The sequence below is a fragment of the Armigeres subalbatus genome, chromosome 2 (genome assembly GCF_024139115.2).
Source record: "Armigeres subalbatus isolate Guangzhou_Male chromosome 2, GZ_Asu_2, whole genome shotgun sequence".
Taxonomy (NCBI): domain Eukaryota; kingdom Metazoa; phylum Arthropoda; class Insecta; order Diptera; family Culicidae; genus Armigeres; species Armigeres subalbatus.
The window spans coordinates 103,107,673-103,251,851 of NC_085140.1; the positions used below are offsets into that span (position 1 = coordinate 103,107,673).

At 42.1% G+C, this 144,179-nt stretch overlaps 1 long non-coding RNA gene across 1 annotated transcript; it reads left to right on the forward strand.

Moving 5' to 3' along the window:
- Positions 1–34,521: 34,521 nt before the first annotated feature.
- Positions 34,522–92,864, forward strand: LOC134214814 (uncharacterized). Its single transcript, XR_009979923.1, has 4 exons — positions 34,522–35,066; positions 51,169–52,028; positions 75,195–75,640; positions 92,354–92,864. It is a non-coding gene; the product is annotated as an uncharacterized LOC134214814 (long non-coding RNA).
- The last annotated feature ends 51,315 nt before the right edge of the window (positions 92,865–144,179 follow it).

Below are 144,179 nucleotides of genomic sequence, written 5' to 3' on the forward strand. Positions count from 1 at the left end.
CACGCAAACCAACACCATAAACAGGTAGCGGAAACCTTCACCTACCTATTGGTGGTGTTGGTTTGCGTGGGTGAGCTATCAGATTCGTTAAATCGTCGTTTGAATCTTTGTTTACAAAAGCAGATAAGTCGTTTAAAAATTTTGTCTTAAAGTATGATATCACAGAATAAAAATTGAAATATTGTGTTTATTGTGCAGTAGAATACAAATTTTAAAGTGTTTCAAAAATTTCTTCGTATGTTTACCCGTGCGAGTATTTTTGATTATCATCTTTCTGCTTCTTTTTCTTCATGCAACATCAAACGCCAATCGCCAATCGCCTCATGATATTTTAATGCAAAATCTATATTTAATTTAATAATAAAAATTAATAATAAAAATTTAATTTAATAATAAAAAAATAATCAAAATCAATGTTATCTCTTATATCAATCATGTCCATATCTCATTTTGCTTTCTTATCAATATTTGATATTGTTGAGCTATTCTCGTCTACTCGGGTTGGGTTAGGTGTATCTGAAATAAACGAGTCAGTTCTATAGAGATAATTGCAATAAAGTTTTGAAACATGTTTTAGATAGTGCGCTTTTTCTTTCAACAACAGCCTAAAATTAAAAAAAAACCGTTTATTTTTTTATTCCCTCGAGCGTTATTACCCCATGCGTCACTGTGTTCCGTGCTTAAAGCCACAACTTGACAGCTAGCACCAAGGCTGCGAACCATTCCACCGATTCGTTTAACTTTTAGGTAAAATTTGACATTCCGATGGTTATTTCGCCGTGGTTAAAAATAACCCTGCTCCGGAGCATGGTTAGATTTGACAGTTCGATAGTTAAACTTTGTTCGCGAGAAAATTGGCGCCAAATCCATTTCGCTTCAAATAACCATCAATCCGTCAAAACACAAATGGGTCGGCTTAGGCTGTGAACCATTCCACCGATTCGTTTAACTTTTAGTTAAAATTTGACATTTCGATGGTTATTTTCTCATCGTGGTTAAAATTTTACTCTGAAGCCGACCCATTTGTGTTTTGACAGATTGATGGTTATTTGAAGCGAAATGGATTTGGCGCCAATTTTCTCGCGAACAAAGTTTAACTATCGAACTGTCAAATCTAACCATGCTCCGGAGCAGGGTTATTTTTAACCACGGCGAAATAACCATCGAACTGTCAAATTTTAACTAAAAGTTAAAAGAATCGGTGGAATGGTTCACAGCCTTAAGAGTAAAACTTTAACCACGATGAGAAAATAACCATCGAAATGTCAAATTTTAACTAAAAGTTAAACGAATCGGTGGAATGGTTCACAGCCCAAGTTTAGCACCAAGTTTTCGGCTTCAGTCGCATTGTATGCAGATGACAGCCGTTTCAGGGGGCTGATTTTGCTGCCATAGCATAATTTTTTTTTCTTTCTATCCACTTAATTTAACAATATTGTTATGTTTATGAAGTTAGTTATAGTTCTGTCTGGAACCATTCTTCATGTATTAATTCACCAATAGATCAGTGAATAAACCGAGAAATAAATTAATTCCATCATGGGAATAGTGTATCTTAACTGAATTTGCGGCAAGATGTTCAATTGTATAATTCAGTTTACAGTAAGTTTAGTTCCAATCTATCTACTTGTTGCTGAAAATTTTTTAATTGAGAAACAAATTAGCAGCGTTACTAAAACGAAGATAAATCTAGACCAACATTTGAAAAGGGCGTAACAGCCAAAATTTTTGCCTTCTGATTCTTTATCTACATGCTATGTATGTGGACGAAGAATCAGACAGAAGAAATTTTGGATGTTACACCCTTTCCAAATGTTGGTCTAGTAATTGATTTGGCTGAATAGTTAGTTTTATTTTTTTCAGTTACTTATTTATTTGATATGACCATAACTATGGTCTATTCCCAGGAGTTCTATCAAACATTCATCTCTGGATTCCGCTAAGGATTCAATTAGGGGTTCCTTCTAAGATTCCTCTAAGACATCTCACTAGAATTCCCGAGTAAGTTTATTCTGGGAACAGCAGTTTCTCCCCAAGGTTTTTTTGGGATACCTTAGAAGTTTGTTCGAAAACTTCATACAAGATTTCATTTGATATTCAATCTAGACAGATCATTTTCAGCCAGCGGCGATGACGACGTGAGTCGGCGTGAATCAATTTCGTGCATTACAAATTTTCCGGATGTTCCTCCAGGAGTTCCTCCGTAAGTTCCTTCAGTAATGCCTCCGGAATTTGCTCCAGGAATTCCTCGGGCGGTTCAAACGGAAGTTCTTCCAGGAATTCCTCCGGAAGCCCCTCCAGAAATTCATATGGAAGCTACTCCAGAAATTCGTCCGAAAGTCCCTCTGGGAATTCTTCCGGATATTCTTCCAGGAGTATCACTAGAAGTTCCTTTAGGAATTTCTCCGGAAGTTCTTCCTTACATTTGATTAGGACGCATAGGAGTGCACTAGTCAAATTTCTCCAGGGATTTTGTCCGTGATTTTTTTCAAAAATTCCTCCGAACATCAATCTTAAATTATTGCCAAGTATTTCTACGTTAATTCTTTCAAATATACCCAAACATCCCCTATTTCCTTGGTGATTTCTTCACTAATACACTTAGGCATTCCCATATTCACGCCTTATTTCCCAGAACTTTCACCACAAAATCATTCAGAAATTCCCACGTAAACTCCTCCTGGGCTGCGAAACGGTGAGTTGACATCTGGGAAGGAGCGACCTACACAGCTCTGGTCCTCACAAGTTCCAATCTCACGCTTCCACGGGTCTTCCGATGACAATCGACCGCAAGCTAAGGGTTTTGTACTTAGCTGAGAGTGCAGCCTGGGCACTGTTGTCCTTCTGACATAGAGTGAGTGGGTGCAACTAAAGGGACCATCGTCCCTAACCCTTAATCCCAAGGCATTAAGCGACCCGTGCCGAGGGGCTGCATGGCCAGGTAGAGGTTATAGACGGCCCATGGCTTGTGGAGGCGATGAACCGCAACCGCGATGGACTTTCGGCCTTCGAGGTGGCGACGGAACAGCTGGATGCCATCATCGACTTTGCGTCATCGAAGCATAATATCAGTAAGGACCTCAAGAGGAGCTTGCTGAAACTTCGAAAGTCGATGTTGGACGCCAAGCTGGAGAGGGCGGTCGGGACGGCCAAGTGTAAACCCGTGAAATCCGTGGAGTCGAGGTCTACCCAAACTGAGGCCCAAGGATTCGCGGATTCGGGCAAGGTCGAATCGACCGAGGGCGTGCCAGCGAAGACGGTGGTGCCAAAGTCTACCCAGACTGAGGCTCAAGTATTCGCGGGCACGTCGGAGGTGACTGCTCCAACGGGGGCCGCTCCAAAACGCGGAGGATTACTTACCCGAACAAGGGTAGTGGGCCTGGGAAGCTGAACCCCGGCCAGGTACCTCCAAAACCGGGGGAGGAAGGACCTTGAAAGGTCCGTCCACCCAGGAAAGACGGTGGTAAGGGGATACGGCAGGCTGAGAGCTCTCAGCCGCTCCAGACCAGGGAAATAGAGGGGGATGACGCCTCCTGGACCCTGGTCAAGAACAAGAGGAAACCGAAGACGTCAAGGGCCGAAAAGAAGGCCCAGGCGAATGACGGTAGCAAGAAGTCTAGGGTAGCCAATCGCTCCAGGGCGATGCCCTAGTCATCAAGACGGACGAGGCTAAGTACTCGGACGTCTTGAAAGCGATGAGGAGTGACGTCAAGCTCGGTGAACTCGGCGCCGACGTACTTCGAATAAGACGTACCCGGACGGGCGAAATGATCCTCGAGCTGAAACGGGGCGTCTCGCAAAACGGCGCCGCCTACAAGAAGTTGACAGAGGGAGTCCTAGGCGAGACGATCAAGGTGAGGGCACTCACGACGGAGGTGAATCTAAGGGTTAAAGACCTGGACGAGATCACCGAAGTCGAAGAGCTCGTCACGGCATTGCGGTGACAGTGTGAAGTGGAGACGCCCACTGCAGCCGTTCGGCTACGGAAAGGTCCGGCATGAACGCAGGTAGCATTGGTTCGGCTATCTGCAGCGGACGCCTCCAAGGTAGTCAAGTTAGGGAGCGTCAAGGTGGGATGGTCGGTGTGCCCTGTGAGCATATTCAAGTGCCTGGAACCGGGACACAAGCAATGGGACTGAGGCCCTGACAGAAGCAATCTCGGCCGACGCTGCGGATTGGAGGGATATAAGGCACAATGCTGCACGAACCCTCCCAATTGTTTGATTTGTTCCAGCAAAGCTGTGAACAGCAAGCACCCCATGGGGGGTTCGAAGTGCCCGACCTTTAAGCGTGCTGAAAAATCACAGTGCAGGTAACGCAGCTGGCTTGCTCGGCCTCGCCCGAGTGTTTGGTGTGCGCAGGTTTAGAGAAAACGGCGGAACACGTGTTGTTCGTGTGCCACGTTTTCGCGTAATGCGTGACCACATGCTTGCCACATATGGTCTGGACACTACCCCAGACAACCTAGTCCGGACGATGTGTAAAGATGAAGTTGCCCTTTTATGCCGTTTTATCGGCTATCGTCCAAATCGTCTCGGAGCTACACAGAAGGTGGCGCGTGGACTCAAGGATGGCTAGTTCAGGCGCAAATAAGAGATGGTCCAAGGGATCGGAGTCGGCTTGATGGGTCATACCTGTGGTCATGCGCTGTGGTCGAACTCGATCCTTTTATCAAACAGTTGCCCGCGCGAAGAACAACATGGTATCGTCGCTTTCGCGGCGTCGGTCAACCAGGCGGGTTCCGAGCCCGAGGACGGAAAGGGGTCCTCGTCAAAGCTGGGGCAGGCGTATGCACCGCGTCGGCAAGTCCCTCTGTGTGCTGGCGAATAGGCCCTATCGCAGAAAAGGTCAATTTGGGGTGCACGCGGCATCATCATTCTTGATACCAGTCGTGCAGAGGAAGCAGGCGCGATGTCGACCCTTCCCACCTTCCGAGGACATAGGGCGTGGTAAGGCCACCTGGAAAGCCGGCAATACGCTGGCACGATACCATGGTGTTCTTCTAAAAAAGCGAGTCACGATGTTCGATGCTGCAAGGACACGCAGCTAACCTCTAGGGTGCGTTGTGCACTGGCCCCCCTTTGAAGCATTACTTTCTGGTTGTACCGAAGGGACTATGGGCTTGGCGGCAATGGAAACGGTTTAGCGGGTCGGGGATGTAGTCCTGCCTCCCTCGTTTGCTGTTGGAGGTGGTCCCTAACCCCGCACTTCCTGGACAACCCAGGATGTCTATTGAGCAGATTCCCCCTCCATTGCTTAGAAAGAAAAAAATATAAACTCCTTCTGACATTCTATCTGGAGTAACTCTAGAAAATCAACCAAAATTTCTTCTATAATTACATCGAAGTCTTTCCAGAAATTCCCTTTGAATGTTTTCAGAAGCCGACGTGGAATCCCTCGAAAGCCATGGCCGAAAGAAGGTGCACCTTCTACACAGGCCCCGGAGACTCTCCCGATACACACTAATATCCAACGCTTGTCAGTTGAAGAAGTTGCTGACCAGTACCACCAGAAGCTGGACGAGTGGATAGGAGATGCCACCGGATCTGGCGACGTCAACAGATTGTGGGAACATATCCACGAAGATGTGACTACAAAAGCGCAGGAAGTGTTAGGCACTGCACAGTGACGCCAACGAAATGGTTGGTATGATGAGGAGTGCCAGCGAGTGACGGTCGAGAAAAATGTTGCTAGGAGTCGAATGCTAGTGGCTCGTACCCGTTCCAACAGAGAGCGGTAGAGGGTAGCAAGGGCAGAAGAGAATCGAATCCACCGCAGATAAAAGGCAACACGAAGAAAGTGTGATAGCTGAAGCGCAGGAGAACATGGATAGAAACGATATGCGGAGGTTTTACGCAACTGTAAATGGCGCGCGGCATAAGACTGCGCCAGTGCTTGCCATGTGCAATGACCGAGAGGGGAATTTGCTGACAGAAAAGTCTATGGTGGCAGCCAGGTGGAAGGAGCACTTCAAAGATTTGTTGAACGGTGAAAATGAAGGTGTAGTAAAAAGCAGGATGGTCATAGTCGGCGACGGTCAAGCTGTGGAACCACCAACGCTGAATGAGGTTAAGAAGGCTCTAAACGAGCTGAAAAACAGTAAAGCTGCTGGGAAGGACGAGATCCCGTTCGAGCTTCTCAAATACGGAAGTGAGCAGCTACATCAATCAATCCACCACATTATCCAGAAAATATGGGAGGATGAAGAACTGCCTGCCGGCTGGTTGGATGGCCTCATATGCCCAATCTATAAGAAAGGGCACAGACTAGAGTGTGAAGACTTCTGAACTCGGCGTACAAAATCCTGTCGCGTATCCTGTTTAACAGACTGAGACCGCTTAAGGAGTCCTTCGTCGGCGAATACCAGGCAGGTTTTCGTGAGGGCCGATCAACGACGGATCAGATGTTTAGCCTGCGAATGATCCTTGATAAATTCCTGGAGTATAACTTGCAGACTCACCATCTGTTCATTGATTTCAAAGCATCGTACGATACAGTGAAGAGAAATGAACTGTAGCAGATAATGTCCGAACATGGTTTTCCGGCGAGACTGGTTAGACTGATACGTGCAACACTGGATGGCTCGAAATCAAGTATTTGGATTGCAGACGAAGTGTCAACCTCGTTTGTGACCTTAGACGGATTGAAGCAGGGTGATGCACTTTCGAATTTATTCCATTTGCGCCTTTGTCCGCTCCAAAGCTTGCTGTATCTCTGTCTCCTATTTTTGCAGCTGCATTTCTAGTTTCAGATCCTCCATCTGCCACTCTATCGCTTCTTCAGCGAACGCATTTTTGCCTGGATACCAGAAATGCCCAAACTAGACTTTATGCTGGATTCATCGAATTTTTATTTTTTTTACTATAACTGATGTGCGTAAGCTCTCATGTACGTTACCAAGGCTGTTTCATAATTTTATTTCAATATACCATAGCTTAAATATAAATGATAAATGTATTCACGTCCCATCCAAACATTTTTAGGTACGTTTTAATTCTTGCGCTATCGAAAAATCGGTTTTGAAATTCAACCTTCCATTAAAATTAACTGCACGAATAGGGCAAAACGTTTTGACAAAGAGTTGAATGACATACACAACGGAGAGTGTCGATTCATCGATTCATCCGTCTCCAAAAGATAAATCCGCTAAGCACCACCTCTAGCTCTGCATTTTTTCATTCAACCCAAACGAGGAAACAATTTCCCAACAAATTTCCTGCCACCGGCTGACTAATTTCAAGCTGTCAGTAATTTCCAGGCAGCCAAACACCGCGCCATAAAATCACCCTCCCAGCCAGGATGCGGCGAGGCAGCCAGTGCCAGCGCGGAGTCCTTATCTGATAGCATAGCTCCACCGGGCGGCCGTCCAACCGACCGCACAGCCAGGCGTCTTCCTGATGCTCCAACAACAACGGCCATAGCCTCATCAACCGACGCGGAAACTAAAAATAAATTTTATTGCACACCTCACTCAACGAGTGACGACGACCAGGCAGCCACCGAAGGAAAACCGACCGAGGATCAAGCAAGGACAACAATAGCGGGTGACGCCGATAGAGCGAACAAAAAAGCGAAATACAGCGTAGCTCCGCTTTACATTCTAAAGGCCATCCTGTGTGTAGAACGATTCAACAACTCTCGGATTCCGCGAAGCAAAGGGAACGACTGTAGACGGCTATCGTCATGTGGCGGTTCGTTGCTTTCCCAAAGGACATAAACTGCAAAAGCGGTAATCCTGGCTTGTGGCTCTGGTGTGGCTGATGGGTGTGGGAGGTGTTCCACACCCATTCTTCCACAACCGTTGCGTATGACGGTGGTGCTGAACATGACGTCATAGCGGTTACGTAACAAATTATTGTGTGATTTGGGAGCTCGGCCACCCGCTAGCTACTATTCCAATATTCACACAACATACCTACATACACCTGCCTGCCATCCTGCAAAAGCGCTGAACTGTGCACAATGACTTTGGCTTGGCCGAGGGATCGGGTGACAAAGTTTTTAATTAAAATAGTCCGTTAGGTGATATTCGCATCGATGGATTAACTCGAAAGGCGAAGGGCTGTGGCACGTGAAGCGTGACACTGCCATCAGAGACCATTAAATCGAGGTGAGTCCTTACCTGCATCGAAGGATTGTGAAGAACGGCATCGAGCATGGTGGAAGACGGGAGTCTGGTCTGGAACGGAAAAATGAAACAGAAATTCCTCGCTGCTGACTGAAGTGTGTATCTTGACAGTGATGACACTTCACTCATCATCGTCCTCAGCCGACCGGCATCGTCACCGTCAGCCAGTCACTGTGGGAAGACATTATTGTCCGTTATCTGCACTTTCGCTCTTCACTCTCGCCGGCTGTTTCCTCTTTTCAGTTTTTCAGGTCCTTCTTGTCGATGGAAATGAAGTAGCTTTAATGACTTAACTGTTTAGAGCAATAACGGATGGAATGGGGTCACCAGGTGGAGTTACAGTCACTTGACTATAGCCGGGCATATAGAATAACGGGATCCAATTGAATTCCCATTAGTAAAATTCATATCGACAGTACGATGGTGAACTTCACACAGGGGATAAGTATGTTGGAAAGCTTTAGAGACGAATCAAGCAGCTATTACAGGGGGAATCTGCTTTGGCAGATATTGCTGGCAGTGGGTTATTTGGGAACAACATTTTTGTGACAACACAACAATAACAAATGCTTAAACGCCCAGTTTGGCCTAATATGAAACAAAATAACATTACAATTACAATACAAGTGTTGTCTTTTCATGTTATCAATATCGAATCTCGTTGATATCATGTCCTTGACACATTAGAGACTGTTTCTAAGATGTAATTTTTAATTCATTAGCATGAAGAAGCTGTAACGAGTGAAGTTTTTAGAAATAGAATGATGCAACGTGATGTGTAGCAACATACGGTATGAAACATAACAGAAATAAACCGATACAATCAGCTATAATGTTTCTCTTTTTTTTTTAACATAAAGCACAATCACATTAGTTTTTTTCATAATAAAATATGAAAGAAGAGATTTTTAAGTCATAATCTTTTTATTTCACGACAGCGAACTTAAACTCACCAAGTCCAATCCGTTCCGGCAGAAAAGATGGAACGGATGATACAACCGACATATTCCTACCGCCCATCCAAGTGCACCAAGCTTCTACATCCACCGAAAACAATCATAATGTCAGGGGCGTGTTTAATACTGTTTTACCGATGCCCACCATTCCGGTACGCACTGGAACTCTGAACCGCCCTGCTGTTGAAGCCTATCCGTCTGTTCCGGGAACATCTTTGGCCGTACCAACAAGTTTAATTGCACCAACCAATTTCGGTATTGTCCACGTACCTGGTCCGGGATTGCAAAACACGGCAGAACGGCATCTCACCAAAAAAACAGCTGGCCAATCAAAAGCAATCACTATCGTCGAATCAGCCGCGCACGAAGAGCAAACCCATACGATAGAGATACCCTACCAGGATACCTGGTTGGCTACAGCGTCTATACACCTATGCCTGGCGTATTGTAGAGCTCCATAATCGTCGGTCTTGGGCGATGTTCCTCAAACGTTCAGCGTCCCCAGGTCCGATTCCACCACGTGCAGCCAGCGTGTTCATGGCCTTCAAAGAAGTCGCTGGCCTTTATCTGGTTCTCTGTTGAATATTATTTTCGCTATTCTTTCTTCCGACATTCTCACTAAGTGACCAGCCCACTGAAGTCTGCCGTATTTCATACGATTCACAATATTTTCTTCTTTTTATACTTGATACAGCTCATGATTCATGCGTCTGCACCACTCACCATTTTCTAGTTTCCCTCCGAGTATTGTACGTAGCACTTTTCGCTCGAAAACCTCGAAAGCTCTCATGTCCGCCTCTTTTGATGTCCATGCTTCATGTCCATAAAGGGCCACTGGTAGAATCAGAGTTTCGTATAGAGCGAATTTCGTTTCCAACTGCATGTTGCAGGACCTAAGCTGGTTACGTAAAAGGCCTTATTCGCAGCAGCAATACGTCTTTTCACTTCACGGGAAACGTCATTGTCACATGTCACAAGCGTTCCAAGGTAAACAAATTCTTCAATAACTTCAAACACATCCCCATCGAGCACTACCTCTGCACCAACACCACTAGATCTTACTCTACCTCTACCTGCCACCATGTACTTTGTCTTGGTAGAGTTAATGGTTAAGCCTATCCTTGCCGTCTCCCTCTTCAGTGGGACGAAAGCCTCCACTACTGCTCTACGATCGATTCCAATAAGGTTGATGTCTTCCGAAAAACCCTGGAGCATATGCGACCGTGTGATGATAGTGCCGTTCCTCTGCACGCCAGATCTCCTAATACAGTATCCCCCCGCTTATCCGGACCTCGCTAGTCCGACGACTCGTTAGTCCGGATCTCGCTAATTCGGAATTTTCCGGACTAAAAAGTATCAACACCCATTTAAACACATTATTCTGTCAGTTTTCAAATTTTTGCTGTTATTTTGTTTTGGTTCATTTGTATGGATTTGACAGTCGGATTAGCGAGAGAAACCCCGATAGTCCGGCCAGACATTTGTCGGATAAGCGGGGGTATACTGTAGTTGAACAATAAATTCGAAAGTGCATCACCCTGCTTCAATCCGTCTAAGGTCACAAACGAGGTTGACATTTCGTCTGCAATCCGAATACTTGATTTCGAGCCATCCAGCGTTGCACGTATCAGTCTAATCAGTTTCGCCGAAAAACCATGTTCGGACATTATCTGCAACAGCTCATTTCTTTTCACTGAATCGTACGCTGATTTGAAATCAACGGACAGATGGTGAGTCTGAAAGTTGTACTCCCGGAATTTATCCGGGATCATCCGCAGGCTAAATATCTGATCCTTCGTTGATCGGCCCTCACGGAAACCTGCCTGGTATTCGCCGACGAAGGACTCCTCAAGCGGTCTCAGTCTGTTAAACAGGATACGCGACAGGATGTTGTACACCGAGTTCAGAAAGGTGATTCCTTCTGTAATTGGCACACTTTAGTCTGGGCATATGAGGCCATCCAACCAGCCGACAGGTAGTTCTTCATCCTCCCATATTTTCTGGATAATGTGGTGGATTGATTGATGCAGTTGCTTTGAGAAGCTCGACCGGGATCTCATCCTTCCCAGCAACTATACTGTTTTCAGCTCGTTTAGAGCCTTCTTAACCTTGTCCAGCGTTAGTGATTCTACAGCTTGACCGTCGCCGACTATGTCCATCCTGCTCCTTAATACACCTTCATTTTCACCGTTCAACAAATCTTCGAAGTGCTGCTTCTACCTGGCTGCCACCATAGTCTTGTCTTGTCAGCAAGTTCCCCTCTCGGTCATAGCACATGGCGGGCACTGGCGCAGTATTATGCCGTGCGCCATTGACAGTTGCATAAAACCTGCGCATATCGTTTCTATCTATATTGCCTTTTTTTCTGCTGTGGATTCGTTTCTCTTCTGCCCTCTGTTGGAACGGGTACGAGCCACTAGCATTCAATTCCTAGCAACATTTTTCTCGTCCGTCACTCGCTGGCACTCCTCATCAAACCAACCATTTCGTTAGCGTTGCTGTGCATTGCCCAACACTTTCTGCACTGTTGTAAGAAAAAAAATGTCCTGTTCGGACAGATGACCTATTCGGCTAGATCAGCGGTTCTCAACCTTTTTCTTGAGAGGTACCCCTTCAAACTTTTTCATTGAGGTACCCCCTATTTCATTTTCGCTGTATATGAAAATAAGCGTATTTCATAACATATATTAAAACTAACAAAGCTAACAGGATATATGGCTTTCCAAAAAATTATCTGAAGTGTTCGATATTCCGCGAAACTTTCTGATTCAAATGGATTTTATACGACAAGCAGCCCGGTGGCATCCTTATCTCACACAATAGGTTTGTTTTGCAGCCAACATTGCGCGACCGTATCCCACTGACAGTTCTGTATCCTAATGAGAATCAAATGTGATGTTTGTAAACAAAACACATATTATCATGAATTTTACACTAAAATGTGGGCTGCAAAAACATGGCGTCGTGCCACCCACCTGGGATTACGACTAACGAGCCTCTTGGGAAGCGCCCATTAATTACGTAACGCTCAGAGGTGTGCCCGAGATGTGACAATTCATACAAAAAAATTAAATGAATCATAAAAAAAGTGTGACATATGGGGGATGGGGGTTGAAAATGGCCTATTTTTGGGCTACGTAATTAAAGGATCTTTACTTGAAAGAAGGCTTCCGAGCCTCTTGAAAGGAGGCTTCGGAGCCTCTTAAAAGGGGGCTTCCGAGCTTCTTGAAAGGAGGCTTCCATGCCTCTTGAAAAGGGGCTTCCGAGTCTCTTGAAAGGGGGCTTCCGAGCCTCTTGAAAGGAGGCTTCCGAGGCTCTTGAAAGGAGGCTTCCGAGGCTCTTGAAAGGAGGCTTCAGAGCCTCTTTAAAGGAGGCTTCCGAGCCTCTTGAAAGGAGGCTTGAGCCTCTTGAAAGGAGGCTTCCAGGCCTCTTGAAGGAGGCTTCCAGGCCTCTTGAAAGGAGGCTTCCGAGCCTCTTGAAGGAGGCTTCCAGGCCTCTTGAAAGGAGGCTTCCAGGCCTCTTGAAAGGAGGCTTCCAGGCCTCTTGAAGGAGGCTTCCAGGCCTCTTGAAGGAGGCTTCGGGCCTCTTGAAGGAGGCTTCCAGCCTCTTGAAGGAGGCTTCCGAGACTCTTGAAGGAGGCTTCCAGGCCTCTTGAAGGAGGCTTCGAGCCTCTTGAAGGAGGCTTCCAGGCCTCTTGAGCAGGGCTTCCAGGCCTCTTGAGCAGGGCTTCCAGGCCTCTTGAAGGAGGCTTCCAGGCCTCTTGAAAGGCTTCCAGGCCTCTTGAGCAGGGCTTCCAGGCCTCTTGAGCAGGGCTTCCAGGCCTCTTGAAGGAGGCTTCCAGGGCCTCTTGAGCAGGGCTTCCAGGCCTCTTGAGCAGGGCTTCCAGGCCTCTTGAAGGAGGCTTCCGGGCCTCTTGAAGGAGGCTTCCAGGCCTCTTGAAGGGAGGCTTCCGGGCCTCTTGAAGGAGGCTTCCGGGCCTCTTGAGCAGGGCTTCCAGGCCTCTTGAAGGAGGCTTCCGGGCCTCTTGAAGGAGGCTGAGCCTCTTGAAAGGAGGCTTGGGCCTCTTGAAGGAGGCTTCCAGGCCTCTTGAAGGAGGCTTCCAGGCCTCTTGAAAGGAGGCTTCCAGGCCTCTTGAAGGAGGCTTCCAGGCCTCTTGAAGGAGGCTTCCGAGCCTCTTTAAAGGAAGCTTCCAGGCCTCTTGAAGGTGGCTTCCAGGCCTCTTGAAAGAGGCTTCCAGGCCTCTTGAAGGAGACTTCAGGCCTCTTGAAGGAGACTTCCGAGGTCTCTTGAGCAGGGCTTCCAGGCCTCTTGAAGGAGGCTTCCAGGCCTCTTGAAAGAGACTTCCTAGCCTCTTGAAGGAGGCTTCCAGACCTCTTGAATGGGGGCTTCCAGGCCTTTTGAAGGAGGCTTCCAGGCCTTTTGAAGGAGGCTTCCAGGCCTCTTAAAGGAGGCTTCAGGCCTCTTGAAAGAGGATTCCGAGCCTCTTGAAGGAGGCTTCCAGGCCTCTTGAAGGGGCTTCCGAGGCCTATTGAAGGAGGCTTCCAGAGTCTTTGAAGGAGGCTTCGAGTCTCTTGAAGGAGGCTTCCAGGCCTCTTGAAGGAGGCTGCCAGGCCTCTTGAAGGAGGCTTCAGGCCTCTTGAAGGAGGCTTCCAGGCCTCTTGAAGGAGGCTTCCAGGCCTCTTGAAGGAGACTTCCAGGCCTCTTGAAGGAGGCTTCCCAGCCTCTTGAAGGAGGCTTCCAGGCCTCTTGAAGGAGGCTGAGGCCTCTTGAAGGATGGTTCCAGAGCCTCTTGAAGGAGGCTTCCGAGCCTCTTTAAAGGAGGCTTCCGAGCCTCTTGAAAGGAGGCTTCCGAGCCTCTTGAAATGAGGCTTCCGAATCTCTTGAAAGAAAGCTTCCGAGTCTCTTGAAAGGAGGCTTCCGAGCCTCTTGAAAGGAGGCTTCCGAGCCTCTTGAAAGGAGATTTCCGAGTCTCTTGAAACGAGACTTCCGAGTCTCTTGAAACGAGACTTCCGAGTCTCTTGAAAGAAAGCTTCCGAGTCTCTTGAAAGGAGGCTTCCGAGCCTCTTGAAAGGAGGCTTCCGAGCCTCTTGAAAGGAGATTTCCGAGTCTCTTGAAACGAGACTTCCGAGTCTCTTGAAACGAGACTTCCGAGTCTCTTGAAACGAGGCTTCCGAGCCTCTTGAAAGGAGGCTTCCGAGCCTCTTGAAAAGAGACTTCCTAGCCTCTTGAAAGGAGGCTTCCGAGCCTCTTGAATGGGGGCTTCCGAGCCTTTTGAAAGGAGGCTTCCGAGCCTTTTGAAAGGAGGCTTCGAGGCCTCTTAAAGGAGGCTTCCAGGCCTCTTGAAAGGAGGCTTCCAGGCCTCTTGAAAGGAGGCTTCAGGCCTCTTGAAAGGAGATTTCGAGTCTCTTGAGCAGGACTTCCGAGTCTCTTGAGCAGGACTTCGAGTCTCTTGAAGGAGGCTGAGGCCTCTTGAAAGAGACTTCCTAGCCTCTTGAATGGGGGCTTCCAGGCCTTTTGAAGGAGGCTTCCAGGCCTTTGAAGGAGGCTTCCAGGCCTCTTAAAGGAGGCTTCCAGGCCTCTTGAAAGAGGATTCGAGCCTCTTGAAAGGGGCTTCCAGGCCTCTTGAAGGGGCTTCCAGGCCTCTTGAAAGGAGGCTTCCGAGTCTCTTGAAGGAGGCTTCCGAGTCTCTTGAAGGAGGCTTCCAGGCCTCTTGAAAGGAGGCTTCGAGCCTTTGAAAGGAGGCTTGCGTGCCTCTTGAAAGGAGGCTTCCGAGCCTCTTAAAAGGAGGCTTCCGAGGCTCTTGAAAGGAGGCTTCCGAGCCTCTTGAACCTCTCGAAAAGAAAGACTTCAGAGTCTCTTGAAAGGAGGTTTCCGAGCTTTTTAAAACTAGGCTTCCGAGTCTAAAAAGAGATTTCCAAGCTCCTTGAAAGTTGTATTCCGAAGAATTCTTGAAACGAGTTATCCGAGAATTTTGAAAGGAGGCTTTTGACCCTCTTGAACGGAGGCTTCAGATCAGGGGTTTCCTAACTTATTGTCAGAAGCCTTTCGAGCTTCTTTTAAGGAAGCTTACGAGTTGTTTCGAAAGGAGTCTTTTGAAGTCTAAGCTACTGAACTTTTCGAAAAAAAGCCTTCATGTATCTTAACAGGAAGCTTCCGAACCTATAGATTCTTTATTTTAGTTCGAAAGCATGTTATTCAATATTATTATTTTTTAATTAACTTTATTTCAGTGGTTTTTTTTCTTATAATAAGTTCATCAAGTATCATTAAATATTTTGTCTCGATCAGGTAGACATTTTGTCCTTATGATCTTTTGTCCCACAGCCCTCCACTACTCTGCTTGGGATAGACAGGAGTCTTAGATCTACTGATCGCCATGCATATTATGTACAGGGGTTATACACAAATTACGTAAGCACTTATGAGAGGATGGGGGCCCAAGTAAAATTTTAAGTTTTATAACGCTCTTGAAGACCATAATTTACTCTAGTAGAAGAGTGTGATAAAAACAGTATAAAACCAAAATGTTACTAGGGGGTCTGCCATTTTCTTACGCTCCATATAAAAAATTATTTGTAAGGGAAAAAATCTTACATGGGGAGAGGAGGGTTGAAAAACACAGAAAAATTGCTTACGTAATTAGTGTACGGCCCCACAATACAAAGTTTTGGAATAAGAGATTTTAGAATATTTTCAGTAAGTTTTTATTGGAATTGTAATACATCCGCCATTACGCAATTTTGTTCGAGGCATCCCCTTGAGCCAGCAAAGGTACCCCCAGGGGTACATATACCCCAGGTTGAGAACCGCTGAGCTAGATGATCCTTTCAGCCAAATGACTTTCTCTGAAAAAGCCGCAGATCAATAGAACTGTTCTCATACGCCGAACAGCATATTAGCAGGTTGAAATCGCTGTTATTTTGCCAGTCTTTGTAAGAGTAGTCACCATGCTATTACCCAAGCCGTTCCTGGGTGGACGTTAGGCAGAATAACAGCGATTTCAACAATGCTGTTCTTACGATTAGCCCTCCGCTAATAAAAAAAGATTCAAATTCTTTTCGCTTCTCATTTATCGCTTGTTTGCGATATCTATCCATTCTATTCTTCATTGCTTTGCTCCCTCCTACTTTAAGCAGTTAATATTCTACTCACCGGTAAATGCCAATAAATCAATAAAGATAAAGTCATGCATACGGTGATCAAAACTTTTCCATTTTTTTAAAATAACTTTAATTATGTGTCCGGTCCGTTGTCTCATTCTAGGTGTTAAGTGTTCAGTCTGTATGACCTCTGGTCGAAGACGGTGTTCCTTTCTTTTTTTCTTTATTCTTGCATCTTTCTTCCTTCATCCTTCTGACATCTTCCTTCTTCCTTCCTTCTTCTTTACTCTTCCTTCTCTCTTCTTCCTTCTCTTTTCTTTCTTCCTTCTTCCTTCTTCTTTCTTCCTTCTTTCATTTTCGTTCTTCCTTCTTCTTTCTCTCTTCCTTTTTCCTTCTTTATTCTTTCTTTTCTTCTTCCATGCTCCTTTTTTCCTATTCCTTCTTCCTTCTTCCCTCTTCCTGCCTTTTTTCAGCTTCTACTGTCTGCGACTTAGCTAGTTAAAAAGTAAACTATAGTAAAAAATGACCAAAATTGATGAATGGAAATATTGTTTTCTTGACATGGGCAACTTTATGAGACCGAAAGCTATGTTCCTCCGTGATTTCTATCATCATACATCTCTGAGAAGTTATTTCAATTTTCAGCTGTCACTCAGAAGTTATCTGTGTCCAGAATATGAAATAGTATACAGCGTATTTTGATTTTTTTTATTGGAATATTTCCAGTAATTCAATGTGGTACATTAAACCATTTTCATTTTATGACCTTTACAATAAAAAGCAGCTTTCCATCCACTATTTCCCTTCAAAACTAATTTTAGCTCTCAGCCAAGCATATCTGTAAACGTCCTTATGAACGTAAATTGAACGATGTTTGTTGGAGTTTTTTAGTTACATAATACTGAATTCGGCTCCGTAAGGTAAGGTAATTACAGAGCCTATTGAATAAATAAAAAAAAAAACCTTTTCAATCCAGAATACACTAATGGCACACCATTTGATTATATATTTCTCGTAAATTATATTTATGATCGCCCTCCTATGGGAATGGAAATATAGCCAATTAAATATATTCGATTAGCAATAATATAAATAACCATTTCCGATGAGAGATCAACACACATAATTGCTGATTTCCTCATCTGCGTTTCATCGAACGAAATCTTGAACATTACACGTTCAAATGTTGTAAAACTTTCCTAACATGTGTACAACCAAGTACATGACATCTCCATCTACCAATTCTGGAGCGACCTTCTCTTGTGTTGCAATGTTTTGGTCAATTCTCAAACCGACAAACCACTCTGCACTGACGAGTGTGCAAATGTACGACGTTGTTTTTGTTCCGAGGTTGTGGTAATTTCCCTTTTTCCACAAAATGACAGCTTCCAGCGGACGACGGCCCGAAGAGCCGGAATGGAAAAGTTAAATTTGAGTAATGATGGGTACAACCGATGATGGGTGTAACGGTGCGGGTGGCGGGAACGCGGGAATGAATGTAGGCACGAGTCGCATCGCATTCATATCCAAGTTCTGAGAAGGAACAGCATGAATTAGTTATTCGCCATCAGTGCAGGAATAAACATATGTAACGAAGTGGGTGGCCCGGGAAGGCTGTGCGGAGACTGAAAAGGGGATGTTTTTGTTCATTCTGGAGGTCGTGGGAAAATGTGTCCCTAATCTAATTTTCGCCAGTACATGCACTGATATTTCAAATGAGCATCCAGATGATAAAGTGATTATGTTGAGTTCCGAAGAGCGGCATAAAATGGGAAATGATAAACAGGTTGCAAAGTGAAAACGTATGTCTTCCCCGTTGAAAGTGCTGTGCGAGGAAGAAAAACAGAATTAAATTACATATTTATTCGTACTTCTTTGCGAAAAATTATGTTGGTTCATTGATGATTAAATATTCATTATTTTTTTAAAGTAAACCATTTCCATCCTACAATCGTTGAAAAATATTCACTTGCCCCATTCGGTATTTTTCAAATTTTCTTCATATGGAAACGATAGAAATACAACATCCAATGAGCTCGATCGGAAAACACCACGGTAACAGTTGGCAGGGTCGCTGGGGTGTATGAAGATAGCATAATTCGCAACATGTGTTGCAAGCCATGCTATGAATATTGAGTAAATGAAAATGAGGGAAGAATTATGTCCACGCTGCTGAACAGGCTGCAACGTATCGATTTTCATATAAATTTAATACGTTGATTTATGCTGATTCAGATTGCTTTTGGATCTACTGATTTTTACAATGTGGGATAACAATGCGGAACAGTTTTCTTTGTTTTGGGAAATCTCATAAATCCTCTGTGAAGAAATTCTTATTAACTCGAATGAAGTTATTATTTTACGATTTTGTGAATATTAATCATTTAGCGAAAATGAACATAAATAATATGAAACAAAATGTTAAAATGGAAAATAAATTGGGATGAAGCATTTTAATGCTACGTGAATACTATATTTGATTGATGTTTGCACCCAATGTTCTCAAAAGTGCAACTCAACTATCTGATGTGCAAAGAATAAAAACCATAATCAACAAATCATTGGTTATGCAGACATTGTTCTAGTAGATCTGAAAACTATTCGGCCGAATGCCTCTTGGCTCAAGGGCCACTAGGCCGAAGTCATTTGGCCGAATCGGTCATTTGGCTGAACAGGTCATATGACGGTGATTTCTCATGTTCAAGTGATCAACACAATTTTGTGTTCCGTTCACACAAAACAGGGCTAAGTGATGAACTTCTCCACACGAAAAAATCACGTTAATAAAGATTAAAAAAAAAAAAACAAAGAACAAAACAAGGCTCTCCTGGAACACCACACACTATGAGTAACTGCCATGTTACTCATTTTAGTGTAACCGACGCACAGTGGCAAATTTTTTTTCGTGATTTTTTTTATATCATATGTATTGAATGTACTAGTTCCAAATTTTTTTGAATGCAGCTTGTAAATTAAATTTTTGATGTCTTGTTGAAGTTAATTTTGTAAAGTTTCTCAAATATGGGAAAATGAAACTTTTTTGGGAAAGATTCGAAAAGATCTGGTATTATGTATTAAAATCTATTTTTATGTCACTTTCCGGTGGTTAGTGTGGTGAATTGCGCATAGCTGCGCCAAAGCGGGAAATTGACTGGTGCAATGTTGGAATGAGGACACTGTCTTTGTTCTATATCCTAAGGCCTGGGCTTGCGGAAGCCCTTGGATAACATAAAGTATGTCGGATAACCATTTCAACCTTAAAATGAATTCAACGTTTCAAAATTACTCTGTGGTGAAGTATTGAACGCAATCTCAGGTTTTGTCCGGGACATGTATGAGGGCCCGCCACTGTGCGACGGCCGAAGATTTTCGATGAGTTCATTCCACACAGTGAGAGAGCAGTCGAAAAGTCGGACATAACATAACATAAAAAACTTCCAAAAAAATATGATCTGTTGCGATACATTCTGCAAACGACCACCATCATGGCGATCCGAAGATACTTTGACGGTTTGAGTGAAGTCACTGACACATATCATGCGTATGTGAGACAATACACAGCGACTGTCCATCTCTCATACAAAATTTTCACTCAGTGAGAGTTTCGTCCAGAGCGTCGCCGTGATGTGTGAAAATTATCCATGCGATGTGTGCTTAACTTTAAGCATGCTCACTTCTCTTTTCATAGAGATATAACTTTCTCTTTCTTTGCTTTTCACACTTTCCACAGTGAGAACTGAAAAGTGAGAAATGAGGAGTGAGAAGTGATACACTTTATTTCTCACTCTTCATTTCTCACTTCTCACTGTGAAAAGTGAGTAGTGTAAATGCGAAATAAGAAGTGAGACGTCCCACTACTTCCTTCGCACTTCTCACTTTTCACAGTGAGAAGTAAGAAATGAGTAGAGAGAAGGGCGTAGCCTTCGTGTCATTTGTAGTAGATTGCAAAAAAGTTTGGATATTTTCTCCACTTACTTGCAAAAATGGAAAATTTCCCCGAATGCTTCCAAAACTCAGCTTATAATTTTCCCACATAAGCCGAGAGCTTCTTATTTGAAACCTTCTAGCAGACATATTGTCACTATGAATGGGGTTCCAATTAATTGGTCTAGCGAAGCTAAATATTTAGGACTTCTGCTAGATCAAAAATAACTTTTAAAAATCACATTGAAGGCCTTCAAGCCAAATGTAACAAATATATTAAGTGCCTATATCCACTTATAAACAGAAAATCAAAACTTTGTCTTAAGAACAAACTTTTGATTTACAAACAAATCTTTAGACCTGCCATGTTGTATGCTGTGCCAATATGGACTAGTTGCTGCAATACCAGAAAGAAGGCACTTCAGAGGATTCAAAATAAAATTCTGAAAATGATTCTGAAGTTGCCTCCGTGGTATAGTACCAATGAACTTCATAGAATTTCTAATATTGAGACATTGAAACAAATGTCCAACAAAATAATTTCAATTTTAGACAAAAATCGTTGCAATCTTCTATTGCAACGATTAACTCCTTAATACCTACCCTTAGTATAAAATAAGTTAAGTTTAGTTTAAGTTGAAAACATTGTAATTCCTACATGGTTCAATTCAACCAGAGGAAAAATTCTAACTGCCAGAGGCAATTGAAATGTATTAATAATAACTAAAAGCGTAACATAGCAAATAAGGATGATAGTGTTAAGAAAACACGGAACACCTAGTCTAAGAGATGAATGCATGTATTAGATATAATTAGCAAATAAAATTAGTTAAAAAAAAAAAAAAAAGTAGAGAGAAGTGAGACGTCGTTTTTCTCATTTCGTACCAATCATTTCTCACTGCTGACTATGTAAAGCAAAAAGTGCGAAGTGAGAAATGGGACCCTTAACTTCTTACTTCGCACCTCTCACTTTCCACAGTAAGAGGTGTATCGGATAATAGACAATGCTACACCCGCTATAAGCCTACGTACCTGACAATGCACCGCCGATCCGTTGGACATCATTCGCGATAAAGATTGTATTGCCAATGAAGCCCTTTGGCATACATAATCGACGTGGCTTGTAAAATTAAGCTTATCATCGATCATCACGCCCAGATGCGGAGTTAACTGTGCAGGTCCCTACGTTTATCCTCGCTTGCTGCAACCCATAGTGGTTATACACCACAACAACCTCAGTCTTGTGATGTGCTAACGCCAACCTACTTGAGTTGAGCCATTCTTCGACTCTGCTAATCGCGTGCGAAGCTTTTAAATCAACTTCGTCGAGAGTGCCGCCTCTAGTAACCTCTAGCATTACATCATCCGCAAAGCCTTCTATTTTCACACCAGCCGGGAGATTTAACATAATATTCCACAGAACCGGTCCAAGGATCGATCCCTGTCACCTGCTGACACTTCAATCGACTGCTGACCAGCGTCGGTGTCGACTAACAATATCCTGTTCTGAAAATAGCTTTTCAGAATCCTGCACAGATAATCCGGGGCTCTCAAGCGATGCAGGGAATCAGCTATAGCTGCCCAACTAGCGTTATTAAATGCATTCTTTACATAGTGTAATCAATGCACAGTACCTAATACCTCTCCTATTCAAACCACGCGCTATCTTAGCCGTTTCCGTTACCGAACGAATTGCTTCGATGGTACAACGGCCTTTACGGAACCCATACTGGTTGCTTGATAAGCCACCAGCACACTCCGTATAGTCCGTCAATATATTCAGGACCACCTTCTCCAACAACTTACCAGCAAATTGGTCTGAATGCTGAAGGCTCTCCCGGGGACTTCCCAGGCTTAGGCAATAGCACCAACTTCTGCCGTTTCCAACGATCTGGGAAGTTTCCTTCGTCCAGGCAACATTGGAGGCTGCTCCCGAACATATCTGAAGTGGCAAAAATCGCGTGCTTAGGGACCTGGTTAGGAATACAATCAGGACCTGGTGCCTTATTTAGCTTGAGTTTTCTCGCAAAGGCGATTAGCTTATTGTTAGTCACTAGCGGTACTACGTTCACTGGCTCGTACGGTGTGGCGGGCCAGTCCGATGAGTCATGTTTCGGGAACAAACCTTCAACGATCCTGGCTACCATCTCCGGGGATTTCTCAGGAGGTGTGCTGTTGGTCCTAGCCATCACTATCCTGTATGCAATATGCATTCTTCATGGAGTATTATTTGCCATCCTACACAGCTCTTCAAAGCAGGATCTCTCACTACATTTGATTTTATAGTTCAGAGCTCTGCTCGCTGTTTGGAACACCCGGCGTCTTTCTAGCCTGTCCACTTCTGTTCAAGCACGCCGCAACCTTCTTTTAGCTCTAAGACAGGTTTTGATAAGATCAGCTATCGTGCTCGTCCACCAGTGCACCGGTTTGCGATTGCCGGTTGGCATAGTCCTCCTGGGCATTGTCACGTTACATGTTCGTGTTAGGACATCGGATAACTCATCACCACTAAGACCTAGAGTGAGAGTCTGATTTTCCAACCATAGTGATTCTTCCAGCAGTTCTGGGTTGAACTGCGAGGACCGCCATCCTAGATCAGCTTTATTGACCCGCCTTGTGGTTATGTTCGGGGTGTAGCTGACAATAAAACGTATTTCCTGATGGTCACTAGCAGTAAACCCTTCGTGAACCCTCCATTCAGGCTCCACCGTCCATCCTGCGCTGCAGAAGGCCACATCGGTGCATGGTTCGCCATTCGATCTTCTGAACGTTGACGCTTGACCCTTGTTCAGCAGGACTACGTTTAGTACCGCTAGAGACTCTAGCAGGATATGACGTCTAGCGTTAGTGAACCGAGGAACTCTTCCGCGCAGCATCCCGCTTCAGGACGAGGATCATCTCACCATGCTGCGTTCTGCGGATGTAGTTGACATCATCTCCTAGGCCAGTGAGCTTTATATTGCCCTACAAAGCCTTCAGAACGTCAGCATAGTTCTTACCATCAGCCTTGACGATAATTGCTTCGCCTCTGTCCAACCTGCCATGACCATTGGAAGGTGTGCCCTTTCCTCTACAGGCTCTCCCCTTGTTGGATAATGGCGCCTTCGCCTCCTCTACCGCTTATCACTCCTTCTTTGCCTTTTTGGGATTCACAACTTCCCTCCAGGGCATGCCTTCTTCCCGGCGAACTTCGGTAGTCCTCGTAGAAAGAGGAACTTGTTTCCGTCGTTCCTTAGGGCCGGCAACCTGTTCAACCTCCTCCCGACAGATCTTAGTAGCCTCTACTCGTGCAATTTTGGTTTGGCGCTAGCGACCCTTCAGGTCGGTTGCCATACTGACCTGTGTAAAGCAAGCAGTGCGAAGTAAGAAATGGAACGTCTCACTTCTCACTTCGCACCTCTCACTTTTCACAGTAAGAACTGAGAAACAAATAGTGCGAAGTAATAATTTCTTACTTTTCACAGTGAGAAATGTGAAGTGAGTAGTAAGATGTCTTACTTCTCACTTCTTATTATTCATTTTTCAGGAAAAATGAGGAGTGCGAAGTGAGAAAAGAGACGCCTCTTTTCTTACTCTCCCTGTGAAAAAAGAAGAGAGACGTCTCACTTCTTACTAATCATTTTTCACTTCTTACTGTGAAAAAAGAAGAGAGAAGAGAAGAGACGCCTTACTACTCACTTCGCTCTTCCCACTTTTCACACTGAGAAGTGAAAAATGAAAAGTGGGAAGAGATAAGTAAGTTATTTCTCACTCCTCACTGTGAAAAGTGATAAGTGCGAATTGAGAAGTGTAACGTCTACTCACTTTTCACAGTGAGAAGTGAGAAATGAGAAATTATTAGTGAGAAGTTAGAAGTGAGATGTCATTGCCCTCTAATTATATCTTACTTCTCAATGTGAAAAGTGGGAAGAGTGAAGTAAGAAGGAAGACGCTTCTCTTCTAACTCTTCGTTTCTAACTCCTTATTTTTCACTGATTGAGTAGTGAGAAGTGAGTCAAATGAATGAGCTATTTGACCAAATAACATATTCGGCCGAATGAGCTTTTCGGCTAAATGACCTACTCGGCCGGTCGTTTCCCGTTTTCGTGATAGTTTTTGTGACTTGTGAGTTGGTTTAGTCTAATTGTATCAACAATCCGCGCTATTCTGCGGAGTTGCTCGATGTAGAGTTCCGGAGCCTAAAGAATTTATACTAGGATCTCGAAAAATTGTTCGAACCATTTGTTATCAGCGGCACAGTCAGTTTAGGGGCAAGAAAACTTCGCGATCCTACCAAGAAAACAAGTACTGTAAAGGACTCTATGCATTACGTTTCAGTGAAGAACACTATTTCTTTAACCTTCCTACAGTGGTAAAAAAACTCACACTTAATGTGTGCGTATCATATTGACCCGGATTTGGCTTAGCAATATCTTAGGCAAATCTCAGCCAAATTCACATGTTAAATACCGAAATAATCGTCAACTCATAAATTTTCCGAAACTGACTTCATTGTTGATCGGCTACAACTACAGGGGTTAGACAAAAAGGTTGAGATAGGCAAAAATTTGTCGAAGTTGAAATCAGCATAACTTTGCGTAGAATGATCCGATTTTGGTCAAACTGGGACCATCGGACGCGGAAACTTTTCTAGTATACGAAACCTCTGATTAGCCCTGGTGGTGTTCCGGGTTTTCCGAGGGTATGTTAAAAATGCATTTTTTCTGCTTCTTGTCATTTAATATGACGTTTACTGCCATCATGTTTTATGTTTTCCCCAGAAACTAGAACTAATATGCTAACCAATGCTGGCTGCAGATCGAAAATTCGATAGGTATACGCAGAGATATGGCCATTTTCGTGAAAACGATACGGGATTGGCCATACACCTTGAACAAATGTCACTTTCGCAGAACTTCCGGAACCTGTTACAAATTGGCCAAAGAGTCTTACAGTCCTCAAAATATATCTCTAATAAAGATCCTATATTCATCGTCTTGGGAAAACATGAATTTTGACGACCATATATGCATGGTTCCAGATGGTGCCAAAACCGGCCCCTCCTGGAACGCCCATGGAACCTGCTATAAGAGTGGCAGTGGACACTATAAATCTGGAAATGTTTCTGTAATCATCGTCTCGCAAATCCATGAAGTCAGTTGAATTTCGACTTATTTTTACCTATCTCAACCTTTTTGCCTAACCCCTGTATATCCTGTAATCGTCGGAGGAAGGATCGTCAGTTGGCCACTTTTATATGGACGAAATTGATCACGAATATCGCGCATGAACAATTTTAGTACTTTTTAACGTAGGACTTACGTCTTTCTTTACTATACTGGGTGTCATTTAGATTTTTGGAAATCGAGAGCGTTACGCTGTAAGGGAAGATTTCCAACGTTACTAGCGCCTTTGTCTTTCGATGGATGTTTAAGCTTTATATATAAATCGACTCGGACACACTCCAGCAGGGGCCTTCCTTAGCCGTGCGGTAAGACGCGCGGCTGCAAAGCAAGACCATGATGAGGGTGGCTGGGTTCGATTCCCGTTGCCGGTCTAGGCAATTTTCGGATTGGAAATTGTCTCGACTTCCCTGGGAATAAAAGTATCATCGTGTTAGCCTCATGATACATATACGAATGCAAAAATGATAACTTGGCTTAGAAACCTCGCAGTTGATAACTGTGGAAGCCCGAATAATTACAAACTGTACATGGATATTTTCCCGTGCGGTCGACAACAATATCCTTCACTGTTGACAACTGTAAATTAACAATCTCATATAAAGTTTTAACAGTTTGTGGTACGGTTATTTGACAAATAACAATATGTTGAATGGGTTGTTAAGTTATGTCACCATACAAAATCGTCTGTTTTCGCGTGAAAAATTTTCGCTCAACCGTATGATAAAATGTTGACATATAATGCAGGAAATAAAGAACATTTTAGAGACAGCATGTTATATGTTGACATTTAGTGATGATGTCGAGCAGTTATGGTTGAATCGATCGAAAAGTATTCGATAACCGCAACGTAAACTGTGAAGCTATATCTTACATCGTAATAATGATTCTGACCATATAACATGTTGTTTTTTTATTATGCGGGAGTGCTTAATGAACACTAAGCTGCGAGGCGGCTCTGTACCAGTGTGGGGATGTAATGCCAATAATAAAAAGAGGAAGACACTCCAGCAATTTGCCTATTTTATTGAAACTTAAGCTTATTAACCGTAAGCTATTGAAAATTTCATTTCTTGTCAAAGACAGCAAAAATTTCATATGTAACCAATCCCGTGCATTCCTAACACGGACATCAATATGCGGTATGACACAGGACTTAGGGTCCACCGCAATATAAAATAAATAAATACGAGTGCATGTATTTGTGACAGCAGCGCGTACTGACGTGCTTTTTCGGAGATCAAGGCTAGAGGCCGATTATGGCTGAGGTAGCGAGGGCAGCGGATGGCTTTTTTTAATTATTTTTTTTAACTAATTTTATTTGCTAATTATCTATTCATGCATTCATCTCTTAGACTAGGTGTTCCGTGTTTTCTTAACACTATCATCCTTATTTGCTATGTTACTTTTTAGTTATTATTAATACATTTCAATTGCCTCTGGAAGTTTGGCTTTTTCCTCTGGTTGAATTGAACCATGTAGGAATTACAATGTTTTAAACTTAAACTAAACTTAACCTATTTTATACTAAGGGTACAAGGAGTTAATCGTTGCTATAGAAGATTGCAACGATTTTTGTCTAAAATTGGAAACTATGTTGTTTCGTTTATGCTTTTCCATTCGGCCTAATGGCCATTCGGTCTAATGACCATTTGGCCTAATGGCCATTCGGCCTAATGACCTTCGGCCAAATGGCCTGACACCGGCTGAAAGGCCCGTGTCATTTGCAAACAAAGATTTTTGACACCCTGGTGGTAAATCAAGTAAGTCAGAAGTAAAAATGTTATACAATATGGGCCCCAGTATGCTGCCTTGGGGAACACCAACTCTTACAGGTAATCTATCAGATTTAGAATTCTGATAGTTTACCTGCAGTGAGCGATCTGATAAATAATTTTGGATCAGTTTAATAATGTACAGAGGAAAATTAAAATTCATCAATTTTACAATCAAACCTTCATGCCAAACACTGCACAGATAGAAAAATCCACTGAAATTTACGCTAAACATCATGTACATAAATGGAACGCCATTATTAGCGTAATTCTGCGCGTGAAAATGAAATGTATACAATATTTGATGTGAACCGTCAATGTTGCTTGCAAGTTGTAAGCAAACTTGTTAGGAAGAGGACCATTTCCGCGTAGAATAGTGCAAATTTCTGCATCTCAAGTTTTACGCGCTGTTTACTTTTCATTATTTTTTTCTGTGTGTCAAATGCTTTCTCTATATCAAGAAGAGCAACTCCAGTCGAATATCCTTCAGATTTGTTGAGCCGAATTAAGTTCGTAACTCTTAATAACTGAAGAGTGGTTGAATGCCCATGGCGAAAACCAAATTGCTCATCAGCAAAAATAGAATTGACATTAATATGAACCATCATTCTATTTAAAATAATCTTTTCAAATCGTTTGCTTATTGAAGAAAGCAAACTGATTGGGCGATAACTAGAAGCCTCAGCTTTTCTAGTAATTGATCAATTTTATAGTAATTGATCTCACTTCATCCAAATTAGTTCCTAACGAAGGGTCAAAAACATTCTTTTGATTGAGAATGTCTTCGAAGCTCCGTGTAATCTGATCCTCAATTGGACTAGTGAGACCTAGATTAAAATTATGGGCACTCTCGAACTGCTGAGCCAGTTTTTGAGCCTTTTCGACATTTGTTAATACAATTTTATTTCCCTTTTTAAGCGCTGGAATTGGCTTTGAGTTTTCGTTAAGAATTTTCGTTAATTTCCAAAAGGGTTTCGAACTGGGATCCAACTTCGAGACATTATTCTCAAAGTTGGTATTTCTCAGAATAGCGAAACGTTTTTTAATTTCATTTTGCAAATCTCGCCAATTAACTTTCAACGCGGGATCGCGAGTTCTTAGGTATTGCCTTCGCCTCACATTTTTAAGACGGATCAGTAGCTGAAGATCGTCGTCAATAATAATGGAGTTGAATTTAATTTCACATTTAGGAATTGCAATGCCTCTGGCTTCGATAATTAAATTTGTCATAGATACGAGAGCATTATCAATATCACTTTTGGTATCGAGAGGAATATCAACATCAAAATTCCTATCGATATACGTTTTATATAAATCCCAATCAGCTCTATGATAATTAAAAGTATAGCTCAGCATTCCACGTCGAGCACCCGTGCGAGACGGTTGTAAGTCCGCGTACGGTCTGCTTCTCATTCGGTTTTTTCCTGAAGTACAGGTAGCGGTTTTTTTTCCCGAAAGTGTTTTGAAGCATAGTGCTTGAGTGGAAGTGGTGCTTGGCTAAAGCAGTTAAGTAGCCATTTCGTTGGTTTTGCAAGACTACGCAAAACTTTGCAGTTTCTTCGGCGTCCATCGCAGGCGCAGGCATCATCGTCCCACGCCGACAGTCATCATCCATCGTGCGTCTCCACCAACACAGACGTTGCCGTCCTGCCACCATCCATCCACCCAGTTGCAGTGTTGTGTGCGGCGAGAACACCAACAATAGCGTGATTCGCTTCGACCGCACCACCACCGGCGAGTGTCCATCCACCCAGTGCGTGCTGCCAGATCTGTTAGCCGGTGACACAGCAGTGTGAACGCAAGTATTTACTTGAGAATCCACCAGAAGCGGTCCATTCAGCAGCGTTCTCGGCGAAGTTACGCCGAAATGTTGAGGAAGGCCGCTTCTCCACTCGTTTCTGACACCATCTACTCGTCTCTTCCTTTGGACGATCAAGGTAGCTCCGACTCCGAGGTTGGAAATGGGGTTCCCTTTGTTTTCAATGGCTCAACGAGGAAGCGAATAAAACAGAGCCAGCGACCCTCGAAAAAGCCTAGAAAACAACCGCAAAGTGAGCCCCAATCCAACATGGTCAAATTCAAGTGGGTGGAAATACTCAAAAACGTTCAACTTTTGTGGTTTCACATCGGGATGATTCAGAGTTTCCACCGCTTCCGGGAACATCTAAAATCCCAGATGCCCCAATTTTTGCGATTTCTCAGCCAGAAAGAGAGCATAGAGAGCGAGCAGAAGAGCCCACGAGCGCTCCAATGTTCACTCTTTCTGGCATCGTGGAGCTCATCCTCAACTTCTTTGATGCTTCCGACCCCGTGAAGAACATGGTCAAAACTTTTCTTCCTATTCTGACTCCTCTCTTGAAGCAGCTGGCTTCAAAAATGCCCCTCCTCGAGTCATTTGTATCCTTCGATGGCTAACTTAGTCAATAAGGGTAACATGATTTCGATTCTACAGTGGAACTGTCGAAGTATTCTTCCAAAATTAGATATTTTTAAATTTTTAGTTAACCAATTTCAATGCGATGCTTTTGCTTTATGTGAAACATGGCTAACACCAGATGTGAACACTCGTTTTCCTGATTTCAACATAATCCGCCGCGATCGGGCAAATCGATATGGAGGGGTGCTTTTAGGGATAAAAAAACAGCACTCCTTCTATAGAGTCGATCTTGCTCCGATGTCAGGCGCCGAAGCTGTCGCATGTCAGGTGACTATTCGAGGAAAAGACCTCAGTATCACCTCGATATATCTTCCTCCAAACACCGCGATATTATCGGTTATGACCGAGCCTCGGTTGCTCCTGGGAGATTTTAACTTCCACGGAACAGGCTGGGTGGAACTGTACGACGACAACCGTTCATCAATGATATACGACCTCTGCGATGACTTCAATATGTCAATTTTGAATACAGGAGAAGTTACACGAGTGGCTCCTCCAGCTAGAGATAGCCGTCTAGATCTTTCCATTCGTTCGAGCTCATTATCGTTGGACTGTACTTGGAAGGTGGTCCAAGATCCCCATGGTAGTGATTATTTGCCGATCGAAGTCTCGATTTCCAATGGACGTAATCCATCTGTTTCTATCGACCTCTCATATGACCTCACAAAGCACATCGATTGGGGAAAATATGCGGAGACCATCATTAATGACATACAGTCGGTAGAAACACTTCCACCGCGGGAAGAGTACGAGTTTCTATCACAGTTGATCCTTGACAGCGCTCTTCAGGCACAACGCCGACCGGTGCCAGGAGCTTCGGTTCGTAGGAAACCACACAGTCCGTGGTGGGATGTCAAGTGTACACAACTTTATCGCGAGAAATCCGCCGCGTTCAAAGAATTTCGGAAACACGGTTCGATCGTTCTTCACAAACGGTGATCGCGCTCGAGATCCAGTTCAAGAAGCTAGTCAAAGTGAAGAAACGCGGATATTGGCGCACTTTTGTTGAAGGTTTATCGCGCGAGACCTCAATGAAAATTCTGTGGACCGTCGGGAGAAGAATGCGCAACGCGTCGTCCGTAAACGAAGATCGTGAAAGCTCGTCACGGTGGATACTCGACTTCGCAAAGAAAGTTCGTCCGGATTCGGTACCGGTGAGGCAAAAGCTACGTGATGCATTTGCTGACAGGGATGATATGGATCGTCCCTTTTCGATGATTGAATTCTCACTTGCTTTCCTTTCATGTAACAATTCCGCTCCAGGGATGGATAGAATAAGATTCAATTTGCTTAAAAACCTCCCAGACGTCGCGAAGAGGCGCTTATTGAGCCTGTTCAACCAGTTACTGGAGTGCAACATTGTTCCGGATGATTGAAGGCATGTGAGGGTGATAGCCATTCAGAAGCCCGGAAAACCCGCGTCGGATTATAATTCGTATTGCCCCATCGCGATGCTGTCCTGTCTTCGGAAGTTGTTGGAGAAGATGATTCTCTTCCGGCTAGACAAATGGGTTGAATCGAATAGTTTTTTGTCAGATACACAATTTGGTTTCCGCAGGGGCAAGGGAACGAACGACTGTCTTGCGTTGCTGTTTTCAGAAATTCAGCTTACTTTCGCTAAAAAAGAGCAAATGGGCTCAGTGTTTTTGGACATTAAAGGGGCTTTTGATTCAGTTTGCGTCGATGTCTTATCCGACAAGCTCCACGCGTGTGGACTTTCTCCAATTTTAAACAATTATTTGTACAATTTGTACAAAAGTGGTCGAAACGTAGGGATAAAATCAAAATTATCGTTTGATTACTGAGATTGCATAGCCGAAACGTATCATAATTTGCTTTGAACATTGCATCAATCATGTGATGCAATTGTTCAGTTAAAAAATCAAAGTCGGAAGCAGACATGCTACCTGAATCGGCAACATGACCATTATTTTCCGTTGGGATATGGGTATATACCTCATTTTGAGAAGAGAAATTTTGTCTACCAGCAGCGTTGTTTGCATACGTAGGTACATTTCCAGGAAACATTTTAAGTTTTATAACGCTCTTGAAGGGGGGTCCCGTAGCGTAGTTGGCCACTCGTTCGCCTTATAAGCGAATGGTCATGGGTTCGATTCCCAGCCCCTCCACCAAACCCTCGTCAGTCGCCGGATCCGCAGCCCATACGGTGGCGTTTTGAGGTGCGCGCCTTGCCGTCGCGGCTGCCTGATGACGACTGACAACTTGTTCTTCTCGGAGGCATTCCTCCAACGTTACCCGGGATAAATGGCAACCGAACAATGCAACGATGATTGGATACACGACATGGACAAACCGACACAATGGACCCACGACAAGATGAACTAGCAACGACAACAATAACGAATGATGGATATCTAAAAATAGATTCTGTACAGCAGAATACCATAGTAGATCACGGCACAGTAGCGGTCAAGAACACAGAGTGCCTACCGAATAAATAAATGAATAAAAAACGCTCTTGAAGACCATAATTTACTCTTCAAGAGTGTTATAACACCAGCATAAAACCAAAATGTTACTGAGGTTGGAAAAATTGGAATTTACTGAAGTGCTTGCTACTCGTTGAGAAGCTGCAAAATTTGCTCGTGAATTGTGGTGGGTATGAATTGCTCGACCGGTAACTGGTTTCGAATTTTGAGCGTTTGAAAAATTTCTACCCGTCGAATCTGGGATCCGATTGGATTTTCCCGTCATCAATTTTGCACGAGAATTCAAAACTTTTTTGCGTGAAGGGCATTCCCAGAAATTGGATTTATGATTGCCCCCACAATTTGCACATTTAAATTTATTGGAATCTTCTCTCACAGGACATGCGTCCTTGGCGTGAGAGGTTCCACCACAAATCATGCATTTAGCATCCATGTGAAAATGTTTGGTTCCATGACCCCACTTTTGGCACTTACGGCACTGGGTGGGGTTTTGGAAATTTCCCCCTGGCCTGCGGAAATGTTCCCATGTAACACGGACATGGGACATAATACAGGCCTTCTCCAAACTTTTCATATCATCTAGTTCACTTTTGTTAAAATGAACTAAATAAAATTCTTGAGAAATGCCCCTCTGGGAAGTACCAGAGTACCTTTTTCATCTTAAAAAACGCGGCAGTCACCCTTCCTAGCAATCTGAAATGAAACTTTGATCCCCTGAAGGTTACTCAAGATTTCATTCCAAAAGCCAGAAAACTCGGCAACAGATACCACAATTGGCGGAATCCTTTGCTTTTTCGCATGTATCGAATCACCTGGGCTAGAGGAAGATTCGATTTTCTCAAATTCGTCATTAATCAAATCGAACTGATTGCTCAGTTCGATAGGAGAAGAAATAATGTCAACGTTAGAGTTAGAAGGAATATCTGAAGTCTCCAGCTTCCTTCTATTTTTTCCGCGCTTGGGCAGGACGGTCTTGAAACCTTGTTTCTTTGAAGGAAGTGAAGAATTCAGAGACTCCCCCTTCCTCTTGTGTTTGTTAATACTCATTGCTGAGCGTGAAGACGTGACCTTCTAAGAGGTTTTTTTTTCCCAAAACGGTGTCCCTTCAGGATTACAACCGCTTGTCGGAATTTTACTTCCGTAAACGGGTCCAACGTAAAACGAAGGCACGGGTCCTTGCAAAGATCGTAACGGGATCAGTGGGTACAAATAGCGCTAAGAAGCACCGTTGAAATTAAAATACTTTGGGTAGTATTAAAAACTTCCTTCCGCAAAGAGAGAAAAGAACCGCACAGCACGAAAGCACGATGCGGTCTGAGTGCGAAGTAATAATTTCTCACTTTTCACAGTGGGAAGTGTGAAGTGAGTAGTAAGATGTCTTACTTCTCACTTCTTACTATTCATTTTTTAGGAAAAATGAGGAGTGCGAAGTGAGAAAAGAGACGCCTGTTTTCTCACTTCTTACTAATCATTTTTCACTTCTTACTGTGAAAAGAGAACAGAGAAGAGAAGAGACGCCTCACTACTCACTTCGCTTTTCCCACTTTTCACAGTGAGAAGTGAGAAGTGCAAAATGATTAGTGGGAAGATCATTTCATTTCTCATTTCTCACTTTCACTGTGAAAAGTGATAAGTGCAAATTGAGAAGTGAAACGTCTACTCACTTTTTACAGTGATGAGAAATTATTAGTGAGAAGTTAGAAATGAGATGTCTCATCTTACTTCTCACGTGAAAAGTGGGAAGACTGAAGTAAGAAGGAAGACGCTTCTCTTCTAACTCTTCATTTCTAACTCCTTATGCGAGGCGGCAATGTCCCAGTGTGGGATGTAATGCCAATAATAATAAGAAGGAGACATAGGGGTTTGTAACCTTTTTATTATGGGATAGATAAAATAGTAATGAAGGGCTGTGACACGTCTTTTGTTAAGGTGGGGCGTTTTGCCCAGGCAATTGTTTAAATATATTTTATCATGACTTAAAAAAGCTTTATTACGTGTTCTCTGTAATATGTTCAATGAGTACTCACAAGCAATACATTTGCGATTTTTTGGAGTACCAAATAACACAGAGTTTGCATAAATTGCGTTGAAAAGTAAAAAGTTATCATAGGTGTTGCCTTAGGGTTGGCATAATATGTCGACTTACCCTAAACATGTGAATTTGGCTGAAAATGCCTAGAAACCGGGTTAATATGACCCGAACACCGTAGGGAAAGTTTTTATGAGCACTGTACGAAGGTTAAATTGTAATATTTTATGTATCCAAATGTTTGCAATGTTATGAATCTTTACGTCCTAGGTAGGCATTTTGTCATACTTGATCCGATTTTCCTCCCCTACTGATTAAGTCAATATGGTACAAAAACCCGTATAACAATAAAACTGGGGCGCACACAGCGTGCTCCATTATCAGTGTTGGTACCAGCTCCGCAGTTTGATATCGTCGTTGTGATAAGCGAGCCGGCACGACCGCGTTGTTTACAATTCGTGTAAACAACGACTATTCTCCGCTCACGTGCCTTTTCCGATCAGTCTCACTCTCATCGCTGTCGAGGCGAGTGCGGCGTATGGCTCTCGTGAGCTCCGAGATGGAAATTCTCCAATTTTCCGCACCGTGTGCGGGAAAAGGTTCTTTCCGGTTTTCCCAACACTCGACGGTTCAGTTCGGTTCGGATACTCATCGCGATCGGAGTTGAAAGTCTTCTATGGGAAAGCTCTGCAACCAGTTGGGCCACAGAAATTGTGAGGGGTGTGAGTGAAAGTGAAAAAGTGAAAATCAAGGTTGAAATTGGAAGGGGGTTGAGGATGGTGGAGTAGGGCGAGGGGCTTTGTGGGGTGCAAAGAATTGGTACTTCCGGTTGTGATGGCGGCAGCCGCGTACGCCAGATAGGTACCTAACGGACCGTACTGGTTTTGATAACGAAGTAAAGGGCTTCGCTCAGTGAAACTGCAGTGTGTCTGTGTGGTTGTGCAGGGACAGCCAAGGATAATAGTTGAATTGTTGATGTTCATCGCTGCCGCACGAGCCGCTTCCGTGAACACCTTCCTTCACGTGATTGAGCAGCGTTCGTTTCGGATGGTGCAGGTGGTTCGGCAGGCTTTTACGAAGCACCAGCAGCCTGTCCATCACATTGGTGAGTTTGGTTTCGAACTGGTTTATTCATATCCTTTCTAAGGATGGGGAGGAACTTTGTCGCCTGACTGTTTTTGCATGGAATTATGTGGGTACGAAAAAGCTCTTCATTGGAGCGAGCAAGTTGAGAAGCTATGTGTACAAGAGTATTTAGATGAAGGAATGTCGTCTTTGTGACCATTTGGCATGGAAAGTGGTAGGATTGTGCTTATTCAAACATGCAGACAGTTTGATTCCAGTTGGCACAGAAGTTTCACTAAGATACAATTCAAATTGTGCTGGAAGGAATGAAGAGGTAGCACATTGGATGTCTGTTATTGGATTTTCTTTTTTATACTATTCCGAATCAACGATTTCGACATGCGACGATTCCGAGGAGGGTGATTAAATAAGCAGATAAGTATGGCTGACAATGTTGATGGTCTCATAACGATGGTTGAGAGCGAAGAATAAGTTTTATGGCACTTTCGTATTTTGGTCTCGTATGATGATGCCATGAACATTACGGCTTCGGGAGGTTTTGTTTTAATATTAATAGTGGGACTCACTCTACTCAAAATTGTCATGAGCTTCTTCTTCTTATTGGCATTACATCCCCACACTGGGATACAGCCGCCTCGCAAGCTTAGTGTCCATTAAGCACTTCCACAGTAATTAACTGCGAGGTTTCTAAGCCAGGTTACCATTTTTGCATTCGTATATCATGAGGCTAACACGATGATACTTTTATGCCCAGGGAAATCGACACAATTTCCAATCCGAAAATTGCCTAGACATGAGCATTTTTGCCTTTCTCGTACACCAAAGTTGTACCGAAAGGTTATTACTTCACTCCAAGAACGAACTTTTTAAAGGAGGCCCAGAGACCCATAGTGTTATATACCAATCGACTCAGCTCGACGAGCTGAGCACATTTCTGTCCGTCCGTGTGTATGAATGTGTATATGTGTGTGAATGTGTGTACACAAAAGCTAAGAAAAACATTAGACAACTTTTCATAAAGTAATCCTTGACCGATTTTCTCACAACAAGTTTTATTCGACAGAGGGCAAAGCCTAGTTGATCACTTTTCAATTTGATAAAGATCGATCGTTGCGTTTGAAAGTTATAAAGAAAATGGTACATCGAACCGAACTACATAAGCGCCATATGAGGTTTATGTCTTAACTAAATACGAGAAAGGCAGTATCACTACTCGATGAATTAAGTTGGGTTTTTGTATATTAATGGACATTGTGGTCATTTAAACGGGCTTGTTGGTCATATGGCTACCGCTTCTGCCTCATACGCAGGAGGTCGTGGGTTCAATCCCAGGCCCGTTCCATTCTCCTACTTTGTATCTTTTCATATATTTCTCATGTTCTAGCAATCGCTAGAACTGGAAATGGGCTTTCATACCATTTCTATCTTCTATCCCCCTATAACTACAACTGGATTAGTTAGTTCTAGCAGGTAACTGTTAGAATTCGAAATGAGCGAAAAAGTTCGTTTCGGCATCGAATTAGAATACTACCACCACCCTTTCATTACTATCACATTGGCTGGCAACCCGTTAACCAAGACGAACCTCTGCCATAAAACCCCTAACCCCCAGATTCCAATAAAATTCCGCAGGAACTCGTGGCGAGTGCAGAGGTGTTCTCGGCTTGCAGTGGGCGAGTGACTGCATCATCAATTCCTTCGCATTCCCAATGACCGTGAGAACGTGGCCAGCGCCGTTATCGACCATCCAAAATACTAGTGCTCTCGGACTGTGCACATTGAGGTTGGAGTGCATATCCCATGCTTCCATCCATTGGTTCCCTGTGCAATTGCGATTGTTCTGGTCGATCACGGAGTAGCAACTACGAAATGCACGGTCATCATGCTCATGCTCATGCTCATGCTCATTAATGGACATTGTGGTCATTTTTTAATCTTTCGTTTATTTGGAAGGCTCATTTGCCGTGAAGCGTTACGGAGCCGAAATCATGTTTAACAATACATTTCTAGATTCTTATACATAGTGTTAGGTTTGGATTCTAGGGTACTTAAGTAATTACGATGCTGATATTCACAAATTTGACATTGCTCGCGATGTTTCACATCTGTAACGGGACAAACATTTTTTTTGAGAAACAACAACGAGAGGAAGACATACGGAAGGGATTAACGACAGACATTCAAATGTACAACGAGAGAAAGACATTCGTTATAGGGTACGATAGACAAGGGGAAGGGCAGACTATGATTACAGTCTTATATCAGCAACTTTCAAAAATTGGTGGACCAGGGACATGTACTCGAGATCAAGGCCCGACAACACTTCTCTTATAGGCTTTGGTTGTTTTCCTCGGACCCGGACATGTTCAGCTAGCTCAGATCTGGGGCAACGATGCTCCTCGCACGCCCACACGACATGATCGATGTCCTGATGGTCCTCGCCGCAAACACAGAGATTTCCTTCCGAGAGCCCCACTCTGAAAAGATGTGCATTTGAAGTGACATTAGACGACACATAGTTCGAATCTCGTTTATTTATTTATCATCAGACTAAGGCCGGAGTGGCCTGTGCTGCACATAAAAGACTTCTCCATTCAGCTCGGTCCATGGCTGCACTTCGCCAACCACGCAGTCTGCGGAGGGTCCGCAAGTCGTCCTCCACCTGATCGATCCACCTTGCCCGCTGTGCACCTCGCCTTCTTGTTCCCGTCGGATCGTTGTCGAGAACCATTTTCACCGGGTTACTGTCCGACATTCTGGCTACGTGCCCGGCCCACCGCAGTCTTCCGATTTTCGCGGTGTGAACGATGGATGGTTCTCCCAACAGCTGATGCAACTCGTGGTTCATTCGCCTCCTCCACGTACCGTCCGCCATCTGCACCCCACCATAGATGGTACGCATAGGGACGTTCCGATATTTCCGATATATCGGAATATCGATACATTTGTTTCGATATCCGATATTTTTGTATCGATATTTTGCTTTCAATATATCGATGATATCGATATTTTCGCTTTCGATATCAATATATCGAATCAGAAAAAACACAGAAAAATCAGCATAAGAGAGAAAATACTTCACATGATAAAATAAATAGGCAAATCCAGTAGCAATAACAATATAATAGATTTTATATGCCTTATATTTAAAAGGGAAAATGATTTTTATCGGTAGCGTGGATGATATGGATTGGCATGTCCGCTACCGCCTCGGACGGTGATGGCAACAAGCCACCATAGAAAATTTTGCATTAGTACAATGCTGTGCAAAACTTGACACACCGCTGCTGGTCCTTAATTTTTCACTCAATGAAATGTTCCTATAGAAGAATATGGAAGAATTTCATGAGGAAATATAAAAAAATGGATTTTTTGACATTAAAAAAAATCCTTTTGTAATTTCTTCTGGAAAATCAAAAGAATGTTCTGTGTAAATTATAAATAATTTTCTGTGACGATTGAAGACAATTTCCTTTGGAAGTTCAAAATATCTCTTCGTAATTTTTGATTTTTTTTTAAATGAAAAAAAAACTTCAGTTGAAATTTTCTGCTTAAGAGAATCAGAATAGTTTCTACTAAACATTTCCCCGTAAATTCAGTAAGTTTTTTATCAAAGAAAAAATTCTCGTGGATATTTTAAAGAATGCCACATAGAAATCCAAGAGAAAATCATTTAAATAGAATTTCCTGTGAAAACTATAGAGAATTCTTTTTGTAAATTCTGAATATTTAAGAGCATTTGTCGTGGACATTCTGAATGTTCTATGAAAATAAAAAAAAACTTCCCTTGAAATTCTGGAGACAGTTTTTCATTGATAGTAAATGTTAAAAGCAGAATTTTTCCCAAGCGGTTTTCAAAGGCAATTGAAAATTTTTTTTAGCATTTTTTTCTTCGAAAATTCAATTGATTTTTCAAATTCAGGCGGACGAATAAATTGAACCGCCACACCACTAGACCATAGTTTCCCAAAGTGGTGGGTCGCGACCCCCCAGCCTGTGTAAATCTTATGGAAGGGGGTCGCGACCCCCAACTTTGGGAAGCTATGCACTAGACGCATAGTGGACTACCCAAGCAACCAAAATTACGAATAAGATGGGATGTTTTGGCTTAATCAGCTTGCATTTTAAGTAATTTTCTGTATGGCTGGAGCGCAAAAGTGGACTTTGAAGTTCTGTTAAGGTGCTTGGAACTTGATGTGAATCAAAAGTGAACCAAAAGTGAACCAATTGGTTCGGTTAGGAACAAATTTAAGTACAATGTGAACTTTTGGTTGCTTGGGTAGTTAGGAAAAATCATTTTCAATTATTTTTATAAAGGATTAATATGATAGAAAATAAACAATAACAAAAACAGATATATTTTAGGGATTTTGAAATATCATATGATTTTCCGATATATCGATATTTTCATTCCAATATATCGGTGATATCGATACTTTGATTCGATTATCGTATCGAATCAGATATCGATATTTTGAAGTATCGGAACGTCCCTAGGTACGCAACACTTTCCTTTCGAAAACTCCCAGTGCGCGTTGGTCCTCCACGAGCATCGTCCAGGTCTCGTGTCCGTAGAGAACTACCGGTCTTATAAGCGTTTTGTAGATAGTCAGTTTGGTACGGCGGCGAACTCTATTCGATCGTAGCGTCTTGCGGAGTCCAAAGTACGTACGATTTCCAGCCACTATGCGTCTCCGAATTTCTCTGCTGGTATCGTTATCGGCGGTCACCAGTGAGCCCAAGTACACGAATTCTTCAACCACCTCGATTTCGTCACCACCGATAGAAACTCGTGGTGGGTGGCTTACATTGACCTCTCTTGAGCCTCTTCCTATCATGTACTTCGTCTTCGACGTGTTGATGACTAGTCCAATCCGTTTAGCTTCGCTTTTCAGTCTGATGTAGGCTTCCTCCATCCCCTCAAAGTTACGTGTCAAATCAAATAACTGGACGGACTTCGTAAAAATCGTACCACTCGTGTCAATCCCTGCCTTTCGTATTACTCCCTCCAAAGCGATGTTGAATAGCAGACACGAAAGACCATCACCTTGTCCAATCCAATCTCGTCCCATATTCAATTTTTTGAACCGTGGACGCTTCGACACCTGCGGGCGTCTTGAATACAGCCATATACCCAACTCCCCATTTGTCCATTTATGTTGCCAGCTGTTCAAGGTTTCCTGACGAACTAATGTGAAAATTCATCGAAGGTGATTTTCCGATAGTAAATCTCACCTTCCATAGCGCCCACCTTAGCCAAAAACTTCGCTTTCTCATTTCCCGGGATCGAGCACTGAAAAGGGACCCAAGCCACGGTGATTGTGAATGGCCGTTTTGATGAAACACTCAATGCTTTCCTTATCCCGTTTAAAAGATACGCTGAGTGCTTCACCGATTTCATTGACAGAACAGCCTTCAATGACCTTAGACTGTCGGTGAAAATGAAAAAGTGGTCAGGAAGTAGGGATGCAATTTGCTCGAGTGAATAGTGTATAGCTGCTATCTCAGCAGTATACACAGAACTAGGCTCTTTGAGCTCAAAGTTGGTGCTATGACGTTGAAAACATTGAAACCAGTGAAGTCATCCATTTTGGACCCGTCTGTGAAAAATCTTCTCTCCTCGAGGCGATACTAAAGTCTTTTCCTCGAATATTCACCTGACATGCGACAGCTTCGGTGCCAGACATTGGCGCAAGATCGACTCTATAGAATGAGTGCTGTTTTTTGATCCCTAGAAGCACTCCTCCATATCGATTTGCCCGATCGCGGCGGATTATGTTGAAATCAGGAAAATGAAGGTTGACATCTGGTGTTAGCCAAGTTTCGTGTAAAGCAATAGCATCGCATTGTAATTTGTTAACTAAAAATTTGAAAATATCTAATTTTGGAAGAATACTTCGACAGTTCCACTGTAGAATCGAAATCATTTTACCCTTATTGACTAAGTTAGCCTTCGAAGGATTCAAATGACTAGAGGAGGGGTATTTTTGAAGCCAGCTGCTTCATGAGAGGAGTCAGAATAGGAAGAACACTTTGACCATGTTCTTCACTGGTTCGGAAGCATCAAAGAAGTTGAGGATGAGCTCCATGTTGGCAGAAAGAGTGAACATTGGAGCGCTCGGGAGCTCTTCTGCTCGCTCTCTATGCTCTCTTTCTGGCTGAGAAATCGCAAAAATGAGGGCATCTGAGATTTTAGATGTTCCCGGAAGCGGTGGAAACTCTCGATCATCCCGATGTTTTTGTTTTTTTTTTATCAATTGCATTTATTTGACAGGCTCAGGCGTGTATAACACTTAACGGAGCCGAGATTCTTTTTGATATTTACAATTGGTATCATTATTATTTGCAGTTAGTACGAGGAAGGGACATAGACCAAGATACTCGTGGCGACTCAAGGTGAGATTACGTAGTTTAGGGACGGACGGGGTAGGGATTTTGGTTTGAGGTATTTCAGCTGCTCATCCGGGTATTTGACATGACTGGTGTAGCGTAGCGTCGTGCTCGAGGTTTGGTTCTTCAGGGAGCATCTTCCGGATGGCCAGAGCTTCATGGTACACGGAACAATAAGACAGAGACAAGAAAAAAAAACTGAGTTAGAAAAAAAATGAGGTAGTTTTGATGTCAGACGAGCAAAGGAAGGCATAGATGGCCTGCATATAAACCACATCGCGATCTCCCAAAACACCTCGAACTTCCCTGAAGGGTTGTTTACCTCTGGCCACAAGGGTTTCCAATAGTTTCACTCTTGACGCGTCATTTTCCGTGCAAAACCAAACTACGTGATCGATGTCATCGTAACCGGCTCCGCACCTACATAGATTGCTATCAACCAGTTTAATCCTGTGGAGATGTGCGTTTAGTGAATAGTGATTGGACATAAGCCTCGACATCGCGCGAATGAAGCCTCGACTTAAGTCCTCACCTCTGAACCACGCTCGCGCAGAAACTTTAGGAACTATGGAAAAAATCCTGTGCGCCCTTCATGTGCGCCCACCTTTGCTAGCGCAAAGCGTGCTCCGCCTTCTCATTGCCATAGATTAGGCAATGGGATGGGACCCATACAAAGGTAATTTTGAAAGATCTTTCGACCAAATCCCGCATCTGCTCTCTTATGTTTGCAAGAAAGTAAGATGCGTGCTTAACTGGTTTCATCGATCGGAGTGCCTTGATAGAACTAATCATCCCGATGTGAAACCACAAAAGTTGAACGTTTTTGAGTATTTCCACCCGCTTTGAATTTGACCATGTTGGATTGGGGCTCACTTTGAGGCTGTTTTCTAGGCTTTTTCGAGGGTTGCTGGCTCTGTTTTGTTCTCTTCCTCGTTGAGCCATTGAAAACAAAGGGAGCCCCATTTCCAACCTCGGAGTCATAGCTACCTTGATCGTCCATAGGAAGAGACGAGTAGATGGTGTCAGAAACGACTGGAGAAGCGGCCTTCCTCAACATTTCGGCGTAACTTCCCCGAGAACGCTGCTGAAAAGACCGCTTCTGGTGGATTTGCTGTTGTATGTACGTTGGGCAAACTTCAAGAGCATGTGGAGGGCTTTCGTTACAATAGACACATTTCGGTGCCGACTGGCACGCCCCCTCCACATGCTTCTCTCCGCATGATGCACAGCGAGGTTTATTGCAGCAGTACTGAGCGGTGTGGCCCAGCTGCTTACAATTAACACAGTTCATCACATTCGGTACATACAGCCGAAGAGGTAGATGAAGTTTGCCAATCACTACGTAGTCAGGCAGTGCGGACCCGGAAAAGGTGACGCAGAAAGAGTCAGACGGGTAATAAATCCGCTTCTCTCCCTCCTGCGATACCGAATACATTTGTTTGCAATCCAGTATCGCAACAGGAGGCAAAGAAACGTTCTTGAAACGACCGAAACCTTGTTTCAAATCGTCACATGTCATACTTCCCTCCGTCACCACCCCCGCGATCTCACACACTGCTGACGGTAAATACACCTTATATTCGAGAGTGAAAAGCTCACAGGTGGCAATCTCACGACGTGAAGCTTACTGGACCCAACCATGTCAATGATCGTGACAGACGAAAATCGCTTTTCCAGACTTTTGCAGATCTGGCTGATATTCAAACGTTTGCCTTTGGGTCGAAATAAAACAACATACGGCCCACTAGAGTCGTGAGGGTAGACCTTGGGACGAGGGCTCGTAGAGGAAATTTTAGCGTTACTGGTGTCCATTTCGTTTTGGTTTGGAACACAATCTATTTTAAAACTAAACAAGGAGGAAACCGAAGACGTCAAGGGCCGAAAAGAAGGCCCAGGCGAATGAGGGTAGCAGAAAGTCTAGGGTAGGCGCCAATCGCTAGGGCGATGCCCTAGTCATCAAAACGGACGAGGCTAAGTACTCGGACGTCTTGAAGGCGATGAGGAGTGACGTCAAGCTCGGTGAACTCGGCGCCGACGTACGTCGAATAAGACGTACCCGGACGGGCGAGATGATCCTCGAGCTAAAGCGGGGCGTCTCGCAAAAGGGCGCCGCCTACAAGAAGTTGGCGGAGGAAGTCCTAGGCGAGACGGTCAAGGTGAGGGCACTCACGACGGAGGTGAATCTAAGGGTTAAAGACCTGGACGAGATCACCGAAGTCGAAGAGCTCGTCACGGCACTGCGGCGACAGTGTGAAGTGGAGGCGTCCACCGCAGCCGTTCGGCTACGGAAAGGTCCAGCAGGGACACAGGTAGCATTGGTTCGGCTACCTGCAGCTGACGCCTCAAGGTAGTCAAGTTAGGGAGCGTCAAGGTGGGGTGGTCGGTATGCCCTGTGGGCATATACGAGCAACCCGAAGTTTGCTTCAAGTGCCTGGAACCGGGGCACAAGCAATGGGACTGCAAAGGCCCTGACAGAAGCAAGCTCTGTCGACGCTGCGGATTGGAGGACATAAGGCACAATGCTGCACGAACCCTCCCAACTGTTTGATCTGTTCCAGCAAAGCTGCGAACAGCAAGCACCCCATGGGGGTTCGAAGTGCCCGGCGTTTAAGCGTGTTGCAAAATCACAGTGCAGGTAACGCAGCTAAACCTGAACCATCAGTGATGCAGCCCAGCAACTGCTGTGTCAGACAGTTGCGGAATGGGGACGGATATCGCCATCATAGCAGATCCTTACCGGGTACTCGCCAGGAACGGTAATTGGGTCACCGATGGGTCTCAAATGGCGGCGATATGGACAACGGGGAAATACCCAGTTCAAGAGTTGGTGTCTTCGACACACGAGGGCTTCGTCATTGCTAAAATCAACGGGTCTTCTTCTGCAGCTGCTATGCGCCTCCTCGATGGTCGATCGAGCAGTTCGGTCGAATGCTAGATTGTTTGACGGCTAACTTGATGGGGCGTAGGCCGGTGGTGATAGCGGGGGACTTCAACGCTTGGGCCGTGGAATGGGGAAGCCGATCCACGAATCAACGGGGGCAGATCCTGCTGGAATCACTGGCCATGTTGGATGTGGACTTGGCTAATGTCGGTACCAAAAATACCTACAGCTGGAACGGTGCCGAGTCGATTATCGACGTTACGTTCTGGAGCCCTGGCCAAACGAGTAGTTCGAACTGGAGGGTAGATGATGACTACACTCACAGCGACCACCTGGCGCTACAGTATCGACTATACGACCAGCATTCCGCGGACGGAAGAAGGGGCGAGGCCTAGTCCTCGTATGTGGAAGACATCATACTTCGACGACGAGGTGTTTAAGGAAGCGCTCCGCCGCGAGCACAATACTCTCGGTCTGAGTGGCGAGCAGCTGGTAACAGTACTCTCGCGTGCATGCGATGCCACCATGCCTAGGAAAGTCCACCCACCGGCTTACTGGTGGACTCAAGCAATTGCGAACCTGCGCCGCGCCTGCCTACGGGCAAGGAGGCGGATGCAGCGAGCACGCACAGAAGAGGAGCGTGTTGAACGACGGGTGGCGTTCGTGGCTGCTAGAGCCGCTCTGAAGACTGAGATTAGATCAAGCAAAAAAGCCTGCTTCGAGGGCCTGTGTCAAAGTGCCAACGCGAATCCATGGGGTAACGCCTATAGGGTCGTAATGGCCAAGACACGTGGGGCGATGACCCCTACAGAGCGGTCTCCAGAGATGCTGGAGAGGATCATCGCGGGGCTCTTCCCACGTCACGACCCAAGCCCCTGGCCACCCTTCGTGGAGCTGCCAGGAGCCAGGGTGGCCGACGAGGGAAGAGTAACTGTGGCGGAACTTGCGGGGATTGCACAGTCCCTTAGTGTAGGTAAGGCGCCAGGACCGGATGGTATTCCGAACCTGGCCATTAAAGCGGCTATTGCCGAGGCTCCCGAGATGTTCAGATCTGTCATGCAGAGATGCCTGGACGAGGGAGTCTTCCCTGAAGCATGGAAAAGGCAGAGCTTGGTCCTATTGCCAAAGGCGGAAAACCACTGGGGATCCGTCGGCATATAGACCAATATGCCTGCTTGATACGGCGGGGAAGGTGCTCGAGAAGATCATCCTCAACAGGTTGTTGATACGCACGGAGGGTGCGGATGGTCTATCGAGTAACCAGTTTGGCTTCCGAAAGGGTAAGTCGACCGTAGACGCTATCTTGTCGGTTACCAAATCCGCGGAGATAGCTATCCAGCGTAAGAGGAGGGGAGTTCGCTATTGTGCAGTAGTGACTCTCGACGTGAGGAATGCTTTCAATAGTGCCAGTTGGGCAGCTATTGCAGATGCGCTCCTGCGTCTTGGAATTCCCGAGTACCTGTACAAGATTCTCGGAAGTTACTTCCAGAATCGAGTACTGGTATACGACACGGAGGCGGGTCGGAAGTGCGTTGACATAACCTCAGGGGTTCCACAAGGTTCCATACTGGGTCCGGTATTATGGAACGTCATGTACGACGGTGTCTTGAGGTTGAAGTTCCCGGTGGGCGTGGTAATCGTCGGCTTCGCTGACGATATTACGCTGGAGGTCTACGGCGAATCGATCGAAGAGGTGGAGTTGACTGCAGCCCACTCGATCGCAATTGTGGAGGAGTGGATGAGTTCCAGGAAGTTAGAACTGGCTCACCACAAGACTGAGGTGGTTGTTGTTAACAACCGAAAGTCGGAGCAGCAAGCGGTGATAAGGGCAGGCAACTGCACGATCACCTCTGAACGCTCAATCAAACTCTTGGGGTAATAATCGACGATAAGCTCACTTTTGATAGCCACGTCAATTACGCCTGCAAGCGTGCCTCCACAGCTATAGTGGCATTGTCCCGGATGATGTCCAATAGCTCTGCGGTTTATGCCAGCAAGCGCAAGCTTCTGGCTAGCGTTGCTCTGTCCATACTGAGGTATGGGGGCCAACAGGGCACGGCCCTGCGTATTAACTGCTACAGAACGAAGTTAGAAAGTACGTATAGGCTCATGTGCCTAACAGTTGCGAGCGCGTACCGTACCGTGTCGCACGATGCACTCTGCGTCATCACCGGTATGATGCCTATTGACATCGTTATCGGTGAAGACATAGAGTGCTTTGAAATGCGCGGCACGAGAGGCATCCGCAGGACTGTCAGGTTGGCCTCAATGGTCAAATGGCAGCGTGCGTGGGACAGTTCCACTAAAGGTAGATGGACACATAGGTTGATACCGGAGATAGGTACGTGGGTCAAGAGGCGCCATGGGGAAATCACTTTCCACCTGACCCAGGTCCTTACAGGCCATGGTTGCTTCAGACAGTACCTACACCGGTTCGGACACTCGGCCTCGCCCGAGTGTCCGGTGTGCGTTGGTTTAGAGGAAACGGCGGAACACATGTTGTTCGTGTGCCCGCGTTTTCGCACAATGCGTGACCACATGCTTGCCACATGTGGTCTGGACACTACCCCGGACAACCTAGTTCGGAGGATGTGTAAAGATGAAGTTGGCTGGAACGCCGTTTTATCGGCTATCGTCCAAATCGTCTCGGAGCTACACAGAAGGTGGCGCGTGGACTCGAGGGATGGCTAGTTCAGGCGCAAATAAGAGGTGGTCCAAGGGTTCGGAGTCGGCTTCATGGGTCATACCGGTGCCCTGTGGTCGAACTCAATCCTTTTATCGAACAAGTGACCGCGTGAAAAACAACATGGTATCGTCGCTTTCGCGGCGTCGGTCAACCGGGCGGGTTCCGAGCCCGAGGACGGAAAGGGGTCCTCGTCAAGGCTGGGGCAGGCGTAGGCACCGCGTCGGCAAGTCCCTCTGTGTGCTGGCGAATAGGCCCTATCGCAGAAAGGTCAATTTGGGGTGCACGCGGCATCATCATTCTTGATACCAGTCGTGCAGAGGGAAGCAGGCGCGAAGTCGACCCTGCCCACCTTCCGAGGACATAGGGCGTGGTAAGGCCACCTGGAAAGCCGGCAATGCGCTGGCACGATACCATGGTGTTCTTCTAAAAAGCGAGTCACGATGTTCGATGCTGCAAGGACACGCAGCTAACCTCGAGGGTGCGTTATGCACTGGCCCCCCTTTGAAGCATTACTTTCTGGTTGTACCGAAGGGACGATGGGCTTGGCGGCAATGGAAACGGTTTAGCTGGTCGGGGATGCAGTCCTGCCTCCCTCATTGGAGGTGGCCCCTAACCCAGCACTTCCTGGTCAACCCAGGATGTCTGTTGAGCAGATTCCCCCTCCATTGTTTAGGAAAAAAAACACACACACACACACACACACACACACAAATTTGGAACAGAGGGGAAGACGAGTTAAAAAAAACTATTCCAATAAGATGGTGAAGAGAGGGGAACAATGAGAGGGAGCTCAAGTAAATACTTGCGTTCACACTGCTGTGTCGCCGGCTAAGGGTACTGGCAGCACACACTGACTGGATGGAAACTCGCCGGTGGTGCGGTCGGAGCGAACCACGCTGTTGTTGATGTTGTTGGCGTGCTGCAGACAACACTGCAACTTGGTGGATGGATGGTGGCAGGACGGCAGCGTCTATGTTGTTGGTGACGTACGATGGATGCTGTCGGCGTGGGGCGATGATCCCTGCGCCTGCGATGGACGCCGAAGAAACTGCAAAATTTTGCGTTGTCTTGCAAAAGCAACGAAATGGCTACTTAACTGCTTCAGCTAAGCACCACTTACACTCAAGCACTATGCTTCAAAACACTTGTGAAAAAAAAACCTCTACCTGTACTTCAGAAAAAAAAATTAAAAGAGAAGCAGATCGTACGCGGATTTACAACCGTCTTGCTCGGATGCTCGACGTGGAATGATTGATATTATATGCTCAAGGGAAAATTGCAGGAATTTTATTGTTTTTCTTGATCATGTCTTACGGAATATATTTTCCTATTAACCCTCTACCGCCCAAGACCGGTTTCAGAGGGCTGTAGGACAAAAGGTTGAAGGTCAAAAGGTCGAAGGACAAAAGGTCGAAGGACAAAAGGTCGAAACAAAAAAACTGCGTCAAAAGGTCGAAGGACAAAAGGTCGAAAGGACGAAAGGTTTTTCTTTTTTCTTCCTTCTTTCTTATTTCTTCTTCTTTTTTCCTTGTATTCTTTTCCTTCTTCCTTTTTCCTTCTTACATCATATATTTCCTTTCTTTAATTCTTTTTCCTCCTTTGTTTTTTCTTACTTCTTTCTTCCTTCTTCCTGACACATTTCATCTTATTTATTTCTAACTTCTTTCTTTTTTTTTCTTCTTCCTTTTTTGCTTCATCTTTCTTCTTTCTTTCCTCTTTTTTCTTTCTTATTTCTTCTTTCTTTTTTTCTTCTTTATTCCTACTTGCTTACTTCTTTTTTCATCTTTTTTTTCTTCTTTTTTACTCCTTTCTTCCTTCTTTTTTCCTTATTTCTTCTCTCTTCCCCCTTTTTCTTGCTTTTTGTTTCCTGTTTTTCTTCCTTCCTTCTTTTTCCCTTCTTTAATCCTTCTGTTTTGCTTCTCTCTTCCTTTTTTTTCTTTTTTATTCCTTCTTTCATCCTTTTTTCTTCCTTTCTTCTCCCTTTCTTCTCCCTTTCTTCCGTTTTTCTCCATTCTTTTTTCCTACTTTCTTTTTTTCCTTTTTTCCTTTTTCCTTCTTTTTTTTTTCTTCCTTCCTTCTTTATTTCTTTTTTCTTCTTTTTTTCTTCCTCCTTTTTCCTTCTTTTTTTTCCTTCTTTCTTCCTGCTTTCTTCTTTTTTTTCTCCATTCTTCCTTTTTTTGCTTTTTCTTCCTTCACTCCTTTTTCTTTCATTCTCCCTTTTTTCTTTCTTCTTTCTTCTTGTTTCCTGTTTTACTTTCTACTTTCTTTTCTTTCTTCTTTCTTTGCTTCTTTTTTCCTTCTTTCATCCTTCTTTCTTTCTTCTTCTTTTCTTCCTTCTTTCATCCCTCTTTCTTTCTTCTTTCTTCCTTATTTCTCTCTTCTTTGTTCCTTATTTCTTCCATCTTTCTTCTTTATTTCTTCTTTTTTCCTTCTTTCTTCCTTATTTCTCTCTTCTTTGTTCCTCATTTTTTCCATCTTTCTTCTCTTTTCCTGTTACTTGCTTCCTCTTTCTTTTTTTTGTTTCGGTACATTGTGGGTTCTCTCTTTATTCTTCCTTCCTTCTTTCTTCCTTCTTCTATTTTCCTTTTTTCTTCCTTCTTCCTTTTTTTCCTTCTTCCATCTTCCTTCTTCTTTCTTTATTCTTCATTCCTCATCCGTCCTCATCCTTTTTCTTACTATATTCCTCCTTTCTTCTTTTTTCCTTTTACCTTCTTATTTACATCTCTCTTCTTACTTCTCCGTTTATCAGTTCTCACATCACATTTCTCACTTGTCACTTTTTACTTTTTATTTCTTCCTTTACACTTCTCACTTCTCATTTATCTATGCTAACTACTTCTATCTGGCATCTCACTTGTCACTAGTCACAACTCCCATCTCATTTCTTGTCTTTTTGTTCTTTCGACCTTTAGACCTTCGACGTTATGACACATATCCAACTTTTTGACCCTTCGAACTTTTGTCCTTTCGACCTTTTGACCCTTCGACCTTTTGTCCTTTCAACCTTTTGTCCTTCGACATTTTGACCTTCGAGATTTCGACCTTTTGACCTTCGACCTTTTGTTGACACAGCTTCGTTTTAGGGGGGGGGGGACTAAGATTTTGTGACACTACATATATTAAATATACAAAAAAAGCGTGGCGGAGGGGGAGGGGGGTCTCAAAAAGTAGTCGACGTCATATTTAAATCGCCCCTTTGATTTTTTTGTAATTTCAAATTGTTCAGATTTTGAAAAGTTTTTGAGGGAAGATCCATAAAGTACGTCACGCAAAAATTGACGATTTTCGACCCCCCCTCCCCCCTTCGTCACGTTTTTTGTAACAAACCCCTAAAATTTTTGTATGGATCGTCACGCTGCTCAGAACCCCCCTCCCCCCTAGAGGCGTGACGTACTTTGTGGACGGCCCCTGATGTCGATGAATAAAATAAACTTTAATGCATGTTTAAATGTGGTTTAAAGTTAGTTTTCTACATTTCTACATTTGCTTAAATTCTACACATTTAATAAAAATTAATGAAAATTGAGTGATTTTGCATATTAGATGCTATAAAATTGAGGATACGTCGAACATTTCTTCTTGTATACATGATCAATGCTATTGATAAAAGGAACATTGACGTTGTAAGAAATCATTAATAATTCAATGATGCTGGGCAAAATTGTAGCAATAGGGGAAGAGGCCCCAAGACGCCCGTAACATCCTGTAACATCCGTAAACATCCTGGACCGGACCGAGAATCGAACTCTCCATCTCCGGATTGGCAATTGGCTTTTGTCCGCAAGAAGGCTAACTGGAGTCCCTTCGTCCATCGTCGTAGGGGCTAAAACCAACGAAAGCAACGTCCCTTTGCTAGAACTTCACTATAGCAGAACGTTTCTCTTGAGCTTACGATTTGGTACAGATGAGTTTGGCAAAAAACTGTCTTTGGTATTTGTTTTCGATACTATGACGGAAAGACGAAAATACCTGCCTTATCCCTGTTATTAGCTAGAAGCAAACTGCATATACTTAATGGCACGATTCTCTTGATTTGGAAGACTTGAATTGGATACCATGCGTCCCCATCTCCAAATCCAGACAGATGAGAAAAGTGAACTTATTTCGCAATTGGTTTTTCCGGATTAACAACCTTATGTATTTGTTTTTCTTTTTTTTTTTCAGGCAATCTCTCATCAACATCATATTGCGCCAAGACGTTTCCGTAACACAATAATTCAACGCCACATATGACTTAATCGCGTGTCACACCGTCAACGTGCGTGCTTTTCACACAATCGCACCGACCGGAACGATATCATCTCGGCACCGATAAGAACGTATAAAACTTTGATGTGAGAAATCCCGCTTAGATAGCCGCGTTTGATTGGTGAGTGACAGTTTTGGATCCGACCGCACTCACGGAGATTCTGCGTGAGACTTACACGTGGTAGGAGAGAACTCGTTAATGCTCTGATGCTGAAGAAGAGAGTGCAGCCACACGGCCAGTTCACGTTCACGACGCCGATAGTCCACCGAAACGGTCGACCAAATTCACCTTCACGCCGAATTCCGTTCCGTAGTATTCGTCGTGATTTCGGGGTGTGAAGTCGTGTTCGCAGTTGAGTGGTTCTGGCGGTGGTTGCCTTTGAATGCACCAGCAGGGGTTTTATTTCAAGTGTCAGCACTTAGTTAGCCAGAAGAAACAGGAATTTATTTCAAGTGACAAATGTGCACGCGTGGGTAGGCGGTGTAGGTGCTGCAACAGCAGGACGACTTAGGGTGCTGCCAAGTGTGTAATCTACGGTCATAATTGAAATATTTGTCTTTATTAAATTGAAGATAGAAGACGGCTCGCGACCAGATTGACCATCTCGAGTTAGTGTGTGTTGTTCGTGTAACGAGAAGCATTCGCTGTGGGTGGGTTTGGGTGGCAGTCGAAAGCAGCAGCAGCATCATCATCAGCAGCAGCAGTGTCAGTGATCTTCACTCGAGGTGTCAGTTGAAAGGCAAATCAAGGGAACACAAGACCAAAGAAGAAACTGGTGAGGAAACTAACGGCTGCTGGCCACTCGTGGCAACAAAATAAATAATCCGTAATAAAGTAGAGGGTGTTTATAAAAATCCGGAATTTCCACTAAAGATAGAAAGGTGTTAGCAATGAAACATAAAATGAACTTCAGATTTCAGAATTTCTTTAGATGTTGATTGATGGATCACACGAAACCGTCGCGATAGTCGTGTGAACAATCTCTTTTGTTTGTGTTGTAAAATAATATTAATTTTCAACGCCATTAAAATTCGTAACCTGGACTCCGAATTCCTTGTGTATTAACTTTTTTTGCCTTTCTCGTGCATCATTTCCATTATGTCACTGTAAAAACAAACTAAAAAAACCCAGAATAATCCACCTAGCGGTGATGATGCCTTTCCCTTGTATTATAAAATGTAACAAGAAAAGCACATACGAAAGTTCAAAATTGCACTTTAGGGCGATAGATTCAGATATTTCCATCAATTCACATTTATTTGCATTCATTTGAATGCATTGTTCAATGGTTCAATTTGTTGACACAAAGACCATTCAGCCAAACGAGTGGTCATTTTTTGACCATATTACCCGTTCAGTCATTGACATAAGGCCAGATGACCTATTCTGTAAAAAATCCATTTCGGCCAACGATCGTTTCAGCTAGACTACCGGTTAGGGTGAACGGGTTTTTCGGCCAAATTAACAGTTCGGCCGTCTGTCGCTTTCGGTCAATGGAATTTCTCAAGATATATAGAAAATAGAAAGAATTTACTGAAAAAAAAACCAGATTAATCCACCTAGCAGTGATAGTGCCTTTCTCGTTTTTTGTGAGTGAGTAATTTCTTCGCACTTTTAGTATGAAAAAAAGTATTTTGGCCATAACTTCTGAGCCCATAGTCCGATCCGGCCAATTTTTAATAGAAAAAATGGGACATGATTCTGCGTCGAATGTTGCGAGTTAATCGGCCGAGAGTAAGTGCCTAAATAGAGAAAAAGAATTTTTCTTGTAAAAACTGGCCATAACTCCGAAGCCCATAGTCCGACTGGGCCGGTTTTCGATACGAAACAATGGGACAAGATTCCGCGTCGAATGCAACTTGTTGCGAGCAAATCGGTTGAGGATAAATGCCTAAGAATTGAAATGGTATAAGATAAGTGCCTGAAAAATCAGTGAGATTATTTTGCGCACACATACACACACAGACATCACTTTAATTCGTCGAGCTGAGTCGATCGGTATATAACACTAAGGCTCTACGGGCTTCCTATAAAAAGTTCTAGTGAGCTATTTTTGGGTTGACAACCTTATTTATTCTGCAGGGCGGTTTGTATGTTTCGACCTTCCTAAAGATTTTTTATTTGCCTCGTAAAATTTGAACAACTTTTCATAACAATGACCAAATGCTTTCGTTTTTCACAGCACAAAGCTATAAATGTGCTTAATGATTTGTACTGGCGGAAATGTCATCACTCCATCCAAGTTTGAGGATATTTGGATTTCAAGTTATTGCCTCAATATGGGGACATTTGATCCCCCATTAGGCACCCATACAAAAATTTGGCGAAAAAATTCAAAAAATATAAATCTGTTCTCTGGCTGCTGATTTTTTGAGGATTTGACAGATTTGATGAAGGGTTGGCAGGAAACATTATTTATTGGGTAGATATCATAGAAAGAGGATCAAGTTTCCCCAACTTTAAAAATAACATGTGATGTCGAATTCAATAACAAAAATCGTTCATGTATACGCACAGCAATTCGAAAATTGCGCGTGTTTTGAAGGAAAATATTTAAAAAATCTGAGGGCACCTTTCTAATTTTAACAAAGCAAGCTCTTGAAGAGGGATCAATTTCCCCCGAATATTTTAAAAGTAGACTTTTGACAGCACTCTAAAAAATCGATTATGTATCAATAACAACAATATTTTAAGGACTGTCATACATCAGTAAGGTTAAATACTATATTTCATAGAGAGTCAGTGTGGAAATCGCGAATGTTTATTTATTTTTGGCTGTGATACATCGGAAATCAGAAAAGGGGATCAAGTCTACCCAGTCTCCCCTATACTTTGTATACAAGAAAGGCTAAAAGAATTTTGGTCATAGCTTCTAAGCCCATAGTACGATCGGGTCAATTTTCAATAGGAAACAATGGGACAGGATTCTGTGTCGAATGCAACTTGTTGCGAGCAAATCGATTGAGAATAAGTGCCCACAAAGTGAGCTAGACTTTTTAATGTGCTTTTTTATGAAAAAAAAGTATTTTGGCCATAACTTCTAAGCCCATTGTCCGATCAGGTCAGTTTTCAATAGGAAACAATGGGACAGGATTCTGCGTCGAATGCAACTTGTTGCGAGCAAATCGGTTGAGAATAAGTTCCCAAAAAGTGAGCTAAACTTTTTAATGTGCTTTTTTATGAAAAAAAGTATTTTGGCCATAACTTCTAAGCCCATAGTCCGATCGGGTCAATTTTCAATAGGTAACAATGGGACAGGGTTCTGCGTCGAATGCAACGTCGAATGCGAGCAAATCGGTTGACGATAAGTGCCCAAAAAGTGAGCTAGACTTTTTGCGCACACACACACATACACACACACATACACACACATACACACACACACATACACACACACATACACACACAGACATCACTCCAATTCGTCGAGCTGAGTCGATCGGTATATAACACTATGGGTCTCCGGGCCTCCTATAAAAAGTTCGTTTTTGGAGCGAACATATAGCCTTTACGTATACTTTGTATACGAGAAAGGCAAAAAAAAATCCCTGAAATCTCCGAGCATTTTTCCGGAGCAACTTCCCGAAGAGATTCTCATGTAAATTCCAAACAATTTTCCTTGGTAAATCCAAAGAGCTTCTCTTGTTAATTCCAAAGAGTTCTTAAAACTTGAAAGTAGTTCCCGTGGAAAATCTGGAAATAATTTCTAAATGAATATATAGTGAAAACTTTTGTGGGAAGTTCATTAAATTTTCGAGGTGAAATTCGGAAAACTCTCCCGTCAATGACTTGAAAATATCCAAAATGACCAATTCAGCCGAACGACAATTTCAATGATTTTACAACATTAAAACAAGTTATCGATTTGCTTTCAAGCTTTGCGCGAGTAGGCTTCTACCAAATAGTTTTTTTTCAGTTAAACGACATGTTCGACCAAACAACTTACAGCCTTGTGGTCTTCGGCCAAATGGCTTTCTGCCAAACGACTTTTTTTCGTTAAAAAAAATAAATTTCAATGAGATTCAACATAAAATTCTTTGCAATTTTCACACGAAGTTTTGCTTAGTTTTAACGGAGTGCTTTTCGAAATTTCAACTAGAAATTGTATGAAATTTTTATGAAAATTATTGGTATTAAATTTATTATTATTAAAGTTATTATAAAATTCTCTGGAGTTTCAACGTGATGTTGTAGACATCTATCAGTAAATTATACGTAAGTTCCATCTTCGGAATTTCCACTGAAAATTTTGCGGATTTCGTCAAAATTGAATCGGCGTGGAAAATAATAAATCAGCGGCGTGCAAAATTTTAAACGCCGGCGCGCCGATGCAAAAATGTCGGCGGCGGCGGCGTGGCAAGGCGGAGCACACCAGTATTTTACGGATATTTAGGATGACCTCCGGTAGCCACTCAGGTTCATGAAAGTGAGTTACGACAATCATTTGTTACTCAGAGTACGACAGTGAAAGACTTTAAAAAACGCCGTCAGATGATGAATTCCATGAATTGACCATTTTAATAGTTTTCCAATCTCCAAATTCATAAAGAAATTCATAATAGGAAAGGTGAGTATTCTTAAATGAATTTCTTTAGGAATTCCACACAAATTTCCAATGGAATTAGCAAAGGAATTCCAAAAGAATTTCTGAAGGAATTTATAAAAGAATTTCTGAAGAAATTCTCAAAGAATTTCCGAAGAAATGGAATCCCTGAAGTAATTTTTGTGGAAATTTCCAAAGGTGTTTCCGAAAATAAATTGGAAAAATTAACTGAAATTCCAAAAATAAATTCTTATGGAAATTCCTCATCTTTTTCCTTTGAAAATTCAAAGAATAAAAAATATAAGAAATTTTGAGAACTCATTCGGAAACCTCTTTGAGAACTATTTTAGGAATTTCTTAATACAACCTTCAGAAAACCCTATAGAAGCTCCTACTTATGGAAGATAGAAGAAGTACTTACGGTCATACCTCCGGATCTTTTTGAGCAACTCTTCCAGAAATTCCTTCAGACTGTGGTGGTAGCATTTAGAGTAGGCAGGTAGGTAGGTAGATTTAATTGATCGCAAATCGTATCGGATATCCCTCAACCTCATAACTGAAGATATTCTACTGCAAATGTACGCTTAAATTGATATGGAACTATTTCCGTTGTCCTTGTACGAGCAAAATATCACAAGTCAGTCGAAAAGTCGCATGGCGCGGTTTGGCTGAACCCCGGAAAATAAAAGTTGAAGTTGACGAATAAAAGTATGACTTCTGAGTGCATAGGTGCCACTCTTTATTTTAATTTGAGCTCGATATACAGAACGAAACTGACAAAAAAATACGATAAGGATACGAATCTTTGGTACCGTCATCTGGGGGGAAGATGATCATTTTTAAGATAAAACAGGCAATAACAATGTTTGTTTACATTTTAAATCGAAACAAATATTTTCAAAACATGTACTGCTATACGTTGCAATAATCAACAACTTTAGTTCTCTGAAATGCGTTCGCATCTATTAAAATAAATTAAATTATCACACATTTTTTGAGTAATCTGGTTTGGACAGACAGCTCTACTAAAATCATTATGACCTAGCCGTCAAAATACACTAGGTTATTTGTATGAATGTTGAATTTACTACGTAAAAAAGTTTACGAAGTCAATATTTCAAACGAAAATAGCGTCATTTATGACTATCTCTCTCTTTCTTCCACAAAATACATTTTCACGATTATAGCTTGAGCTTGAGCTTGATTGACTGCTCGTAGTTGCTACTCCATTATGACCAGATCAGCTGTTCTTGCACAGGGAACCAACAGATGTTTGCTTGGGACTAGCTCACATCTTCAATGTACAAGTACTGGTGATCTCATTTGTTAGGTCATACTGGCGCCTGCCACGTCAGAATGCAAGTCAATGTAGGGAAGGGGGAGGAAAGGATGATGCAATCACTCGCCCACTGCAAGCCGAATATACCTCTGCACTTGCCACGAGTTCATGCGGAATTTGTTGGAATTTCTGGGTTAGGTTGGAGAGGCAGAGGTCCGTCTTGGTTAACGAGCTGCCAATGTGATAGATAGGAGAAGGTAACTGATGGAATTTATAATTGGATGTAGGAAACGAGCTCTATAAGTTCATTTCCAATTCTAGCAGATTACTGTAAAAATACTCAAATTGAAGGTATAGGAATAGTAATGGAAACGGTATGGAAGTCTATTTCCAGTTCTAGCGATTGCTAGAACATGAGAAATAAAGAGAAAGATACAAAGTAGGAGAATGGAACGGACCTGGGGTTGAATTCACGACCTCCTGCGTATGAGGCAGAAGCAGTAGCCATATGACTACCAAGCCCGCTTCGAAACAAGAGAGACCACGCACTGAACTGATTAATTTTATTACCGGCCGCGCAATGCAGAACACAATAATTCGGCCGACCGCGCGATCGTTCTGCTGTCCGAAACATGAGAGATCACGCACTGAACTCCAAAATACATTTTCACGATTATAATCGAAAAACTCGGATTTTCTATCTAGCGGTAACATTACTTGAACGGATAATATTGTTGACTACCGGTTCATAAAAAATAGGCAGTATTGACTGACATTTCAAATGATCATCTTCGCCTCAATGATCATCTTCCCCCCATTTGACGGTACTTTGATTATGTATCACTATAGACACTGTAGATTCCAAGCTGAGGCAAAGGCGAGTGTAGCCAAACGAACTGTCAGTTAGAGTAGCCAAACGAGCATGATGTCACAATTGCAATCCAAGCAACAGAGCGTGTGACGTCAAATTCGCGCGGTACACTGTGAAAAAACGGAAAAACACACTAAATCGAAATGACTCAACCGTGTCTCCGCTCGTCTGTGGAACCTATAGTGTCTATATGTATCACTAGAGCCACATGTTCCTGCTGGACATACTTATGAGTACGCAGTCCACGACAATTCAGATATTCGACGGATGTCAAAGGCATTCGCTCGGCCGATACATGGCACAGTCAGAAGCCATCCAGTGGTATTTTTTGTGTAAAAGAGAAGAGGGAGGAGAACAAACAAAACCGTAAGAAATAAATAGAAATAAAATAAATGCGATGCAAAAAAAGAACTGCTATCCGGTGGAAATAAACGGAGGAGCAAGAGTACAAGATGATTTGAAAAAGGAAATAAAAAATGGAAGAAAGGAAGAAAACATAACAGTTTGGCCGTCGGTAGTGATAAACGGAGAGCCTTAAAAAAAGTAAATCTACAAGAGTAAAAAATAAATAAAATCAATAGGAAAGATTTTTTTTGATTTTGTTAATTGATCCATGGTTATGCAATTGGAAAACTAAACTTCTGATGAAAGAAAAAAAAAACATAATCAATTGTTTCTTTTATTCAGAAGTAAAATATGTAAAAGAAAAAATATTTAAGAAAATTCTCTACTATTGATGCATAAAGAGTATTAGGAATACAATAAAGCAGAAAGATTTCTTTAGAAAAACTTTCCAAGAAATTTCCTTCCCTTTTTTATTTCCGTTAAAAACTTCTTCGAGTTTTTTTTTAATGATTTTCTTTTTCATTCTTCAATGATTTTCCAACAGATTTCATTCAATAAAATTTCCGGAACAATTCCTGCAGGAATTTTCAAAAGAATTTTACATTGTTTTACTAAAAAAAATTCTGTAGCAATTCACAAAGGCCTTTCATGAAGTTTTAATCAAGACTCATTGGGGGAGTATTCAAATGAACCACTTGGGAAATTTTGTAATTTTTTTTAAATTTTCATACAAATACATATTGGAATTTTCATAAAAATTTCTAAATTTCTGCAAGAATTCCTTAATGGAATTATTCTGGGAATTTCTCAGGGATTTCCTTCTAAAATCCGGACATTAGTAAATTAAAACCCGGTTCAGAATCTGGGATTAAGACTTCATCCTAAATATAAAAGCCCAAAAATACCGGAAATTCAGTCGATCCGTCATCATATTTCTTCGGATATTCATAAGAATTCCTTGAGAATTAACTTCTTTGGAAATTTCTCCAGTATTCATTTAGGTGACATTTATATTTTTTCGATTCTTTATTGAAGAGGCTTGCAACCCTAGGCTGGTACGCTGGTACATGAATATATTCAAAAATTCGTTCGGAAAATCCTTCAGACATTTTTTGTAAAAAACACCCTTAGAAATTAATTTGGTTAGTCTTTCAGGCATTCTTTAAAAAAATCCGAAATTCCGCATTGCAAAATTCCTCAAGGACCGTCTTAAAAAAAAATGCTCCGCGAATAAATCAAGTAATACCTTCAAAAATCACTTAAGGAAATTCCTCTGAAATTTGGAGGGAACGTTGAAAGAAAAATTGGAATGTATAATATTTACGGCGCAAGGGGGAAGTCGATTTCGCAAATCTTTTGGGTACCGTAATCTTAGTACAATGGAACCATAAAATGAGTACTAATTTGCTCCGACCCCAACATCTTGGTAATTATATCTATGATATCACTCTATCCTTTATCAAACAGAAGTTTTAAGTTTTTGGAAAAATATTTAAAAAAATTCTAATGGTCTTCTCAATTATAGACTGTAAAATGCAATAGAAATTCCGTAATATTTGAAACCGCCTGATTTTTTTTTTCAAATATTATTTATCACTTGACAGATTAACATCTCCAATTATAATTCTTACTACTGACGTCAAATTACTTACCATTAACCAACATTACCAGAATTCTGGCGCCGCCAGTGCCGTCCAGTAGTTCCTCGAGGGCAAGAGGACGAACTAGAAACGATATCAGTACTTATGAGGGTGTCGCTGAATCGAGAGCCTCTCATTATGTAAGTACTACATCTACACCTCCTTCCCCTCCCAAGTTACGATAAGGTTGGGCGTTGCCGGGAGTAGTAATCCTCATGATTTTGTGATTTTTATCCTGGATTGAAATCAAAGACCACACCCACCTTGATCTCTGATAGAAATTTTAATGGAGATTTCAAAAGAAAAACCTCTCATCTTTTGACATTTTTTCCCTAACTCAATGAAAACATTATCAAGAACTCCGATACTGAATTAAGGATCGCACTGCGGAATACATAGAATAAACTGTTGATAATCTATAAATTCATCATTAAACTGATAATGAGTTCTAGCCTAAGGTACACATATTACGTAAGCACTTTTGGGGGGAGAGGGGAGTCTGCTGTTTTCTTACGCGTCATATAAATAAAAAAATATTTGAATGGGAAAAATCTTACATGGGGAGAGGGGGGGTCGAAAAACCCAGAAAAAATGCTTACGTAATAAGTGTACGACCCCAAGTTTGAATTCAATTTATTTCATAACAACAATTTTTTTGTTTGATGCTGTCTTGTTTGCATGCTGTAAATAAGTGCATGAAAAAAAAATAACCTCAAAATATTTTTTGTTAAGCTGGTTCGTCTATTTAGCAGGCCTAGTCGTTCATGACACTTAACGGAACAGCTCTTCTTTAATTTGATATTTTACAGTGATATTTTCTTATCATTAGCAGGGGATGGACATAGACCAAAATACTCACCTTTCTTTGCGAGCGAGCCCGCCTTCTTTGTGCCGCAGATTAGGCAATAGGATTGGACCCATACAAAAATTGTCTTGAATGATCTTTCGACCAAATCATGCATCTGATGTCTTATGTTTGTAAGAAAGTGAGATGCGTGTTTAAGGTGATTAAAGAACAAACCCACAAATCGGCCGTCTTGGAAACCACGTGCTTTTTCTACTGATTTTACAAGAGCACAAATTGAGAGAACCACAACGCCCATGGGGATGAAACATTCGTAGATCGTTTCCTTACTCATGCTAAACAATCGACTTTAATTTCAGCATTGTACGACAATTATTACGCTAGATTTGAATATTTGATATCACCTTAAGGTGATTATACAATCAAGCCATGTGGTGAATTTTAAATTCACCACACGGTTTTCTATTCCTATTATCAAAAGTTCAAATCAAGCGCAATAATGTTCATACAATGCTGAAATTAAAGTCGATTGTTTAGCATAAGTAAGGAAACGAATAAGTAAGGATATTTCATCCCTATGGGCGTTGTGGTTCTCTCAATTCGTGCTCTTGAAAAGACACTAGAAAAAGCACGTGGTTTCAAAGATGGCCGATTTGTGGCTTTGTTGTATATCCACCTTATGGACAATTCTCATGGAATTCAAAACTCGCGTTTTCAAGGGCACCCCATTCAAAACGGAAGTCATGCACAACTGTCATATTTATTATTCCACGCAAGCTGAAATGATAAAAATGACAGTTGTGCGTTGCTTCCGTATTGATTGTTGATCCCTTGAAAACGCGAGTTTCAGTTTTGGATTCCATGAGGTTTGTCCTTAACTGTCTTTATCGACCGAAGTGCCTCGATAGAACTAACGCTATCCGAGAAGATGAAATAATGGTCTACGGGATGATCGGAAATAGTTCTCAAAACGAAGTTCAGCCACGTAAACCGAATACGGTTCTAGAAGTTTTCGGAAGGTAATCGAATTCTCATTGAAGACACCGAAGCCAGTGGATCCGTTGATGCGGGAACTATCAGTGAAACATCTGTTATTGCAATTGGCAGGTTCATTTTCTTCAGAAAAAATAGGGGAATAGAAAGATTTTGAAGATGATCTGGTGTTCCTTGGATTTGATTGTTTCATGGACAGATCGTATTCAACGGAGGAACTGTCATTGATAAAGTTAACCCGAGGTGGATTAAAACATAGAAGGCAAAGATATGAGGATATGTAGTTGAGATAGACCATCAGGAATCTTGGCCGACGAATCAGTTATCGACATTTTCTAAGACAAGTGTGTTACTTGTTCCACATCTGATCAATATTCTAATTCAGAGTTCCCAGTAAAGATGCTTTGAAGGAGTGACTCCAGCACATCCGAGCTCATGTTATGCGTTGAATGAATTCTGATACTGAATTCGTTCCAATTTAATCAGCTGATGTGAGGAAGCAGAAAGAGCCGTACTCTAAAACAGAGAGAAATGTCGTTCCATAGAGTTTGATGAGATCTTCTGCAACGTACACACCAGTCAAGCAGTTCGACGAACATTGACTCCACCCCCAAGAAAACGCTTCGGTTGCTGCTTTGTTTGAACGTGTGTGAAGTTGTTCGAACAACAATTTGACAGTTGGCGACTCGGTTGGAAAAAATTAAAACGGTTTGATTTTGGTTTGAGTTGTCGGGGGTGGAGTTAAGGTTCGCCGAACATGTTTGAGCATTTGTAGTGAAGTTGCACAAACCCCCATATATTTGTTGATGGTTGGTGCTCAAGTTGGCGCTTCGGTCGTTCGTGTGTGATATTGTTGGTCGAATAAATTGATTGTTCGTGTCGCTGTCGATAAAACTTGATGGATGTTTGAATAAACGAGAGGTGGAGTCAATGTTGGTCAAACTGCTTGACCGTGTGTACGTTCCATTCTGGGTGAGCACCCCACCATGTTCCGGAAATAGAACGTAGAAAATAAGTCTATTTCCGGCATTTCTCTAGCCAATAATACTTGAAATCAAGTATAAGACGGTTAAAATATGGACAAAAACTTTTGCCTATATTTTTTATATTTTGCCTATATTTTCCAAACTTTTGGCCGGGAGTTGTTATTATTTGATTCGGATGCTTCACAAGTCCTTAAAATGATGCATATGCTATTGCAGCTTTCCTATATAAAACAATTCGAATATCTCATAGACTGGAGATTTTTTATATCTTTGATTCCATTTCAAAGTCTTCTGTTTTCACATGCATTTGTTTTTTTACAAGACCTAAGCTATTCTTCTTCCAAAAATACAATACGATCCTCGATATTTATTGCTACCCAACCCTGTGTCTTCATTGCCAATTCCGGTTCTCTCATTGAGCTTGTCAGTACTTTATTAAGACTCGTTTGCATTTCAGCCGCGATACATTGTGCCGTTGCTGGTGCTGGTGGTCGCGGTGGCGAAAGATGAAAAATATGAAATTGCTTTCCGGGTGGAAATTTGCAAGATAATAGACGACGCCGTTGTTGGCTGCTGCTCGACAAGAGCTACCGCACGGGTGTTTGTCGGAAAAGTGAAAATTAAAACAAGCTGCACGTCGGAACAGCAAAACAGCAAACAGCGCGCTGAAATTTCGCAGCTGTGCGGAATTGTGGATTAATGTTACGATCGTATATCAAAGCGCGTGAATTCGATACCGTGGTGGCTCGAGCGAAGAAACGATTTTTGTCCGTTTGAAATGTGATTCGGGTGTGTGTTGTTTTTTGGGAAAAGCAGTGAAATTGGCGAAATTTGTATGTGCCGCCGCGGGGCAATTAATACGAAACTGTGAAGTGTTTGGATAATTCATTTATTCCATTCCAACCGAAACAAAGAGAAAACTGTGTAGGTGCTCCCAAAATAGGTGAGTATTATTCACAGAAATATTTAATTAGTGTTTTCATTCCTGTGAAAATATTCAGAGGAAGAGCTCGAGTACACGCAATTATGATCAATGGGGAATGTGTGTTATTTCATATCGCAAATATAATGCCTTTCTGAGCAGCTGTATTATTTTGCATTGATCGTTTTAACAATCTTTGTTGTTACTATTCTTAAAACACAAATTGAATTCGTTTAACCTCAAATCCTATAACCTAAATTTGACCTCTGAATGTTTACTAAACGATAAAGTTCGAATGTAACTCATATTTAATCAATCACTTCTTTTTTTGTGATTGCAAGAGTATGTTTATAATGGGGAAGGGTCGTTTGGCCGAAACCCATTCGGTCGAAAGCCATTTGGCCGGAATCCATCTGCCCGAATAGGACGTTGGGCCGAATAGGACATTTGGCCAAAAAGGACATTTGGCCGAATAGTACGTTTGGTCGAATATGACGTTTGGCCGAATAAGACAATTGACTGAATAGGACAAATGATATACAGTAATATCCCGATTTTATCACCCCACTGGTGAATTTTGGGGTGATGAAACAGGAAACAGGGTATGTGACAAAATTGGAAAAAAAAAAATTTTCATTTTTTTAATTCATTCCACAAATATGAATCATTTTATGCCTTGGAAAGGAACAATACCCGTTATTTGTTGTCGAAATTGCTTACAGAATATTTCCCAGGTACTCAGAAGTCGTTCGTAATAAACTACAGGCGGTGAAAGTTATTTCATGAAAATCAATGTTATTTTTGGTATTATTTACGAAAATAAAAAGAATGACAAAATTTTTTGGGGTGACAAAATCGGGTCGAAAACGTGACAAAATCGGGACGTGATAAAATCGGGTAGAAAACGTGACAAAATCAGGGGGTAGACAAAATCGGGGGTAGACAAAATCGGGGAGTGACAAAATCGGGTCAACACTGTAATAAAACTTGACTTAGACTCGAAATTGGAGCCAAAACTAAACCTCTATTTTAGTAGAGTTACTGCTCCTTGACTTGTTTCTTATTTTTGTTATTTTTTCAGCAGTAAGCACGCATGTTAGCAAAAAGAAAGAAACAAAATTGGTGTTGTATTTCTTTGTTTGGCGATAAGATGAATATGAGTTCATTGAGATGTAAAAAAATGTTCTCCTAAAATAGCACATTTTGCCCAAGTCTAAAAATTTTCAGAAAAAATATTTTAAGCTCTTTTTAGTGGAATGTATTCAACCGTCTAAGACGAGTTTAGTACTCTACATTTAATTCCACCAATTATTTTGATATCTTTGCAGATACGTATTTCGACTACAACTGTGTGGTCGTTTTCAGTGTCTCGTATTTGACTCGAGATAAGAAATCTATAAATGCCCTACACTTGCTTGACTAAATAAGGGCTCAATAGTTAGAAACAAAGCAATTGTAATTATGTATTCAACAAGTTCTTCGTCAAAACAGAATGCGACTGAAATTTTGATTTACAGTTTCAATAAAAAATTTCAAACACCAGAAAAGCCCAGCTAAAATAAAGGAAATTCATAATAACATTTTAAGCTCATCTTTCTCGGTTATTTTGGCAACTGAAACCAGCTGGGATGAAAGCTTGAATTTGTTGGCAGCTTTACGTATTCCAGGACGATCGCGATTTCTCAGAATCTAAAAAAGTCTGGCGGTGGAGCTCTAATCGCAATCTCTACTAATTTTGATTCAGAAATCATAACTACAAAAAAATATAAAAACTTTGAGCATGTTTGGGTCAAATCTAACATTGCAGGAGAAACCCATGTTTTCTCCTCTGTGTATTTTCCACCGGAACATGCGCAAACCACATCTTATGAAAGCTTTTTAAAAACTGCCGAAGAAATTATATTGGAACTTCCATCTGAAGAAAAACATATTTGTGGAGACTTTATTCCAGATTCAGAGAACGATCAAACTCTACTTTCAGTCGCTGGTGAAAATGAAACACTAATGCTTATATTTGACAGAACTGCTAGCCTAGAACTTAACCAAATCAATCACATTAAAAATCAGCAGAACTGCTACCTTGATCTTCTACTAACGAATATTCAAGAAGATTTCTGTGTGTCTGAATCATTGAATCCCTTATGGATAAACGAAACATTCCTCACATCAATTGAATACTCTTTGTTCGTTCATGAGTATCAAAAACCTAGCAACTGTGACTTTGAAGAAGTCCTTGATTACCATAAAGCAAACTATGACTACATAAGTCATAAGCTAAGTAGATTTAACTGGAGGCAAATTTTAGAGAATGAAAGTAATATTGAATCTTCCGTTGATGTCTTCTATAACATCAGTTTTGATATTAATATTGACGAGGATCCAAAATGAAGAAAACGACGGAACGGAAATTCAAAATATCCAATTTGGTACAATAGGCGGACAAAAAAAATTAAAGTATCGCAAACAAAAATTACATAAAACATGCAAGCTAGACAATACGAATGAAAATTGGACAAATGATTAGACAATTGCGATCAATTAAAACCAGAAATTGATGTAGCATTCGAAGAGCACAACACGAAAACAGAAAACGAAATAAAGTCATGCCCAAAGTACTTCTTCAATTACGTAAAATCAAAATTAAAATCAGATTTTCATCATCTAAGTATTTAGATCAGCGGTTCTCAACCTTTTTCTTGAGTGGTACCCCTTCAAACTTTCGCATTAATTGAGGTAGGCTTTCAAGTCTTTGAAAGAATATTTTAGAGCCTTTTGAATGGAGCCTTCCGAGCCTCTTGAAATAAGCTTCTGAATCTCTTTAAAGTAGGCTTCCGCACCTTTTGACAAGAGGCTTCTGAGCCTTTGGAAAGGTGACTTCCGAGCATCTTAGAGGAGGCTTCCTAGCCTCTTGAAAGAAGGCTTACGAGCCTCTTGATAAGATGCTTTCAAGTCTCTTGCAAGGTAGCTTCCGATCCTCTAGAAAGAAGGCTTCCGAGCCTCTTGAAAGGAAGCTTTCGAACCTCTTGAAAAGAGGCTTGAGCTTTCCGAGTCTTTTGAAAAGAACCTTCCGAGCCTTTTGAAAAAAGGCTTCCGAGCTTTTTGTAAGAAAGCTTCCGACTTTCTTGAAAGGAGTCTTCTCTGAAAAAAGCCTTCATGGCTCTCAAATGGAGGCTTCCCAACCATTAGATTCTAGTTTTTAGCTCAAAAGCATATTCCTAAAATATTATTCAACATTTTGTTTAGATCAGGTAGATTGCATTGAAGATTTTCAAATTTGCTCATTCGACGTTTCATCCGTTTTATCTTTTGTTCCGCTGTCCTTCATACGCTGAGGTGGTTGAGCAGGGCAGGATTCAATTGGCTTTGATTTACAGATCGCCATGTTTTCTGAGACATAATTTTGAGACAGTTTGAAAAAAAAATTCTTCTAAAAATTTTGTCTCTGGGGGGGAGTGTTATATCCAAAACCACCCCCGTGGCTACGCCACTGAATCAGATCATGGTAAACGCTTGGTCCTGGTCCTGACGGTATTCCACCGATATTTATGAAGAGTCTGGCTAAAGAGCTGACGGCACCTTTGTTTTGGCTCTTCAGATTGTCATTGGAATCCGGAAATTTTCCCAGGGTATGTAAAAACTCCTATAATCATGTGCCCATCTTCAAATCAGGCAAAAAATCTGACATTCGCAATTAACGTGGAATAGCCATCACCTCTTGCATTCCCAAACTTTTTGAATCTCTTATCAATGAAAAATTTGTGAGACTCTAATTTTGTGGCCCCGGAACCGCTCAGTTCCAGAAGGGAACTGGCCTAAACTCCTAGCTGCTGGTCAAGCCACTCTAGCTGATAAATCTGCTGTAGTTGTATACCATTCGCCTTCAGCAGCAGTAATGGGAAGAAATAATTCCCGTTCGTCGGGCAGTGGCTATTGTTTGCTGTAGCTGCATATCATCGTACAGTCAGTGGAGCGCATGGGGATTAAATTTGGATTTTATTCGGAAGTTTCAGCAAGGATTGTGGAATAAATTTGGCGTTGTTCTGTTACCGTTCAGGTATGTAAGAACCGGTATATGTCTTGCCGAAGTTTAAATTTTGATAAACTACATCTGTATTTCCACTCCCTCGCATTTCCTGGCTTGAAACGGAATCTGAGGCATTCGTCCGTATATTGGAGGTATTCTCTATTGGAGAATTTGCTGTTTTGGCTTCGGCTGCCCCCCTGCTTCTTCTCATAGGTGAGCTGAACAGTATATGTCCTGCCGAAGCGGACAATATTGAATACTACATTTCCTTTTCTACCGATTTTGGATTTGCTGACGGTTCTACGACTCTGCGAGTGGAGTAACGTATCTGCCTAACGACATTGTGCAAGTTTCCGTGGAGCGACGACAGCAACATGAAGCCCATTACCAGGAACGCGGATACACTGAAGAGTTTGACGACGAGGCGAGTTTGACGACGATCATTAAGTAACATTAGGCAGTATGTTAAGAACTTTAAGGAGGGTACCACTGTCGTTCAAATCAATGTTCGTCTCGAGAAGTTAGATGTATTGTGGGTTCAGATAAGTGAGGCAATCTGGGAAAATACAAGCACACGAGGACTTTAAGGAGCAGGAGCAAGGAGTTTGCAAAGGGAGCAGTTGGAGATGGAGAACCGCTACTACGATGCGAAATCGTTTCTGGCGTAAAAAGTGGGAGAGGTTCAGAATAATTCCGTCCAGAACCAGTTGACTCGTCATGGAGATGTCTGTCTACGTGGTGGTATGGATCACGTTCGCCTACCTCAAATCCAGCTGCAGAGTGTCGACGGCAACATTGACGATTGGCTCAGCTTCAGGGATCTCTACACGTCTCTGATCCACGAGAAGTCATACCTACCCGATGTGGAGAAATTCCACTACCTCAAGGGATGCTTAGCAGGCGAAGCTAAGACACTAGTTGAAAAGATCACGAGGGACAGGTTGCATGGCAGTCATTGCTAAAACGCTACAACAACAGCAAGCTTTTACGGAAGGCGCTCTTGAAACTGCCGTCCCTCACCAAGGATCTCCACAGGCTGGTCGATGGGTTCGATCGTGTGATTCAGACCTTGGATCAGATCATCCAACCGGCCGAATACAAGGATCTGTTGCTGGTTGAACATCTAAGCGCTCGTCTCGACCCGAGCACACGACGAGGATGGGAGGAGCACTCGTCGACGAAGGAGCAGGACACCATAAAGCACTTGCTGGAGTTCCTGCAGCGAAGAATTCATATTCTCGAAGCTTTAGTACCAGCGAAGGTGGAGTCGAAAGTTGTATAAATAAGCTATTTTCACCGAAGGTCAGCAACAGTGCCGTACAGTCGTAAAACGCGAAGTGTCCCTCATGTGCGGAAATCCATGGCCTTCACACGTGTCCATCGTTTCTAAGGATGTCGCTGTATAGTCGGGCGTCCTTTTTGCGAGAAGCATCCCTCTGTCGCAATTGTCTCAAACGTGGAGAGTAGCCAAGCCAAGAGTAGCCAAGGATCACCGAGGAGATCTATTTCAGGAGGTAATCCTAAACAGGGTAGCACAAGCACAAACTGCAGGGCAGCGAATGCTTTAGCGGTCAAATCTACTTCTTCTAACGCGGCGCATTGTGTTTCGTCACAAGTTCTTTTGGCTACAGCTGTCGTAATAATAGAAGACGATGTGGGTTGTCGGTACCCAGCACGCGCTCTTCTGGACTCAGGTTCCGAGTGCAATTTTATTTCCGCAAATCTTTCCAGAAAGCCAACATCGCGATTCCGGGCATCGGGCAGTCCGGAGTGAAGGCAACTCACAGTGTCATCAAATCTCGCGTTTCGTCGTATGCTCGATCCATGGAATTCCTCGTCCTACCGCAGGTTACAGCGAGCCTACCAACCTCTACAGTTCATGCAAGTGGAAGGGACATTCCGAAGGACATCCTGCTAGCAGATCTGCAGTTTTTCCGCTCGAGGAGGATCAACTTGGTTTTGGGAATCCAAGATTTCTTCAGCTTCTTCCCATCAGGAAGGGAAATCCCGTTAGGCAAGGATCTACCTGTGCTGACGGAGTCCGTTTTTGGGTGTATAGTGACAGGTGAAGTAACATTACTCATCACATTGCTTCTTATCATGCATATATTATATATTGTATTCATCTATAATCATTTTTTCAATGGATTAACGACAGGTTATGTCGTCAGGGATGGTTTTTTCGATACAGGCCCGAGGTCCAGTGAACGAGACGAGCCAGCCTTGGGCTGAAAGATACGAAAGAAATCATATATCGGTACAACTTTGTTGTATGAGAAAGGCAAAAAAAAAGTCCAGTGATATTTCAAACGAAACTGCACCGTATTACGTAGTGCTTACAGGAAGTAGTTATTTATAATCTGAATTTAAAATGAAATTGATGTTCCAGAGTAAAGTATTGAAGCATATTAGCCTTCCAGGATTATCTGCCAGATCACTATTTCATGTATTCTCTACACATGCCTTAATTTCCCTTACAATATAACTGATTTGACTGTAAATATATGAGATGGGGTTGGGAGGGTGCATCAGGGCATCAATGAAGTTACAACTGGACAATGAAGTGGTAGCCAATCGGAGTCAAGGAAGGAAAGTAACAGACGTTCGCGTTTATTACTTTTATCTCCAACAGTTGTTAACCAGTTGACGCGCCCTTCTTCAAACAAACAATCCCGTGGAAAGCTTGACAAGTATTGCAGATATCATTATTATATTTGTTGGATCATTCTGCTGGAAGGAAATTCTCATTTTCCCGTGGGTTTCGTGTAAGTGTCTCTGCTTACAGGTCCACCACCCCCATTTTTGGCCCCTTCATACAGCAATATGTTGAATTCAAAATGATATTGAAATTTGACTTTACTGTTAAGTGGAACCGCATGCGGAGCAAGACTCCAGCCAGGATGGTGGCTAACTGCATACATACATACATAGTGACAGGCGAAGTAACATCGGCGAGTCAGGCGATTGGTTACACCTGCTACATGGTGATATCGCAGTTCTAAGTAAGTTGCAGAACGAAGATTGGCAAAAAATAGAGTGCAGAAGCAGTACAGTGGTTTCATAACCAAACAACTCGAGCTCGGTCACATGCGAAGGGTTGCCGAATCGGAGGAGATGGCAAACAAACGGGGATTCGTCACGTCGTGCGGTGATCAAGAAGTCAGACATTTTGAAGAGTAGCCAACGAAGTCTCCAGTAACACTTCTACTGGAATCAAACGAGCAGCCAACTATGGCGTGAGTCATCGACAATCGAAGAAGACGACGAAGAGCAGGGGACGTCGAATCCACGATCGAGTTGAGGCGACAGCTCGACGCAGTGATCAACAATGAATGATTTATTATGGGAGTGGGCTTCCAACCTTCCGGAAGTACTCAAGGGCCTTCAAAACGAATACTTGGTGCGACGGATTCGTACGAAGCGAAGAGGGTTATGCTTCAAGGCGAAAATTTTCTGTAGACTGGATATGTTCGAGCCGAGGATTACAACAGCAAAGGATCTCATGAAGCGGTCTAAACAACGAGAAATTTGTCAATGATATGACTCGCTATCCGAATTGGTGGGTGAGGAATGAAAAAAAAGCCAAGGCAGTGAAAGTGAAAAAAGTGAAAGTGAAAGCCAAGGCAGCGGAGGATGGAAGCCAGCCAGCCCCCACTTTGAGGGAAGTTAAGGATGATATCCAACAGCTAAAGATCAATAAAGCAGCTGGTAAGGATGGTATCGGGGCTGAGCTCATCAAGATGGGCCCGGAAAAGCTGGTCACTTGTCTGCACAAACTGATAGTCAGAATCCCGAGAAACTGAACAGCTGATGGAGGAGTGGAAGAAAAAGATTATATGCCCCATCTACAAGAAAGGCGATAAGTTGGAGAGTGAGAACTTTCGAGCGATCACCATCCTTAATGCCGCCTACAAATTGGTATCCCAGATCATAATCCGTCGGCTGTCACCATTAGTGAATGAGTTCGTGGGAAGTTATCAAGCCGGCTTCGTTGACGGCCGCTCGACAACGGATTAGATTTCAAGGCGGCATACGACAGTATAGACCGCATAGAAAATGGAAAATGAATATTATGGACGAGAACAGCTTCCCTGGGAAGCTTACCAGACTGATCAAAGCAACGGTGGATGGTGTGCAAAACTGTGTGAAGATTTCGGGCGAACACTCCAGTTCGTTCGAATCGCGCCGGGGACTAAGACAAGGTGATGGACTTTCGTGCTTGTTGTTCAACATTGCGCTAGAAGATGTCATGCGGAGAGCCGGTCGATTTATTTGTTTTGTGGATGACATGGACATTGTCGGCCGAACATTTGCAAAGGTGGCAGAACTGTACACCCGCCTGAAACGTGAAGCAACAAAAGTTAGACTGGTGGTGAATGCGTCAAAGACAAAGTACATGCTTGTGGGCGGAACCGAGCGGGACAGGGCCCGCCTGGGAAGCAGTGTTACGATACACGGGGATACCTTCGAGGTGGTCGAGGAATTCGTCTACATCGGATCCTTGCTAACGGCTGACAACAATGTTAATCGTGAAATACGAAGGCGCATCATCTGTGGAAATCGGGCCTACTACGGGCTCCAGAAGAAACTGCGGTCAAAAAAGATTCGCCTCCGCAGCAAATGTGTCATGTACAAGACGCTAATAAGACCGGACAATTTCTAGGCCCTTGTTGTTGAGAACAATCAAGCGCTTTGGAATTTCGGGTTCTGCATATAAATGGTTTGAAAGCTATTTGTCTGATAGAACCCAAAGGACTATTTTTAATGATTTTGTGTCGAGCCCCGTGGAGAACACACTCGGAGTGCCACAGGGGAGTGTATTAGGGCCCATTCTATTTATTATGTACATAAATGATATGCGACGAGTTTTACGATTTTGTGATGTTAACCTTTTTGCTGATGATACCGTAATATTCATTGCAGCTAAGAACCTAGATGAAGCCGTTTCGCGCTTAAATGAAGATTTGCGTTCTTTAAGTAGATGGTTAAAGTACATTAACAATTAAAATTGAATATAAGTAAAACTAAATTTATGTTGATTTCATGAAACCGTATAGATGTAGATGTCTCTGTAAAAATCAATGATGAGACAATTGATCGCGTACGCGAGATTAAATATCTTGGCGTGATTATTGATGACAAGCTCAAATTTGACACATATTGACAATGTTATCAAGAAAATTGCAAAGAAGTATGGAATTCTCTGCCGATTGAAAAACGACTTAACTATTGCTAGCAAAATACAATTGTATATATCGATCATCACTCCTCATTTGGACTTTTGCTCTTCTATATTGTTCCTAGCTAATGAAACGCAAATATATAGATTACAGCGTTTACAAAATAAAGTAATGCGTTTGATTTTAAGATGTAATAGATTCACTTCTTCTACTTTTCTATTAAGTGCCCTGCAGTGGCTGTCTGTGAAGCAGAGAATAGTATATTTGACAATGGTGTTCATTTTTAAAGTAGTTAACAGTTTGCTGCCTCGATATTTGTGTGATCGAATTGAAAGAGGAAGTGATATTCATAGCTATAACACTAGAAACGCGGAAGAATTAAGAACACCCTATTTTTTGAACGGAGCTTCACAAAACTCTTTGTTTTTCAAAGGAATAAATGTTTTCAATTCGATGCCTACACATATAAAACGTGCAACAACACTTACGCAATTTAAGAGACAATGTATTTCACACGTCAAAGCTGCTTTTTGAACAGCTACCTGATCATTTTTTTAGTTGATAGACACGTATATTTTGACGAAGTTTTTTCGACGGATGATTTAGCTTGACCAAATGTTTATTTTCTATTTATTGGGGCACATATAAACTATAACTTTCGCCTCGATGATGATGATGGATTTTATTTTATTGACGTACTGTTAGTTTACCTTTTTTTTGAGTAGTCTACGAAAGTTTGAGTCTCGCACGCGGAATGCAGGTATAAATGATTTTGAATTGAATGATTCCTTGATAAGTAGCAAGCATTCTGGTAGATTGTTTTATATTCGCGTCTATTGCCGAAACTTCTGATATCGACGGAGCGGTAACACAAGATTTGGCTTCTGTGTTGTCGTACAATAAATTTAACTCTGAAAGATACTTACAAGTTTTTATCTGCGGCTTGTATTATGACTTTATGAAACGCATTTCATTCTGAAACTTTTGAAATCTGTGCGAGAGGTATCACAAGTTTTACATTCTTGTTTAACTGTAAGTATCTCTACTGATGTTTACGAAAGTTCGAAGTTGAAATCAACAGCTCATTTTTTCAATTATGTTTTTGCTGTATAGTAATGGAAATTTTTTAGGAATTTATATCTGTAAAATAATCGGATCGTTTTTTTTGTAAATCTGATTAAATTGATCTTAATTAAATATCTTAACGATAACTCGTCCAGCTCAAACCTTTGTAGGGGAATGTGGCGGGACCATCATCATCATCATCATCAAACAAGACTGTGAATTCCCAAACAGAAGTGTCTAAAAAAGCGTATTCTTCCGTACATTAAAGCCCACAAAGGACCTGTAAAGTTTTGGCATGACTTGACACGCTGTCATTACAGCAGAGAAGTGCTGCAGTGGTATCGAGATAACCAACTGCCCTTAGTTTCGCACAATTAAGAAATATTGGGCAATTGTCATGCAGAAGTTGAAGGAGAGTGGAAAGGTGTCTAAGGATGCGACAGAAATGAAAAGATGGTGGAAAAAAGGCCGCTCAGGTAATCCAACAGAGTGTCCAAAAAATAATGAGTGCTGATCGAAGCAGAGTTCGAGATTTCATAAAAACGAAATTGGAATAATTTTTTCGCTGTTTTTTTCCTTAAAAGATCAATAAATAACCTTCATTTTCAGTACCTAACATTTTTATTTCAATTATATGGCTCCAAAATAAATCAGTTTTTTTGCATCCCAATATTAAATGACTCGAGCTTTACATTCGATCAACTATTTATGTTTGTAGAATGTACATCCTGTAATATACTTTGGATGATTACATTCAGAATATCAAAAATTACTTCTATTTTATATTTATTACATTTTCCAGCAGAATTTTGTTTTTTTTTTTATTAATAGTTAACTTAAAGGGTCCCACAAGCGCGCTTTGAGCTGTTTTAGTGATTCCTACACAACGAACTTTAGCAACAAACACGCATAAGTCGTTTTACAGCTGATCGGACGGAATACTATTATTGCTCGCCCACACCGTACAGCAACATGCAGTGACTAGGCACCAGAACGGTCTTGAATCTAACGTTTCAATTTTATTCAATGGATATATCAAGCATGAAGTAGAACTGGAAAAGTTTGAAGAGAAATCAGAGGTTTGAATAATTTATATTTCCTCACACTTCAACAGCCAAGTTTGTGTTGTTGTAGCGATCAAAAACATTCCTCACCTTTACTTACATTTCATAGGATTTCCACTCTCCCTAGCCGCACATACCTGCGCACCATATACGAACCTATACATCTGCCAAGAATATTCCTTCCGATTGCATTCAAGAAACTTTTCTTTTTTTGTTGTTTCCAGCTTCTGCACATGTACTGCCGCATCGGAAAGTGAACCAAAGTCCCTTCCCCTCGCCACCGGAAAAATGGAAGACAAATTTTCCGCCCGTTTGACGTCATCAGCACAGCCGGGGGTGGTGGCGGTACTGACTTTGGCTTCGAGAAGGCAATCAGCAGCAACAACGACAAAAACATCACCAGCAGCAGCAGCTGTGGCGGGCACCATCTGCAGCGAAGCAAAGAACTACAGCTAGGAAGTGGAAAAGCCCTTGAGATTTGAACCAATAGCCAGCGGCAGCAGCATCCGTTTGCTTTTGTGCCAGGTGATTTTCGAAGAGGATTGCTATTTTGACGTGAAAATCCAGTGATCTGTTCTGTGCCCCAGGGAGAAAGAAAAAACGAACGAACGAAACAAGAGCCTCAAGTGCGCGTTGCGAACGAGATACGTTCCCGAAACGTTTTCCATATGTGAGTTAATGCTTGTTTTATATGATGCGTTTCTTGGAGAAAATGATGTGTGTCGAATTTTGATGAAACTATAAAGATGTTTTTACTAGTTGGCAAACAATCATGATTATTTTTAGAATTCATACCATGTTCGTGACTCAAATTCATTTGGTGTTATTTGCATCCAGTATCACGAAACAAAGCAAAAATATATAAGGGAACTGTCCCGATCTTCATCTCACTGAACATATATTCAAACAAAGAAATATAGTACGTTTCGTCTCTTCTTTTAGTCAACATGCGTGCTCACTGCTGAAAAAAATCACAAAAATAAGAAACAAATCATATTGCTTTCCATTGCTATGTTTTTGATGGGATGAATATCGGATTCATGAGATAAATTCCTGGAGTTGTTCCCCTATTTTCAAAGAGCCAATTTGCAATATGCAGAATGCTAGATAAAAAAAAAATCATTTGTTCTGTTGATTTTTTAAAGCGGGGTCCTCCATGTAGTAGGTAGTTGACAATTTTCCAGAATACATATTTTCTACAATTTTAATTTATCTATTTGTGTACTACCATGGCTACAGTCTGCCCATTTGATTTACCGCTTTCTCTAATTTTATCTACGGTTTTAAGATTATTTGTCTTCTTGCACGCGACCGTATATGAGCAAATCAGACCACCTTCCTTGAAAAAAAAAAACAAGATCATCGTCATCGACAGACTGAATACTGAAACACCTAGCATTAGACAACGGACAGGACATGCTCGAAACAGTGAAGAATTTTTCACTTTACGACAATTTTCTTCCTACACTCTGTACGCAAATGTGTCCAGAGGACTGATGTCGCTAACCGCACGGCCGAGAAACCCACAATGAAGATCAGTTTACACGTTGATACTATTTCCTACTTGGAAATATGGCAGAAGGAAGGTCGTTCGATTTATATCGTCACCAAAATGGCCCAAGTTAACAATTACACACGGCCAGGGAATCAATATTCGAGCACCGCCTAACAATATACCCTTTTTCGTCAACAGAGTTTGTTACTGACAAACGCACTTAGCGACAAACCTTTATCAGAACCCGAACACAATATGACAAGAATCATTTGCCTTGCATGCTCTGATATTTCCGAGAATACGATGCTAATTTTGTAATCATTGTTCGATTCTCGAATATTTCCATAAAAGCAGAAACTATGATAGCATAGAACCGAAATTTGCTCTACAAAAAATGCAAAATAACGGGATGAAAACTTAACAACAAGATTGTCTTCTTTTTTGTTGCTGACAAAAATTTTCGGATCTTTGTCATTATTATCTCCGACAAAAACAAAGCTTTGTCGTTGGTTCCCTTTTGTCGCTTGTTTCGCAAGCGCATTTCAGAAAAATTGATTCCCTGCACACGGCACATACAGTGGTATCTAAAGTGAAAAAAGCGCTATCGGTAATAGAAATAGCACTTTGTTCTTTCTTGGATATTGAAGAAGCTTTCGATAATGCTTCTTATTCGTCAATGGATCGTGCCATGAAGAAAAGAAACTTCGACACGAACATTATCAAATGGATTCACACCATGCTTGCAAAAATAGAAATCTCTTCAGAGCTGGGAAGTTCGTCTCTTACAGTATGGGCAACAAAAGGTTGCCCTCAAGGAGGGGTCCTCTCACCACTAATGTGGTCCTTAGTTGTAGACGATCTTCTAGGAAGCTTAGAAGAAAAAGGTTTCGAGGTTGTAGGCTTTGCTGACGATATTGTCATCATAGTGAGGGGGAAATTTGACAATATCATTTCTGAAAGAATGCAATGGATGGGCTCTATATTTTACCCAATCGTGGTGTATTCAGGAAGGCCTTAGCATTAATCCGTCAAAAATTGTAATTGTACAATTCACTAGGAAAAGGAAATTTGATCTAAAAGCTCTAAAGCTTGGAGGACTAGAAATTCAGCTTAGAGAACGGGTCAAATACCTGAAAGACATTCTGGATTCTAAACTGAACTGGAATGCTCATATTGAGTATTATTTGAATTTTATTTGAAATTTTCGTTGGCTTTTTTCGGTGAGTACATACGCACTAGGCTCAAAGTAGAAGGGAGCAATCGAAAGTAATGAAGAACAGAAATGAAAGATATCGCAAGTGAGCGACAAGTATGAAATTTTTTCTTTATAGAAGGTTAAAGTGTGCAAGGGCCATCAGTGAACAATATTGATTGAAATCGCTGTTATTTTGCCTAACGTCCACCCAGGAACGGCTTGGCTGATAGCGTGGGGACTATCATACCAAGACAGGCAAAATAACAGCGATTTCAACCTGCACATATTGTTCGGCGTTTGAGAACGGTTCTAGTGATCAGTGGCATATTTTCAGAGATGCAACGGGGTGGTACGTGAAAAATTCTAATAAGTAACGTCGTCTCGTATTGCATCTCTGAAAATATGCCACTGATCACTAGAACCGTTCTCAAACGCCGAACAATATGTGCAGGTTGAAATCGCTGTTATTTTGCCTGTCTTGGTATGATAGTCCCCACGCTATCAGCCAAGCCGTTCCTGGGTGGACGTTAGGCAAAATAACAGCGATTTCAATCAATATTGTTCACTGCTGGACTTTGCTCACTTTATCATTCTTTAAAGACAAAAATTTCATACTTGTCGCTCACTTGCGATATCTTTCATTTCTGTTCTTCATTACTCGATTGCTCCCTTCTACTTTGAGCCTAGTGCGTATGTACTCACCGAAAAAAGCCAACGAAAATTTCAAATAAGAATCTCACGGTGATGAATCCTCCCAAACAGAGAATCCAATTGGCAAAAGCAATAAAAAACTGCGGTTCGATCTCGATCGCTTGGGCGAAGTAAGAGCTTGCGGGTGGTACGTGAAAAATTCTAATAAGTAACGTCGTCTCGTATTGCATCTCTGAAAATATGCCACTGATCACTAGAACTGTTCTCAAACGCCGAACAATATAGAGTTGAAATCGCTGTTATTTTGCCTGTCTTGGTATGATAGTCCCCACGCTATCAGCCAAGCCGTTCCTGGGTGGACGTTAGGCAAAATAACAGCGATTTCAATCAATATTGTTCACTGATGGCCCTTGCACACTTTAACCTTCTATAAAGAAAAATTTCATACTTGTCGCTCACTTGCGATATCTTTCATTTCTGTTCTTCATTACTTTCGATTGCTCCCTTCTACTTTGAGCCTAGTGCGTATGTACTCACCGAAAAAAGCCAACGAAAATTTCAAATAAGAATCTCACGGTGATGAATCCTCCCAAACAAAATCATATTGAGTATCGGAAAGACAGTGCCTTCACACAGTGCCTAGTGCCTTCCAGATATGCTCTAAAACATTTGGAAGAAAATGGGGCTTAAGACCAAAAATGATAAAGTGAATATATACTTCCATTATTCGTCCAAAACTGATATATGCTGCTCTTGTATGGTGGCCAAAAACAAAAGAGGCTACTGCACAGAAGAAGCTGACAAAACTGCAAAGGTTAGTGTCCATTGCTATAACGGGAGCGATGCGGGAGCACCCCTTCAAAATCGTTAAATGCAATTCTAAATCTGCTACCATTGTATGAATTCGTGCAGATAGAAGCGGAAAAGAATATTCAAAAACTTAAACGATTGAAGTTATTCAAGTTAGGCGATATAGTGGGCCACTTGAGTATCTCACAAAATTTTCAATATGGGCCAGTGATGAATATGAGTGGAGACTGGATGAAACCTGTGGAGAACTATGATATTCTTTGTAACATACGTGAGCCATCACGTATGGACTGGGAAGTCGGAGGTCCCACTGTTTAGGACGGTTCCATAAAATTCTACACAGATAGTTCAAAAATAGGAACAACAACGGGAGCAGAAATCTTCGGCCCTGGGATAGCGATCTCAGTGGCAATGGAAAACTATCCAACGGTATTCCAAGTGGAGGTTTTTCCTATAATGGAATGTACTAATATCTATGTAGGGAGTAAATATAGACATGCAAATCTTTGTATTTTCACAGATAGTCAAGCGGCACTCACAGCATTGAGTAGCTTAAAATGTACATCAAAACTTGACTGGGACTGCATTCTTTTATTGTGAAAGGTGTGTCAGGAGAACTCCGTAAATCAGTAGATGCTGGGTCATTAGGCCGAATGTTCATTAGGCCGAATGGTCATTAGGACGAATAGCCATTAGGCCCAATGATAACTGGGTAGTGAGAAATGAGTTGTGCGAAGTGAGGAAGAAGGAAGAAGGAAGAAAGAAGAAGGAAAAATAAAGAAGGAAGAAGGAAGAAAAAAATAATAAGAAAGAAGGATGACAGGAGAAAGAAGACGGGAGATAGAAGGAAGAAAACGGAAGAAAGAAGAAAGAAGAAGGAAGAAGAAGGAAGAAGAAAGAAGAAGAGAGGTGAAAGAATATCGAAATAAGAGGGAAGAAGAAAAAAGGAAGAAGGAAGAAGGAAGAATAAAGAAGGAAGAATAAAGAAGGAAGAAGGAAGAAGGAAGGAGGAAGAAGGAAGAAGAAAAAAGGAAGAAGGAAGAAGGAAGAATAAAGAAGGAAGAAGGAAGAAGAGAGAAGGAAGAAAGAAGGAAGAAGGAAGAAGGAAAAAGGAAGAAGGAAGAAGGAAGAAGGAAAAAGGAAGAAGGAAGATGGAAGAAGAAAGAAAGAATAAGAAATAAAGAAGAAAACGGAAGAAAGAAGAAGGAAGAAAAAAAAAGTAGAAGGAAGAAGGAGGAAGGAAAAAGAGAGAAGGAAGAAGGAAGAAAGAAGAAGGAAGAAGGAAGAAGAAAGAAGGAAGAAGGAAGAAGGAAGAAGGAAGAAGGAAGAACGAAGAAAGAAGAGGGAAGAAGGAAGAAGGAAGAAAAAAGAAGCAAGAATGAAGAAGGAAGGAGGAAGAAGGAGGAAAAAAGGAAGAAGAAAAATGGAAGAAGGTAGAAGAAAGAATGAAGAAGGAAGACGGAAGAAGGAAAAATGAAGAAGAAAGTAGGAAGAAGGAAGAAGGTAGGAAAAAGGAAGAAGGAATGAAGAATAAGGAAGAAGTTAGAAGGGAGAAAAAGCGAAGAAGGAAAAATTAAGAAGAAAGAAGGAATAATTTAGAAGGAAGAAGGAAGAAGATAAAAAGAAGCAAAAAGGAAGAAAGAAAAAGAAAGAAGAGTAAAAAAGAAGGAGGGAAGGAAGAAGGAAGAACGAAGGAAGAAGAAAAATGGAAGAATGAAGAAGGAAGAAGAAAGAATGAAGAAGGAAGAGGGAAGAAGGAAAAAGGAAGAAGAAAGTAGGAAGAAGGAAGAAGGAAGAAAGTAGGAAGAAGGAAGAATAAGGAAGAAGGAATAAAGAATAAGGAAGAAGTTAGACGGGAGAGAAAGCGAAGAAGGAAAAATGAAGAAGAAAGAAGGAATAGTTTAGAAGGAAGAAGGAAGAAGAAAAAAAGAAGCAAAAAGAAAGAAAGAAAAAGAAAGAAGAATAAAATAGAAGGAGGGAAGAAAGAAGGAGGGAAGAAAGAAGGAAGAAGAAAGAAGAAAAATGGAAGAAGGTAGAAGGAAGAAGGAAGAATGAAGAAGGAAGACGAAAGAAGGAAAAAGGAAGAAGAAAGTAGGTAGAAGGAAGAAGGTAGAAGGATGGAAGAAAGATGATGATGATGATGATGATGGTCCCGCCACATACCCCTACAAAGGTTTGAGCTAGACGATTTATCTTTAAGATATTTAATTGTTATCAATTTAATCAGATTTTGCAAAACAACAAACGATCCGATTATTTTCACAGATATAAACAACAATACAAATGATCATCGCTCTCCAACAAAAAAAATATAAATAAGTAAAAAGAACCGTTGAGTTCTACTGCAGATGTTCACAAGCATCATCAGTGATACAGCGAGTCCGATACAAATACAAAACTTGTGATACCTCTCGCATGATGCTAAAAGTTTCGTCAGGAAGCGCGTACTCAAACCATTCTCGCTAGTTCCAATCAATTTACTGTACAAAGCTCGACAACATTCAAAACTTGTGTTACCTCTCCGTAGATACCAAAAGTTTCGAGAAAATCGCGTTCTATCTTAGAGCTCACTACTTTTCTATAGTGTCTTTCAAACAGTTTCAAATATTTCAAATTGTAGTGATAAATACAAAAAAGCCATTTATACCTGTATTACGCGCGCGATTCTCAAACTTTCGTAGACTACACATAAAGAGTTATACATCAACAAATAAAATAAAATCATCATCATCGAGGCGAACAATATAGTCTATAAGCGCCCTAATGAAATAACAAATCATTTACATTCGTCCAAACAAAAATATCCGTTATCACAAACTTCGTCAAGATACACAATTAGTCAATAATAAAAACATAAATAAATAGCTGTTTAAAAAACAGTTTTCACGTGTGAAATGCAAAGTCTCTTGAACTGTGATAGTGTACTTGCTCGCTTGATGTGTGCAGGCATCGAATTGAAAACATTTATTCCTTTATAAAACAATGAATTTTGTGAAGCACCATGCAAAAATAAGTTGTTCTTATTTCTTCCGCGTTTCTAGTATTATATCCATGAATGTCACTTCCTCTTTCAATTCGTTTACACAAATATCGAGGCAGCAATCTATTTATTATTTTAAAAATGAACACCATAGTCAAATAAACAATTCTCTGCTTCACTGATAACCATTGTAAAGCGTCCAACAAAAAGGAGGAGGAAGTGAATCTATTACATCTCAAAATCAAACGCATTACTTTATTCTGCAAACGCTGTAACCTCGATATTTGTGTTTCATTAGCTAGAAATAAAATGGAAGCACAAAAGTCCAAGTGAGGAGAGATGATTGACTTGTAGAACTGTATTTTACTCGCAACAGTTAATTCGTGTTTTAATCGACATAAAATTCCATACTTCTTGGCTATTTTCTTGATGACATTGTTGATATGAGAATCAAATTTCAATTTATCATCAATAATCACGCCAAGATATTAAATTTCCCGAACGCGATCAAGTGTTTCATCATCAATTTTAACGGAAACATTACCAATGATACGATTTCGCGAAATTACCATGTATTTAGTTTTGCTTACATTCAATTTCAACTGTTTGTACTTCAACCATCTACTTAAAGAACGCAAATCTGTATTCAAGCGTGAAACTGTATCTTCGATAGTTCTAGCTGCAATTAATAGTACGGTGTCATCCGCGAATAGATTAATATTACAAAATCGTAAAACCCGTCCCATGTCAAATAGCTTCTAAACCATTCATATGCAGAACCCGAAATCCCAAAGCGCTTTATTTTTTCCAGCAATAAGGGCCTAGAAATTGTCTCAAATGCGCGTTTAAGATCCTCCTTAAGGTCTCCGAGCCTTCTATCAAAAGTTCGGTTTTGGAGTGATCCTGTAGCCTTTACATATACTTCGTATACGAGAATGACAAAAAGGGCCACGTGTCACATCCCAATATGTATAAAGACATAAACGAGAACCTTCTTACAAACGAGCGTGAGATAGATGCTCCAAATGTGGCGGCAGCACTACGAAGAGCACCTGAATGGCGATGTGGCAGACAATGGTGGCGGTATGGTAATGAACCTGGGGACATGCGCGCAGGACATACGTCTCCTGCTCCAGATCTCCATGAAATCCAGGGCCCTACTTAGCCGTGCGGTAAGATGCGCGTCTAAAAAGCAAGACCATGCTGAGTGTGGCCGGGTTCGATTCCCGGTGCCAGTCTAGGCAATTTTCGGTTTGCTCGGGTATAAAAGTATCATCGTGTTAGCCTCATGATATACGAATGCAAAAATGGTAACCTGGCTTAGAAACCTCGCAGTGGATAATAATAATAACTGTGGAAGTGCTTAATGAACACTAAGCAGCGAGGCGGCAATGTCCCAGTGGGGAATGCCAAGTCACATGGCCACAGTTTAGGAAATAAGGGCTCTTTTGGGGTCAAGCAAGACTACCCCTACTCCCAGGCTGATCCATTAACAGATGATTACCAGATGACTGCCACTCCGCACACGAGCCAAGTGGTAAACGTATAATCGTTTAACCCACATCGGTTACAGTTCAAAGAGTTCTTACTATAATTTGTATCACGCCGGCCAATCGACACACCGAGCCAGGAAAAGCTCCCTCCGATGACTACACACGGAACATGCTACAAGCGCTCTATGAATATTGTTTGTTTATCCCAGAATTATCGAGAAGATATCCTCCTTCTTAGCGTCAACCTCAGCCAAAATCGAACGACGCAAATTCTGAATAATAAAAAAAAAAAAAAATTATGAAATTAATTTGCAATTACAATCGGCAATAGGCTACTAGTGGCTCTATTTCATCGCAAGGTAGATAACAACGGGTCTGGGTCATTTGGCATAAAGTCATTTGGCATAACGCCATTTGGCATAAGGTCATTTGGCATAAAGGCCATTTGGCATAATGGTCATTTGGCATAACGGACATTTGGCATAATTTAGAACTGCAAGAAAAGAGTGGGTCATTTGGCATAATTTTGAACTGTAAAAGCGAAAGGGATATTTCATGTAATGTTTAGCGTAGATTAAGTAGGTCGAGGCTGTTTTCTGATAAGTTTAGACTGATGGTAGAGATTTTCCGGAAGAATGAAAACAAAACGGCAGAATTGCTTCTGAGGGAGGGATCACATCCATCATTAACTTATTCCGGCCACATGCCTACTTTTAAAGAAGGGATCGCATCCATCATGGCCTTAATCCGGGCATGCGCCTTAAGACCGGATCTAATCCACCGTTTCCTTAATCTGGCAAGCGCCTAACTTTAAAAACTCAAGCAATACACTTGTCGTAGACGAGTTACTAAAACCAATCAAGTCACATATGAGTAACTGCCACCAAATCAATCTGAATTGTGCTACTCGGGGAAGAGATCACATCAACCATTGATTTATTCCCGTTAAGCGCCTACTTATAAAGAAGGAGTCACATTCACCATTTGCCATAATCCAGGCAGGGCCTACTTTTAAAGAAGGGATTACATCTACCATTGCTTCAATCCGGGCAAGCGCCTACTTTCAAAGAACGAATCAAACCCTCCATTGCCATAATCCGTGCAAGCGCCTATTTTTAAAGAAGGGATCACATCCACCATTGCCTCAATCCGGGCATGCGACTTCTTTTAAAGAAGGAATCACATCCACCATTTTCATAATCTGGGCAAGCGCCTACTTTTAAAGAAGGGATCACAGCCACCATTGCCTCAATCCGGGCAAGCGCCTACTTTTAAAGAAGGGATCACATCCTCCATTGCCATAATCCATGCAAGCGTTTACTTTTAAAGAAGGGATCGCATCCACCATGGCCTTAATCCGAGCATGCGCCTACTTTTAAAGAAGGGATCACATCCACCATTGTCTCAATCCGGGCAAGCGCCTTCTTTTAAAGAAGGAATCACATCCACCATTGTTATAATCCGGGCAAGTGCCTACTTTTAAAGAAGGGATCACATCCGCCATTGCCACAATCCATGCAAGCGCCGTCTTTTAAAGAAGGGATCGCATTTACCATGACCTTAATCCGGGCAAGTACCTACTTTTAAAGAAGAGATCATATCCTCCATTGCATAATCCGGGCAAGCATCTACTTTTAAAGAAGGGATCACATCTTTCATTGCTATAATACGGCCACACGCCTACTTTTGAAGAAGGTATCATATCCTCCTTTTCCATAATTCGGCCACACACCTACTTCTGAAGAAGTGATTACATCCACCATTGCCCTAATCGGGGCATGGCCTACTTTTGCATTGCATTGCAAATGCATTCTTTCCACGAGAGGATAATGTCTTTTTAATATTGTTATCGACGGGTGTTATATTTACTATTCCGGAGTGCTTCCTGCACCACTTAGTCACCATTCAGCGAACGCAAAGAAAAGTTATGCCAAATGTCCGTTATGCCAAAAGACCCTTACCCCTGGTTACAATTATGCCAAATGTCCGTTATGCCAAATGACCGTTATGCCAAATGACCTTTATGCCAAATGACCTTATGCCAAATGGCGTTATGCCAAATGACTTTATGCCAAATGGCCCGCTCCCGATAACAACGTGGGTCTGTACAGAAACGTCATACTTGGGTATCGAGAGATCAAATGCAGTACTAGAAATGATCTCCCGCCTGTGCCTTACAGTTACGTCTTTATTAGTCTTTGGTATAGTTACACTCGTTATCCAATATTTTTTTCTGTAAAGTCAACATCCGGATCGCATCCTGATGAACAATTTTTCTAAAGCTCTCTTCTGTGATTTTCCACAGCCAATCTAAAATGCTGGACTACTATGATCCATCCGTTCTGAAAGGGTTAAGCTAAGGGTTTATTGAATATAATAAAATAATTAGTAGGTAGGTGGGAGCTCAGATGAAATACCTTGGGCATCCATGAAAAACCACCATTTCGAGCAGGTGGGAGCTGAAGGCCCAATTCTTAAGCACCCATGAAAAATCACCCTCGGGCAAGCACTGGCGCTTGAACCTAGCTATTTAGCACTATAAAGAATGAAATAACTTTACAGAACCCGTAGCTTCCGGGAATGAAAGCGCACCTAGAAATGGAGCTAAGATTGAGAAGAATAACACCCTGGAGCTGGTCCTGGGACGGGGGACAGAGCGAGCGGCTAGAGGAAGGAGTGGTGCAACAGCGACCCTCTAGTAATCGGGCTCAACCCGTATCGCAAAGCCAGAACAGAAACGGCAGCAGAAGAAATCACCAAGGCAATGCTGCACCTGCTGGTGTTGCTGTTGGGATCGACGTCAATCACTCACGTTAGCGGGCCGCCGACGGAAACGGATAATGTGGACAAGGGAGATGAATTAATACGTGATCCGTTGCTACTACCTTTGCACCAGGATGGAGACGGATATGTCCGGCAGACCGGCGATGCTGGAGATGTTCAATGAGAGGTTCCCTCGGTGTAGGGGAACTGGGGGTAGGACGCCCACGTTAAGGAAAATGCCATTTTTATCAATGAAAACCACCATTTCAGCCAGTTTTCATCAGCGCATACTGAAGAACAGCATATCTGTGACTGACTTCCGATAACAGATATCTAATTGTCCATTTTATTGCACAGAAATTTGATTTTTAAAAAGCACCCGAAAAAAAATGATTTTGAAACCATGCGGGGTGAGATGCGCCAGTGGATGGGTTAAAACGCGCATGTGCTTATCGTACTGATTTTCATTTTAATTGCCTACATTAAGGCAATTAACCGAATGTTTCAGCTGTTTCGGTCATACGAAATGAGCATGGGCGTAATGCCCCACACCGACCTCAGAAGTTTGAAGGCCCATAAAATTGTTTTAAAACCATTTTTGACGACGATTTCGTGTGGAACATAAAGAACACGAGTAAGCAGCATGGCTCATGGCTCAATTATTAATTTATCAATGTATAACAGCGACAGAAAGACTAAATTCCACCGAGCTAGAATTGCATCAAAACACGCAAAAATCGTTTTTTCGAGTTTTTCATGTATAACTAGAGAAAAATCATGAAATATATGTATCCAATGGCAATATTTTTCATTGCTTTATCGTATAGACTATTGAAAATAATCAAAATGGGGATATTTAACCTTATTCAGGGGTGGCGCGTTTTAACCCCTATGGGCGTGCTACCCCCACTTCCCCTACCTCAGCTTGACCAGAACAAGTTGATAAGAAAATTATTTTGAGCTTTTTAGTGGAATGTCTTCACTTGTCATAAGACTCCAGAAGATGTAGAGTACATCAAGCGGGAAGTGCAGATGGAACTATGAGAGGAGGAGGAGGCTAGATCGAGCGATATGCGACGTCTAGAGACCCGAATCGCCATACTGCGTTTAAAGATTGGTCGATTAATACAGTACAAGCAGGGGAACCGATCAGTGAGGCTAGTTTGGAATGTTGCTGAAACCCAATTGTGATCTCACCGTGGCGAACATAGCTTAGATCCTCGACACCCATGTACAGCGGTTGAGTGCTCTTACTAAACGATTGCAACGTTATGGAGAATGTTCCAAGAGGAAGGAACAAAACCGAACGTTCAACACACAACCGAAACAACAAAGCCGACTTTGGCGAAGGCCTTCCGGAGATTGAAGAAGTCACTCAGTTTTGGTCCAATCTGTGGGATAACCCCGTCATACACAACGGCGATGGGGTGTGGAAGGCAGAAGAAGAGCGATATTGTGTTGGAATTGGAGACATGATCGCTATCAACGTGACCGCCCAAGACATACGTGAGGCTACCCGGTATACCAGGAATTGCTGCACCAGGACCCGATTTTGTGCATAATTTCTGGTATAAAAAAACTCACAACGGTCCACGAGCGGATGGCGGAATGCTTCAACGTGGTACTAGATGACCCCGGGCAGCTACCGGAGCTCATCACTAGGGGTGTCACTTAACTTCTGCCGAAGGATCGGAACACTCATCGGAAATAGCGAGGAGGGTGCAGAACCATTGCGACAAAAAGGTTGTCGACGCAACACACGAGGCTGCAAGGATCAGGCCATCATTGATGGAGTCGTTATTGGGCAGGCCATCCACAAGCAAAGTATCCTGAGCATGGCGTATATCGACTATAAAATGGCATACGACTCAGTACCTCACTCGTATCTTCTTATAGTACTGCAGTTGTATAAGATAGGCGATAACGTGCCTTTGTTGACGTACAGTTTCGGGGTGGTGAAGTGGGCCAAGACTGACTTGAAGGCGTTAGAACGAGCAGTACGAGTGGTGTTCACTAAGCATCGCATGCGCCATCCAAAATCGTCCATTGAGAGAGTCACCCTGCCACGTACAGTAGAAGGAATAGGCGTCACCGATATGCAAACACAATGTGTTTTCTTCATGGGGAGCCAGAACCTCCACGAAATCTCTTGAAAGGAGGCTTCCGAGCCTCTTGAAAGGAGGCTTCCGAGCCTCTTGAAAGGAGGCTTCCGAGCCTCTTGAAAGGAAGCTTCCGAGCCTCTTGAAAGGAGGCTTCCGAGTCTCTTGAAAGGAGGCTTCCGAGCCTTTTGAAAGGAGGCTTCCGAACCTCTTGAAAGGAGGCTTCCGACCCTCTTGAAAGAAAAATTTAGAGCCTTTTGAGAGGTGGCTTGTGAGTTCCTTGCAAGGAGACTTTCGAGCCTCTTGAATAGAGGCTTCCGAGCCTCTTGAAAGGAGGCTTCCGAGCCTCTTGAAAGGAGGCTTCCGAGTATCTTGAAAGGAGGCTTCAGAGAGGCGTAGAAGGAGGCTTCCATTACAAGCCTCTTGCAACGAGGCAACTAAACTTTTCGAAAGAAGCCATAATGCCTTTCAAATGGAGGCTTCCGTCAGATTCTAAACATAAGTTTTAAAGCATATTCTTGATCTTGACATATTATTCAACATTTTACTTCGATCAGGTAGATTTAATTGAAAACGTTTATACGACATTTTGTCGTTTTGATCATTTCTCCCACATATCTTTATTCACTGTGCTGGTTGTGGTGGGTAGTATTCAAAAGACTTCGATTTACTGATTCCATATTATATACAATCAGAGCTTTAAATATTCGAATATTTTTTATGAAGCCCATCGGTCTTCTTTGTCTCTTCACTTCTAAACATATTCATATTCGGCTCTGCACAGTCAATTTTCGGAATGAACATGGGTCAGTGAGTATTAATTTGAATTTCACAAATTATCAAATTATCGTAAAACTGAACACATGTTTGATGATTTAAATAATTACATGCATAGATCTAGTCCTGACGTTTAATTGAGGGGCATTTTTAGCGACAAATCTCAGTATAATCAATGCTAATTATGTTTTTTTCGCGCGCAGTTGCCATATTCAGTGGTAATCAATTGAATGAATCTATGAAGCAGTAAACTGAGTAAGTCATTCTATGTTTTGAATGATCAAAAAACGATTGTCAAAAGTCGGAACGAATATGCTTCATGAAAGTGAATATTTCATGCTCTGTATACAATACAAAGTTTTGAACTTTGAGAAATACACAATTATCGAAACTTCAACGAATTCCTCCGGAAGTTCCACCAAGAATTCCTTCGGAAGCACCTCCAGGAATTTCTTCGGAAGTACCTCCAGGAATTCCTCCGTCCAGGAACTCCTCCAGAAGTTCCTCCAGGAACTCCTCCAGAAGTTCCACCAAGAATTCCTTCGGAAGCACCCCCAGGAATTTCTTCGGAAGTACCTCCAGGAATTCCTCCGTAAGTTCCTCCAGGAGTTCCTCCAGAAGTTCCTCCAGAAGTTCCTCCAGGAGTTCCTCCAGAAGTTCCTTCAAAAGTTACTCCAGAAGTTCCTCCAGGAACTCCTCCGGAAGTTCTTCCAGGAACTTCTCCAGAAGTTCGTCCAGGAATTCCTCCAGAAGTTCCTCCAGGAACTCCTCCAGAACTTCCTCCAGAAGTTCCTCCAGGAATTCCTCCAGAAGTTCCTCCAGGAACTCCTCCAGAAGTTCCTCCAGGAACTCCTCCAGAAGTTCCTCCAGGAACTCCTCCAGAAGTTCCCCCAGGAACTCCTTCAGAAGTTTCTCCAGGAACTCCTTCAGAAGTTCCTTCAGGAACTCTTCCAGAAAATCCTTCAGGAACTCCTCCAGAAATTCCTCCTGGAACTGCTCCAGAAATTCCTCCAGGAACTCCTACAGAAGTTCCTTCAGGAACTCTTCTAGAAGTTTCTTCAGGAACTCCTCTAGAAGTTCCTTCAGGAACTCCTCTAGAAGTTCCTTCAGGAACTCCTCCAGAAGTTCCTCCAGGAACCCCTCCAGAAGTTCCTCCAGGAACCCCTCCAGAAGTTCCTCCAGGAACTCCTCCAGAAGTTCCTCCAGGAACTCCTCCAGAAGTTCCTCCAGGAACTCCTCCAGAAGTTCCTCCAGGAACTCCTCCAGAAGTTCCTCCAGGAACTCCTCCAGAAGTTCCTCCAGGAACTCCTCCAGAAGTTCCTCCAGGAATTCCTCTGGAAGATCCTCCAGGAATTCCTTCGGAAGCTCCTTAAGGAATTCCTGGAGGAATTTCCGGAGGAATTTTTGGGGGAACTTCCGGAGGAATTCCTAGAGGAGCTTCCGGAGGGATTCCTGGAGGAACTTCCGGAGGAATTCCTGGAGGAACTTCCGGAGGAATTCCTGGAGGAACTTGCGGAGGAATTCCTGGAGTAACTTCCTAGGGGGTGACCTGAGGGTGACCAACCCCACTTGGAAGTACGCAGCATGAGTTCCATTCGCTTATTTGTGAAAAATCACAAATTTTAAGCCTTCGAACCACACAAATATGTCCAATTCCGAAAATGTCCTCTTTAGGTTCCCTACGGGGCCCTCCTTAGCCGTGCGGTAAGACGTGCGGCTACAAAGCAAGACCATGCTGAGGGTGGCTGGGTTTGATTCCCGGTGCCGGTCTAGGCAATTTTCGGATTGGAAATTGTCTCGACTTCCCTGGGCATAAAAGTATCATCGTGCTAGCCTCATGATATACGAATGCAAAAATGGTAACCTGGCTTAGAAACCTCGCAGTTAATAACTGTGGAAGTGCTCAATGAATACTAAGCTGCGAGGCGGCGCTGTCCTTAGGTTAATTATTAGTTTTTATGGAATTGTAATACATCCACCATTACGCTTTTTTTAGGTACCCCTTGGAGCCAGCTAAGGCACCCCCAGGGGTACATGTACCCTAGGTTGAGAACCGCTGCCCTAGTGGGACTAACCTACAATGTACTACGCGTCTCCATGCACGATCCATACCAAAATACTGATTCGCCGACGCGTGTGTTGTTCCCTATGGGGCCCCATACACGCTCCGACATGTTGTACAACTTTGACTCCGCCCCCAGGAAATTTGGTTCGGTCAGAATAAAGTCGGACCGTCTGTGGGCAAGTAGTAGTGTCCAACGGTCGTCCAACTCGCTCACAGACGGTCCGATTTTATTCCGATTAAAACAAATTTCCTGGGGGCGGAGTCAAAGTTGTACAATATGTCGGAACGTGTATGAGGCTACAAGGATCTGCCAGCTAAAAGCGTTTTGCCTCATGAGTTTTCCGGCAACGGAATATCACCATCATTCTGACATGTGAATAATATCAATATGTTTGATATTTTAGGATGGTATCAGCTAGTCATATTGTTCAACTGTTGCTTGAAGTAGAAAAATACCCATGAAAATCGTTATAACTAAGACATTTAAACAGTCTTTGCTTAACTAGGGCACATTGCCCCCTTCCCCTATTGAAATTCCTGCCTATTCTGAAAGAACAATGCACCATGCGTCCGCTTTTTACATTTTATTGCAAATGGAGCGTCATTGCACGTTTCGTCAGCATGCTATAAATTTGTGTTTTCAATGCTTTGCAGTCTGTTACATCAATTTTATTCTCTACCCTTAATAATATTGAATGCAATGTTGCTCCACCTTGACAGGGTAATTCAGTTGACTTGCAAAAAGTTGAACATGTTCAACTTTCTTTCCATTCGAGTGAGAGATTAAACGTTCAATGTGTTCAAGTAGGTAGAGCGAGTGGTTCATTTCCCTTACTCTGTCAAAATGTAGCATCAGAGTGGTGCTATTGAGTTTTTTCGAACACGGTGAAGCCCCAATCGAATTCAACAAAGAAAAAATCTTGCACATCAGTAATTTATTATTGAATGTTTTGTTCTTGTTTCTTGTACATGTTTTGAAAAAAAAACTAAAACTAAAATTTTCATGAAATTTGATAAAACTCTAATCGTAAATCATATTTTCTCTTGCATTCCAGGTGGACAGCAGATTGGTCTCAGTGAAAAAGAAAACCCTGTACCGACTACGAACACTTAGAGCCGCAACACAGCAGCTCAGTTGTTAGAACAGTGCTTATTCCGTTCGGCGGTCACCAAGTGGAAAGTGAAACCACCGCATCGAGTCGGTTTGCAAGCCAGAAGGCTCCCCGAAACGCCGCGACCACGAATAGGATATATCCGCGCGCGGGAGTGTTTTGCGTGCCAAGGGTGAAGATTCGCCGTGTTTGTTTTCCCAACGTCACCGACACGCGACACCGCCTACCGTTTTGTTGGCTGGGCTGGTCTGGTTTCTCCGTTGTAGCGTTTCGGAAACACGGCAAGGTATTTCCATCTGTTAAAGAGAGTCTCTGTTTAGAAGAAAGGTGGGCGGGCGCGGTTGGGTTCTGTGTGGAAACGCTAAACGTGCCGCATGAGGAAAAGCGAGAAACAGCGGGAGTTACAGCCAAGGGAATTTTGTGAAACATTAGACGAAGCTCATCACGGAAGGAAAATAACAACAGAAGGTAAGTTGAAGCTGGTGAATAAATGGAGGACTGTGTGGCTTTATTTAGTAGAAGGTGGTGTAAAAAAAGGGGAGCGGTTTGTGTGAACGCATTTAAAAATATGAAGTTGTCTTAAACGGTGCATGTTTAGTCTTTAGAAAGGATTAAAGGCTCAGAAGATGATACCTCTTTACAAAATGTCTTTTTTGTGACTGTAGAGATTTGGGATAATTCATTCAAGGTAAGCAATGTTTTTTTTTTTTTGGATTAGATAAAATATGGTTTCTTTTTGCAATTGTCGGTAATGTTCAGAGTATTTCTAAGGTATTCTATGTATGAATTTATTTTCCTTGGCTGAAATCTGGACATATTGAGACATATTGCATTTTGTTTACTGATGCTCGACTATAAAATCATAGCCGAGATCAAATAACAAAATTATGTAATTGAAATCAAAAGCCTTTTGAAAATATGTTTAAATGACGAACACCAGTAGTATCAAATTCGTAATCAAGGAAAAAAGGAAATACGAAGGATCTCATTAACAGAAACGCTCGGATGTCCTAATTCCTTCAATCTCATTAATTTTGCTAGACTTGCCGTCCCCAAAAAGAAATCTGTCCATCGTCATTCTTAGCCATCGGGAGAGATACACACTCAAGTCTCCCCTCAATCCACACCTTGCGCAATCGCCACGCTCGTACCTGAGTCTGCGACACGCCGACATTAATGACGACGACGACGACAACGAAGACGACGGTCACGACGAAGGCGATTTCATAAACATCAATTTCCGCGCGTGCTGAATAATAAATTTTACTGCCACTGCAACCTGCCTGTGCTCCCTCCACTGAACCGAATCGCTTCTCAGTTCTCGCTGCTGCTGGCTGGTTGCGCTCTGTGGTCGTGGTCCGTTCCGTACCGGCGTCGTCGTCGCCTGCTGCCCACGGGCTGATTGTTTATTTGCCTCCGCCATTCGGTAGGAAAATTTGCTTTGAGATGGAATTACGAGAGCGAGGTGGGACTGGGTCAACCTGGAGAGCGCGTGGGTGCGGGAAGGACTGGAGAGGAACCACCGATGATGGTCAGAGATGCTGGCGGGATGGGTTTGCGTTCGTGATGAATCTTCTGCTCCACTCTTTTCAGTCATTCGAGATGAGAAGAAAGATGACCTGTTTTGTGGGTGCAGAAGCTGGGAAAATAAGCACAAGAAAACGTTGATCGATATTAAGTTGGTTTATATTTTTATGATTGTGCTCATTAATCCGGACGTTTATATAGCAGTTACGCAAGCATAGTTTTTTTTATATTACCATTAAATCTCGACCAGGAAGGATGCATATAATGGGTCAACTAGAAATCGTTTGTGTTTGACCAAAATTTCGACAACATGTCATTTAACAAATAAAAAAAACATTAGACGGCCGGTTTTAATCGAAAATCGCATTGGGCAGTAGTACATGCCCAAAAACACCTCGATTTAAATAAAATTCTTCAGATTCGACTGCGTTAGGAATTATGACTTTTTACACGATATCGACACTAAGAATATTCTTTTTTAAAAAAATAAAAATTACAAAATGTTAAAAGAAAAGATTGTTCAAGGAACACAATGAGAATTTAGTTTAAGCATAATAATATGAGATTATAAATGTAATAAGCCCTGTCTGGAAATCTATTCTAGTTTAAGCTGAAAACAGATTTGAAAAACTCACCTGTTATTCGATTCGAAGAGCTTAACCCTTTCAGGACAAATGGGCAATGCTCTTGTTTGGTCCTCCGAATCGTTCTGGAGTTCAGCTCTGTGCAATTCGACATCGCACATATAAATCACCCATTGATGAAGGAGGAATTGACTGACTGCGAATGTGTCTCTTGCATGCGATGGCTGCCACTATCTGTCATGTGACTGAGGAACAGTATATTAGACTTGTTCATGTTTATAGGCCTATCCACCGCCACACAAGCTCCAGCTCAAGGTACCTACCTTAACAACCAGAACCATTACAATGTCTTGATAATCGGTTCTGCTTATTGAAGAAATAACCACTGGAAGTGAATTGAATCTTCACTTTCTAATTATTGTACGTCGACCAAATTAAAATTCGGAAGTTTGGACTTCCGAACCGAGCCTTTTTGTAAAGTTTTATCTGTCAAACTAAATTAAGCGTTATTTAGCGTTTCTTTGGGTGAATACAGAGCACTATTTCCAAAGGCTGGTATTTTGCTTGTATCTTGAGAAAAATCTATCTTTGGTAAAAAATGTTTACTAACTCTGTACCAGATAGACAATAATTTACGCAACAGCATGTAGCAGAGCACAATTTCGTTGGTCGGCCTATCGTTCTACTAACCGCACAAAGCAGAACAAAGAAGACCGGCCGATCATTCTGCTTACTGGAGAGCACTCTCGTATCCGGAAGGAATAAGTTTTTAAAAGGAAATAAAAAGAAATAAAACATATATAAACGTATATAAACAAAAACGTGCCGCAAACACCCATGAAGTCTCCACGATTCATTACAATTTTCATTCAATATTCTTGCAAAAATCTTCCAAAGGTTCTTCATCCCCGCTTTATCGGTTTCCATAAATGAACATCACAAATTAAACAATGCCGACACTACAATATTATTTTTGAATCATGCGGAAACGTTCAGCTGAAACCAGCCCATTAATAAGTGACCCATTCGGCCGAAAACCAATTTGGCTGAATGCCACTAGGCCGAACAAACCATTAGGCCGAAACCCAATGAGGAGTGAGAAGTGAGACGTCTCACCCTTTCGGCCAAACGACCCTTCCGGCCAAACGACCCTTCCGGCCAAATGACCCTTTCGGCCAAATGACCTATTCGGTCAAATGACCCTTTCGGCCAAATGACTCTTTCGGCCAAATGACCCTTCCGGCCAAACGACCCTTTCGGCAAAACGACCCTTTCGGCCAAACAACCCTTTCAGCCAAACGACCCTTTCAGCCAAATGACCCTTTCGGTCAAATTACCCTTTCTGCGTAATGACCCTTTCGGCCAAATGACTCTTTCGGCCAAACGAACCTTTCGGCCTAATGACTCTTTCGGCCAAATAACCCTTTTGGCAAAATGACCCTTTCGGACAAATGACCCCTTCGATCAAACAACCCTTTCGGCCAAATTACCCTTTCGGCAAAATTACCCTTGAGGCCAAACGACCCTTTCGGCCAAACGACCCTTTCAGCCAAATGACCCTTCCTGCCAAACGACCCTTTCGGCAAAACGACTTTCGGTCTAATGGTCTGTTCGGCCAAATGACTTTCACCTAATGGTCTGTTCGGTCAAATGATATATTCGGCCTAGTGGCATTCAGCACTTCCCCAACTGATTAATTTTAGGCTTAGAGGCCATTCACAAAGTACGCCACGCGTTTAGGGGGGTGACGATCCTTACAATTTTTTAGAGAATAAATACAAAAAGCGTGACAAGTAGAGGATGCGGGGCTCAAAATTACCATTTTTGCGTAACGTACTTTATGGATCTTCCCTTAATGAAGCTGCGAAGATATTAAGCGATGCACGGATTCAGCACATGGTTGATCGGGTAGATCGCATGTTTTGAGCTCCAGAACATCTTGGAGGACAAGAAGTCTGAATTAGATTGTTAAAGCAATGTGAAATCTTATCAGCTCAATGAACCTACTGGGATGTTTAGCGATGCACGGATACATAATCCAGGACTTGGTTGGCCGAGTAGATTACATGTTCTGAACATCAGGACGCTTTGGAGGACCTGAAAGGTGTGTAGTAGCATGTAAATGGAATGATCATCACATGTTCACATCACATAGGGGATCACATGTTCTGAGCTCGAGGATGTTTTGCAGATCCTGAAATATTTTGCGTATACTCAAAACCTGAAAAAAATATTTTCAATCGTTTCTTTACATCTCGATATTGGAGGGACCATCGAGATAAGGAGATATCGAGGAATGGAACGAAAATTGATACGGGTACTAGTTTAAAAAAGCTCGTTGCTATGAAAAACGATAACAAAACAAATGTTGTTGTCCAAAGTTGGTATAGTAGGCAAGAAATATGAATATATCGACATAGGGAGAAAGAACCCTAAAAACAAAATATGACCAGAACACGTCAAGATCACTATCTATATCAATCACTATTCTATATCACAGATATCGAGATATAGAAAGTCATAATGTATTTAGATTGAAGGGACAAAAAAAGTTATCGACATAGGGAAATATATCGAGACATAGAATATCGAAATGTAGAGAGTTGACTGTGTTATGATCACATACATACTTTTGGACATATTTCTTATCTTGGGATATTTTATTTCTGGAAATATTTACTGATACATTCTAGGATATGAATTCCAGAATTCCAGTAAGTACCTAAAGTAGCGACGAGTAGTGAAAAAAAAAACGATAAGAGTATGACAGAGCTAGTGATAAGTCAACTTTTTTTTTCCTGTTCGGGTGTGCCACTGCGACCAGTTATTAGATCTATTGTAGCATTCCCCGTATCCTTAGTGTTTAAGTGCATGTCGAATTACTCCATTACTATTGAGAAGCAATGAATTACCGGTTTCGATACAGCTCTTGTTTTGTTTTCCCAAGAATACATGACACGGTCCCGCTATTTAGACCCTTCCCAGAGAGCAATCTCATTGAAGGCGCGCCCTTATCAGATCTTTCATTGAGAAAACAGAACAGTGATACTGGTAATTGGCCATGCATCGGAGCCCTAGCCACATCCTTGTCTTGCTTCTAGAATATCACCAGTAAAGCTACAAACCCGGGGTTTAGCTCTATCTACAAGACCATTTCAATCTAAAGAAGTTGTTCAGTAACAAGAATTTCTGTGTGTTCCTCGAACTACAATTGTTTACCAGTTCACGAAGAGTTAGTACATCCATAGAACCCTAACTCGAACTTTTTCCAGCAGTTAGTTCAGACTAGGTCTTTGGTCCCTGGTTTTAATTGCTAATTGCTAGAAAAGCTTTTTCCGCTGCATACAATTAAGCCTAAAACGAGAGGAATTTGAGTCTTTCAACCATGTGCAGGGTAAAGTTAATTTTGTTATAATTCAAAAACTGCAATTGGTAGAGAGGAGTAAATACGATAAATCCTTGAAATACCACAACTTATTGCCCTAGCTTGAAAAATGGATTAAGCTAGGGCTCGGCTTGGTAGATTCATTGACGTCGGGAATCTCGTTTGGCGACATTGGAAAGCTGTTGCTCTGTCCCGAAGGTTATAAGCAAGTTGAGGCATCTATACCCGAGTAGACGAAAATAGTTCAATAATACCAATTGTTGGTAAGATAGCAACAAGAGTTATTAACATGATTGATATAAGAGATTAAAGATCAGACGATAGTATCAATATTTTGCACAGAAATATCATGCGGAAATCAAGTTGTGCTATTTATAAGAAGTGATCAATATCATGTGGCATTAGTTTGTTCTTATCCATAGCATATCTTGATATTTAAATTATATTTCGGTGCAAAGTTTTGATATTCTTGCCTCCTCTTTTATCTCTTATATCAATCCAATTCATATCATGTTTTGTTATTTTGTTCCTAGCCTGGGTATGGTCGCCTACAACAACTGCTGCAACGTCATCTGAAGAAGGTGCTCAGGCTGAAGCCACTGAAGGCTGACAAACTAGCGACTTTCATCCCTTTCGAGCCAACACTGGAGCACTTAGAGGTCTTCGGGTTCAAACAACATTTGGTTAACCCGTTATTGGTGCAGGATATGGTCGACAAGCTTGAAAAGTCGGATTTTGGAACGTCTGTTCACCAGGAGGTGCGGCTCAAATAGCGTCTGCCTGGTACCCAGCGGCTGATTAACGAAATGCTGTAGGGTAACCGTACCCTTAGTGGAGGTAGCACCAATAGTGGAGGTAGTGGGGTTTTAATGAGATTTATCATATTTATATAGTTTACGATGGTTTCAGTTGATGCGTCGTGCTTTAAATATCCTGTTAAATGCAACTTATCTTAAGATTTCGCTTGAAAAACTATTGAAAACAATGATTTTCCTTAACAAAATTCACTACCTTGCACCTATAGTGGTGCAACTGTACCAATAGTGGCGAGTCTCATAAGAAACCAATGGATAGCACCACTAAAGGAACCAAAATTAATTTTTACCGCCACTAAAGGAACAGTGTACCCATAGTGGTGCAAGCAATATTTGATAATTGTTGATGTTAAATGACATCTATCTCATTTTTGTTAGCAAATTTATTAGTTTATCTATTGACTAAGATATTAAAGCAGTGCATTTCCCATAATTATCAATTTTTAAAAAATATTTTCTTTTGTGGATCTACTAATACCTCCACTATTGGTACCGTTACCCTATCGCGTCAGCTATACCTAAGGTGGCAGCCCCATCATCGCGATGTAGGTAACGTGACCCCGGTAAGGTAGCTCACTGAAGCCTCTCAAATACCACGAAAAATGAAGATAAACGAAAAAGAGAACGTTATTTTTGGCAACCGACCCGGCAACGAAATAAGGACTATGATTGGAAACTCGGTACCAGGAATATCAGGACCCTAAATGAACCTGGACGAGTGAGCCTTCTGGCTCGTGAACTGCAGAAGGTTGGAGTGAACGTGGCCGCTATTCAAGAAGACCGATGGCCTAGATCCGGAGAACGTGAATTCCGAGCCGTGGACCCCACAATCAACACTGCATTCAAGTATAACGGTGAAAAAACAGTGCATGGAGTTGGTTTCGTAGTGATGGGCAAGCAGATGAAGCGAGTGATGCGGTGGAAACCCATTAGCGAACGAATCTGTGTGTTGAGGATACGGGGCAAATTCTTCAATTAGGGCAAATGATCCGATAGTTGTTGGTGTACCTATAGTTGCGGTATTGTATTCTACGCAGAAAATACGAATTAATCGCAGCAACCCACATTGTTGTTCAATAACATTACGTGTCATAACACAAATATTCAGAAAACATCTTCAAAATTACTCGAAACTGGTAAAGTATCATTAATTTTCATTAGTATTTGATTGCCTTTGTACCAATAGTTGCGGTAGTGTTCCCATAGTTGCGAGTCCCATATGAAAACAATGGGATTCGCAACTATGGGAACAAAAATTAACAAATATCGCAACTATTGGGACAGTGTACCGGTAACTCGAGGTATACTTTTAGAGCACAGTGACGAATTTTACCGTAATGGAAACACTATGGATGTAAAATAAACGCCAAGAGCTACCGGATGCATCCTTGAGGTAAGCTTGATAATTCATATATTGTGTGTAATTAAGTGAATAGTATCGAGATTGGCTTAGTTCCTCCACTATTGGGTCTTTGACCCTACAGCCTAATCAACGTTTACGCACCGACAAACGATAAATCCGACGACGTGAAGGACACGTTTTATGAATGTCTTGATAAAGCCTATGGAGAGTGTCCAAAGCATGACGTGAAAATTGTTATCGGAGACGCTAACGCTCAGGTCGGTAGAGAGGACTTTTTCCGTCCCATAATCAGTAGGGAGAGCCTTCACTCCGCTACCAATGACAACGGCCTACGGCTAGTAAATTTTGCTGCTGCCAGAGGGATGGCCATATCAGTAGCACCTACTTTGCACGAAAGAACATCCGAAAGCACACTTGGAGACACCCAAAGACACCCAAAACTTGCAAACAGATAGACCATGTTCAGAGGTCCGAACATTGACTCTGATCACTACCTCGTTGTCAGTAAAATTCGATCACGGTTGTCAACTGTATCGAACGAAAGATCACAGCGAACGATGCGTTACAATATCCAGCGATTATCGGCGGAAGGAGTATCGGCTGAGTACCGCCAGAAGCTCGACGAACAGATAAGTGCAATCAACGTTAGCGACAACATCAACGATTTATGGGAGTCGATTCATGGAGAGGTGAGGACAACAGCACGAGAAGTGGTAGGCACTGCACAAAGGCGACCCAGGACGGGTTGGTTCGATGTGGAGTGTCAGAGAGTGACAGACGAGAAGAACGTTGCCAGAAGCCGGATGTTGGTGTCGGGTACCCGATCGAATAGAGATCGGTACAAGGAAGCAAGAGCAGCCGAAAAACGAACCCACCGCAGGAAGAAAAAATAGTACGAAGAACAAGTTATTAGTGAGGCGCAGAAAAATGGAGCAGAACGATATGCGGAGGTTTTATGAGTCTGTCAATGGCGTGCGGAGAAAGACAGCGCCATCTCCCGTCATGTGCAACGACCAACAAGGGAATTTTCTGACAGATAAAACTGAAGTGGCTGCCAGGTGGAAGCAACACTTCGAGACTTTGTTGAATGGAGGAAGTGACGGTGCATCGGTGAACAGAATGAATATTAGCGACGATGGACTAGCTGTGGACTCACCTACACTAGATGAGGTTAAAAAAGCTGTTAAAGAGCTGAAAAACAACAAGGCTGCGGGGAAGGACCAGCTCCCGGCTGAACTTCTCAAACATGGCAGTGAGCAGCTTTATGAAGTTCTGCACCATATTATGTCGAAAATATGGGAAGACGAGAAAATGCCTGCTAGCTGGTTGGACGGCCTCATTTGCCCTCTCTTTAAGAAAGGGCATAGACTGGAGTGCGCCAATTACCGAGGAATAACCCTCCTTAATTCGGCGTACAAAATTATGTCCCGTATTCTGCTCAACAGATCGAGACCGCTTGAAGAGCTCTTCGTCGGCGAATACCAAGCAGGTTTTCGTGAGGGCCGATCAACGATGGATCAAATGTTTACCCTGAGACAAATCCTTGATAAATTCCGGGAGTACAACTTGCAGACACATCATCTGTTTATTGATTTCAAGGCGGCGTACGATTCAGTGAAACGGAATGAATTATGGCCTTTATTGCGACTTAATCTGGTCACATATGAGTTGCAGTAACCTACGTGGATCATGTGTGCTGCTAGGGAGGTGAAAAGGCGTATTGCAGCTGCAAATAGGGCTTATTACGGACTTCGTAACCAGCTTAAGTCCCGTAGTCTGCAAACGAAAACAAAACTCGCGCTGTATACTACTCTGATTCTTCCGGTGGCTTTATACGGCCATGAGACATGGACGTTAAAGGAGGCTGATCGGATAGCTCTCGGAGTGTTTGAGCGTAAGGTGCTGCGGACAATACTCGGCGATAAACAGGAGAACGGTATCTGGCGGCGTCGCATGAATCACGAATTGTACCAGGTCCTCTTAGCCGTGCGGTAAAACGCGCGGCTACAAAGCAAGACCATGCTGAGGGTGGCTGGGTTCGATTCCCGGTGCCGGTCTAGACAATTTTCGGATTGGAAATTGTCTAGACTTCCCTGGGCATAAAAGTATCATCGTGTTAGCCTCATGATATACGAATGAAAAAATTGTAACTTGGCTTAGAAACCTCGCAGTTGATAACTGTGGAAGTGCTTAATGAACACTAAGCTGTGAGGCGGCTCTGTCCCCAGTGTAGGGATGTAATGCCAATAAGAAGAAGAAGAAGAAGAAGGTGTATAAAGGGCTGGATATTATTAAGCTTATACAACACGGCAGACTACGGTGGGCTAGTCACGTTGTTCGTATGCCGGAAGAACGTCAAGTGAAGATAATATTTAGTAGAGAACCCGGAAGAGGCCGCAGGCTTCGTGGAAGGCCGCGTACACGATGGCTTTTTGCAGTTGAAGAGGACCTGAGGGCGCTCAATGTTCAGGGCGACTGGAAGCGATTGGCCCAGGATCGAGTCCAGTGGAGAAGGATACTCCATTCGGCGTAGGTTCATCGAAGTGTTGTAGCCCATCACGTATCAAGTAAGTACTTATCTGCCTGTTTTTTCCAGAAATTTCTTGAACGCAAAATGGCAAAACGTAATAGAGTAAGATAGGAAATAATGCCTTTTTTTAAACAACGTATCTGCCCGGTATAAGACGGAAATAATGCCTTTTTCTTTAAATAAATGCATTTGCCCGGTATAAGGAGAACAGAGAAGATAAGGCCTTCTTAAAAAAAAGACGGTTTTCGAAAAAATCTTGAAAAATTTAAAATTTCTTTCTGTTTTGTCGCTTTTTTATATTTGAATCAAGGTCTATTCCCGAAAAAAAATTAGTTTGCATCTTCAATGTGGAAAAAACAAGTTTATCGAATTGTCGTTTAAGTACTTTCTTGGTCTTCTTGCTGCCGTTAACTGTCGGCTCTCTACAAACTACTGAAGCTATATTCCTACGCACTAAAATACCTTTTTTGTATTCTGTCAAATTCAATGTTCACGAGCCGTTTAAAAATCAGTCGACGTGGACTGAAATTTCCTCCAACTTTCTACATTACATTTGACAACATGAGGGAAAATCTTTCCTTAAACTTTAATAAACGTTAATGTGGGGTAGCATACGAAATGGAACGCGTAAAAAAACCATCGAAAAATTGTCTAAGCCCTTTTCAATGGAAAAGAACCAGAATTCACTGGTAAATGAAAAGTTTCTCATTCTATTTGTTTGACAAAAACTTTTTTTTTTCCTCGTTTGTCGGGTGAAGATCACTGCGTCCAGATTTTAGGACTATTGTGATATACCCTTTTGCTGTGAAATACGCAAGTTATCTCAGTAACATGTTTGTCACTGAGATACCTTGGTATCGACTGAACTCAAGACCATCTATTATTGATGAATAGAGATCCTGAGTTACAGTATGTGACTCCCCCATTCTGGCGAGACTAGCTATATGAAGCCAACCACGTCCTTGGGGGATAAGATCCATATGTCAGCAGGCCCTAAAAAGGGCTTGCTGAGAACTTTGAACCTACGTTGGGTGAGTGCACTGCAATAGCAGAGGATGTGTTCTGATGTTTCTCTCTCCTCGTCACAGAAGCGGCAATTTGAGGTTTGGATTGCTCCGATCTTTTGTAGAAGGTATCTGCAGGGGCAGTTACCAGTTATTAGACCGGTGTAGATGTTGAGATCCGCCTGCCTGCCTGCGCCTGCCTAGGATGTGGTGGGGTTTGACAGTGGGCCCTGTTAAACCTCTATAAAAAGCTGCATGAATCCGCAAGTAGGCTCCGCCAAAGCGACCGTGTGCCGCTCAAAGCGCACAAGCCCAAGTCCTGGTGTTAGGTGGGACGCTAAACAGCCCTGACACGACGGCCCTCCGACGAGACAGGAGGTTTGCGCAGGCCCAATAAGCCGCCTTTAAAAACAACCATTACGAACAACATAGAAGATAATACGACTCGATACAATCGGCAACGACCTAGGCGACGAATAAAGGATCACGATTGGAAGCTTGGAACATGGAACTGCAAGTCGCTTGGCTTCGCAGGTTGCGACAGGATAATCTACGATGAATTACATCCCCGCAACTTCGATGTCGTAGCGCTGCAGGAAATCTGCTGGACAGGACAGAAAGTGTGGAAAAGCGGGCATCGAGCGGCTACCTTCTACCAAAGCTGTGGCACCACCAACGAGCTGGGAACCGGCTTCATAGTGCTGGGAAAGATGCGCCAACGCGTGATTGGGTGGCAGCCAATCAACGCAAGGATGTGCAAGCTGAGGATAAAGGCCGTTTCTTCAACTATAGCATCATCAACGTGCACTGCCCACACGAAGGGAGATCCGACGACGAGAAAGAAGCGTTCTATGCGCAGCTGGAGCAGACATACGATGGATGCCCACTGCGGGACGTCAAAATCGTTATCGGTGACATGAACGCTCAGGTAGGAAGGAGGAAATGTATAGACCGGTCATCGGAGCGGATAGTCTGCATACCGTATCGAACGACAACGGCCAACGATGCATAAACTTTGCAGCCTCCCGCGGAATGGTAGTCCGAAGCACTTTCTTCCCCGTAAGAATATCCACAAGGCCACATGGAAATCACCTAATCAAGTAACGGAAAACCAAATCGACCACGTTCTAATCGACGGTAAATTTTTCTCCGACATCACGAACGTACGCACTTACCGCAGTGCGAATATTGAATCCGACCACTACCTCGTCGCAGTATGTCTGCGCTCAAAACTCTCGACGGTGATCAACACGCGTCGGAGTCGTCCGCCGCGGCTAAACATTGGGCGGCTACAAGACGGTAGACTAGCCCAAGACTACGCGCAGCAGCTGGAAGTGGCACTCCCAACGGAAGAGCAGCTAGGCGCAGCATCTCTTGAAGATGGCTGGAGAGATATTCGATCCGCCATTGGAAGCACCGCAACCGCTGCACTAGGCACGGTGGCTCCGGATCAGAGAAACGACTGGTATGACGGCGAATGTGAGCAGTTAGTTGAGGAGAAGAATGCAGCATGGGCGAGATTGCTGCAACACCGCACGAGGGCGAACGAGGCACGATACAAACGGGCGCGGAACAGACAAAACTCGATTTTCCGGAGGAAAAGCGCCAGCAGGAAGATCGAGACCGTGAAGAGACGGAGGAACTGTACCGCGCTAATAACGCACGAAAGTGTTATGAGAAGTTGAACCGTTCACGTAAGGGCCACGTGCCACAGCCCGATATGTGTAAGGACATAAACGGGAACCTTCTTACGAACGAGCGTGAGGTGATCCAAAGGTGGCGGCAGCACTACGAAGAGCACCTGAATGGCGATATGGCAGACAACGGTGGCGGTATGGTAATGAACCTAGGAGCACGCGCGCAGGACATGCGACTTCCGGCTCCGAATCTCCAGGAAATCCAGGAGGAGATCGGCCGGCTGAAAAACAACAAAGCCCCTGGAGTTGACCAACTACCAGGAGAGCTGTTTAAACACGGTGGTGAAGCACTGGCTAGAGCGCTGCACTAGGTGATTACCAAGGTTTGGGAGGATGAGGTTCTGCCGCAGGAGTGGATGGAAGGTGTCGTGTGTCCCATCTACAAAAAGGGCGATAAGCTGGATTGTAGCAACTACCGCGCAATCACATTGCTGAACGCCGCCTACAAGGTACTCTCCCAAATTTTATGCCGTCGACTAACACCAATTGCAAGAGAGTTCGTTGGGCAGTACCAGGTGGGATTTATGGGTGAACGCTCTACCACAGACCAGGTGTTCGCCATACGTCAGGTATTGCAGAAATGCCGCGAATACAACGTGCCCACACATCATCTATTTATCGACTTCAAAGCCGCATATGATACAATCGATCGGGACCAGCTATGGCAGCTAATGCACGAAAACGGATTTCCGGATAAACTGATACGGTTGATCAAGGCGACGATGGATCGGGTGATGTGCGTAGTTCGAGTTTCAGGGGCATTCTCGAGTCCCTTCGAAACCCGTAGAGGGTTACGGCAAGGTGATGGTCTTTCGTGTCTGCTATTCAACATCGCTTTGGAGGAGTAATACGAAGGGCAGGGATTGACACGAGTGGTACGATTTTCACGAAGTCCGTTCATCTTTCATCATTTTGCCGACGACATTGATATTATGGCACGTAACTTTGAGAGGATGGAGAAAGCCTACATCAGACTGAAAAGCGAAGCTAAAAGGATTGGACTAGTCATCAACACGTCGAAGACGAAGTACATGATAGGAAGAGGCTCAAGAGAGGTCAATGTGAGCCACCCACCACGAGTTTCTATCGGTGGTGACGAAATCGAGGTGGTTGAAGAATTCGTGTACTTGGGCTCACTGGTGACCGCCGATAACGATACCAGCAGAGAAATTCGGAGACGCATAGTGGCTGGAAATCGTACGTACTTTGGACTCCGCAAGACGCTCCGATCGAATAGAGTTCGCCGCCGTACCAAACTGACTATCTACAAAACGCTTATAAGACCGGTAGTTCTCTACGGACACGAGACCTGGACGATGCTCGTGGAGGACCAACGCGCACTGGGAGTTTTCGAAAGGAAAGTGTTGCGTACCACCTATGGTGGGGTGCAGATGGCGGACGGTACGTGGAGGAGGCGAATGAACCACGAGTTGCATCAGCTGTTGGGAGAACCATCCATCGTTCACACCGCGAAAATCGGAAGACTGCGGTGGGCCGGGCACGTAGCCAGAATGTCGGACAGTAATCCGGTGAAAATGGTTCTCGACAACGATCCGACGGGAACAAGAAGGCGAGGTGCACAGCGGGCAAGGTGGATCGATCAGGTGGAGGACGACTTGCGGACCCTCCGCAGACTGCGTGGTTGGCGAAGTGCAGCCTTAAACCGAGCTGAATGGAGAAGTCTTTTATGTGCAGCACAGGCCACTCCGGCCTTAGTCTGATGATAAATAAATAATAAAGATGTTGAGATCCCTTTTGTTGAGACCTAATAGTTGTTGGGTTTTCTTGGGGTTAATCGTTACGAGCCTTTTGGATTGGCTCGTATGGGGAAGTGCATTCCAGTTTGATGTGATTTGACTGACCATATATTTGTTCAGTTCCATTTTTACAGAGCAGTCTGAGATCCCGCAGAAGGGCTCAGGGCCAATGAACCTTTCATTAGATCCATTCCTGGCTAGCTCATCAGCAATCTCGTTTCCCTCTAAACCCGTATGTCCTGGGATCCAATATAGGTAGACTCGATTGCGTATGGATAAGTTTTTCAAAGCCAGAATGCATTCCCACACTAGCTTTGAGTTACAAGTGTAGTTATTAAGCGACTTAAGTGCCGCTTGGCTGTCAGAGAAAATACATATTTTGCAAATCTATACTTTCTCCTCAGGCATAATAACACGCATTCTAATATTGCATATATTTCCGCCTGAAATACTAGGGCCACTGTCCTAAGTGGACAGAAATTTTTGTTGTAGGGCCATAGATTCCGGATCCTGTCAGATTATTCATTTTCGAGCCATCTGTGAAGTAATTTATAGAGCCTGTTGGAACGCTGGGTCCACCTCCTTCCCACTCCTGGCGGGAAGGAATGAACACATCGTAAGGTAAGTCATAATTGACTACCGTTTCCATCCAGTCACTACAAATTCCTATTGCGGGCATTGCTTTCATAAATTTGTGATTTATGTACTCGCATAGTACCTTTTCCATAATTTTGAGCATTACAGAGGATAAACTTATCGGCCTGAATGCTTTGGGGTTGGTTTATCTCTCTTGCCTGCCTTCGGAATGAAGACAGCCCGGATTTGACGCCAATCGTTAGGTATGTGCCCCAAAATCAGACTCGCCTTAAAAATCTCAACCAAGGTGGAACCAGTGTTTTCTCCTCTTTTGGATCAACGCTGGGAATATTCCATCCATGCCAGGAGACTTAAATGGCTCGAAAGATCTCACAAACCTCTCAACCCTGGCCCAAGTGAAAGCTTCCTTTGCAACCTTTATTGCGTCTTTTTAGATCCAGAAACCCATGATTGGATCTCTTGTGGATCTGAGACAGCAATTCCAGTGCCTTGGTCGCCGATGCTCGACTCAGGGATTGAATCAGGAAGTGGATCTTTAACAATTCGCTCAGTGTATCGCTAGGCTCTACAGTGAGCGAACCATCCGTCTTTCGGAGGCTACCCACACCATTGCAGTGGTCTTTTGAAAGAGTTTTTGGAGTCTGGCCACTACGGGTGTATTCTCTATGCTTTCACACATTAGAATCCACGATTTCCGTTTGGCTGACCTTATTTCTTTGTTGTAGTTCGTCAGGGCCTTTCTGTATAGGCTCCAATCGCCGGTTCGCTTAGCACGGTTGAACTCCCTACGCGCAGTTTTCCTAAGCTTCTCAAGAGTTTTATTCCACCATGGAACGTCTCTACTCGAACTAGTTGATTTAGTTGGACAGCTCTCTTGGTAGGCGTTAAGGATTTTGTTTTTAATGGATTTGGACGCATCTTCCAATTGTGTTATGGACTTGATGTGACTTTCTATGATGTACTCTTCGGATCGTAGGATAGCTGAGTAGGATTCCCAATCAGTTTTCTTAGGATCTTTAAACGTTTTTTCCATCGTTAGACCCCCTTCCCATTCGAAGATGATGTGTTTATGGTCTGACATTGATATTTCTTCAGAAACATGCCAGTTTTTTATTTTCTGGATTTATTGACCCATGGCTCTTGAATGAGGGCCACGGTTAAATTCTCTTTGGTGAACCTCCGACAGAGCACACCCGTGGCGCTCTCAGCATGGTGGAGGTTCACTTGCAGAACTTTAGTCGCCATTTCCGGGGTTCCCGCTTTTTTCCGGACGACGACTGTCCGGCTTTGGATGGTGCAGATCATCAGGATGTCGTTTGATGTTACAGTTTGGGTTTTCTCTCTTCCCTGTAGCAACCTGGCCCGCCAGTTTCGCCTCTGTGGTAAAACTGTCGCTTTTTGCACCCCCTTTGCCCTGTTTAGATACCTTTGGTTTGGTACCACTAGAGCAGGGGGTCGCATGTAAGCTTCGAGCTTTTCCTTTAGAGGCGGACAGACTAGCATTTATGGTGCTTTTGGGGTGAGATTTACTAACCTCGCCTTGAACCGGAGGCTTCCTCAGATTTCCCTTGGGTCGGCCTTCCAGTTAGCCGAACCTCGCCTTGAACAGGAGGCCTCCTCAGATTGCTCTTGGGTCGGCCTTCCAGTCGGATTGGCGGTAGCGGCAGTCGGTTGATCTGTAATCTTCCTTAGTTGGATTTCACCAAATCGGTAGTTGAGGGTGTATTTGGACTTCTTCAACTTTTCCATCGACGCACCCTCTACTGTGAAGATCCATTCAACATGAATATCTTTCAGAATGGATCGTTTCACAATACGCCAATTAGTTGTTGTGATGTCATTTTGGCTTTCTATGAGAGCCTTTATTCGGTCGTCATCATAGCTGGAGCTTTGTGGGAAGAATGCTCGGATCATCTCTGGACGTGGAATCGCCACTTCGTCCATTGCCATCAGCTCTGCACCTTCCCAGGGTTTCATGGATGGGGATATTCTCTTTAACCACTCAGCAGTCTCTTGATCCTTACAGATTAGAACCATGTAACCGGACTTGTAGATGAGGTTGTTGAATTTGGGTTTTATTGGCTCGTTTCGCTGTTGAACTACTCTGAGCAGGAGTGCTTCTTGTAGAAGGTCTAGCTGGGCTGTAGTGAGTTGGACGGTGGGAAAGTCTTTGGGTATTATCCCGACCTTCACGCTTTTGGCCATATCACTGTAGCTGATACCAGCTGTTTTCCTCATGGGTGGGTTTTGTTGTCCAGACACGTTTTTCTGAGGCGCGCGGTTTGAGGACTGTTGGGCACGCTCTCTCGGATCCAGATGGTGCTTCACCCTTTTTTGTTTGGGGTCCTCTGTGGCGGATTTGTCTAGGTCGTTTCTCGAGCGTTTTGAGGAAGTGGGCTCGCTCTCCTTATTCAGGATTATGGACAAGGCCTCATTCCGGTCTTTTCCCTTCTCCCGGAGAGTTCTAAGCTGCTTCCTCTGCGAGCGTGTGAGTGTGGGGATTATCTTGCTCGGAGCACCCTTGGCTTCCGTAGAACCCTTGTTATCTTCGGATCCTTTGCTATTTGCTAAAGATTTTTGGGGGTTGATGACGATCCTTATACCATCATCTTCGTTATCTTCCATGTCCAGCAGGTTGGAGTCGGTCGATGAGGGGGGTTGTAGATCTGGATCAGCTTTGTCGAAACATGTGCTGCTCCGGGAGATAGGCGTTGAGGGGCAGGATATTTCCATCTTCTCCTGTGAACTACTGAGTAGCTGGTCTTCGGTAAGGCCAAGCTGACTCAGAGTATTCTCCACTTCGCTCTCACACGACTGAGAGAGGCAGTCGTCACCTTGAGGGTTGTTTGTAAAATTTTTTTACTCATTTTTGGTCCCACGAGTAGCTAGGGGAATAAATGTCCGCTGCACCAGTGCCCCGCCGTAGTGCAGTAAGGGCTGCTTACTGGGGTGTTCGCCCTGGTGCACCCCAGGCTCCGTTCGCGGTTGAGCATGTTTAGAACCCCCTCAACCATTCAGCCCTCGGCACGGGTCGCATGACACCTTGGCATTGGGGTTTATCCATTTTGCTTTACACGATGGCCATGAATAACAGCCATCGCAACCTTCCTCCTTTACCAGGGCTTAGGACCTGTAGCTCAAGTTCTCAATAGTTTCACAATCTTTCGGACATGCAACTACGGAGAACCATCATTGCTAGCGGAGTTAGAAACTGGATATTGCCGAAAAGGGGTCGATGAGTGGCAGCCGGAAATGGACGTTTGACGCCAATTTGAAATTGAAAATGGCCGATTTCCGGTTTGCTAAAATGACTGACTGGCTCGATGAGTGGAAGCCGGAAATCAGTGTTTGGCGCCATTTTGGAAACTTACGGAGGAATTCCTGGAACAACTTGCGGAGGAATTCCTGTGATGGACTTCCGGAGGAATTCTTTTAAGGAAATCATGAAAATTTCCTTTGTAGAACTTCCGGAGAAATTTCTTTGTAGACCTTCCGGAGGAATTCCTTTGAGGAACTTCCGAAGGAATTTCTTCGAGCAACTTCCGGAAGAATTCATTCGAGGATCTTCTGGACGAATTTCTTTGAGGGACAACCGGAGGAAATTCTGGTGGAACTTCCGGAAGCACTTGTGGAGAAACTCCCGGAGGAATTCGTGGAAGAACTGCCGGAGAAATTTCTGGAGGAATCCATTGAATTCCTAGGAAAGCTTCCAGGAATACTAAAGGAACTTCCGGAAGATTTCCTACAAGAAATTTGGGGGGAATTCCTGGAGGAAATTGTGGAGGAATGCCTGGAGAAATTCTTTGAGGAACTTAGAATTCCTTGAACATTTTCCGGAGAAATTCCTGGAGGAGCTCCCAAAGGAATTCCTGGAGAAATTTTCGGAGGAATTTCTTTGAGAAGCTTCCGAAAGAAATCCTTTGAGGAACTTCCGGATAAATTCATATGATGATCTTCCGGAGGATTTCCTCTGAGGAACTTCCAGAAAAAATCCTTTGAGGAATTTCCAAACTCCCTTTGAAGAACTTCCGGACTCCCTTTGAGGAACTTCCGGAGGAAGTCCAACGAGGAATATCCGAAGGAATTCCTTTGAAGAAATTCTGGAGGAATTGCTTTGAGGAACTTCCGGATGAATTATTTTGAGAAACTTTCGGAGGAATTACTTTGAGGAACTTCGGGAGAAATTCCCAACCAACAATTTAAGCTGAATAAGTTAGTTTTTTTTTAGCTGAAGAAGACTACTTTCGGTTTAATAAGCACTCCATCAGCTCCCAATGTTTGTTGGGTTTCTTCGAAAAACTTCCTTTGTATAACTTCCGGAGGAATTCCTTTGAGGAACCTCTGGAGGAAGTTCTGGAGGAATTTCTTTAAGGAACGCTCAGAAAAAAAAAATGGAGGAACTAAAAGGAAAGGATGCTCTAAATGGTCCGCCCAATGGTACAGTTATCTCTCGATTTTATCACCCTCTGGTTAATTTTTGGGTGATAAAATATGGCATGTGACAAAATCGGAAAAAAATATTCTCTATTTTTAAGTTCATTACATAAATTTTAATCAGTTTATTTATTAAAAAGGCAAAACGCCTGACTGGTATCCGTTATTTATTGTCAAAAATGCTTACAGAATCCTGCACAGGTACTCAGAAGTTATTCATAATAATCCAGAGTCGGTAAAAGTTATTTCATGAAAATCATTGTTGTTTGCGGTATTTTTTGAAAAAAAAAGAACGAATAAAATTTTCGAAATGTTTTGGGGTGACAAAATCGGGTCGAAAACGTGATAAAAATGGGGGTAGACAAAATCAAGTCAACACTGTATTGGAAGGGGTTACTAAACCAGAAGTCGTTAATCTTGAATTTCAATTGGCGACATACATCGATTTCCGGCTAATACTCATCGAGTCTAAGCCTCGTAAAAAAACCTCGCAAAAAAACGGTTAAAAAAGCCTGGGTGTATATAGGGGAACGGTTCGCCACTTCATCGCATAGCTCCTATTTCCATCCCATCAAAAACAAAGCAACGGAAAGGAATTTGGTTTGTTCATTATTTTTGTGAATTTTTTCAGCAGTGAGCACGCATGTTGACAAAAAGAAGCGACGAATTTGGTGCCGTATTTCTTTGTTTAACGATGAGATGGATATATGTACAGTGAGATGGAGATCGGAACAGTTCCCCTTTATACTAAAAACCGTAAAGAATAAATTTTGGGCTGTTTCGCCCTTTCAAATGTTGATATAGAACTCTTTTTTTTTCTTATATTCGTGGTGTTCGAAGTATATCGCGGAGATGTTTCTCCTTCTATAATCACAGCAAAGTTCAAGAAGAATCAATTGGTGAGAAAATCTTGCAAATCGATCAGCCCGTTCATGAGTTATTCTACCTCAAAGGAAATGCAAACATTTTTATATGTAGAAGAAGATTGACGTCAACTGAAAACTCCAATTCAATATATTGATTTAAAATTCATTGTTGAGGAAAGTTTGTGTAGCCTAAGGCTTCGCTGACTATTTTGCCTCAGGATTACGATACTTCATTTAGTGCTACCCTTTTCGCCTTCTGCATTCATTGTAAACACGACCTGTTTTCCAAAGTGGAGCAGCTGTTGGTCCTACTATTTCACCGTGTGGAGTATAACTCTCCACACATGAAACCATTCTACCCTGGAAACATATTCTAAATCAACACCAAAAAGCAATAAGTGCAATTCCACATTTCGGACTCGTCAGGCATTCCATCCCGAATCAAACGCCACCAGCAAATAGTGCAAACACATTGTAATTGCCCACCACCACCCATCCAGTCTGTCAGTCGACAGCACGGCAGTTCAGTCAAACAGCTGTGCGCCGGTCGGTTCCGGGACTTTGGAGTGAGGACGCCTTTGACGTCATCGTTTTTCGATGGCCTCCCTCCCAACCGCCCAACTACCCATTCCCTGCCCCCCGCAGCAACGGGATGGAACACTTTTAGATACATCGTTTGCCCATCTGATCCGGGTATCCGGACTGACTGGTACACATATAGGTTGTAGGTGTGTGGCAGCCGCGTGACGGCAGCAACGTGCCACCAACTGGTTCTCCAAAATTTGCTTTACCTACATTCGTTCCGAGTCGGACCGTGCTGATGTTTGTACATCGTGTTCCAATAATTCCCCATGCCCCAGCGAGGAGGGCGCACAGTGGCGGGCCTTCTTGTACATTTTTTTTCCGCCGAGATCACAGCACTCTTTGTTCCTTTACCCAAAGTCCCCAGGTGGGTATTGCCGTTTATCAGTCATCATGTTTTCTACTTATATCTCAGTGTGCTTTGCTAAAAAATGCTATTTTTTGAACATTAGTTAACAAAATTTGTGTCAAAATAATGTGGGTTTTTGTCGGGTTTGATGTTCACTTAGCTTGAGCTGACTGACAGAAGTATTTTACCTAATCTGTCGTTCCAGTGCAAAAAAAAAATCTCGGATTTTTTTAACATAAATAGGGCTTTAAGCCATTATACTACAGTAGAAACGATATTCTCTCTTCCAAAAACTTTATAAATCAGCTTATTTTACCGTAGAACGCAATCAATCAAATTAAGTCAATTTAAGCTAAGCCGATGAAAGCCGAAAAATGATTTGATGTCATAATACAATTTACATCAAAATGGTCGGATAATGGTGATAACATCCTTTGCCCGTGATTCGACCACTGTGTATCATCTTACCGCCACCACCCACCACCATTGATCCCCCTGTGGATTGTAGATACATCATCATCATCGCACAGCCGTCGTTCGTTCCACCGCCGGCGCGTTTTCGCTCACAACACACTCCCGCAACCATCATCACAGAGATCCGTTGCGTGGTTCGGTTGGTTGGCGTCTTGCTTGTCGGGGAACCAAGCGGGAAGCCGAGTTTTATTTTCCAATCAGCTCCTGCTTTGCGTGCTATGCTCCGTTCGTTCGAGTGCCGTTTTATGTACGTTGAATTTTCCGCCCCAGTTTTAGATGGGCTATCGTTTGATATTTTGTATGCAAGGTGAAAGAGATAAAGTAAGTAATGGAGGAGATGACGTGCTTCAAATTACGCGCGGGATTCGCATGGAGTAGGTTCATTGAACAACCATGCGTCTCCATTAATGTGGCGAAGAGTTTTTGATGAAGATTAGCCAACACAAGATGAGGAAATCAATCAAGGTTAGTATTTTTTTCTGCGAAATTAGAAGAAAAATAAATAACACAGTGAAAAGATTTGTTAGAAATAATTAATCGAATTTGCGTTCGTACTTCATACCATTAATGCTTTTCATCAACAACTTCACCGAAATAAAAAATAACTGCTTTTCTCGTACTCGGAATTGCCCTTCGCATTGCCTCGAGCTCAATTATCTTTTTTCCCAATTTTCCTTCAGACGTAATTGAAAATTTTAATTCATTTGCTAATTAATTCGAAAATTACAAACCATCGACAAAAAGGGCCACTCAGTCTATAAATACTTTTGTGCACCCTTGCGGCATAGTCACAAAAAGTTTTCAATTCAATTATGCATTTTTTTGTTGTGTGTGTGCTTCAGAGTATGAAATACCAAATGAATTGAATTTGTGTGATAATGCGAGCAAAAAAGAGCAATACCCATCGAGACAAATTGTCAAACGATACCGTTCCGGCCACAATCCTTTTTTGAATGGTGTGCTTCCGTTTCCGACGTTCGAATTGCAACGTGGGCACGTTGAATGGAAGGCAATGATTGATTCGAAATCAATCAGCGCAATCCAAATCGGATCCGGTCCCACGTTTCACCACGCTCGAGGATCGAATTTCCTGCCGCGGTGGCGGTGACGATGGTTAGCCATTTAACAACGTTACAATTTGAATATTAAACTTCAAATCAGCTCGGTTTCGGATCTGTTCCGTGGAACGGGACAGGGGTTTTCGGACGTATCCGCAGAGTGATTTGTAATTGTCTAAATTGAGACGTTGGAAATTTATGGTTGTCGATTTCCATTATTTTTGACAGAATCTGTTCTTGTGATTAAATTCTTAATTTTAAATCCAAGTATAGAAATGTTGGAACAGATTCGAGGATGTGTTGAGTTACAAGAATCCATTTAGAGGCAGATCCCCCAGCGCCGAACACCTCCCAAAACCGAACACTTCTTAAAACGACACTTGCTGCAGAGGTCTTTCCACCATCTTATTTAATTAGTACAAAAGGAAGCTTTTGAAAAGTCCTTTACCTGTATAGCATATAAGATCCTTATGTTGTAAACTTTGTACAAAACTTGAAATTGAACAAAATTGCTCAAATTGTTGATGTTTCGCCTTACTTTAGAAGGTTTAAATCAACAATTTTAAAATCAATTGAATGCATTCTGATTATGTGGAGATAATCAATATTAAGGTTCCTAGTACCGACCCCCTTTTTTGTAGTACCGGTACTACGGTACTGAGAAGTCCAGTACCGGTAGTACAGGGAAAATACCGGTACAGGAGTATTTTTATTGTAATCGGTTTTTGAGCTTAACTCTTAGTTCAACATATAGAACCGACATGGATCCAGCTCTTTTGATATTTTTTGATAATTTTCTGCAGGAGCTAAAATGTTATCGTCTTAAATGTAAGTTGTGCATTCAAAATGCATTAAATTCAGGTTTTGAATCCAAAAGAGAATTTAAAAATCTCTCACTTATCGTCTCTGTATACTTATACGATATGTAGCATACCGCGAGAGACTTTTTTTTCGCAAGCTGTCATAATAAAGAACTGATTCGGGAGGCTATAGGGTAACCGTACCCTTAGTGGAGGTAGCACCAATAGTGGAGGTAGTGGGGTTTTAATTGGATTTATCATATTTATACACTTTACGATGGTTTCAGTTGATTCGCCATGCTTTTAATATCCTGTTAAATGCAACTTATCTTCAGATTTTGCTTGAAAAACTATTGAAAACAATGATTTTCCTTAACAAAATTGACTCCCTTGCACCTATAGTGGTGCAACTGTACCAATAGTGGCGAGTCTCATAAGAAACCAATGGATAGCACCACTATGGGAACCAAAATTATTTTTTACCGCCACTAAAGGAACAGTGTACCTATAGTGGTGCAAGCAATATTTGGTAATTATTGATGTTAAATGACATCTATCTCATTTTTGTTAGCAAATTTATTAGTTTATCTATTGACTAAGATATTAAATCTGCAAATTTCCCATAATTATCAATTTTAAAAAATATTTTCCTTTGTGGATCTACTAATACCTCCACTATTGGTACCGTTACCCTATCCCATGATAAATTTCTTTTAAAAAGCTTCAAACGCGGGGAGCCCTGGTTCTGATTATGCATTTTAACTTGTTCTACACAACTGTGCGGTCCGCAACACAAAATGAGCGAAAACAAAGCGAAAATCATCACTTCTGTGTGGGGGCTGCCTATCCGATTATGTTTTCTCGCACTTGTATACCTGCATAGCATAGTTTGATTTTTTTTTACCCAACCTGAGTATTCATCTCTTAATATCTTTGAATAATTTCTTCTGTTTTCTTATTGTTATCTAGTATACTATTCAATTCGTTAGGGACTCCAATTCTATTCCTCTGCAGATTAAACAGATTAAACTTTGGACAAGTTGCTAGGATATGATGGACAGTTACGCTTCTGTTGCACATGTCACATTGGTCCGATTCTCGTTTTTCGAAGATATGGTGTTTAGTTAACCAACAATGACCAAGGCGTAGTCTCGTTAGAATGATTTGTTCCTTCCTGTTGCATCTATCCTTCCACTTAAGCACTGTTGATTTAATGATTCTCAGACTGCTTCTTGGCGCTGCATGCCATGTATTTTGGTGGGTGTTCTAGATTTCTCCAAGGCACCATTTCAGCATATCTTGCCTGGGTACAGCATCCGTAAGTCGATTGTTGAGGTTTTGCGGCCTTATCTGCACTGTCATTTCCTGGAATAGTTGAGTGCCCGGGAATCCAGCAGTAGTGCAGATTTTTTTCCTTCGCTTCGCTCAATTTGTATGGGTGTTTTGATTTCCCGGTTTCCAATGTTTCTAGACAACTGGCCAAGTCACTAACCGAGGCATCGTTACCATTCCTCGTGGCGATGGCTAGTGCTGCAGCTTCAGCTGTTAAACGGAGCATTGGTCAGGTAAGCTTGTTTCAATTTTAGTTGAGGGTCCAAGTCCGACTTTTCCTTGTGCTAGTGAGTCATCCGTATACCACTGGGACTGGTGAATGCAGCTCCTTTCTACTAGTTATCTGAAGATCGAATATGCGCGTTGTGGAGCTTGGCCCGCTCCGAGCTCAGCTTTTATTCTCCAATCAATTCTAGGTCCATTTTCGTGCCATAGTCTGGAAGGGTTTGTTTGAACTTTTTGGAGAGGAGGTTATATTTTTCTCGTTATTTATTCTTTTTGAATACGCGAAGTTATTACACGATGCTGGAAGGGAAGGTATCCTGATTCAACGAGCATTGGGAGTATGGGTGTCGTTTGGAAGGCTCCGGAGGCTATTCGAATGATTTAGTTATAGATGGTCGAAAGATTTATGGAATTATTTTTTCTCATAACCTTTGCTCCATAGAGAAGCTTGGAAATATTTGTTGGTTCACCTATGCACAGTAGACAGACTTCCCTTTATTTTTTTAACGTGTTGGTTAAAAGAGCTTTTTCGGAAGTGGATTCCTAGAATTCTTGTGGTCTTCACTTTTTGAAGTGGTGTATTGCCCAGTAAGGGTATGCGATAACACACTTTTTCCTAACGAAACGAAACGAAAAAAAATTTGTTGATTCGAAAGGAAACGTAACGAAATATAGATTTACTTTCGAGACTTCAAAACGATACGAAATCAAGGTCAGTATAATTTTGCATCATGTACGGAATTTCGATTTCACATTTCAAAGTCAAAATACTGTTTTGCAACCAATAGAGTTATAATAATAGAAGAAGCAGTCTATGATAAATCGTCGCGTTCCCGTTTATATACTATTGGCAATAAGGCAATATCCCAGCATTTGTGCCGCTGAAACTGATCAAACAGTTCAGTTTTATATTAGTAAGTATATTTCATATTGGCTTATCAGCATGGTTTTATGGTTTGAGCTAACTCGAAATCAGAAAATGAATGTATAGATTTTATTTTTCATTCTGTGGGATACTTCGCCGTGCGTATACGCAGATAGAAAATTGATAATAGCATACATTTGCTCTCCGGAAGAATCCCGCGAACCTTTATAAAATGCACAAAGATATGTAGTTCAGATTTTATTTCACAAATGTGACTGTAAAGTTTTTACGGCAGCAGTTTGCCAGATGTGAAATAATTTTTCCTTTCTCATAGAAAGAGTTATATCAAAAGGCTGTCATTCCTTCCAAAATCTAACTTTTTTAGGAGACTCGGCCCATAGCTATTGTCATTTGTCCTTATATATGTACTTGTGCTTATGAGACATACAACAAATGTTGCCAAATTTTCATTTTCAAATGACTTCAATTAAGGGCAAGAAACAGCTGTTAAATCAGCTGAATGCAATCATGAGTAAAGAACTTTCAGCAATTTTGATGATCTTCCAACCCGCTCTGGATTTTTTATTTGCAAATTTCATGCGAAGAAATGCCAGCGACTCTGCAATGCTCCACACATATTGTGCAAATAGTCAAAGAAGAGCTTAGCTTAGCTTAATTAATTGTACACATCGTAGTTGAAAATCATGATTGGCCAAGCAACAGCAAATATGCACAGCTCACCACCTGATTACATTTACATAAATAGGATAGAATAGTTTAAGATACTTTTCGAATTTTTGTTAGATATTATTAACAAAATACTGAAGACGGTTTATAGAAGAAAATTAAATACGTCTACAAATACTCGGAATGGGGTTATGCAGCAAGCGTCTCAAGTAGCCTTGCAAGCAATGGCGTAGGATTCTGGATCTGGTCTAGGATGTTTTCGGGTTGAAAACATTCTCGGTGCACTGGGCATAGTGTATCCATTGTAGGGGAGAACGGTCCAAAATGCACACCTTAAACTTTTTCGATGTGTTCACCTATATAAACAAGAGTATCGAACCATTTCAACGTGTAGATGCAAAATTTACAAAACTAGCTGCATTCTACAATGATTTCTTATTCATAACAACAAGGTTTTTATTACTTTCTAACGCATTTAAGATGAGTTTTAAAAATGCGGCTGAGGCAAAACGCCCGAATGGTGGTGTAAAATTGCACAACTGCATGTGCACCATCTGTTCGTTGATTTCAAGGCGGCATACGACAGTATAGACCGCGTAGAGCCATGGAAAATTATGGACGAGAACAGCTTCCCTGGGAAGCTTACCAGACTGATCAAAGCAACGGTGGATGGTGTGCAAAACTGTGTGAAGATTTCGGGCGAACACTCCAGTTCGTTCGAATCGCGCCGGGGACTAAGACAAGGTGATGGACTTTCGTGCCTGTTGTTCAACATTGCGCTAGAAGGTGTCATGCGGAGAGCCGGGTGTAACAGCCGGGGTACGATTTTCAACAGATCCAGTCAATTTATTTGCTTCGCGGATGACATGGACATTGTCGGCCGAACATTTGCAAAGGTGGCAGAACTGTACACCCGCCTGAAACGTGAAGCAACAAAAGTTGGACTGGTGGTGAATGCGACAAAGACAAAGTGCATGCTTGTGGGCGGAACCGAGCGCGACAGGGCCCGCCTGGGAAGCAGTGTTACGATAGACGGGGATACCTTCGAGGTGGTCGAGGAATTCGTCTACCTCGGATCCTTGCTAACGGCTGACAACAACGTTAGTCGTGAAATACGAAGGCGCATCATCTGTGGAAGTCGGGCCTACTACGGGCTTCAGAAGAAACTGCGGTCGAAAAAGATTCGCCACCGCACCAAATGTGTCATGTACAAGACGCTTATAAGACCGGTTGTCCTCTACGGACATGAAACATGGACAATGCTCGAGGAGGACTTGCAAGCACTCGGAGTATTCGAGAGACGGGTGCTTAGGACCATCTTTGGCGGTGTGCAAGAAGACGGTGTGTGGCGGCGAAAAATGAACCATGAGCTCGCCCAACTCTACGGCGAACCCAGTATCCAGAAGGTAGCTAAAGCCGGAAGGGTACGATGGGCAGGACATGTTGCAAGAATGCCGGACAGCAACCCTGCAAAGATGGTGTTCGCTTCCGATCCGGCAGGTACGAGACGGCGTGGAGCGCAGCGAGCGAGATGGGCAGACCAGGTGCAGAACGACTTGGGGAGCGTGGGGCGTATCCGAGGATGGAGAGATGCGGCCTCGAACCGTGCATTGTGGCGTCAAATTGTTGATTCAGTGTTATCTGTTTAGATGTTAACTAAATAAATGAAATGAAATGCATGTGAAATAATGGTTAACGCTTTGTTTTGTATCAATGGATTGAACGACAATCTTACGGGTGAGGTGAATAATTTCAAAATCGTTAAATTGAAACGAAAATGAGGGATTTTGCTCATTTCTTCCATTGCAGCTCAATAATGAATAACTAATATTGAATTGTAATAATAATATTCGTTCATAAATGTCCTACAAAAGATTATATGAGTGAATTTGTCACTGAGGCCTTTTTGCCCCAAGGGTGGGTTATGCACTGTTCTCCCCTACTTGCCACACAAGATACATACTCATGCAATGGCGGGCATTAAAAAGCTTCCAATTAATAACTGAGGAAGTGCTAATAGAATCCAAGAATACTAAGTTCCAGTTGGAATGTAGAATCATTGAAGAAGAGGAAGTAAGCGTTGATAAAAAAAATAGTATAACATAAAGTTTTCAACATAGTTTTATGATTCAGCTCAGCGGCGCAGCCAAAATTTTTGATAATATAAAATATGGTTTAAGTTAAAATTTATTTCGAAATTCCGTTAAATTTCGTTAGATGCTGGTTTTTTCTAGCGATTTTTTTCTGTAATTTTACGAAACGAAATCAAGAAATTAGATTTCTCCATGCTCAAGTTTCGCGGAACTTCCTTTCGAATCATCTGAAACGAGATTTTTCGGAATACCGCATATGCTTATTGCCCAGTAAGAGATTAGCTCCCTCCAAGTGCCATATTTTGTGGCGTTTCATATTGCAGCAATGCATCGTTGTTGACTTCGTGGGTGATAGTTCTAGTCCGATGGCACCAGCCCAGTCGTACAGCGTTTATGGCTTTTTGTAGCCTATTTTTAGGCTTTGTTTGGTGCCAAACCCTGTCATAAGCTTTGCTTATGTCTAGGGTTACTATTTCACAGTGCTGTTTTTTTTTCAGCTGGATGCGCAATTATTTAATCTAATTTCGCTAAATAGTTTGTCGTACCCTTTCCTTTACGGAAAGCAAATTGGTTTGGGTGTAGAGTATCATGCGTTTCCAAAACGGTACCTAGTTAGCCGGTTATTTGTTATGCGTTCCATTATTTTCGATAAACAACTAGTAAGATAGTTTTCCCGGCGGCTTTTTGATCGGAATGATCACGCTCTGCTTCCAGATTGTTGGGATTTTACCATATGTTGTTGAAGGCCTGTAGTAGGCTTGGAGAGCCCGCAGTGGCAGATGTAGCTGCGAAGTAATCTGGGAAATGATCTACTACTTCCGGAATATGATTAGTGTATGTTCCTTCGATTGTGACTCCTGGGGCTTTTGAGCTATGTTTTCCATTAAGTTTACTTTAACTTTGTCTTAGCTGGGAGGTGCTACCCATATTGCCGGATGTCATAGTTCCACTTGTCTTGCAAAATGCTGAAGTTTGATACCCATATTACTAATTCTTCTTCTTCTTAATTGGCCTTACATCCCCCACTAGGACAGTGCCGCCTCGCAGCTGTGACGAAATAAACGTCATTTTCTTGGACTCATATCACCAAAAATGGTAGTTGTGGCCAAATTTACTGCGTTAAATGCGTTATAACTTACTATTTTAGTTAGTTTTCCTCCTTGGACTTCCGTCTCAATCTTCCTCTTGAACCGTTTCTATCAATTGATTTCACTCTTATATATATTTATATTATCTTATATATTTTATCTAGACTATTTTTAGCTTGTACATTGTTTACCTATATGCCCTACTGGCCTTCTGTGTCGAGTTCAGTGCGAGATTTCTCTTGTTTCGAACTGCAGAACGATGACGCGATCGGCCGAAATATTTGTTCTGCATTGCGCGGCCGGTAATAAAAATCTGTTCAGTGCGTGATTTCTCTTGTTTCGGACTGCAGAACGATCGCGCGATCGCCCGAAATATTTGTTCTGCATTGCGCGGCCGGTAATAAAAATCAGTTCAGTGCGTGATTTCTCTTGTTTCGGACTGCAGAACGATGACGCGATCGGCCGAAATATTTGTTCTACATTGCGCGGCCGGTAATAAAAATCAGTTCAGTGCGAGATTTCTCTTGTTTCGAACTGCAGAACGATGACGCGATCGGCCGAAATATTTGTTCTGCATTGCGCGGCCGGTAATAAAAATCAGTTCAGTGCGTGATTTCTCTTGTTTCGGACTGCAGAACGATGACGCGATCGGCCGAAATATTTGTTCTGCATTGCGCGGCCGGTAATAAAAATCAGTTCAGTGCGTGATTTCTCTTGTTTCGGACTGCAGAACGATGACGCGATCGGCCGAAATATTTGTTCTGCATTGCGCGGCCGGTAATAAAAATCAGTTCAGTGCGTGATTTCTCTTGTTTCGGACTGCAGAACGATGACGCGATCGGCCGAAATATTTGTTCTGCATTGCGCGGCCGGTAATAAAAATCAGTTCAGTGCGTGATTTCTCTTGTTTCGGACTGCAGAACGATGACGCGATCGGCCGAAATATTTGTTCTGCATTGCGCGGCCGGTAATAAAATCAGTTCAGTGCGTGATTTCTCTTGTTTCCGGACTGCAGAACGATGACGCGATCGGCCGAAATATTTGTTCTGCATTGCGCGGCCGGTAATAAAAATCAGTTCAGTGCGTGATTTCTCTTGTTTCGGACTGCAGAACGATGACGCGATCGGCCGAAATATTTGTTCTGCATTGCGCGGCCGGTAATAAAAATCACTTCAGTGCGTGATTTCTCTTGTTTCGGACTGCAGAACGATGACGTGATCGGCCGAAATATTTGTTCTGCATTGCGCGGCCGGTAATAAAAATCAGTTCAGTGCGTGATTTCTCTTGTTTCGGACTGCAGAACGATGACGCGATCGGCCGAAATATTTGTTCTGCATTGCGTGGCCGGTAATAAAAATCTGTTCAGTGCGAGATTTCTCTTGTTTCGGACTGCAGAACGATCGCGCGATCGGCCGAAATATTTGTTCTGCATTGCGCGGCCGGTAATAAAAATCAGTTCAGTGCGAGATTTCTCTTGTTTCGGACTGCAGAACGATGACGCGATCGGCCGAAATATTTGTTCTGCATTGCGCGGCCGGTAATAAAAATCAGTTCAGTGCGTGATTTCTCTTGTTTCGGACTGCAGAACGATGACGCGATCGGCCGAAATATTTGTTCTGCATTGCGCGGCCGGTAATAAAAATCAGTTCAGTGCGTGATTTCTCTTGTTTCGGACTGCAGAACGATGACGTGATCGGCCGAAATATTTGTTCTGCATTGCGCGGCCGGTAATAGAAATCAGTTCAGTGCGTGATTTCTCTTGTTTCGGACTGCAGAACGATGACGCGATCGGCCGAAATATTTGTTCTGCATTGCGTGGCCGGTAATAAAAATCTGTTCAGTGCGAGATTTCTCTTGTTTCGGACTGCAGAACGATCGCGCGATCGGCCGAAATATTTGTTCTGCATTGCGCGGCCGGTAATAAAAATCTGTTCAGTGCGTGATTTCTCTTGTTTCGGACTGCAGAATGATCGCGCGATCGGCCGAAATATTTGATCTGCATTGCGCGGCGGGTAATAAGAGTAGCTATCGAACAAGTAAGTGCAGTGCGTGTTTTAGTCGTCGGGTAAGAAATTAAGTATCTATCTTGTGTTCGGTGGCTCATGCGCATGTCGCGCGCGGTCGAAAAAAGCGAGTTCTTCAATAGTTTGCTGTAGCCATCGAACAAGTGAGTACAGAGTGCTGCGCTTCCGTGCGGTCGTCCAAAACGCGAATCTCCTTAGCTTTCATATGCCGCCGGGCGTGCACGTTTTTTAACTTTTAACTCGTATTAGTGTCATTTCCCATCCCATAGATCGTATCGCTTACCAAAGTGAATCCAGATAAATTATCCTTTGTAACTAAGACGATATCCTATCCCAAGACAATCGTGGAGATGCAGAGGTATACTCGGTCTCTAGTAGCAACGAGAGTCGCACTAACAATCCTTCCATTCCTATATGACCGTAAGGACGTGGCCGGCGCCGTTATTGACTTTAAAGATTTGAGCTCCCGAAACGTGTACATTGAGAATGGGTAGCTAATCCCAAGCCCCATTCATTGTGTTCTCTGTACAATTTCGCAAGTTCAGTCAATCACGGAGTAGCAACTACGAATTGTGCGGTCATAATGCTCATGCTCATGCCCTACTGGCCTTCTGTGTCGTTCGTCTAATGAATTATTGGCAGTGGCTGATTTTCTACTCGCCGCTACTACATCCAGGCGGTATAGTATATGCGTAAAATAGCCAGCAGGAGTTATCTGCCAGAAATTTGTATGGCGAAAGACATCTAATGCGGGTTTTCTCAAAATTAGGAACTTTTCATGAAAAACTATTTGGTACCGGTTATGTAGAAAGGTGTCCGCTACTACGCCTACCAAATATTTTTTCGATGAAGGTGCTTAATTTTGAGAAATCGAACCTTAGATGCCTTTCGCCATACTGATTTCAGAAAGTTAACTCCTAGTGTGCCGCTGTAAGCACGCTCAAAGCAGGCGATTCATTATCGTCGGGCTATCTGCGATTGTTCGACCACCACTTTACTGTCTTCCGTCAACAGTTGACAGTTACTGTTCATAATAGTGTAACTTTACAATGTGTTTATATTCGCACTTCAACTTACTTACAGTGCATGTTATTGCTATCTGCGGTCCAGACTCCACGTAAATTGACTCTAACAACAAACTCTTTCTCTATTCAAGCCAAAATTCTATTTGCATCATAAAATATTCTTCGACTCGCTAGGGTAAGGAAGGTATTTTGTACCGCTTTAGGAGATGGCCGAACAATTTACGAATAAAAGTTAGATTTTGTAATAATGCTTGATCAATTTCCTATGAAACTAAAAAGTGGTGAATGCTAGGTAGGATTTGTAGGTAAAAATGTTGTAAATCCCACCGAAAGAACCAAACTATCATAAATTCTGAAGATATGTTAGATTTAATTTTGGACCACCTGTTTTTATTTTGGACCACCTATTGAACATATTTTGGACCACTCGAATAATTTTGTATTGCTTGCAAAGTTATGTTACTATTAGATTAAATTAGTGATCTCCAGCATTTTCGGCGTTTTCATCCTCAAAGTCCTTGTTAAGCAATACATTTTTATGAGCACTCAAAAGCTAAGAACAATATCTATCAGCTAAGGATATTGAAACTCATATCAATTTCAGTACCACTCGGTACAGCATCATGAAAGCAAAACGTGCGGCCTAAGGCCGTGATGTAGACCCCTGGTCAAGTCTACCCTGCCACATTTTTTATGTAGTTTGCTAAATCTGTTCCATTTGTGCCGTTAGATAGTAGTGGGTTGTCTGGTTCTTCTTTGCTTTTGGCATATTCTTTTCAAAACGAAACATAATCGTAGAACGCGGAAATCTGTTGCATTGGCAAGCAGCACGGACGGAGAGTTCTAGCAAAAAATGGTTCTTATCATGGAGCTTTCTTAACTATTCTGCCCACAATCGCATATTTGTCCCATATGGATAGGAATTCCAGCAAAGGTGGGACTGATATGCGATCATAGGCAGTATTTTCGCATGGAAATAATAAAAATAATAATAAACATTAATAAACATTTTTCTAGGGCTTACATCAATGAGCAGTAATTTATAAATGCGTTATGAACAGTAATTTATGCTAATAGTGATACTGGTGGTTTGTTACTAGAGAAACAAATGGTTGGTAAAAACAAAAGTTTAAGAGATCTAGAACTTAAAAAGAAGATATGTCGAAAATATGTTCGGTTCAATGAAAAATGAACCTATTTTGGACATGCCTCAGGATACTGTTTTTAAACTTACAATGTATTGCTCGAGATATGGAACTGCTTCAATTAGGTTGTAATAAGTCAACAACATCATTTTCATGTTTTAAATCTATGTACAAATAAACTTACAGCTTTTGAAAGTTGACTTCAATTTCACAATGTCGTCTTAGTTTTGGTCTAACCCAGCCGGAATGGGTAAATGCGTGAACATATTTTCAATAATTGCAATATTTAAAAAAAAAACCAATGTAGGAAGAACCTTATGGATAGTTTATTTTTGCATTAAAATTAAAATATTGCATGTTTTATTTAGTTTTATGTGATATAAATACAAAATTCAGTTGGGTGGTCCAAAATATGAGCTCGGTCCAAAATACAGCCGTCACCCTATAGGTCACTGCGCGCGGAAAACCTATCCTAACAATTTTGACAGGTACTAGTCCTGTTGTTTGCGTTTCGAACTTGGAACTTTTTGAATCTTCATATTTCATAATGAAGACATCCCGTACATTCCGCATTCAAATACAGGAAATTATCGATAAGTCTAGATAATTATCGATGAGATAATTCAAAGAATGATAGAAGTATCTCAATACTATATATGCAAAAATTTCCACTGCCTACCGGTGAACACCTGACGGCGATTCATAACTTATTGTCCCTTCGGTGTGCGAAACAAATCCGAATGCTACTACACTTAGACGCGATAGCCCTACGCTATCAATTTGAGTCATTGTAGCAATCATCGGCTGGTAAACAAACATATGTACTTCGATACTGTGGGCCGCAACAGAAAGCACGTGCTAGAGTAATGAGAATATGGATGAGTGTGATTGACCCGCAATTGCCTTAGGCCAGTGATCCCCAAAGTGCGGCCCGCGGGCCGCATGCGGCCCTCCAAGCCTTTTCCTGCGGCCCGCGAAGGTTTTCTGAGAATACACTACATCTAGCCCTTAATGGGCCATTATATGACAGGAAAGCATCTTTTCCTACATCTCGGTGTAGTCCGGAACCTATCAAGTTCACATCACTATGATGTTGAAGCACGATTTATATGTCGTGACCAGAATAGTAATCTTGTAATCTTGTAATATCAACGCACCCTCTGACCATAGCCTATCTGCGTTGTATTTAAATACCACTGAGCGATACGTCTACTGGGCAACACGTCCGGTGTGCACTGCACTAAGATCTCCTTAGATGCAACCGGACCGAGATCTTACTTAAGGCTCCCAAGGGTCCGTTATATATGCACTTGCTTTTCTAATCTACTTGAATATTTAAATTTACTAATGATATTGATTAGTGACAAGTAAATTCATTCATCGATCAGATTAGAACGAGCTCAGTGCAATTAAAATATAAACGCAATACTTATCTGCAATTCACAGAAGATGTTGGGATTGTCCTTGAAGTAATCACGTTGTGAACACAGACTTCCTGTATTGACGGTGATTGTTATGAATATGAATACCACTGCTGATACCGGAACAATAAGATTTTCTTCATCACTGGTCGTCTGGAAAGAGGTAGATAAAAGAATTGGGCCGCTTTCACTCGCCGGCCCGCAAAACATTAGTAAGTAATTAATCTTACTACAAAGGCAAAAATACAGTTCTAATAATTCTGTCTTATTAATGGATATCACACTTGCCCATCTGATACTCAACTTAACCAAAAACATATCCTCAATACTTAATAAAATGATAACTGTATATAGTTTCTATTATTGTCCATATATACCTACTATTCAATCTAGGATTCCAAATCGGATAAATTAATTCAGTTGCTAACTAAAAGCTTATCCTCAACGCTTTGGCTGTCAATAGTCTCCACAATATGAACCTTAAAGGTTATAACTTTGTTCAATCCTACATCTGTTTATATTAAAACTCAATCCTAACTGCCCCGAGCACAGCCACTACATGCGACCCACAAGACCCCAATCGAGGACGGCCTACACTATACCGTTGTGAGCTTACACCCTCTCCTGGGCTGTGCGACGCTGAAAACATGCTCCTAACGTTTGATGCCTAAAAATAAAAATAATTAAACTAATTACACTAAATCTTACACTTTTGATCGAACCCGGCTGACATTCGCGTTAAACAATGTGTTCCATGAGTGCTGATCACTCATGATAACGCCCCGAATCGGCGAATAAAATTCAGTTTAACGCAGAGTTTAAACCCTTTCTTGCGCTAAGTAATGCTGAAAAACTTCTAGGAATTTGATTCGTAGAAACAAATTATACTGAAATTGGTGCGTGGCAAAATAAGTTATACTATTAGCTAATTTAGTTAAACCCTGACTACCCCACATTATACTGGCCCGTTTGGAGTCATCCAGTGGCACTTGGTCTTAGCATTCGTTTTCTTTTTAAATTCTATAACAATTCACCACGCTTACCCCCATATTAGTAATATGTAGAACGAATGCTTGACTATTACTATACTAAGTATAGTAAAAGACCGGAAGTAATAATTGGGCCAGCCACCACCTATATGTCGTGACCAGAATAGTTATAAATATAATTGTAATTCATGAATTCCATTACTTCATACATAGATGATAAGTAGGTCGGCAGCCAATATACTTCGATGTTACCGCCCGGGGTTATGATAATGGAAAATTGACAATTAATCGTAGATTTAAAGGGACTCAAGATTGAGCTACAGGTAAAAATAATGTTGTCCTACATTGTTGTCCTGATTGGATTCGGTTCAGATTACCGAAAGAATTCTCAAGAATCTCAAACGGATTCTGTAAGAATTCCAGATGGATTCTGTTTAGAATTTTTCTCTGTATCTCGGATAGTGCTCATAGTCCCAGAAGAGTTTTTTTAAAGGACTCCTCCGTTATTTGCAACGAAAAGTTATAGTGAACAATAAACCTCGAGCATGAAAAAAACAAGATCAAAATTATAGAATCGGTTGCCACGTGATCATTTGGGAAAACAGATTAGAATGTTTTCTGCCAACTGAACCGAAAAGATGCTTTGGAAAAAAGAATTTCTCATGGCAAGTCCACGACTGCAAAAAAACGGTACTATAGACTAAAAGCCAGCCACGGCGATAAAATCTGTAGAATGAAATGTCTTTACAACCTACATATTTTATTTGAAAAAAAGGATAAGGAATAAAACATTGGTTTTTTTATGCCTTTATTTGCGTGTTTTTTTGAATTTTACATTTGGATCAAATATTCAATATTCCTAAATGAATTGAGAAACAAATCTTGTAAATATACTGCGTCCCGCTTCAACAGCTCAAAACTTCTGTGCGGCCCTTGATAGTAAGCATGCTGGGGATCACTGCCTTAGGCGATTGGACCGTGTTTATCACATTACCACTGATAGCTTAATGAGGTGGTAAAATTTTCGAGAATTTTTGCAAAGAAGCTCAAAATAGAGAAAATAGATGAAGGGGCTATAGACCCCCCCCCCGCGTCAGGGCTAGGTACCCCAATGGGTAAGGCTGACAGCTTTTGACCTAATATGTCGTTTGATCAAACCAATCATTTGGCTGAAGCAGTGACGAGAAATGTAAAAAAAAATGTTGTGGGATTGCAATTACTAATTTGCTAATAACTTTTTCAGAACTTATTAATAATTCGGATTTTTTTATTAACATTTAATGCTTAAAAGATCCTAGAACTTTGTCGAACAGATCATTGTTCTAAATACAAAATCTAAGCCATGAGAGCTAAATTAAAAAATAAGTCGTGGGATCACGCCGCCAATATCAGATTTAGAAAAATGACCTATTAGAAAAAGTTATAGGGTCCTTCGAGGGCTGCATAGTACATGTTTATATAAAAAAACATAATTATAAATAATGTGTAAAACAAAGTTATTAGCAAATTAGTCTCATGACATAGAAATGGTATTTCTCGTCACTGGGCTGAAGCTCATCATCAAAGTTATTTAGCCGGAAATGCCATTGGGTTGAACAGTCCCTTTGGCTGAAAAAAAAATGGCCGGATAGCACAATTGGCTGAAATGGTCGTGTGGCATAAAGGGTAATTTGGACAAGATGGGCATTCGACCTAAAGTGTCGTTTTGCTGAACTAATAATTTTGCCAAAAAAGGCGTTTAGCCGCAAAGGTCATTTGACAGAAAATGCCGTTTGGTTGTTTTTTTTTTCAATTGTCTAAGACTTCCCATTTAAGTTGACTACGTTTAGGTCGTATCCGACGGCCGAACTTCCATCCACTGATTCCGCCATTATTTCGCTTGCAAAATCTATGTAGACCGATCGCCACGAAAATCGTCACAAGAATGAAAAGCTTCCTCCATCAAGAAAAAACTGAATCCCAAAGTTTCACTAGTTGTCTCTGTTTTATTCCTTCTTCTTACTATATATAGAAGATCAAGGGATAGTAGGGAGAAGGAGTAATACATGTCATAAAAAACCAATGGAATTCGCCACTATATGGAAACTTGAGTTATGAAGTACCGCAACTATTGGAACAATGCACCAATAAGTCGAGTCAAGTACGAGACACTGAAGACGGCCTTACTGTTGAGGTCGAAATACGTATCTGTCAAGATACAATTAAGTGGTGGAATTCAATGGGATTGTATTAACTCGTCTTATGACAAGTGAAGACATTCCACTAAAAAGCTCAAAATAATTTTCTTATCAATACACCAATAATTGGTGAATTGGTTTTATGTAGTAAGGCTGGATTCTGTGGCAACTTCAACACTTTTTATGCAAACAAAGCTTCCTAACTCACTCTCAAGGTAAGCAAAATGAAGTATAGGTTTAGTGCAAGGTATCATATAGCGTTGTAAGGTGCTTAGCTCCTCCACTATTGGATCTTTTATCCTATAGCTGTTTGTTGTCAATACTGATTACATTCTAGACTAGTTAACTTTGATTTTGACATTTTTTGACATGCAAAGGGAATATTTCAATCACTTAATTCCGAGTTGTTGTCTCTATCGAAGTAGGCGCTTACGTTTAACAAGTAGAGCGTGATAAAATGGGGGTCGGTTTTGGACCACCCCGACTTCTTTTGCAATATAACGCCATATTGCACATATGTTCTAATCTAAGTAGTAGGGTAAATGATCTGATAGTGGAGCACGTTCCAACACTGTTAATTTTCCTAGAATTAAACAATATTTCATGTCGCTTACCTTGGATATTCGAAAGCGTTCCGCATCTATTTTATTGGAAAATGGTTCCACCGCATGCATTCCTTGTATTCCGTCCTAAAATATCTACCTGTATACCTGGTTGGCTACAGCGTCGATGCACATATGCCTGACGTATTGTACAGCTCCATAATCGTCGGTCTTGGGAGATGTTCCTCCAGTTTCCCCGAACGTTTAGGGTCCCCAAGTCCGATTCCACCGCGCGCTGCCAGCGTGTTCGTGGCCTTCCACGAAGTCCCCGGCCTCTATCTGGTTCTCTGTTGAATATTGTTTTCGCTATTCTTTCTTCCGACATTCGCACTAAGTGACCAGCCCACTGAATTCTGCCGTATTTTTTACGATTCACAATATTTTCTTCTTTGTATTCTTGATACAGTCCATGATTCATGCGTCTGCGCCACACACCATTTCTAGTTTCCCTCCGTGTATTGTACGCAGTACTTTTCGCTAGAAACCACCGAAAGCTCTCCGGTCTGCCTCTTTTAACGTCCATGCTTCATGTCCATAAAGGGCTACTGGTAGAATCAGACTATTGTATAGAGCAAAATTCGTTTCCTTCTGCATGTTGCGGGACCTAAGACACCTAAAGACCTAAGCGGTTACGTAATCTGCAAAAGGTCCTATTCGCAACAGCAATACGTCTTTTCACTTCACGGGAAACGTCATTGTCACAAGTCACAAGCGTTCGAAGGTAAACCAATTATTCAACAACTTCAAACGCATCCCCATCAAGCACTACCACAGCATAAACATCACTAGGTCTTCCTCTATCTCTTTCTGCCACCATGTACTTTGTCTTGATAGAGTTAATGGTTGACCCTATCCTCGTCGTCTGACTCTTTAGTGGGACAAAAAGCATCCACTACTGCCCTGCGACCGATTCCTATGAGGTTGATATGTCGTCCGCAAAGCCCGTGCGATCGTGTGATGATATTGCCGTTCCTCTGACGCCAGATCTCCTAATGGCGCCCTCGAGTGCAATGTTGAACAAGAAATTTGAAAGTGCATAGCCCTGCTTAGATCCGTCTGACACTTCGTCCGCAATCCGAATACTTGATTTCGAGCCATCCAGCTTTCCACGTAACAGTCTTATAAGTTTCGATGGAAAACCATGTTCGGACATTATCTGCCACAGCTCATTTCTTTTTACTGAACCGTACGTTGCTTTGAAATCAATGAACGGATGGTGAGTCTGCAAGTTGTACTCCCGGAATTTATCAAGGAACATCTGCAGGCTAAACATCTGATTCATCGTTGATCGGCCCTCACGAAAACCTGCCTGGTGTTCGCTAACTTCCCAAGCGGTCTCAGTCTGTTAAACAGGATACGCGACAGGATTTTGTACGCAGAGTTCAGAAGGGTGATCCCTCTGTAATTGGCACACTCTAGTCTGTGCCCTTTTTTATAGATTGGGCATATGAGGCCATCCAACCAGCCGGCAGGTAGTTCTTCATCCTACCATATTTTCTGGAGAATGTGGTGGATTGATTGATGCAGCTGCTCACTTCCGTGTTTGAGAAGCTCGACCGGGATCTCGTCCTTCCCAGCAGCTTTAGGGGAAGGTGGGTAGACTTGATCCCTGGGGAGACTTGATCACCCCCTGTTTTATCGAGAACTAAAGTAGTTTTGTTCTAGCATATTTTTTTGTATAGATCCTCTAAACAAATGACCTTTATGTGGTGAGTTATTTTTTGGATTGACAACCTTATTTATTCTGCAGGGCGGTTTGTATGTTTTGACCTTCCCAAAGATTTTTTTATTGGCCACGCAAAATTCGAACAACTTTTCATAAAAATGACCAAATGCTTTCGTTTTTCACAGCACAAAGCCATAAATATGCTTAATGATCTGTACTAATGAAAATGTCAACATTCCATCAAAGTTTTTTTATATTTAGATTTGAAGTTATTGCCTCGATATGGGGACACTTGATCCCCCGTTAGTAACCCATACAAAAATTTTGCGAAAAAATTCAAAAAAATATAATTCTGTTCTCAGGCTTCTATTTTTTGTAGATTTGACAGATTTGATGAAAGGTTGACAGGAAAAAATATTTGTTGCGTAGATATCATAGAAAGGGGATCAAGTCTCCCCAAATTTTAAAATTGCATGTGATGTCGAATTTAATAACAAAAATCGTTCATGAATACGCACAGCAATTCGAAAATTCCGCGTATTTTGAAGGAAAAATATTTAAAAAATCTGAGGGCACCTTTCTAATTTTATCAAAGCAAGTACTTGGAGAGGGATCAATTTCCCCCGAATATTTTAAAAGTCGATTTTTAACAGCACTCAAAAAATCGATTGTGTATCAATAACAACAATAATTTAAGGACTGTCATACATCAGTAAAGTAAAATACTATATTTCTCGCTTAACTTTTCAAAAGGTCCTAAGTAACATTTTTTTCATGAATTAATTTGAATACTGCAATCAATAGCTTTCATGTTGTTCTGTTGATTGCGCTATTCAAATTAATTCATGAAAAAAATGTTACTTAGGACCTTTTGAAAAGTTAAGCGAGATTTCTTAGAGAGTCTGTGTGGAAATCGCGTATGTTTATTTATTTTTGGCTGTGATACATCGGAAATCAGAAAAGGGGATCAAGTCTACCCAGTCTCCCCTACTGATTTTCAGCTCGTTTAGAGCCTTTTTTACCTCGTCCAGCATTGGTGGTTCCACAGCTTGACCGTCGCCGACTATGTCCATCCTGCTCTTTAATACACCTTCATTTTCACCGTTCAATAAATCTTCGAAATGCTCCTTCCACATGGCTGCCACCATAGTCTTGTCTGTCAGTAAATTCCCCTCTCGGTCATTGCACATGGCGGGCACTGGAGCAGTCCTATACCGCGCGTTATTGACAGTTGCGTAAGACCTCCGCATATCGTTTCTATCCATGTTCTCCTGCGCTTCAGCTATCACACTCTCTTCATGATTCTTTTTTTGCCTTTCTCGTACAACAAAGTTGTACCGAAAGGCTATCATTTCACTACGAAAACGAATTTTTTATAGAAGCCTCGGAGACCTATAGTGTTGTATACCAATCGACTCTGCTTGACGAGCTGAGCAAATGTCTGTCTGTCCGTGTGTATGTATGTGTGTATGTGTGTGTGTATGTGTGTGTGTATGTGTGTGCACAAAAGCTAAGAAAACCATTAGACAACTTTTCTTATAGTAATCTTCAACCGATTTCCTCGCAACAAAGTGCATTCGACGGGGGACAAACCCTAGTTGATCACTATTGAATTTGATAACGATCGACCATTGCGAAAGTTATTAAAATAAAAAACCCAACTTAATTCACCGAGTGGTGATACTGCCTTTCTCGCATTTAGCCAAGACACCAACCTTATATGGCGCTTATACAGTTTGATTCCATTTTCTTAATAACTTTTAAACGCAATGGACAATCGTTATCAAATTCAATAGTGATCAACAAGGCTTTGTCCCCTGTCGAATGCAACTTGTTGCGAGAAAATCGGTTAAGAATTACTATATGAAAAATTGGCTAATGTTTTTCGGTTTTCGTGTGCACACACACACACACATACACACGGACAGACAGACATTTGTTCAGTTCGACGAGCTGAGTCGATTGGTATATAACATCATGAGTCTCCGAGACTTCTATAAAAAGTTCGATTTTGGAGTGAAATGATAGCCTTTCGGTACAACTTTGTTGTGCGAGAAAGGCAAAAAGGTACATCGAACCATATTAACACCTTATATGGTTGGTGTCTTTGCTAAATGCGAGAAAGGCAGTATCACTACTCGGTGAATTAAGTTGGGTTTTTTGCGGTGGATTCGTTTCTCTTCTGCCCTTGCTACACTACCGCTCTCTGTTGGAACGGGTACGACCCACTAGCACTCGACTCCTAGCAATAATTTTCACGTCCGTCATTCGCTGGCACTCCTCATCAAACCAACCATTTCCTTGGCGTCGTTGTGCAGTGCCCAACACTCCCAGCGCTGTTGTAGTCACAACCTCGGGGATATTTTCCCACAATCTGTTGACATCGCCAGATCCGGTGGCATCTCCTATCCGCTCGTCCAGCTTCTAGTGGAACTGTTCAGCTACTCCTTCAAATGATAAGCGTTGGTAATTGAAACGCATCGTTCTGTTGCTTCGTGAATTCGTGACGCTAGAAAGTCGCACCCGAATTTTTGCAACTTCAAGATAGTGATCCGAGTCGATGTTCGGACCTCTGAAGAACCTTACATCTATAACATCCGAGAAATGTCGTCCGTCGACCAGCACGTGGTCTATCTGTGAGCAAATGTCTCCACTCGGATGTTGCCAGGTGTGTTTGCGGATACACCCAATATTTTTTTTACACTGTTGGTATTCTTCAATTTTCCGGGTCACCTGAATTTTTTCAAGGGTTTAGCTCATAGTTTCATCAACGCTAAAGGTCGTAATCAACTAAAACCCACCCGTGTAAAAAAAAAACCGGGTGTATTCTTACGTGCAAAGTAGGTACTGCTGATTACCATCCCTCTAACAGTAGCAAAGGTTACCAGTCGCAGACCATTATCGTTGGTAGCGTAATGAAGGCTTTCCGTATCAATGATCAAACTTTCTCTTCCGATCTGCGCATTTGCATCCCTAACGACAATCTTTCCATCGTGTGTTGGGCACTCTCCGTAGGCCTTATCAAGACTCTTATAGAATTCATCCTTCACGTCATCAGCCTTATCGTTCGTTGGGACATAGATGCTGATCAGGCTATAGTTGAAGAACTTGCCCTTCATTCTCAAAACGCAAATGCGGTCGCTTATCGGGCATCGGCTTCCACCGGATGGCACACTTCATCTGCTTCCCGATCGCCATGAAGCCAACTCCTCGTTCTGCTGTGTACTTGAATGAAGTGTTCGCTATGGGATCCACTGCCCGGAATTCACGTTCTCCAGTCCTGGGCCACCGTATTTCCTGGATTGCTGCTACACTCACGCCGAGAATCTGCAGCTCACGAGCGAGGAGCCCCCAACACGTGCGGGTTCATTCAAAGTTCTCACGTTCCAAGATCCTTTATTGTCCTTTATTTGTTGCCAGGTCTGTTGCCGTTGAGTCAATACGTTTGCTCTACTTTCTTGGAAACGGTAAAATTTTCGGTATGCTATTTTACAAGGGTTGCGCTACATACATCGCGTTGAAGGGGCTGCCTTCTCGATGCTGACACGATGCAACATGATGTGCACAGTTTTGTTTAGAGTCCCTCGCTGGCACTCGTATCCCGGCCAGCGCCACGAGGAGGTAGGTATAGGAGTTGCTGGATAAGAGGCTAAGGACCGCGAAATGGGGTCTATTTTATTCCTTAAGGTACGCGAAGTACCAATGGTACGCTTTACCCAGCATTTGCAGTTCCTCCACTATTGGATCTTTTATCCTATTGCTGAACTTTCTCCCCTACTTATTTTAATTAAGTATATACGAATGAATTATTATTGTCTTTATTTAAGAGGTTTTCAGCTCTAAGCTGGCTCACCTTTTAAGAAATATATGAATGTATAAGAAGTAAGTTGACCTGAAAACTCCCCTCTTTTTATTCTTTAACGACTGTTTCGCCCTAATGTTCTTTTATTGATGTTCACCTTATCCGCAACACATTCCCTTTGACACAGACTACTGATATCTAGGACACGGTTTTAATTACAGTTATGTTCTATTAACACGAAACATTGTACTGTAATAATCGTTAGGAAATTCCAACTCAGAACTAAAAGTTCTAAGTTCTAAGCGAATCTGAGAGCACTTTCCCTGAATTTCCCTCCCAAAAATCCACCTCGAAATAATTCCTGCAAATAATTGCAAAACAGCACGCAATGCTGAGCGCAGATTTCCAAACAAACAGAAACGTCAACCCACGATCGCACGTCCCAATGTTTGGTGTTTATATGCAAATTTAACCATTTGGCTCTTGGTGATTGAAATGGCCATTAGGATTGGATTACAGCCCCAAATAATTGGTGTGCTGCGCACTTACAGCGATGATTTAGCAGTCGGGGCGCTCCACGGACTAAAACTATTACCAAACAACCTTTCCAAACAAACAACTAAACAAACTCCCTCCGTGCCTGCGCTCGGTACACGGTTGGCGGGCGGTTCTCATAAATCGTAATGTGGATCCGGGCTGGCTGCAATTGCGTCAAAGGGGCAACAGCTTGTACTAAGTAAGCGCTCGGATCAGGCAAGCGACGCGGCGGCTGTGCGAAATGCGGGCCCATTTTCACGCATCTGGGTTGCACCCAAGGTTGGCGAATTTCGAATCGGCGCCATTAGCGCCATCATGATTCGTTTGGCTTCGCTTTGATTTATTGGAGGCATTTGGAACGAATCGAATTACCGGACGTGATTGAGGATGCCTTCGCTTAATTGGAATGATTTTATTGCATTTTTGCTGGTGGCGAATCTGCTGAAAAACGTCCCGTTTTATAACGCAGTCCTAGTGGGTGGAATTGCAGAAACTCAAGAGCCACAAATAGTGTCTCAAATCTCAGTAAATAAATTAGACATGCTATGCTCCTGCTGTGGTGTCGCCGCGACGACTAAGCTGAAATAAATGACCTTTGGTATCTGCACTGACGACGGCAGAGCCATCCAATAATGCTCCGGAGAGTGGTGTCTAATGATGCTACACAGTGGAAGCAACCGAGTCCGCCAGCAAGCAGCGGCAGCAGCCATAGCCCATTAGCCAGCGGGGTTGTCGCGTTTCTCATAAACTAATAATCATCATCATTATTCGAGATTGTCTCCAACAGTTAGAGCTGCGGGCGATGCACAAGCCAGCCATCAAGGACAGATTATCGCACACTGACGTAGAAGAGTACGGCCATTTTACCACAACACATGAACTCTTGGAAGATAAAGACTTGTTTTGGAATAAATTAGCGGAATCTCGACAACAATATTCACCTCACAAACACAGTTGGGACATTCTGGTGTTCAATGGTGAAATATGCGGCTATATAGAAGTAATCATGCTCAGGGATTACCTCAATTTGCGGTCCGGTAAGTTTTCCCAACCATTTTTGAGCATAGAACATTCTATAGGAAAGTTGTGTGGCTAAATAATTAAAAGAAAAAGGTGAATTTGGGCAGTCTAGAGGATTTACTAAACTTGAAGAATGAAAGAGAATTTGAACCAGTTTTCCGTAATTAGGAAGGAATTTAGGCATTCTGAAGGATCAACAAAAGTTGAGTGGATTTGTCAGACTCAGCGGATAACGTAGAATTCTACTGAACTTAAAGCATTTTAATAACCTAGATGATCTAGACAATGTGGGAATACTAAGTATTTGTGTAACAATTTTACGGAGGTCTCGATTGTGACATATTTTTTATTTCTAGTAGAGAGATATCAGTTTCCACACTGATACTCTTCCCTCCCTCTTTATATGGGAGTTTGGCAGAAAACTTGAAACAAATAGACTATTTTTGTTTCTATGGACTCGTGCTGTTAGCAACATACTGGGTGTTAAAAAAGACATAATCATCGTGTCGTCGACCAGAGATCACAAAGACTGAATACTTTACCACCTAATGTGGGTATCGAAGCCACACTCCACAGTACGCATTTGCGTCCAGTCGACTAACGCCGCTTACTGCACTAACTACTAACGGCTGTGAAGCCCACAAAAGGTAGTTGAAAGGTCATTTTACCGAATGCCGTTCAGCCGAATAGTGGCAATTTTATTTTGTATTCGAAGTGAGAAATAAATAATGAAGAGCGAAGAATAAAGTTGTTTAAAGTGAGTGCAGACTAATGAGAAGTAAGTATTTAGAAATGGAAGTGAGTACTGACTAGTCAGATGTGTACAGTAACAAGTGAAAAGTGAGTAGTAGGAATGAGAAATAAGAAATGAGTGGTGAGAAGTGAGAAGTAGGAGAGAGTACTGGGAAAAACAGAAACAAGGGATGAGAAATGAGAGATTATTGTGCGGAAGTAAGGGACGCGATGTTGAGAAGTGAGAAAGTGGTGGTGGTGGAAAGTGGTCAAATATAGGGCAAAACGAAATAAGGAAGAGAAAAAAAAGAATATGGAAGAAAGAAGTGAGATAAAAGATGTTGGAAAAAAGAAGGAAGAAGGAAAAAGAAAGAAGGACGAAGGAAAGTGTAATAATAAAGAAGAAGGAGAAGAAGGAACAAGGGAGAAGAAGTAAAAAGAAGAAAGAAGAAACAAGGAAGAAAGAAGAAGGAAGAAAGATGAAGAAAGAAGGAAGAAGAAAGACAACATCTCACTGATTTGTAACTTCTCACTTCGCACAAAGATGGCAAGAAGCAACAAGATAACCGAGTTCAAAACTTTTCATACATCTCACCGGAGACACTGAAATCAATGAAAGTGCTTCCATCTGTTGTACAAAAACTCAAGCACTAATACTATTTTTGCAGGTTTTTGTTTATCGTACATCGAGAATGTAAATAAAAAAAGAACACAAACGTCAGTTACACGGCAATACCATATGTTTTTTTGTTTCTGCAACGAGTTTGACTCGTGACTTTTCTTTAAAACTCTGTTCTCCTCCTTCACGATATAACAAGTCGCTCCATAGAATTAATAACTCGTTCCACATCCAATGCGTAATCATGATCATGGACCAGATGATTGTCGCGAGTTTTCCTTGTATTTTCGTTAGCTAGGTGTGTTGCCTGATCGATGTCATCATGTCCTAATTCAGCTTCTCCAGCAACATCAATTTCGTTATCCTCATATTCGTGGCCCAAATCCATTGTAGTTGCTTCTTCTTCGTTCGATGAAACATATATTTCCATCGGAGTTGATATTACTGCTGCAGGATTAGCCGGGAAAAGCGATGGAGCTGCGAAATGCCTTAAGCTAAAATGGATTTAATAGCTTATAATCGTACCCTTGAGATTTATTTCTGTAATTTGTAAAAGCAGAGTTGGCGAAATGCTTCGAGCAGATTTGACTGCTCTTATTGATACCCGGTTTTGACAAAACTCGGTCCAGGGTCTCACATCCTTAAACATAATTTAATATACGCACTTCATTAAATGAAAATAAGATTGGTAAACAGCTTGCCAGTTCACTTAAAAAAAATGTGTTTGGCCATCGCCTTGTATGAGTTGTTTGCATGGAGCAATGGCTCAGCTGTTATTGTTTTATTTCATTGACATTACTTCGAAAGATGATCGATTAAAATTAACAGTGTACTAGTTCGGTTTTTGTTCACTTGCGGCGCTTATCGTGTCTCCGTAAAATCATAGATGTCGGGTATCTTGTTGCTTCTTGCCATCTTTGCATTTCTTCTTGCTTCTTACTTCCCATTTCTTACTTCTAACTTCTCGCTTCTCACTTCTCACTTCTCGTTTCACATTTCTCACTTCCCAATTCTCGTCTCTTAATTCTCACTCCCAACTTCCAACTTACTTTTCACTTCTCACTTCTCTCATCTCATTTTTAACTTCTTACTTCCCACTCCTTACTTCTAGCATTAGCATTGAGCAATTCGTATAAATTCGTGGGTGGCGCAACCCTGGACTATTGTATGAGACTAGAATCACTTTCATCCGTTACCACAGATATTGATTTGGGACTAATCACTATCTCTTAGAAGTTAGCAATGCACTCTCCAATACTCGAGATCTATCCTGGCCACGTCCTTGCGAATCCTGAGGAAGAGGAAGGATGGTTAGTTGGACACCTACTTAAGAAAGATGAAGAGAACTCTACGACCGCTCATAGGTGTCACTGGAGGTATTGGAAATGTTAGTGTGGGAGGTTATAACAGTAGGAATAGTTTTTGAAGAACGTGAAACACAGATAGAAAATAATCAGAAATACGGAGTAGGAAAGGGAAGAGCCTGAAATCGAACCCACGACCTCCTGCTTATAAGGCCACTAGCCACCGAGCTCGTCACTTCTCACTCCCTACTTCTCCTTTATTGCTTCTCATTTCGCACGGTTCATTTCCCACTTCGCACTTCTCTCTTTTCACTTCTCATGTTTTATTTTCTATGAAATGTGAGAAATGTCTCATGACTCACTTCTTTTGTACAATTTATGTAACTCTCATTATACTTTTCACTATTCGCAATCTAAAGATTTCTTCCAACTATTCGGCACCATCAGTTAAGGGAGGCTTCTAACTTGTGATTTAAAAAATGAGGCCATTTTTTGAAGGCTGCTTTTGTCGATTTTATGAAAGGTTATTCAAAAAGGATGATTTGTTTTAGGGTTCAAAGGATTTCAGAGGGAGCGGAGCAATCCATAAATGGCGGCCCTTCGTCGAAGCTTGTTCAGCTGCTGGATTGGAAGTTCCACTGTCCACAAAAATGATCTGAAAAATTAGATCGAACATTTTCTTATTCCCTACACCACGTCAGATCGTTGAAAATAAGGAAAATTGAGAAAACTGTAAGCGGATCGACGGATTTTTTTTAGAATTTATTTTATTAATTTGTTGAAATATAAAAAGTTTTTAGGAAGTACTTCGGGATTTTTTTTATTTTTATTTGCGAGACTTGCTCGTCTCGGTTCGGAAAAATCTTCAGCATAGCATTGGAAATTTTCCAAGCAAATTATTCGTACTTTTTATGGTGAATGCAACGAAATTTTCATTTTTTTTTTCGAATGTTTTCTCTGGAAATTCTTTGCAAATTCCTCTGGATTTTATTAAAAAGTTCCTCAGCAAATTCTTGGCAAATTCCTCGGCAACTCTTCGGAAATTTTTAACTGCAAATTATTTGGAATTTTCACTTGAAATTCTTTGGAATTTCTTCTAGAAAATTATTCGCCAATTTTTGGAGAATTTTTCGGCAGTCACTCGACAAATTCTTGGCAAACTCTTCAAAATTTTCTCTAGGAATTATTTGGTGTTAACTAGGGAAATACTTTGAAATTTTAACAGCAATTTTTTCAAAATTTTCTCAACAATTTTTTCAAAATTTCTCGACATTTTTATTCGGAAATATTTCAGCAATTTTTTCGGGATCTTCTCGGTAATTTCTTTTGACTTTTTTGAAAGTCTTCCAAATTTCCTCGGTGAATGTTACATTAAAATTATCAGAAAATTATTCGGAATTACCTCATCAAATCCTTCAAAGGCTTTCTCTTGAAATTCTTCGCAATGTCCTAAGCCAATTCTTGGAAACTTCCTCGGCAAACTCTTTGGAAATTCCTCGGCAAATTCATCGCAATTCCAACGGGAAATTCATCGAAAATTCCTCAGAAAATTCTTCGAAAGTTTTCTCACGATATGCCTTGAAAGTTTTCTCGGGAAATTCTTCGTGATTCCTTCAAGAAATTTATTGAAAGGTCCTCGGTAAATTCTTGGAAAGTTCCTCGGCAAACTCTTCTCTTCGGCAAATTTCTTATAAGTTCCTGGGTATTTTTTTTTCGGGATTTCCTCTAGAAAATCTTTGGAATTTCCTCTGGAAATTATTCGCCAATTCTTGAATTTTTTTCGGGATTTACTCGGTAAAATTTTCGGAGTTTTCTCGGCAAATTCTTTGGAAGCTCCTTGGCAAATTCTTCGGAGTTTCGTCGAGAAAATCTTTGAGATTTTCTCGAGAAATTCTTTGAAAACTCCACGGCAAATTCTTCGAAATTTCCTCAGGAAATTCTTCAGCGAGTTCTTCAAGATCTTCTCGGCAAATTCGTCAAAATATCCTCGGCATTTTTTTACTTTCCTTGGAAAATTCTTCAAAATTTCCTCGGCAGTTTTTCCTTCAACATATATTCAGCTATTTCTTAGCATTACCTCGGTTAATTCTTCAAGACCACTTGGGAATTTCTCAGGAAATAACCTTGAGATATTTTACACTATTTTCTACAGGATATTTGAAAGTTTACTCAAAAAAAACCTCCGCAATTCCTTCGGGAAATTTCTCGAAAGTTCCTAAGCAAATTCTTGGGAAGCCTCAACAAACTGTTCTTAATTTACCTTGGCAAATTCTTTGCAATTCTTCAGTCAATTCTTCGAAAGTTTCCGCACGATGTACGGCAAAAGTTTTCTCGGCAAATTCTTCGCATTTCCTTCTGGGAATTCTTCGGTTTGTTTTCAGCTAATTTCTAGTTACTCGGAAAATTCTTTAGAAATCCCTTTGGAAATTATTCAGAATTTCCTCTGAAAACTGTGAGTCAATTCCATAGAAATTTGTTGGTATTGACTCGAAAGTATCTTCAAAAGTTCGTCGTCAAACTCTCGGAATTTTCTCGGCTAATTCTTTGGGATCTACTAGGCAATTTTCTTAGACTTTCCTTGAAAAATTCTTCGA